The sequence below is a fragment of the Cnephaeus nilssonii genome, assembly GCF_951640355.1.
Source record: "Cnephaeus nilssonii genome assembly, chromosome: 3".
NCBI classification, from domain to species: Eukaryota; Metazoa; Chordata; class Mammalia; order Chiroptera; family Vespertilionidae; genus Cnephaeus; species Cnephaeus nilssonii.
Window position 1 is genome coordinate 5,453,789 of NC_137074.1, and position 144,179 is coordinate 5,597,967.

General features: G+C 48.7%; 1 protein-coding gene across 1 annotated transcript; it reads left to right on the top strand.

Annotated features, from left to right (window-relative positions):
- Positions 1–29,855: 29,855 nt before the first annotated feature.
- PCP4 (Purkinje cell protein 4) lies at positions 29,856–81,553 on the top strand. Its single transcript, XM_079762377.1, has 3 exons — positions 29,856–29,980; positions 57,641–57,692; positions 81,152–81,553. Exons 1-3 carry the CDS (start codon positions 29,972–29,974, stop codon positions 81,277–81,279), a joined length of 189 nt encoding a protein of 62 aa, XP_079618503.1. The 5' UTR covers positions 29,856–29,971; the 3' UTR covers positions 81,280–81,553.
- Positions 81,554–144,179: the final 62,626 nt, after the last annotated feature.

A 144,179-nucleotide genomic window follows, 5' to 3' on the forward strand; every position in this document is an offset into this window, starting at 1 on the left:
ATGTAGAATATAATTGAACTTCAAATTCTGAATTGGGGAGCACAATGCCAAATGATTTTCATAGAAATTTCTCCAAGTTAGTGCTTATTGAGTCACTCTCAAAATATTTTCACGTTGATCAGACTGTGGAAGGTTTACCCATGTCAGCAATGAACAGGTTTTATAGCAGCTTATTCCAGGAGCAAGTTTCTCAAGTTTTCATTTCACAAGAGGTAGATAAGTTATTTGAATAAAAATATCAAGAGCTGCAGTATCCAATAGCATGTGGCTTTTCATAGTTAAAGTATTTGAAGTTAAATAAAATGCAAGATTCACTTCCTCAGTTGTACTGGCCACAAGTCAAGTGTTTAATAGCCACATTGGCTATCGGCTACTGTATTGGACCGAGCAGATTACAGCTTCCATGGCTGCGGACAGTTCTATTGACCATGCTGACCAAGAGCCGGCTACTTGACAATGACCTTCATGTGTCCAGGACCGGCTTTTACACAAACACGCCATCCGTGCTTTCTCTTGGTGTTACGTCTGTGCATTTGCCAGTTTCTATTTAGGATCCTGCAAATCCCAAGGCAGCTCCCAACTGAAAATGGGGTTTTGCTGATGTGGAAAATTCAACTCTCACTTCTGTAATGCAGAGAGCTGACACGGGCTCAGGGGCACCGGGTGAGAGGAGTCAGTCCCTCCCAAGGTCATGGCTAAGGGTGTTTCTCAGAAAGATAGCTATGGCTCTCCGATGATGAATGGCAGATGAGGCTGTTGTTATTTATTTTTTAAATATATTTTTATTGATTTCAGAGAGAAAGAGAGAGGGAGAATGATTGATCGGCTGCCTCCTGCATGCCCCCTACTGGGGATCGAGCCTGCAACCAGGTCATGCGCCCTGACCGGGAATCACACCGTGACCTCCTGGTTCATAGGTCGATGCTCAACCACTGAGCCATACCAGCTGGGTGAGGCTGATGTTACTTAAACAAACATCCCTCAAAACCCCTTGTCATGAAATCCTAGCTTGGTAGACCACACCTGCCCATCCTCCTTGGGATCTTGGACCTGGTTACTCTGCCAGATTCCGAGCCTGCCCTGCACACTCAGGGATCTCCCATAGTTTACCTAGAGGAGGACTTCGTGGCAATGTCAATACAGCGAAGATAATTGGAGATCTTGAATAAAATCACTTCCTTTGTTCTGTGTGGCCCTGACCTTGGAAAACCATTGGGGCATTGAAGTGGGGTTGCCAGTTTCTAGGAGTTGGATGACCTACAAGGTGAATGGATGCTGCAGAACATGCAGGAGACGCTGGGTCAGTGTGCAATCTGCCACTGAAGTGCTTGTGATGTTCGTGGGGAAACACTCCATCCTGCATGAAGAGGGAGGTAGACATCTCTGTGGAACAGCGAAGGACAAGAAGACTTCAGAGACCAGAGAAATGAGGCAAGACAGTAAGGAAGAAGGGTGCTGGGGGCAGGTGTAATAGACAGGATAGGGTGGATGGGTGGTCCAGCAGGCCTAGGCAGGACCCGTGGGCCTGAGAAGCTGTTACCATCCACCAACTGATGGGTGGGGAGAGGGGCTAGACTTGTATGGAGAGGGTTGCCGACAGCTACAGGGCCTTGGGTGGAGGGACACAGTCAAGCCCTGGAAACCTGGCAGGGAGGGAGTTGGAGTGACACAGACTCTGGCCTCCCAGCCCAGCCCCCATCCCCTCATGCCTCCCATTCACCATGCCCACCCAGAGCCAGAGGCCAGGTTGCCCATATGGATGGAGGAGGGTGGAGCATGGATGTGGAGGGAGGGGCAGGCAGGAGATGCCCTGCTAGGAGGAGCTGGCAAAGTTTAGGAAACAGAAATCGAGGGATGAAGACGGTTGTACAGTCCCGAAGAGATGGTTTGCCTAACAGCGTTCCACTTTTTCTCTCCTTAGGGATGAATCCATTTCCCTGGGATGCTAGCTGGAGAAAAGGCTGCATTGAATCTGAGTCGGTCACGACTTCGATGACACGTGAGTAGAACAAAGGGATTGGATGGTGGACCCCTAAAATCCCTTCTGGCACTTACCTTTGTCGAGATGTTCACACACACACACACACACACACACACACACACACACGCACACGCACACGCACACGCACACACACACCCCTGCCTGCTCATCTGAGATGGCCCAGCTGTTCGGCTGAGGCAGCCACGGGAGGGAGCGCGCTCCTCTGCAGGCGGTAAATATTTAATTCTCACCCAGCACGGACTGTGAATCATGCCAGGGCTACGGCCTCAGGGGTGGGGGTGGGACTCACCAAACTCCTGAAGCTCCAACTCCCACCCCTCAGCCCGACCTGGACAAATGCAGAGATGGAGGGGCAGGCTGGGTCCTGAGCTGCCAGCCACCCCGCAATTGTCTTTCCCCTTTTGTTGGATGCGTGGTGTTATTTCTAAACATGCAAGGAGTTCTGAGCCCGCAGCTGGTGGAAGGCTGGTGAGAATTATTGCCCAGCCCTGGCTGCGGGCTGAGACACTGCTGCCCAGCCTCATGATTGTACCAGGTGAGCCAAGCAGATCATCTAGAAGATTCCAGTAAACCTGTGGGGGGGAAGTGGAGCTCGGAATGAATTGATCGAGTTTCTTTTCAGAAACCTGAAGAATGTATGATATTTCATAGGGTAACACTTTGGGAACAACTGGTAATACGATGCTTTAATTTCATGGCTAATAAAGTCTGAGGCAGTTCAAATAATAGCAAATCATCACCTAAATCAAAAACTAATTTAGAAAATTACAGCTGATTTAGCTTTCATTTTTTCCCCTCAAAAAGTGCAAATTGGACTGGATTCGGTGAAATGTAGTCAAGCCGAAGGCTGGGATTGTGGCAGTAGCAGGCGGTGGGAGAATTCGCCCATGCCTCTGCGTCCTCACAGTTGCAGGGTGTGTGTGTGTGCATGTATGTGCATCTGGTGTGTATGTGTGCACGTGTGTGTGTGTGTGTGTGTGTGTGTGTGTGTGTGTAAAGAACAAGGGGAGGGAGAGACACTTGTTTCGTGTCTACCACAGGGGTCAGCAAAGAGTAGCCCATGAGAGCCCAGTCCAGCCTGCTGCCTGGTTTTATGTGGCCCACGAGCTAAGAATGGTTCTCCCATTTCTAAGTGGCTGGAATACAATCAAAAGAAGCATGTTTTATGACGTGAAAATGTTATGAAATTCAGACTTCAGGGTCCACAAGTGAAGTTTTATTGGAACCCAGCCGAGAGTGACGTCTTGCTTGTGGCAACGTTCCTGCCGCACAACAGAGCCGAGGGGCTGAGACAGAGGCTGCGTGACCCTCGGCGCCTGAACCGCGTACTCGCTGGCCCTTTCCCGAAGAAGCGTGGCGACTCCTCCTCTCCTTTCCATCACCCATAGTGCATGGGGTGGCGTTTTTGTCTTGAGATGGAGCTATAGAGGTGAGTGATGCTGTCTATGAATTTCATTTCAGAATAGGAAGATGGGCAGAGAGAAATGGTTGTTACTCTAATCAGTGTTGCATCTGAAAGGGTCAGAGACTTGAGTCTACCTGCCTGTGAATTGTCCCTTTAGCTTTAGAATACCCCTGCGTTCCCCCAGTCCTCAGTCACATTTCATTTCTAAAGGGGTTTGGCCGAGGGAAGAGAGGGATCGGAAATTACCATGCTTAGGTATCAGTTACTTCTCTTTCCACCTGTTGGCCCTCTTAACCGGATGTTTGTGTATTTCCTGAAAACCTTTGAGCAGTGGAGGATGATCAGCGGCCTCAGAGCTCCCTGGTCATCAGGGGGCTGTGCTGGCTGCCGTCTTGTTCTCAAAAGGCGTTTTGCTGGTGCTGAGTTTGATGCGGCAGACTTGCCACTGAAAACTGGACCTGGGTCCACTTGGGCCTGGGATGTAGGAAGCGAGAAAGAACGTCACTCGGGCTTTAATGAGAAAAAGCTAGAGAAACCACCAAATCAATAGCGTTTCCTGAACCCATCAGTCAGAGAGCTACGCTCATGGGCAATTGAGTAGGAGAGACCCCCTTCCCCAGAAAAGGCGGGACATAAGCATTGTGGTCGGACAGGAGGTCACCTCTGCCACAAAAGTGTGGCAAAGAAGTCAGCTAGAATTTTAACTAATTGCCACAGGCCTGGGAATTGACACTCGCTCACACATTCTCTTCTATGGACCTCTGTGTGGGGTACAAATTAGGATCCATCAGACATCTTGTCAAATTCAGGGGACACTGTGCTTTCTTCAGCGTGCCCTATCCGTTGGTGGCATTTGGTACAACTGGTCCCTTCCTCCTGCGATTCTTCCTTGGGATTCCATGAAGTTCCCTCCTCCCCCTCCTACTCCACTACCTTCTCTTTCTGTTTTTTTTTTTTCTTCTGTCTTTTTAAAAAATTCTCTTCTTCTTATGATGTCTAAATGTCGGTTCATTCTGGACAGAGGTTTTGATTCTCTTCTCTGTCTACAGTCTCCCTGGGCGGTTCCACATTTTCACTCATGGCTTTAAAAACCAGGCTTAAGCTGACCGTTTCATGCTTTTATATTCACCCTTGACCTCCCTCCTACACTCCAGACTTGTTATCTAATTCCCTTAGCATCTCATTTGGATGTTGACTAGACACCTCAAATCAACATATCTATCCTAGGTTTCTCCCAAACCCACTACTTGCCAGGTCAGTACATTGTCTTGTTGGCAATATCCTTCAAATACATCTGGAGTCCACCTGTCGTCACCACCTCTGTGGTTGGCAGAAGAATGCCTCCCTCCTCAAAGGTGTCCATGATCGAATCTCCAGAAACATGTCCCTTTACCTGGCTACAGGGCCTGTGCAGATGTGGTTAAGGTTACAGATTCTAGATCATGAGCTCTTTGTGGAAGAGGAAGGCAGAAAGACAGAGCAGAGAGATGACGTGAGAAGAACTCCCACTATTGCTAGCTTTGAGGGTGAAGAAGAGAGGTCAGGGGCCAAGGAATGTGCACCTGCAGAAGCTGGAAACAGCCCTCATGTCACCGCCTACAAGAAAACCGGGACGCTGTCCTGCAGCCACAGGGAAGTGAATCCCAACAGTTAAAATGAACAGGAAGTAGGTTCTTCCTGAGGGCCTCCAGAGAGACCTGCAGGCCTGCCCACACCTTAGTTTTGACATCACCAGATGGTTCTGGGCTTCTGACCTGCAGACTGGAAAGTAATAAATGACTGTTGTTTTAAGGCACTGAGTTTGTGCTAACGTCTCACGGCAGCAATGGAAACGGAGATGCCCTCCATGGCTAGCACCCTGTCAAAGGCGCCATCCTCTCTGACCGGCAATGGTCTCCTAATTGCATCTGCTCCAAAAAACAACCCAAGTGACATTTTATAACAATCAGATCATGCCATTCTCCTGCTCTGAAGCCTCAAAAAGCTTCTCAACCCATTAAAAAAAAAACCCAATTCCTTTATTGTGGCCCACAGTCTCTGCATGACGTTCATGTAACTATGATCTTGAATTATCTGCTCCTCTCTCATGTTGCTCCAACCACAATGGTCTTCTTGCAATTTCTAGAGCGTGCCAGGCTCATCTCTGCCTTGGAGCTTGTATCCTTGCTGTACCCTTTCCCTGGAATCCTGGCTCTTCCCCCAGATAGTTACTGGGTTTCTCCCTCATTTCGTTCACATCAGTGCTAACATGGCACCTCCAGGGGCAGGACCTCCATGATGGCTGTATTTGTAATCGTTCCATTTCCCACTCTTGGCACCTCTGTTCCTTCATTGCTGTATTATTCTTGACTGCATTTATTAGTATTTGAAATGAATACTATAGACACATTCCTTTGCCAGTTTATTGTCTGTCTCTGCCACTTCATGAGGACCCTAAAGCTTGTCTTGTGTGTTGCTGTTTGGTGGTTGCTGGCTGGAACAGCCCCTGGTATATGACAGGGGTTCAATATCATTTTGTTGAATGAGTAAGGAAAGGGCAGAATGTGGCGAGAGTATCTAAGTCTACGATTCAACCAACCCATCTCTTCCACACCTCAGGTGCTTGGAGAGGGGAATGGAGAGACATGTTCTCAATTTTCTACGTGATTAATTCTTTATCAGACAGATACACACATCAGTGGGTTCCTGGGGTGAAGGGTCTCTGTGGGGCCATGGAAGGCGGTGATGCTGGATTGGGCTGACACCTGGAACACATCCCAGTGTAGCAGAACTAGAGTTCAAGGGGCAAGTCGGACAGGGGGAGCATCTGATGGGGATGGTCAGCTGCCACCACAGGGCTCAGAGGGGCCAGAGGTCATGGCATCTTGCCTGCTCCCTTGGTTTTCTGCTGAACCCACAGAGTTTTTGGATATCATGATGGCTGAAGAAGGTGTTTCCTCCTCCCACTTACAGAATGGGCTGGTATCACGCTGTCACAGTCTGCAGGTTAGGTCACCAAGCACGACCTTCCAATTAAGAGCTAGCATCTCTCATTTCTGATGACATCGCTGAACTGCCGGGACATCAGGGCATGTGATGTTTAAAAGCTACTTAGGGAAGGTGGGGGAGGGAGAGTGGGTCAACAAAGATCTTGTACGCATATATGCACAACCCATGGATGCAGACAGTGGGGTGGGGGGGCCTGGGGTGGGGGTGGAAGTGGACTGGAGGAGGTCAATGAGGGAAAAAGGGGAGCATATGTAATACTTTCAATAATAAAGATTTAAAAATTAAAAAAATAAAGAAAGAGCTCCTTCCTTTGAAAAAAAAGAAAGGGAAGCTACTATTCACAGAAAAACTCCTTCATCTGGAAAAGATATTCCAGCCTGTCTGTCCTTCAGTCTACACACCCAAGAAAACCCTCCATCTGACCGTCCCCCTGCCTCCCACTCGCTCCAGGACCCAGTGGGCACAGCAGGACTCAAGCCTCCATCACCTCCTGTGTCTACACCATGAGTTTTCTTGTAGTTTTTACCAATCTTCTTTTAATATGACTTAAAATAGAAATTTACATTTATTTATTTATTTATTTAAAAAAATGGTCAATCTGTCCTGGTCATGATCCCCTGCTGGCCCCCTCTTCCTGATGGAGTGCATGCTGACTTTGGTATTTCTACCTGTAGCAATCTACAGCGTGGGTGTCACGTGGAGCGGCACATGAGACATGCCTTGTGATGATAATGCTGCGTCATAGCATTTACCGGAGCTTACTATGTGCCAGGCCCCTGCTAAGAGCCGCCCTTTGTATGTACAGCACCCCCTCCCGTTCTCTTTTCAGCTCAGTCCAGCTCTGTCCCCGACACAGCAGGGGAGTGGCTGGTGCCAAGGGCACTGATGACCGCCAGCCACCTCGCCAAGGTCCGGGAGCACCACACGGACTCTCTCATTGGTCCTCTAGGCAGCGTTGACCGAGTAGAGTAGGCCACTTCCGTCTTCAGAAGCACTTTTTTTCTTTGACTTCCATGTCGCTTCATTCTCTTGATTTCCCTCCTCCCTCAAACGGCCTTCTCCGTTACTTGTTTTTACCAGGTCATGTGCTGGAGAACACACGGTGCCGGGCCTTCTCTCCTTCTGTTTACATTTTCTCCTTGGGTGCTTTGTTCTGCTCCCATGTCTTTAAATAGCATCGGGATGATGATGACTTGCAAATTTATCATCATGCCTGATTTTTTCCAGGAGCTCCAACTTCCTGGATACAACGGCCCCCTTGACATCTCTGCTTAAAGGTCCATGAGGCTTCTCAAAGCAAAGAGTCCCCAACAGATAAAGTGCCCCACTATAAAATGAAAAAAAAGAAAGAAAGAAAAAAAAGAGATCTTTGATCTGTGTCTCTCCGTCATTACCACATCTACATGCATTCAGAATTCCTGCCCGGTCTGCGTCCACACTATACTTCCCACGCCCAGCCACGTGTCTCACCCCACAGCTCTCATCTTGGCACAAGCCCTCACCTCTCAGCTAGAGAAAGACCCTTTTCACTGGTCTTCTCGCTTCCATTCTAGCTCTAGCTCAAACAGCAAGGAGTCTCCACCGATGTAAACCAGAGAATATTTATTCCTTTTCTAAGGCTATCCAATGGCTTCTCATTATCCTTAAGGAGAAAATATCCTCCAATCTCCCCTCCTGCGGTTCTCCACACAGGGAGCCGACCCCATGGGGAAAGAGGCAGAGACTAGAGTGATGCAGCCACAAGCCAAGGGGCCTGAGGGCTGCCAGGACCAGCAGGGGCTGGGAGAGAAAAGGAAGGCGCCCCCCGTGAGAACCTGCAGAGGGAGCATGGCCCGCCAGCACCTTGACGTTACCCGTCTCTGATTTTTACGAACTGGTTTGTGGTGGTAATTAGTTATGGCAGCCCCAGGAAACGAACACAGTGTATCAATAGGAGTAAAATGTTCAATAGAAGTGGAACTTCCCACAATCACTTTTTGTTTTTGTTGGAACAGCTTCTTTATATCTTAAAAAGTTGTGTCTAGCCCTAACTGGTTTTGCTCAGTAGATAGAGCGTCGGCCTGCGGACTGAAGGGTCCCAGGTTCGGTTCCGGTCAAGGGCATGTACCTTGGTTGCGGGCACATCCCCAGTGGGAGGTGTGCAAGAGGCAGCTGTTCGATGTTTCTCTCCCATCGATGTTTCTAACTCTCTATCCCTCTCCCTTCCTCTCTGTAAAAAATCAATAATATATATATATATATATATATATATATATATATATATATATATATATAAAGTGATGTCTAGCAATCTTTATGAAGACAGTGCATTCACATGGTTCTCAACTAAAGAACGAAACAGGGGATGTGTCATAAGACCCCCCTCTCTCATCCCTTCCCGCACGCCTCACCTCAGCTTCACAGGCAACAATGTCCGTCGGTTTCCTGTGTTCTCCCAGGAGAAGTCTGTGCACATACACGCAATTCAAGGACAGGCTCCTCCCAGGTTTGAAGCAAACCGGCGCATACAGTGCACTCTGCTTGGCACCTTGCTTTTTCACTCAGTTACTTATCTTGGGAAAATTCCCATGAGAGTACACAGAGACTAGCTTGATTCACTTTTATGGCTGCAGAATTTTCCATCCCGCGCTTGGAACCATCATCTGTTTCGCTGGTGCTCTCACGGCGTCCACTATTTCACTGTGACAAACAGGGCTGCCGCAGACAGCGTTCGGCATGGGTCATGTCATGTGTTTGTGGTGAAACATGGAGGACACTTCCCCAGAGGCGAAATAGCATCATCCTAAGGGCATGCGGTTTTTCTGCTTAACCATATCTTTATTTTATCGTGGCAATATACACGTAGCATAAAATGGAGCATCCTCATAATTTTTAAGTGGCATGAAGTACCTTCACATCGCTATGCAACCATCACCACCATCCGTCTCCAGAACATTTTCATCTTCCCAAATGGAAACTCTGTCCCCATTAAACTAACTCTCCACCCCCTCCCCCCCCTCAAGCTCCTGGCAGCCACCACCCTGCTTTCTGTCTCCACGAATCTGGCCACTTGCCGTAGCTCATAGGCGTGGAATCATGTATAATATTGTCTTTGTGTGTCTGGCGCACTTCACTTAGCTCTTCTAGGTTGTTATGTTGGAACACGGGTCAGAATGTCCTTCCTTTATGAAGGCTGAAAGATATTGCATTGTATGTATACACCATGTTTTTATCCATGCATTCATGAGTGGCCATTTGGGTTGTTTCTACCCTTTGGTTCTTGTGAACATGGGTGTACACATATGTGTCGAGTTCCTGCTTTCAGTTCCTGTGTATATTCTCAGAAGTGGAATTGCTGGGTCATGTGGTAATTCTATGTTTAATATTTTGAGGGGCCCCCATACTGTTTCCACGGAAGCTGCACCATTTTACATTCCTACCAATGGTGCACAAGGGCTCCAATTCTTCTGCCTTATCAGCAATACTGTATTTCTTGTTACTTTCTGTTTTTTAAAAAAAATAATAGCCTTAATGGGTGTGCAGTGCTGTCTCATTGTGATTTTGATTTGCGTATCCCCAGTGGTTGGTCATGTGTTCATGTGCTTATTGGCCATTTCGATATCTTCTTTGGAGAAATATCTAGCCAAGTTCTTTGCTCATTTTTAAATTGGGTTCTTTGTTGTTATTGTTGTTTTTGACTTCCCCATTATTGCTCTTTATATATTTGAACATCACAGAATTTTGTATTATTTTTGATATATATATGTATAATAGGCAGTGGTTATAATACTATCTTTTTGCATAACATCAAACAGAAATATTTTTTCTTCCCAACTCAGAGATGTCTTGCCTCAGTTTTTCTACTACTCAGAAATACAAGGTGTTGGCCATTTTCCCAATATCCAGATATTGCTATTGTTGAGCCAACATTTCCATCTTTTTGGTGTAAGATTTTCAGTTCGTTTATTGAATTAACATTTAATAAGAATCTGTTATGTAGCAGGCACTATTCTGGGGTTAATGAAGAAAAATGAGTTAGAAATTGTCCCTGTCTTTACAGAACTTGCAGATGAATAAATGAATGATTGTAACGGAACATGGAAGGACTGTATGCCATGGCGGGGGGGCTGACACAGGGAATCTTTTTGGCATAACTTAAATCAGGAATGCCTTGGGCTCTGTTGCATGTGTTGGAAAACGTAGAGGAATGTTACTCTATCAGATAATCATAAATTAGAACCAGAGCTAAGGCCACTTGCAATGTCTCCATCCCAGAGTCATTGCCTCCCATAGACTATACAAAATGGTACTGGAAGTGCCACATGAACTCACCAAGCGGACACCTGGAATAGGAGCTAATCACTCTAATTAAATTGCCCGATATTGTGCAAAGGCAGGGTCAGAACATGCTCCTCCAACCTTCTTCATGCCAGCCCTGGAGTGATGACTGTGTCCTAGGGCTGGACTGAAAAAATATGGCATATGGCACCCATGGTTGACTCACTAAGTGATGGTGGCTTTTCCCCACTTAGTCCAGTAGTGGCTTCTCAACCCACAGCTACCAGTCATAGGTGCTGGTATTGGAAATTAAAGTCATTTGTTATTTGATTGTTGAGGGTCCCTGTGTATAAGGAATTCAGGAGTCTCTATTCTGTTTTTCTTCTTAAGTTGACTATTTCTCCCCCTTTTCCCCCCATGTTGTGTTTTAATAATGAAAGCAGCAATGTACTTGCCCCAAGAAGAAATGATTTTCGCAGGCTTTGATTTGGTTGTTGCGTTCACATTTGTTTGGGTCCCGTTTGTCTTTGTCTCCCCAGCTCCAGCCATAGCGCTTGGAGCCTGACGGGGCTCAGAGAACATTAGCTGGTGAATGACTGGATTTACAGGAAGCCAGAGTCTCAAGCCGACCCACTTGGTTACATAAAAGTCCAGCTGGACGGTAGGCCAATTACCAAGTCACCAATGTGGGCCAAAGGAAGTCCCAGACAGGGTTACCACTTGGGAGCCATTCGCATGCTTATTCATTCAGCACATTCTTGTCTTGGGTACTTAGGGGCAGATGAGGAGCATGGTCCCCAGCCCCATGGAACTGACAGTCTAGTTGAGGAGACATACCTCAGACAAATAACACACACCTATCAACTGATAAACACTAGGAGAGAAAGAATGAGAAGGACTCAGTTGATATTGGGTTTAGGACTGGCTGGTTGTGAGGTGGGTGGAGTTTTACACCCAGTTGGTCACCTTGCACACGTCCTGACACACGTCCCCAGTGGGAAGGACCAAGGAGCTTGGGGATCAGCTGCTATGGGCGTTAGAGGCTCCGGGTTCTTGGAGCGAACGGCTCTCCCTCGTGAGGATGCCGTCTGTCACCTAACACGCTCCATGGGCAGAAACAGTGGTGACTGGAGTGCTTTCTAACATCATTAACATTTCAGCTGCTGGCTGAGACTTTGGTTCCAAAGAGGCAATAAACTAAATATTTCAGAGAACCCAGAATTAAAAGGGACAGGTGGATCCAAAGAGGTTTCCTGCTTTGTAATGATCAGAATGAGCATATTTTCTACTTCTTAAAAATCTACATTTCCAGGCTTTATTGGCTTTCACTTTTTGGTAGCTTAACTAAATCTGAGCCCTCTGAGTTTGGATTTTCAAAAATTCCATAAAAAGAATGACTTCATTTTGTTCTATTTAAAGCATTGGTTTCTTTTCTCTGTTTTATAAAATGATGGGCCAGATTCCAAATCCTGATAAGACTTTGGAATGCTTCTTCTATTTGATTGGGTTTTTTAAAAAGTCCTCTCTCTCTCTGCAAAATATAGAACTTGAACCCTAAAATAAGAACCCTAAAATGAAAGCCTAAAAGCATTCGAACCTGATTTCTCTTTACTAACACAATCCATGAAGTATTCTGGTTATCTCCGGGTAAGACAAAGGAGCCACATTACAGCCCTCTCTACCAAGAAGGGTGTTGATTATAAGAAACAAAATGTTTAAAGATGAATTGTTAGTAATTCTCCCTTCATGTGACCACACGCTGATTTCAAAGAGGTCAATATTCAGTCAATTTTGAGCTTGCTTTTGTATAATCCTGTCTGCCCGGTATCCATTTCCCCTCCCTGGTCCTGACATTGTGGCCACTTGCTGCTTCACTGGCTTTGGACAGTGTTTCTCGGGGTTGTCTTGGCAGTAGGGAGCAGAGAGGTGTGTCCTGGGCTTCTGGGGAAAGACCTGGATCATCTTACCCAAAGCACAAAATGTTTGTATTCCAGTTTCACATTTTGCTTATGATTTGCATTCTTATCACAGTCCTACTTGTTTTCATATTAAAATGTCTATTTCCCCCAAACACTCAACATTGACACTTTGGGATGATGTACTAAGCACATGTGCCCTGCAGTTGTGTGTCTGAGAAACGTGGGGGTACTTGGCCCAGATAAGCCAAGGGGTTCAAGGCCAGAACCTGACCTTCTCTTGTGGCCCCAGCAACCTGGTGCCCCAGCAGTGGACACAGTTCTAGCCCCACCTCCCCCCACGTGACTCCTCACATGTGTGTCTCAGCAGAAGACTGAGAAAGCAGCGTCACCATCACCGAGCCCAGCCAGGACACCCTGTCTGGATTTGCATATCTGTTTCCTGATATAAGGCACCCAATGGAGCCTTTCCAATTTCCTTCCACATCTCCAATGCCTTCTCCTTTCTGAAGTTTCCTTTATCACCCCAACTATAGATCCCCCCTCCTTTAAACCCACACAGTCAATGCAAAACAGAACAAAGGAGGAGCCAGTATGAGATGGAAAACGATGGAGCTACAAAACCATTATTTTGCAGTTATCACTGTGACTGCACCAGGTGCAGGCCTGAGGTGGAAAGTTGTTGGGGAGCAGGGTAGTCACAGGGCTGCAGAGTAGCCCTCCCTCGGTTAGTATTAATTACAAGGGGAAACTTCCCTTCCAGCCCAGCCTCGGTCATCAGGGTCACGGGAGAAGCTGACTTCACGGGCTCCTGCTCTGACGCAAGGGAAGAGCATCAAATATTTAGCATTTGGGCCCAGGGCTTAACCTGAATCTAACAATGAGGACACCACCAGGCACATTCAAACTGTAGGCCAGTCTACACAGCATCGGGCTGGACTCTAAAAACGTTACAAATGAAAACAAACACAAAACCAAAAACATAGGCAAGGGTTTTGTTCTAGGCAAAAAGAGACTACAGAGGCACAATGATAATACATTGCAGGACCCTTGGTAGGGTCTCGGCTGACTGGGACATTTGGCTATGCACTGTATACTCGAAAAGAGTATTTATCAATGTTAACTTTTATAGGTGTCATCATGATATTCAAGTTATGTAGGAAATATCCTTTTTCTCAGAAGAAATCTTTGTGGATAAAACATTTGGGGATGAAATGTTATAATGATTTCAGATTACTTTCAAATGACAGAGACAGATGAGAGAGGGGGAGAGAGAGAGAGAGAGAGAGAGAGAGAGAGAGAGAGAGAGAGAGAGAGAGAGAAAGAGAGAGAGAGAGAGAGAGAGAGAGAGAGAAAGAGAGAGAGAGAGAGAGAGAGAGAGATAGTCCCCCCTTTCTTCTGTTCTGAAAGAAAGTGTGTACCATCTCAGAGTTTTTTTGAGGGGAAATGTTAGCAATTTGTGAATTGGAGTCAAGGGTGCATAGGTGTTTGTTGTAATCGTTGACCGTTTTTGTTTTTAGGTTCAAAGTTGTTTCAAGTTTCACAGGAAAAAGGTCCTCACAGCAGCACAACTGTCTACAGCTCTCGTTTGGCGATTTTCATCTTGTCCTCCAGCTGTTTGTGGATGTTCTACTGACATTAATGAGATGCTGGCTTTTCTAGGGTGAGGTCCCATCGCCTACCTCCTTCATGGCTTTTCATGCTGTATGATTCATTACATATCACTCGCGTGGGTGCTGAGCATTAATATCTATACATTGAATGATGAATGAGCCTCTCCTCCATCCTTTCTGGGGCAATAAAATGGGTCAGAATTTCCATTTTCGTGGGTCATGAAGGTCTTGTGAGCCCTTCCAGAGTCCATGCCCCACACTTAGGACACTGGGCCTCCTGACCTTGAAAGCCTGACCTTCATCTCTGCAAGATGTTTTTGTTTGTATATTTTTGTGCGGTTTGTGTGAGGGAGTTGCCCAAGATGAGAGTCATGTAAAAATAAGGCCTTTATAATAGAGCAGGGATGATGCACAAAGTTCCAGCTGACAGTGTGTATGAAGACAGGATTTAAGGATGTAGGGCATGAACAATAAAAAGGAAACGCACTTTAAGTTAGAGCAGTCACGTTTTTCAGGATTGTATATTTACTCAAGCTTCAGGGACGCTGTGTACTTCACTCGTTTTCATTTGGTTTGGGAAGCATATAGCTCATCAAGGGGCCTGGAGGCAGCGAGGAGGGCTCCGAACCTTTGCATCAGCTCCCAGCGAAGTGTTGGGGTCCGTGCTGCCTTTATCACGAGGACTTCATGGTTTGTTTCTCTGCACCCACCCGGGATGGGGGTGGAGGGGGGAGGCATGTAGTTTCTTCGCTGAAGGATCAGGTGGATTCTAGGAGACTCCTCCCCGCCCCTTAGGAGGACGGGGTTTTCTCCACTGTGGTTCCTTCGCGAGTCTAGAATCCGGAGCACCTCCTGGTTGGCAGGTGGCAGGCTCAGCACTGTTCCCGGGGGTGCGCAAAGCAGACTCCCGCCTCTGCTTCAGTCTCACCGCCAGCCTTCCTAGCTCACCTGCAAAGCAGGGACACCCGGCCAAGGTGAGCGCCATTGTTTCTGGGAGACAATGCAGTTGGTTTCGCCCCATGAAAGGGGTGTTGCTCCTGTTACATCACCTCGTCATTGCCTCTTGCGAAATGATGAACCCTGGCTTCACTGTGCCAGGAGCTCTGGCTTCTTCCAGGACCAGCTTCCGTTGCAGGTGCCACCTCTCTGGCTGTGAATGGGGCTCCCTCTGCCCGCAGGGAGCAGGACACCGCTCCAAGGCTTCCCCAGTGATGGGACCAGGGGCCGCGGTGTCCAGGCCACACATTTGTAAGGTGTTAGGGCATATGATGAAGTTAAGACCACAGTGTCACCCTGTATCCTACATACCCCTCTTCGCTTTTCCATTTTGAATCTCTGATCCTCCTGCAGAGGCGAGGCCAGTTGGGGACGTGTTTCCCCTCATCTCGAGGTCAGAGGCCTTGTGGCCACAGTGGGTCGGCGCCGTCTCCGGCCTCACCTCTGCAAAGCTTCCCCCTCACCCCTTTCCTCAGAGCTGTGACCTCAAAATGTGCTCGTGGTCCTGGGAAGGAGCTAAAACAAAACCTACTTTGGGGTCTTGCAAGTGAAAAAAAGATTTCCTTTTGCTAGATTGGACCCACGTTTTAATTTATTCGTGGGGTTGATGGCCTCCCGGAGGTCGGGCACGGCTATCTGGGAGCAGGATTTCATCTGAGATGCTGAACACCTTTGAATTTTCCACTTGCCATTCTCAGTGGCTCACTGTGAATGAGGCTCCTTATCACGTAAGAGATACCAGTGTAATGTTCCTTCCCGAGAAAGAAAGGAGGGAAAGAAAATGCCCGTTCTGGAAGAAAGGGGGCCATCTCAGAAGGAGGTCTTGGGGATCACAGGTATAAATCACCCAACAAGAGCAGTCGGACGGCATTGCTCTCCGCTGGGAGGCGCTGCCTGTGTGATGACCATTGGGCCACGAGAGATGAGAACCCTGTTTTCCCACCTGGGGAGAATGCTCTGTCATAAAAAATATTTTTGTTGATTTCAGAGAGGAGAGGAGAGGGAAAGAGATAGAAACAGCAATGATGAGAGAGAATCATTGATCGGCTGCCTCCTGCACACCCCACACTGGGGATCGAGCCCACAACCAGGGCATGTGCCTGACCGGGAATCGTGGTTTGATGCTCAACCACTGAGCCACGCCGGCCGGGCTGGGAAGAATCTCCTTTGAGCCTCTTGTGCATGAAGAAATCCATCTTGTCTCCAGCGAACCGACAGCTCCCTCTCCGTGGGCGTTGGGTGCCCATCCTCCTCGTGTTCTCTCTGAGGCGGCCCTTACAGCTCGAGCCTGGCACCCAGGGTGGGCGTGGCTCTCGAACCCACATTTCCCCACGTCAGAAGGGAAGTGTGGGCAGAGGTACACTTTATTCTCACCCCTTTCCTGAGCTGTAAGAAGTACGGAGGCCTTTGTGGAACACGTTAATTTCCTTGTCGGAATAGATTGACATTTGTTAACTGATAATTAACGTCTTTTTAAATCTCTTAATTAAAAGTTAACTGCCAGGAAAAGTGCCGAGGAGAATCCCAGCGCTCTATACGCAGGCATAGTACTCTCTGTGCTTCCTGACCTCCGGCCAGCAAGGCTCCGAGGGCACTATTTGTACACAAGTGACACGTTAGGGACTTGGGGAGATTGAAATAAAAGTTATTTTTATGCAAAGTTATGCTAAAGGTGAGGCTGAAGCAAAAATGAAAACCATCTCCAAGTCCAGACCCTCTTCAGCCCCAGCCCCAGCCCGCTGGTTGACCGCTGTTATTGCAGGTATGGGCTTTTTCCAGAACCTTCCACACCTAAGGACAGATGCCTATCATCTCTAAGATGCCACGGGGACCATACCTTCCCTTTGCCCTTCCAGTTGTCATGAGCTGTCACAGATGGTGCGGAACTAAAATCTCCCCACAGGCAGCTTGCTCCCAACATGGTTTGTTCCTCAGCTCATGGCATGGGCTATAGTCTGTCCAAGGCTGGGGGTGGGAGACAATGTTCCCACCTGGAACTTTTCAAAATTGCATTTTGCACAACCCGAGTTCAATTTGCATCCTCGTAGGATGCGGGTTGTATTTCGTTCCGTGCCAGGCACCGTGCGGAGCCTTCCAATGTTGGTCTGAAGCCTGGGCAGCTGCAGATATTCCACCGTTTGCCCCACAGAAGCAGACATTTCCTACCACTCAACCCACCCCGGATTTTCCTAATCTTCACATAGGTCTGCGGGGGAAGGTATTTCACGTGTTTTCTGGATGGCGAAGAGCCGGTTCAGGGCGCTAAGGGTGTCTGCTGAGGGTCGCATGGCCTGTGAGCTGGCAGAGCGGGCGGCCTGTGCTCACAGCCTGTGCCTTTGGCCGGGGACCCGCCCCTGCGTGTTTGGAAAAGCGTGGACTGTGCTGCAGCGCTTTCCACAGGATGCTGCTGCGCTCCGAGGAGGCGCTGCAGACACAGTGGCCGGCTGGGCAGCACGAGGCCTTTGGGCGCTCGCTGGGTGGACCAGGGCTCCCTAAGGACCCTGCGGCACATGGGCTGTCCTGACCGATGGGCTGTCCTTCTGCCCCAAATGCCAATTCCTTTACGTCAGTAACACTGCCCGAATGAACCCCAGGGTTTTGGATGATAGAATCTGAGCCCGCCCAGGTGGGAGTTTCTTTCTGTCAAGAACTGACAGGCTGGCTGACCAGTCCCCCCTTTGAGGACACGCTGGCCTGCCAGGCTCCGGGCTGCTTCCTGGAGCCATATCTGTCATGTGACTATGTCACACATCTGTCATGTGACTATGTCACACATCCGTCATGTGACCATATCCCCCAGGCATAGTCAGCCCATCCATGGGCGGACACCTGGCCAAGCTGGGCTAATTCCTGGGAAACCTGTCCACGTGTACTCATAGACCCCATGTAGTAGGAAGCACAGTCGTGAACTTGGGCTGGTGGGTGGCCATCTTCCATCTTCTCCACCCTGAGTGGCCGACAAGGCCAGTTTGCAAAGAAAGGAAGTGGAAAGTAATCACCAGTGGTTCGTGGACCCTGGGGACCTCCAGGTCCCAAGTCCAGCCTTCGTTGGTGATCACTTGATCTGTGTCCCTGGTGCCAGGAGGCATCCTGCTCCGTACAGTCAGTCCTTCTCTTTGGCTTAAACCAGCTGGAAACGGTTACTGTTCTGTGAAACCCAAATGAGCCCAAGCAGGGAGCTCTGCCGCTCTGGCTTCGCTGCTGGCGGGTGTGGAAGACAAGCCACGGTTGACTCCCTCTTCCCAAAAGAAAGTCAAGTTCACGCACGAGTGACGGGGCTCATCCAAATGTGACTCCACAGGAGGCTAGCATTTTTAGAGTAGACACACCGAGCTGTCATTGTTCAAGTTTCCATAATTCAAAAGGCAAATCACCTGTGAAACTGGAAACTGTTATTAATTAAAACAATTTCCAAAGAAAACTTTCCTGGTTTCCCAACTTAATAACATTTTTCCCCTTGAAATCCTCCTTTGAAGTTGGTTTTGTAGTTTGTCTGGAGATATACCCAATAATCATCTATTTTTTTTTGTGCAGCTAATTTTAATAAAATGGAAATGTATTATTACCAAACTACATTTCTAAGGAGGAACCTGGGTACTTTCCACATCAAATAACTATTACCTACGAATGCTTTTCACCTCACGGATTCTTCATGGGCAATAAGAGCATCTATTTTCCTTGTATTCGCATCATCACGGCTTAACCGTTCCAGCTCAATTATCTTCAAAGTCTTATCTTCATAAAAGTCACCGAACTCCTTGGAAATAATACTTTTAATATCGACTAATAGGATCAGATGTGAACAATTCCATCCTCACACGTTGAAAGGGATGGTGACAGCGGCAGACATCCACTCTAGTCCCCTTTTATTTTTGTAATTATAGGACTGGGTCCCGTCGCTATGAACAAATATACATTCTATTTACCTGAAAAACGTAACTGTGCCTGCTGCACAGTGAGAATCAGATTCTCAGCTCGTCTGACACTTAGGGAAACTCTTTGGTACATGAGTTTCCTGCAGCTTTTTTTGAGGGAGCTGAATTTCCGGGTGAACCTTTGACATTCTAGGTGACTTCTAGTGATTTTGGAGCTGAAACTAAGCCCCCGAAAAGCCCCCGGCTGTACCCCACATTTCAGTCTGGATTATTCATGTCTGAATCCGTGCCATTCATGTTTCCTTACACCTTGCGGGGAGGGGTGGAGAGAGGAGCATGTTAAGTAGAGTTGGGATTTTTCATGGTTCAAAGCCTCATGATGGCAGTGTGTGTGTGTGTGTGTGTGTGTGTGTGTGTGTGTGTGTGTGTGTGTGTGTGTGTATACGTGAGCGGGGATTAACAATTAGGGGGGCTCTTTCATTTCTGAGCTGTGGGATGTGGGCAGTGCGGTCCGCAGAATTTTGACTTCTGCAAATATGTCCACATCCCAATTTCTGCGACATGTGATTTTGTGTGAACCTGTTCCCTTACATGACCTAAAAGGGCTTTGCAAATCTGATCCAGTTAACAATTTTGATGTGGGACGGTTTTTCTGGATTATCCACCTAATGGGCCCAATGTAATCATAAGGGTACTTAAAGGATAGAAGAGGGAGGAGAGGGTCAGAGAAGATGTGACAGCAAAAGCAAAGGCTGTAGTGGTGCAAGGCCAAGAGCCAAGGACTGTGGGGGCCTTTAAGGTGGAAAATACGGGGAAACAAATTCTCTTCTAGAACTCTCGGAAGAAACACAGTTCTATGGGCCCAATGCCGCTGGCTGCTCTTCCAATAGTTCAAGGACCTCAGGTAGTCACAGGTATTTTTCACTGGTCCTAGAGATCCAAGGATGCGCAGGACCCCCAGGATTCCACGCCCCCACGGGTCTTACTAATTGCATTACTGTTACTGCTAAGAGGTGTGTTTATGAGAGAGTGGGCTGTGAGTTTGTCCACACTTTAATGTTTGGGCAGGGAATTTGTTATAGATGACATTCTGGCCATTAGAATGTCATGTGTTCAGACCAAAATAGGGCCACTAAATAGAATGTTGGCACCCCCAAATATTTTTTGACATGTACGTCCCTGGTTGCAAAAGCTGTTTTTCTGGTTAATTTCGCTTGTGATGAAAATGGCCTTGCCTTTTGGGATCCAAGCAGATGATGGCATCTCTGCATTTGTAAGCTTCATCTCCACAATTTTCTTTAGTCAGAACAGCTCATTGACAAGGCTGGTAGCTCTGGCTGCTCTGGGGGAGCGCTGCACCCCTCAGCTGCTTAATTAGGAAATTAATTTTTTTCTAAACACATTTAGCTCACTGAATTTAATTGAATGACTTCCCCCCCCTTAATTCTACAATATTGGTAATAAGGATTTTTAGCATGATTTAGTGTTTGGAATTAGTTAAAGCAAGCATTCATATTGAATTTAGGAATGAACTGATCACTTTTTATGCTAATATTTTGCAGTCTTGAAATTACCAAAATGACACGCAGGCTTTGCAGATCAATTTAGGCCATCATTTCCGCTTTCCTTTTGGAAGAGATTAGTATAGTTTTTGGCATTCCATTCACTTTGCATCCGGCCCACTCAGAGGTGGTGTACACAAATCTCCCATCACCATGGAAATGCTGTACAGTGTAGTGAGGTAGAGGGTGCCCCTGGGGATGTATTGTGGTGGTTTACGTTCAGCCCACACACTTCTGCAGGCCCCATGCCCCCCCCCCCCCATGTCTTTGCCCCGTTTGCTTGCCCAGTAGAACCCCTCATACAGGGAAGAGACTCTATTGGGAACCACGAGAGAACAGGAACAGTGGTGTCCACCTCGCTAATCTGCCCAAGAAGAAAAAACCATCACCACCCTTAGTGGTGGAATTTGGGCTGTAATCAGGCAGAACAAAGGCCTCCGCTGATCCACAGGAAGCTCGGGGTTGGCATGCATGACCTGCAGGGTTCTTTCAAAGTGGGACAAGGGGGCCGGGCCTTTATTGGACATGGGCCTGAATGAATTGGGGGTGGGGATGTCACCTGAAGGGTATGTGGACTTTGGGCGAGGCAGCTAGCTCCCTTTGGCTATCAGCAGCCTTCCGGGTTTTGGGGGAAGGGGTGAGAGCTGAGTCCATCCCCAGCTTTCAGCAGGAGGGGATACTTACGTCCCAATAGGGTGGAGGCTCAGGGATCACTATAGTGCCTTATACTAGTACAGAAAGAACCTCAGCCGTGGGCCCGCCCAAACCTTCAAGTCTGCTTGAGCTGCCATAACAAAGTTTCTCAGGGTGGGTAGGGGTGGGGCTTACCCAACAGAAATGTTCCTCACAGTTCTGGAGGCTGGAGCTCCATGATCAAGGAGCCAGCAGGGCTGGTTTCTTCTCGGCTGGTAGAAGGCCGTCTTCTCCCTATGTTTTCACACGTTTTTACTTGGTGCACACCCCCTTCCCCATTGACTCTCCCTCTTCTTATAAGGGCACCAGTTTTATTGGAGTAGGGCCCCACCCTTATGACCCCCAATAACCTCATTAAAGGCTCTGTCTCCAAATACAGTCCCCTTGGGGGTTAGGGCTTCACTGTATGAATCTGGGGGAGACACAGTCCAGCCTATAGCACCAGACCAGTGGATTGGCTCTGCAGAATCACCGATTTGCCGTTTGGGGAACAGTTGTTGGAGAGAGAATTGGAGGAGCTCGCCAGGGGTGTGTGGACGGGAAAAATAATGAAGACTCCAAGCACAATTCTGAGAGCCCAGGCGGCTGCTGAGATGGGAGCCCGGTCAGCAGGCCCCCAGCGTGGCCTTCAGCGTGGGGCCGGGTTGAGGCGTCAGAGACGGGCTCTTTGAATACAACCCCCACTGACCTTTTCCTCTGACACGGAGCTGCGAAGGGCTGGCTCGCTGGCTCTGTGAACACCCCAGGCAGTCCTTCCCCGAGCACAGGCGTGGACACTTAATTGGGCTAAAAGGGACGGCGGGGTACAAGATGACCTTTTCATCCACAAACAGGAAGTCATTTAAACCTTAAAATAGCAGCAGCTTCAGGTAGGGCTGCCGCACTTGACACTGGAAGACGCGGCAGGACAGAGCTCCACGGAGCCGTGGCCGACGGGCTGACCTGTCCGTGTCTGTCTCTCCCTCCCTCTCTTATTGGCTGGAGCTTCTTTCTTTTTTATTTTTTAAAAATATTTTTATTGATTTCAGAGAGGAAGGGAGAGGGAGAGAGAGAAACATCAATGATGAGAGAGAACCACAAATCGGCTGCCTCCTGCAAGCCCCTTACTGAGGACCGAGCCTGCAACCCAGGCATGTGCCCTTGACTAGGATTCGAACCACTGAGCAACATGGGCCGGGCGGCTCTTAAAAATGAGAGAGATCTCGCTGAGTGTTCAGGTGAGATGGGAGGTCACATGTGTACACACAGGTTCTTTTTAGGAAGAGTGAGGGACACAGAGGAGAAAAGGGAGAGAGAGAGTTTACAGAAAACAAATTTTCAACATCTTTAAAAAGAATAAAATGTACACTGTTCTCCAGAGTGGCCAGGCGAGGGCGACGGCTAGCGCACAGAGGGCGTGGGGAGAGCATGGTGCTGGTGGGGACCAAGTGGCAGGCGTGCCCTGTTATTTGCCAAAACTTCGGAAGGCCTCGGCCTAACATTCCTATCAATCTATTTTTTCTTTAAAAAGGCAACAAAGCACAGTCGTCCAGATTTTAAGCAGGTCCGTGTTGCCAGAACATTTTTTTAATGTTTTAAAAAGTTGGCTTAAAATCTGACTGCATAGAGATTTTTAAATATCATCTCTTTTCTCATTTCCCAAAGATAAAGTTCTTATATGTTGGCTTTGGAAAGTGAATCTAATTTTATAGAAAGAAGAGTTTACTGTCTTCGGCAACATGCACACTCGGTAAAGGGTTGGAGCTGACTCGGTGCCAGGCACAGGGGTGGGAGATTGGTGGGGGGGAGGGGGACAGACAGAAAGCAGCGTGGGGGCTGAGGTTAGGGGTGGGGGAGGGGGAGGGACAGAAAGAGGGTGTAGGGGTGTGTGGGAGGGGGAGGGACAGAAAGCTGGAGGGGGAATGGCCTTGCCCCCTTTCAGGAGGCTTAAATCAAGGAGGTGAGAGGCAAGGTTTGTGTGAACAAGCACCCACGGGAACGAATCACTGCAATACACAGAGGTCTGGAGAATGATGCTGCATTTTCACATCCGTAGAGAGGACCTGGATGACCTCCTGGTTCTGGGTCACGTGACACCCAGAGGTTGGCAGAGGCTAGACTCCGGAGGAAGGATCCAAATTCAAAACTACAGGAAATGGGGCGGATGAAAGGCAGGAGCCCACTGGGCGCACCCACCAGGGTGGGGCGTGCTGAGACCCGGGGTGGGGGTGCATGGCCGCCCAGGGACTATGCTTGGCCTGTGGTTGGGGGAGGAGTGAAGGCAGAGGGAGGGAGGATCCCAGCCACTGATTGGGCCCCAACGCCCCCATTCTAGGAGGATGAGCACCTCTCTCTCTCTCTCTCTTTCTCTCTCTCTCTCTCATCTGGAAGCTCAGAGATTGGGACATGGAGGCACGTGACGAGGCAGAAAAGCTCAGGGGGGACCACGAAGCAGGAGGTGGGTGTTTTATAGCCCCCGTGCCCCCGAGATGGCACACATACGATGCATTTGTTATTTCTGATGAAAAGCCCCGGGCCATCCCCACACAGTGTCCCTATAAATAATCCCAAAGAGAGGCTTTGAAAGATGGCCCGCGCCGGCTCTGCACCTCCAGGCAGGATCGCGCGTCCACGAAGATGACAATAATCTACCGATATTATAGATTTTTTCATAAATTATGGGACCGCACGTCTGTATTTTAATTCAGCAAGGTTGAAGCATTCCCCGAGATCTAATATAGGAAGCTGTAGATCTAATTCTCTTGAAGTTCCTTCAAAATTTATTTCCCAGCTCAATGCATTCAGCGCATATATTTTTGCTTAGGCTGGCAGATGTGAGGTTTTAATATTCCTGCATCGCCGTGGAGGAAAGGCGGCGCTGAGGGATGGAGAGACGCTGTCAAGTTCATGCGGAAACGATAGCTGGGGTCAAGGGTTAAGGTGCGGGGCTCTGCTCTGGGACTCCATCTACCGTGTAATGTGGTGTTTTCCTGATATGAGGAAAGTCACGGTAGTGATGTGTTGCAGCTGCTTACAGAAGATTGGTGCTTGTGACGGTCAACAATGTAACGCAGGTCCTAAAAGGAGGCCGGGAGAGGAGGCCGGGGGCAGGAGGGAGCCTGGGAAGTTTGGAAGGAGTGAGAGGTGTGTGTGCGTGTGTGGGCACGCTGTCACCACTTCAAGCAATGATTCTCACACTTGACGGCCTGTCAGACCCACGTGGAAAGGTTTAAAGACCGCCCACTTACCATGCTGTCCCTCGGGATTCTGAGATGAGGTCCAGGGAGCCTTTGCTGATGGACCTCATCCTGGTCTGATGGCTGGTCATGTTGGCGCACCAGTTCCCCAAGAGGATGGGTGGGGCTGGGAGTGGGTCTGAGGGCCCACCTGTTGGGACGTGATGGGAGGGGCGTTCAGGGGCAGCGAGCACCCGTGGAACTGTGTGGGTGCACACACACTTGCTTCATGTGTGTGCTGATTTCCCACGGGAAGCTCAGTCCTCTCTCTGTGACCACCCACAGCATGTACTCTGCGTCCCCTAAACCGACACAGCTCCACACTCACATGAGATAAAGACGTCCTGGACAAACTATCGGGTCCGTTGAATGCCACGTGGGAAACCTGACCAAATTCCCTTGAAGATCCTTCTATTCTTTCCCAGAGTCTCCTCCAGGTGCTGGCTACGTCACCTGTTTCAGACTGCTCGGCGGCCATGACAGAGTCCCACAGGCGAGGTGGCTGAGACCACAGACATGTATTTTCTCACAGTTCTGGAGTGGGGAGCTAGAAGTCTGACCATGGGGTTGGTTTCCCTTGAGGCCTCTCTCCATGGTTTACAGACGGCCGTCTTCTCCCTGTGTCTCCACATGGTCTTCCCTCTGCAATGGGTCTGTGTCTAGGTTTTCTCTCCTTCTAAGGACACCAGATCTACAAGATTAGGGTCCAACCACAGGACCTCTTGTTACCTTAGTCACCTCTTTCAAGGCCCTATCTCCAAGGACAGTCCCATTCTGAGGTCCTGGGGGTTAGGACCTGCCACACCTTAGCGATATTGTGGGCTGGGTTCCAGGCCACCGCGATAAAGCAAATAGCACCATAAAGTGAATCACACTAATATTTTGGTTTCCCAGCTCATCTAAAAGTTATATTTATACTACACTGTAGCCTATGAAGTGTGCAATAACATTATGCCTAAAAAAACCCCCGGATCTACCTCAATTAAAAATGTTTCTTGGTAAGAAATGCTGACATCATCTGAGCCTTCAGTGAATCCTAATGTTTTTGCTGATGGAGGGTCTTGCCTTTATGTTGGTCAAAGCACAATGTCTGTGAAGTGCAATAAAACGAGGCATGCTTGTGTATGAATTTGGGGGGGATACAGTTCATCCACCCTCTCTTCCATAGCCTTTCTAACCTCTGATTCGTCCCAAACAATGGGACACTCTACTCAGCCAAGCCATAGCCCAGCGTGGGCACCTCCAATCCTGTCCCCCAGCAACCATTCACTGCTCCCTGAACCCCAAAGCTGTTGCAAATCGATGTGTGCATCTGCATTATGAGAAAATTCATGTTTGCGCCAGAGCCCGGCCAGCAGAGCCAGGCTGGTTCCCCGTGTCCCCTCTGCCCGAGGATAACCTGGACCCACATGCGGGCTCTGTGAGTGTTGTCCCCGGGAGATCTCATCCTCACCTCCAAGCCCCCAACCGGACAGGTGTCCCCTGGGGAGGGTGTGGCTCTGCTCCGGTGCCTGAATCCAGCTGCCCCCCTCCCTCTTGGCTATCCACGGGCCCCCCCTTCCCTTCTCCATTTCCAGCCACCTGGGAATGAAGAAGGCACCTGCCTGGGTGAGACTGGGGGAGGGAAAGGGGGTCGGGGGATAAGGAGGATGCTGTTAGGATGTGCTGGCAGGCAGATCCTTCCTTAGTTTGCCAATGATTAGTGTGGTCGGGACACCTAAGTATATATAGACACGTATGAGTATATGGAGTCTGTGAGCTATGTTATTATAACACACGCACTCTCTTCCCATTGGAAGGGGCCTCTCTGGAGACAAGTTCCTATGTAAAGCGCTATAAGTGGAGATGGGCTCCCACAGGCCGGAGAGGCTTGTGCTTCCTGCTGCTTCCTGCTCGTGTCCACTCGCGTTTAGGCAGCACAGACGAGGGCTCCGGGCAGCCTGTGCTCCCTGGGGCCCATCTGGGACATGGGGCCTTTCTGTCACCCACAGAGGTGGCCCTGAGAAGAGTGGTTGGGCCGGCGGGACCAGGGCTGGAGTTCTGAAAGTCCAGGGGAGGAGGTCACAGTGAGTGGAGCTGTGTTAGGGCAAGAAGAGGACTCCTCTGGGTTGGGGTGTAGGGTGTGGGGTGCGGGGTGCGGGATGCGGTGCCCTTCTCTGTACGGGGAGCAGAGGGACAGTGGAGCAAGTGTCGGGAGAAGGGGTCAGCGGACAGTTGAATGTTCTTGCCAGACCCATTGCCTCCCACCCAGGACTGGCCAGGTAGCAGGACACCAACGTTCCTTGAGTCTCCCTTTCTGCCTCTTCCCCCAAAAAACACGCCCCCCAAGCGCCCAGCCTGTTGGAAAGCCATTGTTGCTCTGTCGCAGGGACAAAGCAGGATCCCAGCAGTGGCCCCCAGTGGGGGAAGCTTGAGGTTTTAAGTCAGCTGCTCACCTATAGGCTGTATTGATCTGTCCTGGCTCCATCTTGAGACATGCATTCCGGCTAGAACGCTCAACAGAGACCCAAGTTCACGGCCTCCTCTTGGATGGGGTCCTGGCAGGGCTTGCGTTCTCCCCTTTCCCCTGCCGTCATTCCTCAGTATAAAGCCCTCCACCGTCTCCTGGGATCTGGGGAGCCCCAGCAGGGCCGGGACGAGGGTGGTACAACCCTGGCACACAGGGCACGCAGGTGAAGGAGGTGCCGGCTCTTGGTTCCAGCAGAGGCATCGGCTTTTGCATGGCCCCTAAGCTTTGCACGCATCCTGCACTCACCACTTACTTCCCGCTCCAAACTGAGGGCAGTGGCTTCTGTGCAGCCAGCTGCTCGGTCTGAACAGCAGGCGACTCAAATATTCCAGGTCCCACCGGCATTGCTGTCCCAAGGTGACTGCGAGGCAGAGATCGGGGACTCCACCCAGTCCTTCCCTGGCGGTGAGGAAGGAAGGCAGTGGGAGGGAAGTAGGCTTGCCATGACGGTGGGGTGGAGAGGTGGGGTGGCCACTGGCGACAGGAAGCCTGGAGAAGGCCAGCGTGGAGGTGGGATGAAAGCTCCAGGGGGTGTGATGTGAGAGAGGGAGGCGCCCATGGAGGCAGGAGTTGAAGGGTGAGTCCACCTTGGCCTAATAGAAGCCAGTGGAAGACAACTGGAGACGGGGCTGCGCTCAGCACGGATCCCACGGGAGCTCTGGACCATGTGTCTCCATATTGGGGTGCTGGCTGAGGCCCTGTGAGGTGTCTGAGGATTGTACCAGCCACCCAGGGTCTCACCGATGTACCCACGTGAGCTATTTGGTAGCCACCACTTGGCTATGCCTGTACCTCCAGCAGGCCCTTGGCACCTCGTCGCTTGGGGTGTTTGCCAGGACACGGCGTCGTTGCTATCGTGCAGAGGCTCTGCTGGGCTCTGGGACCAGTGGGAGCTGGCAAGTGGCAGGGGTCACCGTGACCAGCGATGGGTCATGGAGACGGGCAGCCGCTGCGTCTCAGCTCTGGGCATCGGCATTGCCCCATCTGCGGCGCCCGCCCTGGGGCAGTCAGGGGCCGCTGGCTGCCGTGGAGACTCTTCAGCATCCCGAGTTCAGGGCTGGACAAGACTAGACCTCTTCATAGAGACGCTGGACAGGGTGAGGTCGTCCCACCTTCAGCAGACTCCAGGGTCAAAGCAGAGTCTTGCACCGCTGGCCACGTCATGACCACCACAGAGAAAGCCTGGGGCCTCCTCTCCTCTCCTGCCACAGTGCGCGTCTCCAAGTCCACGGGCCAGTCCTCACGCCCTCAAGCCAGGATGAAGCGCCTGGGGAGCTGGGCTCGGGGAGAAGGAGTGGCAATGCTCAGCTCTAACCGCTGAGGTGTGTGCTTCCGGGCGGGGGAAGCTGCAGGGCCCGGAAAACAAGGAGGGGTGAGACCTAGCACACACGTGCCTCAGAGCTGCTCTCCCTTCAGGAACAAACTTCCAATACAAGCGGTGGAAGCAGCCCATGGGGGGAGGGGGGGCGAGGGGGCACGTGCCCATCTGTGGACGAGGGGACGATGGAATACTACTCGGCCATAAAGAAGGATGACATCTTACCACTGGCAGCAGCATGGATGGACCTAGAGGGTAGTGCGCTAAGTGAACTAAGTCAGACAGAGAAAGACAAACACCACCTGATGTCACTTATACGTAGAGTCTAAAGAACAAAATAAATGAAAACACAAAACAGGAACAGACTCAAAGACACAGAGAACTGAGGGTTGCCAGAGGGGAGGTGGGTTGGCGGGCTGTGTGCAAAAGGGGGAGGGATTAAGAAGTGCGGATCGGTATAGCATCGTCATGGGGATGTAAAAGCCAGCACAGAGAATACAGCCAATGATATTGTAATAACTGCGGATGGTGCCAGGTGGGCACTAGAGTTATAGGGGGAATCGCTTCGTCAATTACGTAAATGTCTAACCACGGAGCGGTACACCTGGAACTGATAAAATGCTGAATGTCAACTGTAACTGAAAAATATAATTAAAACATGAACTTTCGCCCAGCCAGAGGTCATGGTTTGATTCCCAGATAGGGCACATTCCCTCGTGTGGGGTGTGCAGGAGGCAGCCAATCAATGATTCTCTCATTGTTGATGTTTCTCTCTCTCTCTCTCCCCCTCTCTCTTCCTCTCTGAAATCAATAAAATATATATTTAAAAAAACGAGCCTTCTTCGCACTGACATTGAAAACATGTTTTCCATGTACTGACATCCCGCCCCGCTTGCGTTAAGGAACAGTCTTTGTACCTCTGACTTGGACTTTTTTAAAAATAATAATATTTACCTATCATTATGGAATCATGGAGTATTTCATTGCCCTAAAAATTCTCTGCTCTGTCTGTTCATTCCCTACCCTTACCCCACTGATCTTTCTTTGATTTCTTTATTGATTAAGGTATTACATATGTGTCCTTGTTCCCCCATTACCCCCCACCTCCCATTCATTCCCCCACCCCCCTGTTGTCTGTGTCCATTGATTAGGCTTATATGCATGCATACAAGTCCTTTGGTTGATCTCTCCCCCTTACCCTCACTGTCCCCTACCTTCCCTGAGGTTTGACGTTCTGATTGATGTTTCTCTGTCTCTGGATCTATTTTTGTTCATCAGTTTATGTTGTTCATTATATTCCACAAATGAGTGAGATCACGTGATATTTATCTTTCTCTGCCTGGCTGACTTTGACTTTTAAAGAAAACCTCCTTTGCTTCTCTCCCTGGCAGAATGGGGAGCCGTGACCTGGAGTGTGCTCCTTCTTTCTTCCACTAGGTGGCCCTGTGTGCTCTCAGATGTCTGCCAGCTGCTCAGCCAGGTGAATGCATTTCATTGGCTTAGGGAGGCATGATGCCACGGGGCAGCCCTTTTTAAGAGGAAAGCCAGGGCTGGTGGAGCAGCGAGCCACCCCTGAGCAGTTCTCGTGCTGAGCGGCAGGACCAGAGCTGTGGTGAAGCATCATGAGCGAGGTGAGTGGTACTTCTACAGGGAACTTGGGGAGCGGGGGTGGGGGTGGGGGTGGGATGAGGGGACCGGGGGAAGAAGGGACCTCAGTTATCTCTGAAAATGTGAAAGCCAGCCCTGTAACTATGGGCTTTGAAGACCCACACTATGTATGGCTTGCTGTGCGGGGCAAGTGCAGGGACCGGTTAAGTTTGCAACTTTTTAAAAATTCGCCTTAAAGAGAGAAAGGGACGCATTGTTTGCTTCCTACTGGATTGTGACTTTGGAGAGCGCTGTGGGGCTGAGCCCTCAGGAGAGGAAGCCGATTGTTGGAGTCTCTCAGGAAGATTTGTGTTACTTCCTCATGTGTTTGTTTAGGGGACAGCTTTCCGGGCAGGCGGCTGGGGAGCTGGCCTCTGGGGGGAGTGTGGGGAAGGGGTGCTGCTGCTCGGTGCTGCGGGGGAAGCGCGGGGAAGCGTGGGCTGTGCAGCCAGCATCTGCAGCTACTCGGAGTCCCAGGAAGGAGCCCAGCTGACGACCCGTGAACAGTGTGTGTGTCCAGGTGTGTGGCTCTGAGACGGGGGATGCTGGGTGGAAGAGGGACAATTTTACATAGAAGGTCACGTCTCTGAACATGTCTACACAGAATCGGTTTTGCTGGGGCTCATTTTATTTTTTAAAAGATCACATTCTCTTTCTCTCTTCCCAAGGGGGCAGATCTGGGTCATGCGACACCCCCTCTAATGGGACTCCGCGACCAAGACGGTCCGTGTTCACTTCCTTTCGGTTGGCACTCAGATAATGACTTTGTAAGATCTTCCATCTTCTCGGTCTTTATTTTATTTATTTTTGACAGATGGGTGATCCTTTTTAGGAAGTCTAGAGTAAAATTAACAACTTCAGAAATAAAATGTGTCTTCGCCGCTTTTATCTCTCTGATGGGTGGCTTGGGATGTAAACATGACAGGAAGAATGAGCGGGCACAGCCTGATGAGATGTGGGAATGGGGTTTGGGATGGCGCCGAGGAGGAGGGTGAGGCGAGCGTGGGGAGAGGAGGGAAAGGCTGAAACCCTTCCAACAACAACAGTAGTAACCACGGCAGCAGCTCCCAGTGGCCCCGCGGCCTCAGAGCCCAGCTGGGCGTCTAGCATCCACTCACGTTACCTTATTTGAGCCTCCCAACAGCTCTGTGAGGTAGGTGCTCGTATTAGTCCCACTTGACAGATGAGGAAACCGAGGCATGGAAAAGTTCAAGGTCAACTAGTTCAAAGCCACCAGCAGGCGAAAGACAGACCCAGGACGTGGGCTGCAGTGCTGGGCAGCTGACCGCCAGGTGGATGGCCAAGGGCATGAGGGACCCTCTGAACAGCAGGTGCCTGAGGAGAGAAAGGAGGAGGAGGAGGGTGGGAGCCAAGGAAAAGGAGGTGGGGGCTCAAAGCAGACACAGGGATGTGAGATCCAGTCCCCCATCTCCTGCATGCTTGGGTGGGGGTCTTTCTGCTAGACTCCCCGGAGATTCCAGAAGCTTCTCTATTTGTGTCAGCTCACCTTGCTTCCAACAAGAAGGGATGCCCGTGTGCAGTGGGTGTTTACGTACGACTTCCCCGTTTCATAGGGAAGAAGGACTGGGAAGCGGCATAGCCCCGGGGCTCCCTTTCTTTGATCAAGTCAGCTGCCAGGAATCCTTCGGACAGCGGGCCTCCTGCCAGCTCTCCGCGCCGGTGCAGTCACCACCTTCCTGCCCCGCGTCGTTCTCATGAGCTTTCCAGAATGCCCAGCTCCGAGGGGCTCTCTTACTGTGGGTCCCCTGGGAGAGAGCAAGTGTCCCAGACCTCACCCCACGATTGGAGTCACAGCCTCCTTTCTGCTTTGTGAAGTGAGTGCAGCCCTGCCCCCCGCATTTCGTCAGAGGAGTTGGCAGGCGACTGCAACGACCCTGCCTTCGCTCCTTTAATGTTGACAGAATCCCACAGCCTCCCTTTGCTGCCCACCAAACCCTTCACTCCTGCACCCTCCTCCGCTGGCCCCCAGCCCAGCCCCCAGCTCTCTGGCTGGTCTCCCAGTTTCTGGGGGGTAGAGGGGGGTGCTCCTTGGAGAGCGGGAATGTGTCCTTGGACTAAAACTTAAATCTGCTTAAAACATTTAATAAAGCTGAGCAGAAGCTCCTTTCTGGGGAGGGAACCAGATCCCCCCTTCTCTCCAAGCTTTTCTTCTTGGATGAATTACACGGGGCTTCTAGTTTTAATAACTCTCAGGCTGGGATGGATTTCAGATGATTCTTGACTTACGCGTGTACCTCGTGACTGCGAGGGACAAGGCACAGGATTTTGCCCGCCATCCTCTGACTCCTGGATTTATTGGAGTCTGGTGGGCAATGGATCCTGCACCAGCTGTCAGGGTTCAGTGCCAGCTGCAGAGTTCCCGAGCTCCCAGCGGCCCCCTGGGGCCAGGGCATGAGCCCCGCTGGGCGGAGAGACCCTCCAAGGGCCACATGACCCCCAGGGGGGGGGTTGGCTCTGCTCCTCCTGGTCTTCCCATCTTTAAGGGAAGGCGGGCAGGTAAACTGAGTCTGGAGCTGGCTTTAAGCTGGATGACTGTACAACACAATGTCTTCTGTATCCCCTGTGACATCGCTTTTCGGGGGGAATGACAGGTGATTGAAGAGAGCAGCTCAAGTAGAGCAAGCAAAGTCAAGTCCAAAGTTAGGGCAATGCGAGGGAGCGGGGGTGGCTCGTGGGGGCGTCTGATTTACATTTCGGTGCTGGAGTCTGTCAGATGTGCCTGCAGCAGCTCTGAGATGAGCTGGGAGATAATTTAGCAGGGATCACAATGCAGGCTCAGGTGCACCAGCCGGATCAGAAAGCCTGGCTGCCGAGTGCAATTCACACAGCATCCTCCTCTCTCCCCGCCGGACTCCCAGGCCCAGGGAGGAGTAAAAGCCCGCTTTGGTTAGCCACCTAACATGATTCGAAGACAAGAGTCCCACAAACAATGACCACGAGTCTTGTTGTCTTCGCCAGGGGTCTCTTTTCAAGTTGCTTTGCAAAGGAAGTTATTGAGGAGAGCCAGCAGCGAGATGTCACTGCATCAAGGGGAACATTCGGAGAGTTGATTTCCTAACGAGGCAGCACCGCCCTGTGTGTGAGGGAGGGGGGCTCCCGGCTGCCCCAGGCATCAGCTGACAGCTATTAATTAGAGTGGAGACCCCTTGGGAAAGCAGCCTCCCAATCCTCCTATTTCCCGTCAGGGGCGCCTTTCTCTCATCGGCTTGGATGGGATGCTGTGACGCAGCGCCAGGGTCATGGCCATTTCTTCCAGCCAGACAGTGGCCGCAAGAGAAGGCCTGTGCCTGTCAGAGGCGTGGTCTGAACACGCCAAGGACATTTAAGGGCACATCTTTAGCCCCACATGTCTGTCCTTAGCACGGCATCAGAAGCTACTGCTTATGCGTGAAATCGCTACGGAAAGCAGAAGGCAATGCCCATCATTGTGCTGGACCAGCAGGGGTGGCTGGCCCCACTTCAGTCCTGGGGCCCCAGGGAGCGGGGGGGCGGGGGGGGGGGTATAGGAAAGACACAATTTTCCCTTCGTCGAAAGTAGCCATTGGTTAAAATAACATCATGTGACACTGGTCTGTGGGCTTACCTAGTTAGCCATCAGGGCAACCGGCCGGTGAGACACACAGTAAGACGAAGGGAAAATTGTGTCAGGTCTAGAATGAGAACTGTTATGGGTGTGTGCCCTTTACGGTGTAATAGCGAACTAAACACAGGCGGATGGAGGGATGGTTAGGTCTGCAAGGAACTGTGTACCTCTGGCCAGTTAAGCACAGATCCCGAGGGTAAACGGCACAAAATGTGGATTTTGCCACTGGCCCCCAGGGCCCAGCGACAGAAGGTCAAATGACCATTCAATGTCTCGTGTAGCTTTAACCTTATTTGGGGGTGTGATGCGGTAAAGATAGGGGGAGATCCAGCAAGACCCAAATGGTTTTGCTGTGTCACACAATGATAGAGACTCTCTCTCCTGTAACTGGAGATATTAGGTCTAAAAAGACACCCGTTACGACTTGGGTTCGACGTCCGACTCTTCCTAACGGAGAAGAGGCCCCAGTTAAGCATGCAAATGTGTTTGCGGGGCTGACACACGATTCGTTTCCCGCATCCTGCATGTCATTAAGGGATGCCGTGGGACTAAGAACTCGCACTGGTTTTCTTCTCGGAATTCTAAGAGTGCAAGATGTACTGTGTGTGTGTTTCCCCCCGGAAAGGTGGAATAAATGAGTTACAGTTGATTTTATTAAAGGTTCAGTGGAATAGTGTGATCGCGATGACAAGGGAACAGGGGCTTTGTGATGGAAAGTGCCTTGAATGTATGATGAACAGTCTCCGCATTGTTTGGTGAAATTCTAATCTCTGCTTTCAGGCTTTCTTCGAGGTGCTCTCCTAGGTGGAGGGCATTCGCCATCTGTCTGTGGCCCCGTGCTCCGTCCACTGGGCACGCCACACTCTGAACCCATGAATAATATGAGCCCCAGCCTGGGCCTTTCTCATTACCTTAGAATGACGTTCTGGAAAGGGCTTCCTACTGAGGGAAAAGAAGGATCTTAGGGGATGCATAGGCACAGGTTTTTATTATATTTGGCTGATATTTGAAGAAAACACAGCATTAAAGATCACGCTGCTAAAGTGTTGGCTTTCTTCTCTTTCGGCTGCTGTAACAAAATACCACAGCTGGGTAGTTTATAAACAGCAGAAATTTATTGCTCACAGTTCTGGGGGCTGGAAGTCCAAGATCGGGGTGCAACATGGGCGGGTGAGGGCCCTCTTCTGGGTCACGGACTCCTCTCAGTGTCCTCACTTGGTGGAAGGGGTGAGGGAGCTCTGTGGGTCTCCTTAATAAGGGCACTGATTCCATTCATGAGGGCCCCACCCTTGCTGTCTACTCAGCCCCCAAAGGCCTCACTCCTGATGCCAGTACCTTTGGGTGTTAGGGTTTTACCACACAAATTTTGGAAAAACACAAACATTCAGTCCATAGCAAGTATTATGGGTTGCATTTTAAAAAAAATTCTCAACTGAGGATATTTTTTTCCATTGATTTCTAGAGAGAGTGGAAGGGAGGGAGGAAGGGGAGAGAGAGAGAGAGAGAGAGAGAGAGAGATGTGAGAGTGACACATCAATTGGTTGCCTGCCGAATGTGCCCCTACTGGGGCTGAGTAACCTGCAACCGAGAACTGATATACGTGCCTGGAATTTAACCCACGACCCTTCAGTCTGGGGGCTGATGCTCTAACCACTGAGAAAAACAAGCCAGGGTGGGTTGCATCTTGTTAATCAGTGTTATCCTATCTAGACGGTGAACTTCCTGAGGACAGGGACAGTGTTCTGTCATCCACAAGGCCTGGCTCCTGGTTTGGCACCTGGTGGTGTCCAGTCACTGGATGCATAACTGGATTTCGGGGTGTGGATTGGTCAGCGCATGTGACCAAGGACCAGACCCCCTTTTCTCAGTGTTGAGATTTGTGGCAGAAACAGGTTTGGAAAAGAGAAGTCCTGTCTTCCTCCTGGTTTGAAACCCGTGTTCGCCATGTAAGTCCTTGTGCGCTGGAAAGGGCTGCATTGTGACATATGCAAAGCAAACGCTTTCCCTGCAGGCCACGGGAATGATAAAAACTGGGGAGATCTCAACAGACAGAACTTGTGACCTTTAGGAAAATGTCAAGGAAAACCAGGGCGCTGAAGGGGGCGCGGGGAACTCTAATATCCTGCGGATGTCCCCGGTGACCATTTCAGGTCAGGTAAGTTCTATGACATTCAAACAAAAGGAGCGAGGCAGGAGCGAGGCAGAGCCCGGCCGTGCCCCGGAAAACAGTCGCTGTGTCGAGGCGGGAAACCCACTTGGCTGTGCCTAGCGGGGACTCAGGAGGAGCCCATGCAGGCCTGTGGGAAGGCAGCCCCTCGCGCTGCGTCGCCGTCAGCCAGCCTGCACGTTCCGGCGTGTTTTGACGTCAGTATCTCTCTAGGGTTCAGGAAGCAAGTGGCTGAGTTAAATATTACAATTAATAGTTAAACAGGAATCCTCAATGTTCATATGAATTAAAACAAATATTTTAATTATAGTTCATCTTTAAATACTTTAATTTACAGGGATATTTGACAATTCAGATGCAAAAAAAGACGGACTGGGAAGTTGGACAGGGTCTGTCTCCACTCCCCTACAACCCCCAGGCACCAGCTCTTTACCATCCTTCTCCCAAGCATTGGTCTGAAGCGAAGTATAAAGATGAATTCGGAAACATTCCCCATTGGATTTGGGGCAGGCGCCTTTTGGGGATGGGTATGACCGTGCTATGGATCACTGTCTTGTACCACGAGCCAGGCGAGCTTGCCACACCCGCCAATGGCCCGGACCTATCAGCCCGCATTCATTTCTGGGCTGCTTTACATGAGCAATTCAGCGTGCGTTATAATTCCAGGCATCCATCTGCTTGAATATTGTTTGTGCCTTGCAAATAGCCCTAAATTTATGCTTCAGAATCCCACTGAATCACTTCTCATTCCGTTTCTGAAAGGGAAATGCTTGGCCATATTTATAACATGGCCAGCCGAAAAATCAATCACCCGCTAAATGCCATTATTTCATCTTTTACTCTTAAACTGCCACCTGATAAATAAAAGGAAGACAAATTAGGGTCATAAAGCAGGAAGGTAGTCATCATCAAGTTGAAAAGTCCCCTGCAAACATCTCAGGGGGAAGGCGCCAGGAAGTGCCAACGATGCAAATGAGGCAATTTTCCTATCTCGAGGGAGGGACCCAGAGGGGAGAGGAAGGTGTCTGTCCCCTGGTGTGAGGGTGGTGGTCCCCTCAGGTGGGCTTGGCCAAGACGGAAATATCTCAGGCCACCCATAGCACATCCTTTTCTCAATGGTCTGCAACGTCTTCTGAAAGCTGGTGCTTAAATGCTAGTCTAGGACGAGTTGAATTCAGGCCGCGTTTGCACCCAGGCTGGTTTGAGGTTATGCTTTTCCTGGTCCTACAACCCAGAGCTGTTGGGGAGAGGTGTGGCAAAGGTCACAGCCAGCTGTCCCCCTAACGCCACACCTGGGCCCTGGCCAAGATTCTCACCAACCGACTAGTTATTTTAATTGTATACAAGGCCTGAAAAGGGGACCCCAGGGGTTGACAGTCCTCTTGAGCACTTGTCTTAACAAAATAAGAAAAAAATATTACAAGGAAATATGTTCTCCCTTCCCCTCAAGTTCTTTTGTTTAGCCAACATACTTTCCTGTCCACCATGTGGCTAAGTGCCAATATTTAAAGTCTAATTAAGAAATTACACTTGTTTGAAAATTTAAGATTCTTGCCTTGGCCGGTTAGATTCAGTGGTTAGAGCATCGGCCCTCGGACTGAAGGGTCCCAGGTTCCATTTTATTCCTGGTCAATGGCACATACCTTGGTTGCAGGTTTACCACCCCCTCCATTTCCCCCCACCCCCCGTGGGAGGCAACCAATCGCTGTGTGTTTTTCATGTAGATGTTTCTCTCTCTCTCTCTCTCTCTCTCTCTCTCTCCCCCCCCCCCTCCTTCTCTTCCTCCCTCCTACTTTCTCTCTTTAAAAAGTTAATGGAAAAACATCCTTGGGTGAGGATAAAAAAATTAAGATTCTTACATACATAATTTCCTCATTAAGTAATATCCACTGTTCCGTTAGGAGGTGTTAGAAAAATAGAACAGTTTTCTTGGGCCTGGCAAAGGGCTGGTTGTGCCTAGGCGTTTCCTATCACATTTCCCCACTTGTTTGAGATCCCAGGGCCATGAATTGGTCCAACTGGGAGCCTGAGAGCAATCGTGGAGGATGGAGCATCCAGGGTGCCTGTCCCTCCATCCCTGTGGGTGAGAGGGCATCAGCAGACACTAGTGTTGACACAAACCTGCCCACTCCTAGGTGGGCGAGGGTGTTGAGTCCGCCTTCAGAATTCGCATCTCTTCATCTGTTTCAAAGAACTATAGATGGAGCCAGCAATAAGTGAAACTTCAAACCATTTGCCAGCTTTGCCAACCCTTTCTCATCTCATGACACACATAAACTAATTACTAAAATTCTGCAGCACACCAACATATATATATATATATATATATATATATATATATATATATATATATATATTTGCTGATCTGACAAAAAATAGGTATAATTCTGATGCATTCACACCATTCTGATGCATTCACACCAGTTGGCTATTGTTGTGCTGGCTGATGTCATTTTAAAAAATTTGACAATCTAAGGGAAAAGAGGTTAGTGCTCCTAACGAAACAGTTAGGTATTGCATGTTATAAAATTCTTGGGATACACCAGTTGAAAATTGCTGCCTTCTGCTATAGGACCTCTTCTCCCCAAACCGGTGAAGGTGATTAGGTATGATCTGTCCCCCGCTAGGGAGAGCACTATCCTACCTAGCCCCTTCTTTGACTTTTCCACAATTAGCTGTCATTGTTCCCACAATAGCCCTCAACAAGTAGTTAAGAACTGGCATTCACAGCTTCTCAGCTCTCTGGGAGCTATCCCAGCAGTCTACCCACAATCCAGCCCAGAACAATGGATGGAGTCCACAGTGACCTTGGGTATCACTCCTCTAGAATAATCACCTCCACAGTTTCTGGTATTGCACCTGCTCCGGAAAAATATTTGAACATGTATGCACAAAGCATTTTCTAAAATTTCATTTAAAAGTTATGTATAAGTGCTAATGTACTAATATGCGAAGTGTAGTTACGAAACATACAAAAAATGAATATTGGAAAGATAAATTTTTGAGCATGTGTGCACAATACATTTTTAAAAATTTATTTAAAAATTGTAAGTGCTAATATATTAAGTGTGGGTATAAAACATACAGAAAATAAATATTTAAAAATGAGAGAACGATGAAGCACACCATACTTTTAGATATCTTGCTAATGGTAATGGCTTTGTTATCCCTTGCCAAAATGTCAAGGCACAATATACATTTGCGAAAGTTCACTGTCAATGGAAAAGCATGGAAATCTATAGTTCACATGGCCTGGGAAACCACTTCCTTTTGAGACGAAGTTGATGACGGTGGTTTTTAAGCTCCTATTGGTGCTCAGGAAGATATTCTAACAGTAACAGGTTAGTTAGCACTTCCATTGTTTTTGCTGGCAGTATTGGCATTGTTTTCAATCTGTGAAAATTGTATGCAGGAATTTTTTACTGTGGTCAAAAAACATCTAAAATTGACCTTCTTACCCATTATTTTCAGAGTGAAATTCAGTAGCATTAAGTTTTCTTACCTCATTGCGAAACAGATCTGCAGAACATTTCCCTCTGGTACAACTGAGACTCTATCCCCGTTAAACAACAGCTCCCCTCCTCGCTGTCCCGCCTCCCCTGGTCAACATCGTTCCACTTTGTGTTTCTGTGAAGGTGACTACCCTAGTTACCGCATGTAAGTGGGATCATCCGGTATTTGTCTTTTTGTGGCTGGCTCATTTACCTTAGCAGAATGACCCCAAGGTTCATCCATGTTGTAGCATGTGACTGTGCAGGAATTTTTTAAGTCCGTTTACCTACTGTGGGGAGATTAGTGCAGTTAAAGGTAGACTGGATAATCTAGAAATCCTCTTACAGAGCACGAGGAACTACCGTGCAGCACGTGGCAGTATTCTGAGAGCAAGCCAAGAGTGAGGGTGTCCTGGGGCTTCCACTCTTCCCTACCCACCGAGTGACAATGTCAGCATCAGATATGAGCTATTGATTAAGCCTATTTTTTCTTATCGATCTGTGATCCTACACAGATATAAATAGAAATTCTAGAGTTCTCTCTATCATGCACCGTTGTGAGAATTAAGCACTTTCTCACCCCAGAGGTGCCATCAGACTGCGGTGTGTGCCAATGGCGCCCCCTGGGGTTGTGCTGTGTACAACCCATGCTGCTGAGCAGGGTGGCCTTGCCCCTCCCCGGGCGCAGGCAGCCTGCTTACAGGCCACTGACCTAGAGAAAGATGGTCGTTTCTATGGCCAGCTTAGAATCCAGGGGATTAAGTAGGCCGCACTTGTCATTTCATTCAAAGCAGTCATTTTAAAATAGGGAAGCGAGTGCCCTAAGGCGAATCTTGTTTAAAATCATAGCGCTTCCCAAGGAAAAGCCAGTCTAGGCTTCACTCACACATTTCCTATCCTATTAAATGTCTCATTTCCTGTCATATCCTCTATACAACCCATTTTTTCACTTGTCCCAATTCCATTTAGGACTTAGACATGGAACATATGAAAAATAATACTGTCCTGGATATTTTTATTAGTCTCCAGAACAAATAAAGGACAGCCACAGAAGTCTTAACAAGTCAGTCTGTCCTTCACCAGGTCTTTTGCTTTATTTGCAGAGATTTGGGTTTGCCCTCTGACCTCTTGACCCCCACCCTAGCCCCACCCCAACCCAACCACACAGGGAGAACAGGGCGAATGTGGGCGAACCATCTTGTTAAGGTCTCTGTTGACAAAGTTCTCTTCCGCCTCGCCTGGCAGAGTTTCCCTGGCCTTGAGTGTACACCAGTCACCTCCACTCCTGCCGTACCCTCCCTGGCTCTGTGGGAATAAGAAAGAGCATTCTGAACCCCCAAATGAAACTCTTAGAGAACATTTTCTCAGGGATTGGTGGCCCTTTCTATGGTCAAAACCGTCGCATGTACCATCGGTAATCACTTACTTTGTCAGTCATGTTTCTTTCTGCCTTCTAATTAGGAAACTTTAAAAGAAAGGGATTGTGTTTCCTATACCTTTTCATGTCCCCAGCACTTACCGTTCAACCCACATGGATGGAGAAACCATTTTGTGTTGGAGTTTGTGGAATAAGACAGAGTCCTTACCCCTCACAGGCCATATGGGGTAGCAGCCAAGACAGAACCACATAATATTAACTGGACTCCAGGGCCCACACAGAGGGCATCTGCATTCACTGTACAAACCGAGAGCCAGGGGGCAGGTTAAGTCCTTGTGCGGGCGGGGTGGGGGCTGGAGGGTGGAGGCGGAACCGTTCAGGGAAACCTTCCCATAGAGTCGATGCTTACCAAAGTAGGGGCTCAGTACAATATTGGTTGAAGAACAGCCACCATAACTAATGGTTAATCTTAAAAGTCATAAATTTTAGCCCAGCCTGGCATGGCTCAGGGGTTGAGTGTCGACCTATGAACTAAAAGGTCATGGTTTGATTCCTGGTCAGGGCACATGCCTGGTTGGGGGCTTGATCCCCAGTTGGGGCCGTGTAAGAGGCAATTGATCAATGATTCTCTCTCATCATTGATGTTTCTATCTCTCCCTCTCCCTTTCTCTCTAAAATCAATAAGATGTTAAAAAGCCATACTCAGTTTGGCTCAGTGGATAGACCATCGGCCTGTGGACCAAAGGGTCTCGGGTTCAATTCCGGTCAAGGGCACATACCTTGGTTGTAGGCTCCTCCCTGGTCTGGGCCCTGGTCAGGGCTCATGCAGGAGGCAACCATTCAATGTGTTTCTCTCACATCGATGTTTCTCTCTGTCTTTCCCTCTCTCTTCTACTCTCCCTAAAAATCAATGGAAAGATATCCTCGGGTGAGGATTAACAGCAACAACAAAAATGTTAAAAAAAGTTATAAATTTTAGAATCACATGAGAATTCAGCAATCTTCAAAACCAACGAATGGATGCATGTCTACCCTGACACCATGGTTGATTTCTAATTCCTGCTTCGTGATAGAGATTGCTTTAAACACGTTGGACATTTTCTCTTGCCTACCAATGAATATTTGGGTTCTGTTGACTTACCGTATCTTCCTTTAAAAGTGGTAAGTGAAAATTCTGTGCAGTATATGGGAAGAAGGCTACATGAGGCCAGTCAGTAAGATTTATACAATTGTGCACATTGTTTAATCTTAAAAGTTCCATGTTCTACTTGTGAGAAATGTCGGGGTGAATTTAGAGATGCCTGTTGCTCTACCTTCTGGGTGCGCACCAGGGTTTGTCCATAGCAGGATGTCATTGCACGCTTTGTATCCCAGAGCCCACGGTGGCTTCTTAACCATTACTATTATTAACATCAAGGTCATCCAGTGCCACAATGCAAATATTATTTCCAGCAATGTTTTATACCTCAGAAACGTGAGCTATCTTATCTATTCTTCTTCTTCTTCTTCTTCTTCTTCTTCTTCTTCTTCTTCTTCTTCTTCTTCTTCTTCTTCTTCTTCTTCTTCTTCTTCTTCTTTTCTTTTTGTTATTCCTCACCTGAGGATATTTTTCCATTGATTTTTAGAGAGAGCGGAAGGAAGGGGGAGAGACACACAGAGAGAAACATCGATGTGAGAGAGACACATTAATTGGTTGCCTCCTGCAAGCGCCCTGACCGGGGCTGGGGATTGAGCCTGCAACCGAGGTCATGCCCTTGACTGGAATTGAACCTGTGACCCTTCAGTCCCTGGGCTGATGCTTTATTCACTGAGTCAAACCAGCTAGGGCATAAGCTATTTTATTTCTTCTTGAAGATAACTTCTTAAAATAGATGTAGCAATTTGTCAAGTACTTCTACCAAATACCTCCTGCAAGTTTATTGTTATTTTTTCATCTAGACTTATTTATTTATTTATTTATTTATTTATTTATTTATTTATTTATTTTTTAATCGAATTTTTTTTTGGGTGACATTGTTTAATAAAATTATATAGCTTTCAGGTGTACAATTCTAGAATACATCATCTGTATATTGTATTGTGTGTTCACCACCCCAAGTCAAATCTCCTTCCATCACCATTTAGCGTCCCTTTACCCTCTTCTACCTCCCCCACCTCTTTCCCGTCTGGTAGTCACCATACTGTTGTCTGTGAATTTTTTTTCTTTTGCCTAATCCCTTCATCTTTTCCACCCAGTCCCACATCCTCCTCCTGTCAGCTGTCAGTCTGCTCTCTATCTATGAGTCTGTTTCTATTTTGTTTGCTAATTTATTTTGTTCATCTAGATTTAGTCTTTTTCATCTTCACAGCAGATTCAGCTCATTTCTGGGGATACTGTTTTGTGAATTTCCATGTCATCATTTTTTTGCTGAGTTCTCACTGAGAGCCAGATTTGGCTGAAATTCCGGCGAGAGCTCCCCACGGTGGAATTTTGGATGAGGATTTTGAATTCGCACATGACAAAAATATAAATGCAGCGTAATGCGACTTCAGAGCTGGAAGCAGTGCCCTCAGGGGACCCGCCTCCCGCCCCTCCGTCCCTGTGGTATTACAGCTAGGAAGTGTGATGCAGTGAAAAGTCTAGCAGGTCTCCTCAGAAATGAGGCAATTTAAAAACAAGCAACAGTCCTGCAACCATCCGCTCCGTCCGCCTCTACAATGAACCTCTCTGAGTGTTGGTGGCTCAGGCAGAGTTGGGGTCTGAGAGCCTGTGATTGGGCAGCAGGGACAGGACCTGGGACATTTTATGGGGCTCAGTGGAAAACAGAAATGTGGGGCTTCATGTGAAACATGAAGAGTTTCATGACAATACTGACAGAACATTCAATCAAGCTCAGGGACTAAGCCAGAGGCCCCATACGACTGCACAGGTCGCCTGGCCTTGAGGTGGCCTTTCTTCTCCTGCACACCTGGGTAAGGGTGGGGCTGCCTGATGGCTTTTTAGTGGGAAAAAAGACAGATAGATGGATGGATGGATGAATGGATGGATAGATGGATGGGTGGATGGATGGATGGATGGATGGATGGATAGATGGATGGATAGATGGATGGGTGGATGGATGGATGGATGGATGGATGGATGGATGGATGATGGATATATGGATAGATGGGTGAATGAATGGATGGATAGATGGATGGATGGATAAATGGATGGATAGATGGATGGGTGGATGGATAGATGGATGGGTGGATGGATAGATGGATGGGTGGATGGATAGATGGATGGATAGATGGATGGATAGATGGATGGATAGATGGATGGATGGGTGGGTGGATGGGTGGATGGATAGATGGATAGATAGATAGATATAAAGATAGAGATCTCACCTAGCAGATGCTTGAACAAGAAGCCAGGTGATGCTGGCTGACCCTGCAGGCCTATTGTGAGGATGGAGTAACAAAATTGATTAAGAACCCCTGGAAAGTATATATATTTTAAAGATCACATAAATGCTAAACTGTAATCCCATGTGGAAACTGCCCAATTCCGATCCCAATCATCTTCACAGAGCATTGGTTTTCACTCAGAGGAATGCTTTGGTGGCCTGTCTTGTCCTGTGACCTCTGTCCTCACCTTCTGTCCTGAGTATGCCTGGCGGGGGACACAGAGGGCCGATGTCTGAGGCTTGTCCCATTAAAGAGACATTTCTGTGCTGGGGAAGTAAAGGGCTCTTATCGTAGGAAGAGCGGGGTCAATGCATGCAGATAGGAAGCCCCTCAGTGGCGTGAGCGTCGCCCCGCCCCTGGAAGGCAACCTTTAACCAAAGGGCAGCGGGGTTTATTCTCCAGCAAATGATATTGTTCTGGATTCTGGAGAGATTTAAAAATAAGATATGGAGCAAATACCCACTATGAAGGAGACACAGCCGTGGGATTGAGTTGGTAGGTGGTGCTGGTGATGATGGTGGTGGGATGTGATTTGTGCATTTCGGTCTTCAGGGCGAGGTAGCTAGAATTCTCACCTCCCCAGGGAGCAGCTGATCACATGGTCTATGCAGCTTTTATCCCGACTTCTAATCTGTGTCTCCACAGCTGATTTAGGACAAAGCATGCCCCTTTCTTCTAAGAGCGCACCACCTCAGGCTTCTGCCGAGTCCCGAAGCGATTTGCGTTTTAGTTGAGTGGGGCATAAAGCTGTCTGCCTCTTCATTACCAAAAAAGAAAGTGTGCAGCTCCAAAGCTCAGAGCGCCGTCCCGGAGGGAGAGGCCCTGGGCGCACAGCCTGCCAAGCTCACGTCTGCTCTTCCTCATGGGCCGAGCTGTAGCTGTCGTGGGAGGAGGGTGCGGACAAGAGGCCCTGGAGCCGGTTACACGTGTGGAACACAGACCAGGACGTGCAGGCAGAGGGATCCGGGAGCCAGAGCTGTCTGCGTGGTCCTGGGGCCATGACCTCACAGGTGTGCGTGGTCTTGGGGCCATGACCTCACAGGTGCGTGACCCACATCTGCAGGTTTGGTGTCAGAGTGGACATGGAAACCCGACAATCTTGTGAAGTGTGTTCACCCCATCTCTTTCCTGCTATGGTCCATGCATTGCCATGCACAGAATTTGGCATGATGTCATGGATTTGCACAATGAGGAGGGTTGGGAAGCATGATCCTGCCCCCCCTCCTCGTGCCACCAGATGGACTGAAGCATAAAGTGTCTGCCGTTGGTGGCAGAGGGAGCTGTCAAAGTCGGGGTTCCCACCTCCCCAGCCAGTGGCAAGTGTGCAGTCTGCCCTGATCCAAACTGCACCCCCTCCACGTAGCAGCCCTGGGTCCTTGGGGGTGTCACCAAGCCTCTCTGTGTCTCAAGCTCTGTCTCTATCAAACTGGCACACTTGTCACATCCACCTCCCCGGGTCGAGATGTCAGGCTGTTCGCGCTCGCAGAGACAGAGCCTGGTGTTTGGTGCAGAGACAAGGAAATGTCTCTGCAAAACCCGGAAGCGTCACCGCTCACTCGGCCCTAAATGGGGCTTCTCTGGCTTTGCGGTGGGTGGTTGTGTCCTTTCTCCTCCTGCTCACCACTTTGCTGCCCTGGCAAGGGAGTTGCGTTCAGTAGATCACGGTGGGCTCGCCCATGTGGCGCCGCGTGGCCATGGCGAGTGACCACCCCACGCCCAGGATGGCTGGCTGTGGCGCGGCCGGCAGGGCCTGTCCCCCGGCCACGGGGTGTATCCATGCTGTGCTCTTTGGCCACCCTTGGCCTTCATTCGATTACACCCAGCGCTGCGCTTTCCAGCCCCACTGGGGAAGGAACGGAGGGGGGGGTGGGGGGGTGGGGAGGAGGGGGGCGGGATGCTGGTGTTACTGTGAAAGCAAAGCTGTGTCCTTCTCTGTGGCCAGTGTCCTTAATCTGGGAAACCACGTGCGGATTTTCTGATCTCACGTCAGCTTCTCTGAAATCGAAAAGTTCCCCCCCCAAATCCCATGATTCCAGCGGGACGGGCAGGGTCGGTGTTTTCTCGATGATACAGTATGGGTTTCATCCAGTCTGGAAAACTGGCCACCCCCTCCCTCCCCATCATGTGAGGCACATTTGTCCTTAAATGAGGTCCTTACTCGGCACGTCTCGGGTTCTGCCTTTACATTTATCTGTCACTGACAGGTCTCTGGCTCCTTTTTGCCCTTGGCATTTGGCTGGTCAGCCATAACCTCTCGGGATGGAGAGAGAAGGCAAACCTCTCCCGTCCTTCCCTGCCCTGCCCGAATCTGGCACTTCCGTGTGCGCAGGGAGGAGGGATGGACAGTGGGTATCTGTCTTTGTCTCAGAGCTGATTGTCTTTCGTTCAGTCATAGCAGCCGTTCTACAAAGCACCTGGCCTTTCCCCCAGCAGCCTGTGTTCCGAGGGTAATCCAGGGAAGGGCACGAAAGGAAGTGCGCTGGACGGAGAAGCGTTTCTTTGGAGAATCTGCCGACTGAGTAAGACGCACACACACTGTACCAGGCCGCTACGTTCTCCCAGCTCCCTTCCGCGTCCCCGCTTTGGCAATCATTCCACCCTCCTCCTGCGTCTTCTCTTTCTGGAAAAAACACAAGCCGCGGTTGGTACCAAACACATGAAGTACATCCATGCCAGGATCAGAGGCCCCGGACACCTCAACTGAAATCAATAACTTAATAACAAACAGGTAGCGGCTGCTCCCCTTATGAACAAAGTGATGACACATACGAATATTCTCCCTTGGGAGTCTCCTAATAGCCATGTAAGGTGCACATTTAATTTAATTTAATTTAATTTAATTTAATTTAATTTAATTTCATCTATCACGGAGGAGAAACTGAGCAGGTACAGAAGGAAAGGCGTGAGCAGTGGAATCACTGTTTACTGTCATTTGGCCACGGGTCTGGGTTCCTCCTGTCTTCAGACTGCTGAGCCCAACATGCCTTCGTCACCCCGACTCACTGCAAGGGAGCACGATGGAGAAGAAGGGTGGGCCTCTTTCCAAGCCCCTCTCAGCATTACTCTGCAGTCAGGTTCCTTTTAGGGGCCAGATCCATGCCACGGGACTGGTTTTTATCTCATTTAATTCTCACAACCCGATGAGGTAGGTGTACTGATATTCCCACTTTGTAGAAGCAGAAATTGAGGCTCAGAGAAGTCAAGTGACCAGCACAGGGTCACACAGCTGCTAAGTCACAGAGCTGGGACAGCCTGGACTGTCGGATTCCAGGACGCTCTTTCTTTTCTTTTTTTGCGTCAGGTTTATGGAGGTGTAATTTATATATGGTAAACGTTACCATTTTTAGTTGCATAGTTGATGAGTTTAGACACATTTACAGTCTCACAATGGGGAAATAGATTGTTGTGTCACCCCAAAAAGCTCTTTTGTGTCTCTTTAGAGCCAGCCCTTCCCTCCACCCTTAGCCCCAGAACCTGCATTCTTCGCCATCACACCCTAAAGTGCAGTGAACCCAACCCCCGAGGCGAGGTGTTCACACCGTCATGAGGGCAGCATGCTCCCACAGGCCTGCAAATCAATGAAATCACATCGCAACAACTCCCGGACCGTGCCCAGAGCGGCGGCAGCAGCCCGTAGGAACATGACGGAGGTGGCGGCATCTCCTGACCTTGTCCCTGTGAGTCACTCGTCGTCTCAAACAGCAGGGACGGCATCCGGGGAGCAGGGGGAGCCTCAGCTTCTCACAGTGGCCTCCGCGCTGGTCTTGATGTGGGATCCTGCCCGGCTCCCTGAACTGACACTCGCCTTCACCGCCGGCTCCGGGTCTGGGGACAGGACTGTGGCGAGGTTTTGCTGGCCACACAGCCTCCAGGGTGATCCAGGGCCCAGGGGTCCCTTCGGCCGTGCTCTGCTCCGCACCCCGACGACTGTCACCCAGGGTGAACTCTGACTGGCTGAGCTAGATGTAGTATTTTGGTTTCCTCCTTGCACGTCTATTTCCAAAATTTTCATAATGACCAGAGCCTCCTTTCATAACTAGGAAACAGTGTGATTTAAGAAGAATATTGGCCCAAAGAAAAATTTAAAGGTAGAAAATACTCATTTAAAAAATAAGGCTGTAAGGTATAAATTAAAAGACAAGAAACAAAATCCCTAAACAGGAAGGGCCTTGCCATGAACGGTCTCCCAAAACGACAGCCAAGCTGCTTATCTCTGTTCCCCCAAAGGTCAGGATGCAACGCGGGGCAGAGCGGAGTGTTGTGGGCGGGGGATGGAGGTCCAGCCTCCGGGGCTTACAGAGGCGGGAGTCGGAGCCGAGGAGGGCTTAGGAGGATCAGACAGGATGATGCTCCTTGCATGGAAGAGCCCCATCATTTTTTTTTAAATGAACATTAAAAAAAATATATATATATATATCCCAGCCAGCATGACTTGGTGGTTGAGTGTGGACCTATGGACCATGAGGTCACGGTTCGATTCCTTGTCAAGGGCACATGCTCTGGTTGTGGCCTTGATCCCTACTGGGAGGCGTGCAGGAGGCCGCTGACCCATGATTCTCTCTCATCATTGATGTTTCTCTCTCCCTCTCCCTCTTCCTTCCTCTCTGAAATGAATTAAAAAAAATTCTATGTAAAAGAGAAAATGCAACTATGGTTCTCTCCTGACATTTGTGTCTACACCTTCAGGGATTAAATTAGTGCCTTTTTGAATGCTCAGTTTCGGAATGCTACCAGGAGAGTTATAGACAATTTAAAAATCTCTGAGGCAAGAAGTCAAATCTGTGCTGTCCTCGTCATGAAATGTTGGCATGAACGTCTCCTCTGCTTTTCAGAAAACGTCAGGGGCCCCGATTTGGGAGCGGCCTTTAATGACGTGGCTTTAATGTTCCCAAGAAACCACTGGCTTAATGACCAGTGGCCCCACGCGGTCATCGGCGACCCACGGGCCGCCCAGCCGTCTGTGCGTTTCACTGTGCGTTCGCCGTGGCTTCACTCCCCCGTTCACTGAAAGGCTGATATTAATTCTAAGAGACCCAGGAGCCTTTGTCCATAAAACATGAACTATAAAGCCGTAGAGACACACCTCTTGCTTCTTGATGAACACGGCGGTGGAAAGAAAGCAGAGAAAACGCGTGGGAGGATGCGCTGAGGTCGGTGGGGCCGTATCCATCGGACGCCTCTCCTGGGCTGGGGGTCGGTTTTTCAAAGGGTTTGCAATGTGGGAACCAGCTGCCACAGCTTCCTGTTCTGCCTCCTATTGATGAGCCCACCGAGGGCCCGCTGGTCACCGGGCTGCCATCCCAGGGGCGTTAGCATTGCGGACGTCAGGGTGCGCAGCATGGAAGGCAGGCAGCGCTGCGGAGGAAAATTACTTGAGGAAAAATGCATCACCAGGAGCGAGATGGCACTGAGTGGCACTTGCTAACAAGAGCGTAAGCCACCGAGGGGACGAGACGGCGTTTTCTTTTTTTCTTTGCCAAGTCTCTGCAACTGCTTAGTAGACAGAGCCCAAGGGAGGCCAGATGTTGAAGACAGAGGGCAAAACGCTAAAAAGCGCCTTCAAACAAGCACTCTCCCTTCTCTCTCTCTCTTTTAAATTGATCTGAGAGAGAGAGGAAGGGAGAGCGAGAGAGAAAGAGAGAGACATTGATTGGTTGCCTCCCATATGCACCCAACCGGGGACCAAATCTACAACCTGAGTATGTGCCCTGGTTGGGAATTGAAACCACGACCCTTCGGTGTATGGGATGTCACTCCAACCAACTGAGCCACACTGGCCAGGCCCTTCCTTCTCTTGATACACAGATGCCATCAACTTGATGTCACCAAATGATGTCACCAAATAATGCCTCTTGTGGAAAACAGTGTCTCGGATGGACAGGTGGGGAGTGCACACTTCCTGGGTGCCAGGCTCCTGCATGTGGCTGGTAGGAGCCAGAAGTTAGGGAGGGAAGGGAGATTGGGTGAGGGATTTCCCCCGCGATGCACAGCTGGTGGGGACCTATCACTCATACTCCTTCTCAGCAGGTGGGGAGCCCTTTTGACCTGCATTGGGGTCCCTCAGCCATGCCCCTGATCTTAGCCATCTTGGGTCTAGCTCTTACCCGCAGTGTTGAGATGGTTGGTTTAGTCTCTGCCTGTCCCTCCAGCTTGTGAGCCAATCGGTCAGAGAATGTGTCCCTCTCCTGGGGACCTCAGGGCCCAGCACAGTGCCTGGCTCCTTGGAGCAAAAGTAAAGAGTTAGTCCAGGAGTAGGTCACCTCCCCACCCGCACCCCAACCCCTGGTTGAGTCTGGGCCTCTGACACTGAGCCGTGACTTCACTGCCTGATGGTTCTGCAGGTTGGTGTAAAACCTAATTTTGCCAATCTGCTTTTGAAAAGAACCTTTTCTTTCTTAGCCTGGGAGAGACCCAAGTCCTCTCACTGGGGACGTTTCCTTGTGTTGCCCCCGTGAGAGGCTGAACCAGGACTGGGAGGGGCCTGTCCCTCCTCCCCTGACGGCTCAAGGGCTGAGCCAGAGGCTGCCAGGGTCCCTTTTCTCTTTGTCCCCCATGGACCTGGCTCCGTGGGACTTGTGTCTTTTGTCCAGCATGGCCAGAGCAAGTGCATAGACAGAGTTCTTCCAATATTTGGTGGCAAAATGAGCTAGTCTCTCGGGGAGATGGGGAAGGAAGGGTGGAGAGTGGTGGCCCCTGGAGGTGACCTGGGGTCCTTACTGCTTCAGAAGGCAATTTGCTCCCTGACCCTAAGGGGCTTTGAAGTGGACTTTCTAGTCAAGTCAGATCTCTCCAAATTTAATGTCAAGCCCAGTTCCTGAGTAAACACAGATTTATACACTTAAATGTTGTAGGTTTGATAGATTCAGAAAATGTACTTGGACTGTTTCTACCTCACGTGTAACCTGCTGGAATTCATTTCATGTTCATTCTCTTCAACTTCCTGAAATAAAAAATAAATATCATTTAATTGGGAACTTGTGTCTCATCCCAAAGATGAAATCATACACAGCGGCATGATCTGAAAGATGAATACCGCAGCATTCCGGAAATCATGTAATCAAAAGTCTCCGGATGACAGTACCAGTTCATAACCTGCAATCACGGCCCACGAGAAAGCTGCGGACGAAAGGTTCCAAAGGCTGTCTTAGGACAATTCCTGAGCCTCCACATCACCCCACTTCTCCAATCTCTTACCTACCTGTGACCAGAGCCTGGGAGCTGAGCAGCAGCCTGAGGCCAAAGGAAATATCCACCAGTACAGATGGCCCTTGTCTTATGTAAAATGTCGATATTTGCTTATCATGACTTTTTTTTTTTAATCCTCACCCGAGGATATTTTCCATTGATTTTAGAGAGAGTGGAAGAGAGAAGGAAAGAGAGAAACATCGATGTGAGAGAAATACATCAAGTGGTTGCCCTCCTGCACCAGTCCCGACCAGGGCCTGAGCCAGGGAAGAACCTGCAACAGAGATACGTGCCCTTGACCGGAATTGAACCCGGGACCCTTCTGTCCATAGGCTGATGCTCTATTCTCTGAGCCAAATGGGCTAGGGTGCTTATCTTGCCTTTTTGCAGTACTTTTGATTTTTCTAAAACATTGAGATAAATTATTATCATTTCTAGCTTATTGAGGTGTAATTGACAAAATTGTAACACACGTAAGGAGGGCGCCATGAGGATCTGATGTATGTCTACCCCGTGAAAGATTCCATCTCCGAGTTAATGACCATGTCCATCACCTGGCATATGTACCTTTTTCTGTGTGAGAACCTGAGTTCCGCTGTCCTGCCACCTTTCAATTATACAGCAGTGCTATCAACTGTAGCCATCATGTTCGACTTAGATCTTCAGACCTTATTCATCTTAGACCTTTCACCCATCCCTCTGTGTGTCCCTCACCCTAGCCCCCTAGCCCCTGGCAACCACCGGTCTACTCTCAGTTTCTATGAGTTATTTTTCCATATTCCACATGTAAATGATCCTGTGTGGTATTTGTCTTGATTAATGAGTTTGTTGGTGCCTCTTATTCAGGGCTGAGCAAGAGTAGGTTTATAGTTGTTCAGATGGAAAAAGACACACAGGTTATGATTATTACAATAGTTTTTACTTATTTATTTGTTTCTCTGAGACATGGTCTTACTGATGTGAGACCAGCCCCCGGATGCCGCATGGGAGTCTCAGACGTGCCTCCATAGCCACTCCAAGCTCAAGGTTGGGGAGAAATGGATCCGAAGTCAGTAATTTACCGAAGGCTGGCGTGGCCCGTTCCTCGGGTGGAGTATCTTATGTAAGGGATTGTCCCTGATTTTGCAACTTGGTTGAAAAGAGTCACCCAGTCAAATCATGTGCTGAGTCACACACCTCTCACTAGACCGATCCGTGCGGACCCTGTGGGTGGCCTGCTCAGCGTGGGCTCCCCGGGCTCAGGCAGGTGTGAAGGGACAGCTGCCACCTCCTGCCCACTCTGCGCTGTGGGCCTCCACCCCTCACCTCCTGCCTCGGGGCTTCCTGCTTGTTCCCGCAGATGCCGAGTTTGAGACGCTGCCCAGGGTAGCAGCATTGGGAACTGATGCTGTGGCACATGTCTGGGACCAGGAGAGGCAGGGGCAGGTGATGATAACTCACTCGCCTTCCTCCCACTGGGGTCGGTCCTCAGGCACAGATCACCCTGCCCGGAGGGCACAAGATCAGCGTGGCATGCACCTGGCAGTGCCATCTGGATGAGGAACCCTCCATCGCCTCTCTCTTCCCCCTTCCCACCTTCCTCCTTCCTTCCTGGCGCCCCCTCTCCCGTGTGTAGCACCAGCGGCATCTGTCTCAGGCTCTGCTTTCTGGAAAGCGAAAGGAAGACATAATCTTTGTTATTTCCTGTAGCCCTTGCTGCAATGGACTGTCAGGCAAAAAGACTCCCCAAATGACACCTTTTAATACCATTCCCACCTTTTTATAGACCCTTGGCACCTACTAGATTATTAGGAGGAGCGATCAGATACGCACTCTCTGGTTAGGCTCCTTTAACTGGGGGTTTATGAAATCCTGAAAGCCTATCTGGTTATTAGTTAGCATCACCGGGGAAGGATGTGGGGTGGGAGCTGCTGGGCGGGGGTCTGAGAGATGTCCTCTCCGCTGTGGTTCGGCCTCGGTCCCTCAGGCTTCCTCGCTGTCACTCAGCAGATCCATAGCCTGGGTTGGAGACGAGGGCGACTGCAAGGCTGTGACTTTAACTTCTCGTGTCACGTCCTTAGATGGGCATTTACCATTTCCTAGTGGTGAAGTGGGGACAATATAAAAAGAGGAAAATGCTTGGAGGAAAATGTCTGTGTTCTAACGAGCCAAGGAGTTTTCTTTCTTTCTTTAAAAAAAAAATTTTTTTTTTATTGATTTCAGAGAGGAAGGGAGAGGAAGGGAGAGGAAGAGAGAGGGAGCGAGAGATAGAAACATCAATGATGAGAAAGAATCACTGATAGGCTGCCTCCTGCACAACCCACAATGGAGGATCGAGCCCACAACCTGGGCATGTTCAATTCCCTGACCTGGAATTGAACCGTGACCTCCTGGTTCATAGGTCGATGCTCAACCACTGAGCCATACCGGCTATGCCAGAGGAGTTTTCTTATTTGTGATCCTGAGGGTAAACTGCGTGGCATTCACTTCCTCACACAGGACCTTTGTCCCTTAAAGAGTCCCTGGGAATGGGGACAGGGACGCTGTCTTGAGATGTTGGAAGAGGGAGTGCCAGTGTGACCCAGGAGGATGGGCACAGGGCTGGCTTGAGCAGTGGGGACTCTGGTTTCAGACAGCTGAAGAAGGCAGGGACTGCTATTCTTCTAGACCCTTCGGCGAGCACGGAAGAAGTGCTGGGTCTGGGGTGGGACAAGGTGTCGCAGAGGGTCCCAGGTAGGATTGCTTTATGAACGTGAAGTCGTTGGTGTCGGGGCAGGGCTGGAGTTGACCAGGAGAGGACCTGAATGAGAATATCTGTGTCAAGTGCCACCACAAGGGGCAGACGACAAGAAACGTGGTAAGATTCTTCTGGAAGCAGAATTATGAGGAGACTCCTGCCTCTGGTTCTGCTGTGTTGAAATTGGGGCTGATTTTTCACCTTCACCTGCCCCCCAACCACGGCTGTTCTCAGAGGCATGGCAATGGGCTCTCTAGAACAGGCTGAAACATGGAGGCAGATCTGCTGATGAAAAGGTGTTGAATGCCACATGCAGCAAGCTCTTCTACACGTGTGCCTGGTTCTCTAGGTCATTTGGACAGTATGTGCCACGCACTCGCTTTAACCTGGTGATGGCGACCGCATGTTTGGTCAGAGAGAAGCTCCCCGCCTTCTGCATGCCCTAACATACTACGTTGGATTGGTGTGTAACCTGGATGATGGTGGTGGTGGTGGTGGTCAGGATATCACTGGATCACTTCTGAAGTTCCTAGAAAAGAGCCCGGCATCTAGAATCTCACACTGGGGTTTGCCCCGAAGACAGCCCATCATACCTCTCATGCCATCTCATTTATTAGTCCAGTTAGAATAGTGATATTCTTGAGGTGTGGCTACTTCTGTTCAGCAGGCAACACAGGTTCTCAGGGCGCTGAGCCAATGATTGGTGCTAATGGATGAAGGAGGAGGGATCTTCTCTCATTTGGCCATGAGAGTGAGTGGGAGAACAGGCAGCCTCAGGGCACTGACTTCTCTCACCTCATGAAAAAGAACCTTTCCCTACTAGACATTTGGGGAATGACCATCCATCCATCCATCCATCCATCCATCCATCCATCCATTTCAGCATAGCCTAGCTATGGGTTCCTATGTTATTTAAACTTTAATAAAAGATCTCACAGTCATTCTACAATTGATCCCTGTTCTGTTGGGTTGACTCTGCTTCTTTCTATAAGTCAGATGCCTCAAACTCTCTGGGTGCTAATGAAGTCAAATTGACCTTCACAGGGGATGCCCCCTGTCCTGTTACTTCCCCCTGCTGAGGGAGGCCCTCAGGGGGACACTGGAGATGCTCAGGCTCAGGTTTAAAGGGAGGACTTTGGAGCCAGCATCTCTGGGTCGGAGTTATGTCTCTGCCATTTCCCAGCTGCATGACCTTGATCAAATCCTCTCTGTGCCTTTAGGATGCAATCTGTAAAGTGAGGCTGATGTGGACAAGGATGGTGTGTACTTTGTCAGGGATGTTGTCAGAATTATAAGAGTCCATGATGCCCGGGAGCCTTGGAGGGTGCCTGGCCATGGCATGTGTGAGCTGTGGCCAGCCCAACACCAGCCTGACTTACACTCTCCTCATTTACTGGGAAATTTCAGCTGCCTCGCCTGGTGATAAATAATCATGGGTGATGACCACTGAGAGCTCAGTAACAGAAAAGCTCTTGGACAATTACCTCACTGCTCTCAGCCTTGTCTTAAAGATGTCCTGAAGTCTTAAAGAATTCTGAAAAAAGGTGCTTTCAATGACTAGTTCTTTTTGTCAGGATCATTTTCTGATCCGAGACACCATCTCCCTATGACATGTATCAGCTGCATTTTGCCTCCATCAGACGAGACCTGACACAAAACCCTGTCTTAGGAATCCTGGAAAAAGGACTCCTTTTTGTCCCCCGTGTGCACATCATTTGGTTTCTAAAAGGTGATCTTTTATGAAATGAAGTATTCATGACATTTTAAAGGTGTCAATGTTTAAGGTAGTTAAAGACAGTGGGGTTGAGTGTGCGCCTGTTTTGCATTTGTAAGCCATTTAATTTGACTTTATTCAGCTCTAGAACACTATCCTTTTATTTCGTGGAATTTGATTTGTTTTAATGAGACATCTATGCATAATGCGAGGACGGGGAGGGTCTGAACACCCACACGGCTGCTGGGCCTCCACAATGGTGATGAGATTTCCATCCAGTGCAGTGAACTTACCGCCTCCTCTGTGTGTGAAAGGGGAGCCATCAGAATAAACCCAGGCAAGAAGAAAGGGGCATTTTTACTTGCAAATCTATCTTTCAGAAATGTGTGATTTGGTTTAAATGAAGAGGCTGAACATTACAGGTTTAGATAATGATGCCACGATATGGGGACCTCAGTGGAGTGTGTTGAAGAACAAATGATGTTTGGCTAAGACCTGCAACCTTCTCCCTCCATAGGAACATGGGAGAGGCCCAGCATTCTGAACATGTAAGGTGTTCTAAAACATGAAGAAGGGACCCACATGTATGTAAACTTTCCAACTTGTCACCTTTCCTTCCACTTCCGGCCAGAGAGAAGTGGTTTTTCCCTCTCAGAATGAGACAGGGCACCCCCTGACCTGGGTGGGCATTTGCACTTCACATTGACTGGTATGGGGTGTGCATATGCATGTGGTAGACGTGGTAATAAACAGGAGACTTGAGGTTGCCTCTCTTGGGTTGTCATCTACAAAGGCAATATGCATACACAGGATGGTTAACTTCATTAACACGAGTGTTTATTATTCACCCTATTTATTTACACTAATCAGAACCCCAAAGCAACATTTTCTCACTCAAGGTTGACTAAGGACCCAGGAATTTCTCATGACAACACGGAATACTAATGGAAACTGATTAACTGATTATTATTTTCTTGATATTATTTTTAGGCTGAAGTCTTGGACCAAAATATAAATTTTGAGGGCACCTTTATCCCTTAGCAGGAGTCACCCATATGGTTTTCTCCTTGCCCCGTGCTCTGCCTCTCTTTCCAAGGTCCCATGCAGATAGTTATGTAACAGTGACAATTCCTGCACCACATTGAACCGCTGGGCTAGGAAGTCCAGTCTCCAGTCTTGACTGCAACCTTAGACAAGTCAGTCTCCCTACCTGGCTTCATTTTTTTTTTTTCACCTAAAAGTTTGAGACTTTACATCTCTTCAATCCTTTTCAACTTAAAGCATATTTTCTGATAATTACCAGAAAATTTGATTGACAAAATATTTCTCTCTACAGGGCTTACAATTCTGACCATCATGTTATTTAAAAAGCAGTAGCTAAATAAGCTTTGAGGAAGCATGCTTATGTGTTTACATGTGTATTTCACTCAGCTCCCTGACCTCATACCCAGACCATCTTGCTCAAAGATGCAAATCCAACCATGAAATATTCATACTTCTGGTCAACCTGGTAAAATAAAAATGTACTGGGTGGGGGGAAGGCATAAACAATGACAGAAAAATAACTCAACAATAAGTGAACATGTGACTATCAACCTGATATATTAGTTGACCAAAATTTATTTAAATAAGAGATTGAACACTGTGGTTGGAATGATGAAGGTGACATCTCTGATCTTCTCACAGTTGGCACAAACATTTGGCTGTTTCCCTCATATTTTCAATGAGGTTATGCTCCGTCAACACCAGTCTCTCATCTACTGTCCCTTGATATGAACAAGGGAGGCAGCCTGTGCCACTTCAGTAGATCCTTTCCTGGTCTCAGGAGCACCTTGCTTTAACCACCTGAGCCAAAGTAATATAAGACTTGATATAATGAAAGAGATACTTGAAACGATAAGAGAGACAACATAATTCTGAATATATTTGATAACGATTTCTTTTCTTTTCTTTATACCTTTAGAGACAAGGTGCTGGCGCAACCAATGGAAAAGACAAGACGTCTGGCGAAAACGGTAAGACGACACGAGTAGTCCCACTACCTACTGTTTTCCCACCTGCAGCCCTGGGCACGCGGCAGGTATGGATCCTGCCCTCCACAGAAATCAGCTCACTCTGTATGTCTGTGCTTCGGTGTAGAGTGGATTTTAGCAATTCTCAGTAGCACCACGGTCTGGTTTTACAAAGGAAGCCGAGCTAGCTAAATGCAGTGGTAAGAACAGTTCCCTCCCCAATGGAGGACTCCCATTTTGGGCAACAGGATAATTACAATGCAAATATAGTTCTCTGCTTTCTTCATTAGGGCTGGTGAGAACCATCCCAGTTGTTGTGAGGATAAAATAAGATCAAATGAGTTAAGTGCTTTGAAAACTGTGAAGTGCTTGACTCCTTAAAGGGCGTTTTCAAATCTGCACAGCGCTGGCCCCAGGGGAGGGGCGGGAGCTGTGCGTGTCCCTGCAGTCGTTCATAGAAACTAAAAGTGTGTAGTGGAGACCGGATTATTTGTGTCCTGGGAGTCCAGCCTCCACGTGGGCCTTACATTGTAGAAATGATCATATTTTATGGATGGGGAACTAAGGCTTGGCAGGGAGGAGCTGGGATGTGACCAGGAATGGGAAGAACATGGCCTTTGAAGGCAAAAGTCAATAACAACCCCGCAAAGATTGGGGTCAAGACGTCTGGAAGTGAACTAAAGACATTTTTCCAAAAATCTAAGTTGCTTAATTTCTTATTCTTCAATTCATAATACGAGAAGATCATCTTGGAATTTCTGAGTCAACCTAATAATACATTCCATCGAAAATCAGATTACTTTATCCTGTTATCACAGGTACCTAGAGAGCTCTTTTATCTTAATGTATATTTTCTACTAATACAAATGAAGCTGCCTACCTGTGTTGAAGGAGCAGGCACCCAGGAGAATAGAACTATGAAGCACGGAGCATTAAAATGTTATGAGATTTGGATAGCAGTCAGATGATCGTAAGTAGTCAATTAGTCCCAGACTTCATTAGTCATCGACAAGGCAGAGTGTTCTTATTTCAAATATTACACATGTAGTTTAGGTCTCCACTTAACACTTAAAGCATGAGGGCGATGGTGCGCCTTATGAGCGCCCTGGAGATTGCAATTTGGGTCGCAGAAGACACAAGTCAGAGCCATTACAACTCCAGAGGGATCTCCTGGGCTCTGCTGGCATTTTGTTATATTAAATATTATCTCAAGAGGGCCATTGGCTGGGAATCTAGACTCTTGTTTTTGTTGCCATGGTATTTATTGATGTGAAATATGACGTTTACCCACCCCGTTCCCAGAATGCCTTTTCACTTCCCAACCTCTGAATACATGACCCAGCAAGCTCAGATGTTCTTCAAATCCTTTGTGGCTTGGAGACAGGTTTTTCAGAAATACAGGGTGTCCCCCCAAAATGCATACACACTTTGAATAATTATTCATTCCAACGGGTTCACTCTGTAAAGAAAGAAACATCCGTTGAGCTAGCAGCTGTTAAGTGTGTATACATTTTTGGGGGGGGACACCCTATATAGGGTTATTATTATTTTTTAATTAAAAAGTGAATTCATTAGGATCTTGGTGGCTCAGAGATTTTCATTCCCCTATGAACAAAGCACCTTCATTATCTGATTAGGCCGAGAATTTCATTTTTTTCTTGACATAATGCCCTACTTGAGCGAAACAATCGTTCCTAGCTCCGGTTGCAACTCCTCTCCTGCGGTGAATCCTTAGGTAGAGACGCAACCTTTTGACTCTCGATTCTGCATCGCCCACTTTCAGCTTGGAGACGGTCAAAAGATTTTTTTCGCACCACAGCAATTTTGCTGGGTATCTTGATCCGTATCTTGAAACTTGGGCACCCAGAGAGACTCGAAGAGTTAAATTTTTTATTGACACAGAGAAGTAGAAAAACACGGGAGGGAAGTGGCTGCTGGGAGGATTCCAATCCCCGGGAAAGATTTATGAATAATAAGCCTCTGACGGGCTTGGAGGCTTACCCCAGCGAAATTGGATTTCTAAATCGGGAATGGATTTCTCCTGACTTGGTGAGCGGCGATACATTTGTTTCCAAAAGGCTCTGTCTTTGGAGGTGAAAGGCAGAGCTGTGCCTGATTTTAGTAAAAGAATCCCCTCCGATCCCGCTGCCGGCAAATGCCCAGAGGCAGTTATTATTCTGAGCTAACGGTGGGGCCAAGGGCAGTGGCATTGTATTGAATTAGGTGCGCCCATGTTTTTGGGACACAGATTTTGGCTTGAGAAATTTCTAGTAGGTGTGGGGAGCTGCTCGGAGCACATAGATTTAGTTTGCTTTGATATAATGACATGATGGCTAACAATGAATAACCTGAAATGTTGTTTTGAATAAAACCCAAACCAAAGCAGTTTGTCTCAGATTTAGATTTGAGGATACACACACACACACACACACACACACACACACACACACACTATAAATGTATTTTTCTGCTGTCAAGTAGGTGGAGAGATTGATTGAGCAGGGCCTGATTCATAGACAGATAGATACATTATTATTAATCTGAGCATCGTTTTTCCAATAAGAAATAAAACTCAATATTCCCCAAGCACTGTACACACACCCTCCTTGGCTCCAGATCAGCCAGTAGAAGCTAAAAATCTCCCCTTTGGCGTCCTTGGTGCCTGATGGACTGACCTATCAGTACCAATGACCCAACGTGGGCAGATGCTGCCTGGGGTCCATTTGCTCTCTCACTGCTCCGTGGTTTGGGGAAGGGCGTGGGTGAGGTTGCATGTGGGAGGTGAGAGACCAGCTTGGCGCAAGGAGGAACCCGCGGTGGTGGTGACTGAGCGCTCACTGCCGGGCCCGAGAGAGAAGGTCACTTCTGGCAGGACTGGGCCTGGCTGTCCTACTTCTGAGCCCGGAAGGTGGGGTCGGACGGCAAGGGGAGGAAATGCAATTTCTAAAGAGGCTACAGCGGGCTCGTGCCCTGCATCTTTCTAAAGCGGCGACGTGACTTGGTCCTGCTGCAGAGAGGGACGGTGACAGACAGGAGCCCACCGCCTGCAACAGAGAGTCTCGGCTTTTCTAGGCTGCGTGTGTGGCGTCGGGGAGCAGGGGTTTGTGAAGCTCTAGTCCGCACGGCGACCTAAGGTGCCAGTTCTGTGCGAGTCGCAGTGGGAGTTCAGGCGGGAGCTCCCTGTCCTGAGCTAAGCCTCTTGGAAAAGGGAAAAGGCAACTGGGAATGTCGGGAGGCAGCATGTACCAGACACGTGCAGTTTAAAATCTTCACGGACTGGCCTGGCTGGCGTAGCTCAGTGGTTGAATCAGGAGGTCATTGTCCGATCCCTGGTCGGTGCATATGCCCAGCTTGTGGGCTTGATTCCCAGTGTGGGGCGTGCAGGTGTCTGATCCATGATTCTCTCGCATCTTTGATGTTTCTGTCTCTCTCTCCCTCTTTCTTCTTCTCTGAAATCAGTAAACATATATTTAAAAGATAAATAAAATCTTCACAACTGCGTCTGGCTGTGAGAATGGCCTCTCTGAAGGATGGATCTTTAAGGTAGGCCGCGATTCCCAGGCCGGGAGCGCTGCATCTTTCCCCGCTGCTGTAATACAGCCCCGAGGGCCGCCTGCCTGACGTGTCAGAACCCTGCGTGCTGCCGTGAGCGCCGCAGACCCACGGTGCTTTCGAGGCGAAAAGTCAAAGGACTCTGGTCTCCATCTGGGTCTCGTGGCCCTTTTTCCTCTTCCCCCCTTCCTCCTCCTCCCTCCCCCCCCCCCCCCTGTATTTGAAGCAACCAGAAAAAAAGTAAAAACAGCAGTGGATGAAACATATTATAGTGGGCTATGTCCTTTGGGCCGCTGGCTGGGAACACTAAGGATGTACACCGAGTGGCCAGATTATGATGATCTCTGAACGCATAATAATCTGGCCACTCAGTGTATATCCTATATAACAAAAGGCTAACATGCAAATTGTCCCCTCGACCAGGAGTTCGACCAGCAGGCAGGCAGGGTCTCCATGCACAGGGCCTATATATATACTGAGTGGCCAGATTATTATGCGTTCAGAGATCATAATAATCTGGCCACTCAGTGTATATTCTAGGAGGAAGACTCGAATACACAGGTGGCTCTGGTATCGACCCAGATGGGGAAAGAATGAGATAGCAATTTCTCATTAAAGCCAGACCTTCACGCATCAGGGTCTCCACGCCAACCCAGTCAGTGGGAATCCTGTCCGGGGAGGAGTGTGTGTGGAGGTTATTTCGGGAGTGGGCGCTCACAGGGAATGGATTGCCTTCAGTATCAGCTAGGACAGCGGGTTCCTTTCCCGCCTTTAGTTGAGCGTCATGATAACCTCCATGTGCAGGCACTACCTGGGTAGATGCGGTGCTTCTCACCCTCCGAACACGCGTGAAACCTTGTCAGTGGGAGTGGAGACTTGTGCCTGCGCCCCGTTACCATTCTCTGCACCCGCACACAGTGCGTACGTGAAAATGCTCTTACACAACCTTCTGGTTCCACTGCAGACTTGGAGCGTGGGTAGGGAGGCCCTGCCAGGCAGCATTTCCTCAGGAAGCCAGGTGATTTTCCAAGGTCGCCCCCGCCAGAGGAGGAGAGCTTTGGCTCTCTGGCCTTTGGGCCAATCACACCGGCCTGCCTTCACTTACCCTCTCCGCTGAGCACCCTCTGCCCCAGGGGTCTTGGTTGTAAACCGGCAGCTAGGCTGGCTGTGGTCGGAGCCCCTGGAACGGAACTGGTAACAGGCTTACATCTTGGCCAAGCTGAAAATGTAGTCTCAACAGCACCATTATCTCCGAAACCTAGTTAACCCATTGCGGACCAGTAGTTTCATTGCTAGCTTTACCCAGTGGCCAGGCAAGTCTCTATTGAACGAGTACAAAAAACGTTTTACATAAATGTTAAAGGCACGCTTTAAAATTAAACACCCATTGCATTTTGAAGTTATTTATTACATGTTCTTACAAGCTAATATCTTTTTAAAGTACGATACTTTGTAAAACACTGGGTAATGTGGAGCGAGAATTCTCGTGATCCGTCCGCAATGTGTTAACTCACCTTTGGCAAGGACATGTGACCTCAGAGGAATTTTTTTTTTAAATCCTCACCCAATGATATTTTGTCATTGATTTTTTTTTTTTTGAGACAGGTGAAGGGAGGGGGAGAGACACAGAGAGAAACATCGATGTGAGAGAGACATATCATTTGGTTGCCTCCTGCACATGCCCCAGGCTGGGGCCAGGGATCAAGCCTGCAACCGAAGTATGTGCCTTTGACCAAAATTGAACCCACAACCCTTCAGTCTGAGGGCCGGTGCTCTAACCACTGAACAACAGGCTAGGGCAGCCATGTTAATTTTTAAAACCAAAACATTCAAGCCATATGTTAATTTCTGGGCTTATCCATATATTTTCCCCTTCCTTCCTTCTTTCTTTTTGAGATTAAACATTGGATAAATTTAGACTAACTGAAGATAGAATTTTGTTCCATATCATACGGAGAAGGCCCTTCTGCTTTAGTGCAAAACTAAAATGATACATTATGTTAAAAATTGTCATTTAAGATCTTTTAAGCTATGAAGCAGATAGACCAAGAAAACGACAACCCTACCCTTAGGAGTCCTGCCCAAACCAGGAAATTGGAGTGTTTCATTTTCTTCTTATCAATTACTAGTATGGAAATATTATTTTCAAGGGCGTGGCAACATTTTACTTTTTGTAAGTAGGTAAAACACTCATAATTTTGTTTACAGAGTTAGTTTGCACAGCAAGCAGCTTTTCAGAAGAGGGAACCGGCTTGAATTTCAGCCGGCCTGCGTGATAAGAGGGTGTAAAGATGTGGGTTTCCTATCAGTGGGTTCCTCTGTGGTCACCCCACTGGGGAAGGCCCGGGGAAGCGCTAATGCTTCTTGGGAAGGGATGTTCCTGCACACAGTGGGCCTCTTTGTCTCCAGAAACTCCCCTTCCTCCTCGGGCTGCACCTGCTCTCCCATCCGAGTCCCGCAGGGAACACGGAGCCGAGGTGTCCCTTGGGAACGGCTCTGGGGCATCCTTGCAGCCATCACAGGACTTGCTTCAGATCAGGGGGCAGAAGTCTCCCCGTGTCTCACCAAAAAGCTCTGGGCCAGGATTCTAGAACAGAGTGCAAGGGTGGGGGAGCGGACGGAGAGATGGGGGCAGCCTGCTATGAGCTCGCTTAAGTTCCACCCAACACTGTTGACCCCTTTGTTTGTGCCAGCGTTCGTGGTCAGGAACACGGGGGGCGTGGCCCACCCGTGCTAACGATTCCTGAAGATCAAGAGCGGCTGTTCCCTCCAAGTGCGGTTTTTATTTCCTCCTGAGTGGGCCTCTCCTTGGTTTCAGGAAGGGGCCAGTTTTCATCACCGTGAGCAAGCTGATCGGCCCTGAATCCTCTCTAAAATTTTTTTGTTAAATGATCGTTGACATGCGATGTTATATTAGTTTCAGGTATACAGTGACTTGACATTTACATACCTCACCATGTGATCACCACTCGGTCCAGCAACCGTCCGTGGCTGTGCAGTCATCACGATGCTATGGCCTGCATCCCTGCGCTGCCCACCACCTCCCTGTGACGGCGGGTCTTCTGGTCCTGCACGCAGACCTGGCCTAGCAGCCGGGGCACCACTGCGGCCCTGCTCCAGGGGCAGGCGCCTCCCAGCTCACTCTTCCAGGGAGTCAGGAAGCAAATAAATGCCTGGGGTCACCACACGTCAGATTGTCTGGAGACGGGAGCAATTGCACTCAGCCATGCATGCGCTCAGAAAGACCAGCCCCTAACAACCCCCTCAGGGCCCCTCCTTCCCTTTCTGCCCCCTAGCAGGAGCCTTTGCTGAGCAGTCATTAGGTGGAGCATGAGTCATGCGTGAGGACGGCTGTGATGGGTGCCACATACAAACTTCTTTTTTCAAAACTACACTTACTTCCCAAAGCACTATTTTCCCTCCAGCACATCCTATCTCGGTTTAAGCACAACAGGTAATTGGAAGCTTTTTGGTGTGAAAATTAATTTGAATCTAATTTTCCAAATAAGGGGCATAAAGCTGCCCTGCTCTTTCTGGTTTTCTGTACTTTTTAATGGACGTGGTGGATATTCCCGATTGCTTTGTGTATTGGTTGCAATTTTGTGGGGTTTCTGGTTTGGGGTCATACTTTGTAGGGGATTAAAAGCGGCTACAAAGTCTTGGGCCCTTGGGGGGCCGTTCTGAGTCCCCTCGCCCAGGGCCGTGGGGGCATGCTGTGTGTGACCCCGGAGACCGCTTAGCACAATGCAGAGGGAGGCACGCGGCTTTCTGGGTCCAGAGCTGAAGAACTTGGCAGCTTCCCCGTTTTCTCCCCGGGATACGTGCAGAGAGAAGCCCGTTCCCTGGAAGCCATCATGGTTGTAGGAAGCCCGAGCTGGCCACCTGGAGCAGCCCAACCAGCCAGCGGCCGTGCTGGCTCCCCCGGCCCGGCTGGCAGGCAGGTGGGAGCAGGTCCTGCAGGTGACCCCAGCCCCAGGGCCATCTGGCTGCAACTGCTCGGGGGACCCCAGCAGAGTGCCCAGCGGAGCCTGCCAGCCTACAGACCGGGGGAGAGAATGCTCACTTCCTGTGTTTAGGCTGCTAAGTGTTGGGCCATTCGTTCCAGGGCCATAGTGACCCGGATCATACAGAAATCTCTCATCTTTGTACCGTAGGCGGGTCCCCTCCTCTCATGCCACTTCAAGTACACCCGCAATTGTTTTTCTCTCCTTTTGCTGATTAGAATATAATCTCTTCAGGATATAGACCTTGAGGCCCTTAATAACCAGAAAAGTGATGTTGCAAAAACACTATGGACTCTAGCTTTGTTTTGCTCATTCATTCAATTAAGAAATATTTGCCGAGCACCTAAGGGAGCTGGTGATGGGATATTTTCAAAGGAAGATGCTGGCAGAGTGGAGTCCGAAGACCTCAGTGGCGAATGTATCTGCCATGGTCCTGGGAGGAGACGGAGGGCCCGGGCCATCTGAGTGCTTTGAGGCTGGTTAACCACCAAAGGGACCATTTGCAAAGGTGTGTGCAGGGCTTAGGGAAACTCACAAAGACAGCAGCACCCCACACTCGCAATGGCAGGGCCTGCAGGGAGGCACCAGACCCCAGAGAAGGTGCTGTGTGGAGGCATGGCCTGCGAGGGCTGCCTCTGGGGAAGGACAGATCTGAGCTTCGGGTAACTGTGCAGACTTTCAGGGTTGCTAGATTTAGCAAATAAGAACACGGCATGCCCAGTTAAATTTCTGTGTTGGATAAACAAAACCACGTTTTTTCTTAATAGTATACATTTGTCCCATGGAATATTTGGAGCATCCCGATACTGAACATTGTTTTTGTTTTTGTTTTGTTTTAAAATCTGAAATCCGTATTTAACTGGAAAGTCTGTATTTTATCTGGCAGCTCTCGCAAAAAAGGAGGCCAGGGAATAAATGCCCAGATCTCTCTCTCTCTCTCTCTCTCTCTCTCTCTCTCTCAGTCTGTCTTCTGATTGCCTCTAGTGCCACCCATGGGACAAATGCAAGCAAAGCCACAGCTCGAGGCCCAGGAAGAGGGGCAGAGGGCAGACAGCAGCTCAGGGGGCGGGGGAGGGGATAGGGGGGGCAGAGCTGAATATCGCCCTGGTTCTCACCAGCGCCTATCTCACCCCAGGCCCTGGGTCCAGGTCACCCCGAGCCCCTCTCAGGCTTCCCTAATTAAAAAACGTCGCCTCTTATAAGTGATTGCAGCTTTACAAAGACAAAGCAGGAACAATTTTTGTGCACGAATTCCAGATTGGTTTTAGAAAAGTAACAAAGCAGAAGAGCAGTCGCCCATCAATCTCCTCCTCTTGTTTTAACTGTGTAGGGTCATGGGTCGGCTTCATATTCTTAAGGAGAGGAGAACTGTCAGAGCTCGTCTGGAAGATGGCATGTCTGACATTCTCAGTGCAATTAGGCTGTCCCGGGGAAGGTTAACGTGTGCTCCAGGCAGTCAGCGAGCCCCTCCCAGCCCCCTGCAGGTGTCATTCAGGAAGGAAAGGGGGATGGCCAAAGACAGGGGTGGGGGTGCTTAATAGGAATACAGGCAGGGTGGGCAGTGAGGGTGGATACGAGCTGTGCACAGGCTGGGGACCAAGCCGACTGGGAAATGGATGGGGGTGGGGGGTGCAGAGCAGGCACAGTTCCCCCTGAAAGAGAGGTTTATCAGAGCAGCAGGGAGGTAGCCGCTGCTCCCAGCCCCCAGAGACCAAACAGGGGTGCGGTGTGGTCATGCGCCCTGCAGTGAGCTGCAGCAGGAAGCCACGCCCAGCCGCCCTGGCTACTGGGAAGGTGGGTGACTCCAGGCATTTTGGGGAGGCCTGGAATCGTGGTTGCCTGGCCGGGGCTCTGGTGTTGCTCTGGGATGGATGGATGCAGCTCTGAGCTGTCTCCAGCCCGCGGTCCAGATACGAGATGTAGGAGATGGTTCCGTGGGCCTTCACTGTCCTGGAGATGTTGCCTGTGGAAGTGGGGTTCCTGTAGTGTCTCCAGGAAAAGCATTTCCAGGGACAAGAGAGGATGCGGTCTGGTGGCAAGATTTATTGGTGATGCAAAATAAAAGATGCCCCTCCGATGGCCCATCTCCGTCTGTCTCGCCGTGGAAATAGGGGCAGAAATCGAGGCAGTGCCCAGAGAGCCTGGGCCGGAGGAGAGCTTAGTCCCAGGCCAGTACCTGGGACTGTGCTGTGGCACCAGGCTCCCTCTGAAGCCCGCGTTTGGAGTTCGCCAGGCCACTTGGCTATGGGGAGAGAACAGGCGAGCACTGGGGCCAGAGCAGGCCACGGAGGGAGCGACAGTGCTGTCTCCAGGGATCATAACCAGGAGCCTTTTCCAGATAACCAGTCAGCTTTCCAAACATCAGCAGGCTGCACTGGGGTCCGCCCCCGAGCCAACCCTCTTTTTCCAGGTTAGATTGACAGCACGCCCCCTGCACCATTTTGACTTTACTGAGCATGTCCTTACCTCCCCCTGCCGCCCCTCCCGTACATACAATTGGTTTGGAGGGGGGAAGGGAGGGGTGTTAATCCCCTTGGAGGGACGATGCTGCGATCCCCTGGGGTGTGCAGCCATCGCTTCCTGGGGAAGCAAACAGGCTCCGTGTCCCATCCCCTCTGCTTCCTTCCCCTCATTAATACTCGCTAACTGTGGTAACAGAGAGGCCCCAGGACCAGATCTGCTGTCCCCAGGGCCCTCTGGGAGTCCCCAGCTTCACAACCTGAGTTATACTTCAGACTTGTGCCCGGCCAGTGTGGCTCAGTGGTTGGGCGTTGACCCAGGCCCCAGGAGGTCTCAGTTCGAACCCTGGTCAGGGCACAAGCGGGGTTGCCGGCTTGATCCCCAGCAGGGGGCTTGCAGGAGGCAGCCGGTCTATGTTGATGTCCATGTTTCTATCTCCCTCTCCCTTCCTCTCTAAAATCAATAAAAAAACACCCATATTTAAAAAAAAAGTGTTTTAAAAACAAAACAGCAACAAAACTTCAGACTTGCGACTGTGACATCAGCTGCTTAAACCTGTGAGCAATGACCGTCTCTTTCTTCTAATTCAGTACAAACCAGAAGCCAAATCTTCACCCCTCCCCCTCCCCAGCCACGGAGATGGTTCTCTTGGGTCCCCCAGGGAGGGTCTATGCCCTAAAAAAGTGAGGGCGTGACCCCTTTAATATAAACCACACTTTGAACATTCAGGAGGGGAGAAGGAGAATGAGTATTGTGGGATTACTGGGTTTAGAACGTAGCTATTTATAAACTCTGTTTTTCCCAGCATTAATGTGAAGTATTTATTATTCCTTTTTTTTTTAATAGAAATTGCCCCTTGTCGTGAGTGAGAAGGCTAATTACTTGCATGTTACTAGATTTAATGTAATAAGACATTAAACATTATATCCCCCTTGAAGGTGACCCACCTCCTCCCAATACACGAACCATCCCCCCTCTGGGAGTCCCTGGGTTCTGGCCACAGTGGTCCCGTTCCAGCTGCTGCGCCCCTTTCCTGTTGGGCTCTGGACTGAGTGACCACTGAGCAGCTGAAACGCAGTGATCCCACAGACGAAGGTGCGGGGGGGGGGGGGGGAGGGGGCGGGGACACACCCACAGGGCCCCTTCACGTGTTGGCGAGAGCACGCCTTCAGTAATTTACCATCATGCGCCATGGAGCCTGCTGCTGCCTTTGTGCTCGGCAAGTGGCTTCTTCAGTATTCCTAAAGCACCTCTCTCTCTCCCCCATTCCGCCCGCCCAGACCCCGAAGGTAATTGGAAATTGAACAGTGCTTCGCGTTCATTTAGAAAGCAGTCTCTTCCGTGTCAGACAGCGCTTTCCCGTGGGAGACGCTGACATTCCCACGTCAGCCTCCTCCTGTGGCAGGAGCGCGGGGCCCGAGTGCACCAGGACCTTTGCACGGCAGAACCCGTGTCCCGCACACAGCATCACCGACTCTGCTAATCATAAAGGCCCTGCCTCTGACCTTGCTTAGACTCCAGGGTTCCGGGTTCTAAGGCAAAGGCCGTGTGACTGGACATGCACTCACCAAAATCCATGCCCCACAGTCCACGGGAAGGCGTTTCCACCCTGTGCTTCCACACACCGGCCGTCGTCAGAACCGGCCCAGGAAGATGCTGGTGTAGATGACATCCCCTTTCTGGCCAGGAAAGTGCTCGAAATGGTCCTCCCAGGTAGTCGTACTCAGTAAGAGTTTCCTAGGAATTTCAGGAGAAAATAGAGAGATGTTTAGTGTCAGACTTTTGCTGGGTTTAACCAGGGATCAGCTGGCAGCGTGCCGCCTCCTCTCCAGCCGCCCCCCCCCCCCCCCCCGCCCCCCGGCGTGTTAGTGGGTTGCTCTTAGTGGGTTTATTTTTAGGCCGTTCCCCTGGTTTCAGGGCCTCTGAGCTGCTGGGCCGGTCAGGCAGGGAACCACGTCTGGTTCTGTTTGCTGTGAAGGTGGGGGGGACAGAGGGGGAGTCCCCAGAGTCCCCAGTCCCTGCGGTCCTGTGGTTTGGCCATTTGCCGGTGGTTAACCGTGGGGTGAGTCATCCCATCTCTTTGGGCCCCAGTTCCTCATTGTGGGATGATGCCGTCTTTAGGCTCTCGTCTGATCGACACGTTAGGATTCTGTGGCTGTCTGTGGCCCGGGACACGATGAGACATTGGACTTCTTTCGAGTTTATTTTCTGACAATATCGAGGGCATGGGGGCTGCGCCCAAAGGAGAAATGGAACGCTGTTTCCTGGTGGAGGCAGTGGGGGGGAAGAGGCACCTGGATAGAATCTGAACAGGCCCGTTTCCAGCTGTGAACATGTGATAACAAACAACGTATTTCAACAAAATGAGGAAAGATGGGAGAACTCGGTCTTTTCTCTGGACAAACTGCATTTCCGTGGCATGCATTCAGTTTTGCAATGAGGCCGCCCAGCTAGTGACAGCCCTCCCAGCAAGGACAGGTGTCGCCGTGGGTCCACTCAGCGCAAGAACACCCACGAGGTGGGTGGGCTCCCAGCTGTCAAACCTCCCCCCCCCCCCCCCCGCCCCGCCATACCTCTGAGGTTAAAGTTACAGCCTTTTCACTTGTGGGCCTGGACAATGCCAGCTGGTGCCACACGTTGCTGGTGCTGTGCATGATATTGCCAGCCTGTACCCTCCCCAGCCCCACGGCAATGGCATAGTGAGTTACGGCTACTTCTTGAAATGTCTCCCTTGCATTTTCTATAAATCCAGCCCATCGACACCTTAAAGTAAGGCGATGCACGGGGGAGTTGAACTATAATTTTGAAATCATGAGCCAGATTGGTCCGTGCAAAGCTAGAATTGGGCCCTAGAAAGACATGGTGAGCTTCCTGCAGATAAGATGTTCCGCCGTGTCCTGTTCACACGCCTTAAAGTTGAACAAAACCCTCAAATCCTGCCAATGACGTAGGTGGGCTGGAAGGTGCCTGTTAGGCCGCCCTGGCCATTCACAGCTGGCAAAATCCAACCCCTGCCGTATAGCTCTTCGGTTCAGCTGAAAACAACTTTAGCGAAAGGTCAGATGCGACTGCTCTGGGGACCCGTCTGCTCTCTAAAAGACTGATGCTAGACGCTTCCCCCCTAACCTGCCATCTAAATTGGTTTCTCCCATCGCTTTTTTGACATCAGCCTCTATTAATGCTCCCTCGAGCCATAGCATCCAAAAATGGATATTTTATCACTGCTTAAATTTCTGATCTAGACAGAAATACTTCTACAGGCTCGGTCAATCGTTCGAATGTTCCAAGGGATATTTCAGTGCTGGTCCTTTGAGAAATTATGTTTCTTTTTTTAAGACAAACAAATAAACAAACAAACAAGCCCATTTCAAAACAGAATGCTTTCGGATCCTGTTGCCTGACGCTGAGATTTCCCTGTGTTTGGAATTCTTGAAAGAAAAGCCCTCTGCTTCACTTTGGATCTGTAAGAACTTCTGGAGGGGGCGCTGATGGGTGCACAGAGGGCAGGCACCTGCTTTCCTGCCACAAGGTCACATAAAAGACCCCGGTTCAACAGTGGTGATGGCTCCTCGGGCAAGCAGAGCCCACTTCTGAATTCTTCTGGAGCTTCACAACTTTTCTTTTCCTTAAAAAAAAAATTCTTATTGATTTCAGAGAGGAAGGGAGAAGGAAAGAGAGAGACAGAAACATCAATGATGAGAGAGAATCACTGATTGAGCCTGCAACCCAGGCATGTGCCCTGACCGGGAATCGAACCATGACTTCCTGGTTGATAGGTTGATGCTCAACCACTGAGCCACACCAGCCAGGTGCACAACTTTGCCATGGCCTTGGAAAGCACTCATATTCCATTTATTCTTGGAATCAGCTGTCAGAATATTATTATTAAATAATGTAAAAACGGGAAGCAAAACTGTGTGGTTAGCTAGTTCTCTGAGTCTGGGCTACCCCAGGTGGCTCAGCTTCCTGGTCTGGAACTACATAACTTTACTCCTTTGTGGGTACTTGATTTTATTCTCTTTACAAATATGTGAACCCAGCCTCTTGGTAAGTAGAATAGCAAAGCCCAAAGCTTAAAATGACTCACCTCTGAAAAGCTATTTCCAACAAATCAGTAAGTACTTGGCCACGAGATCTTAAAATAGTGTCCCTAAAAGAAACAGATAGAAGCGATGAGTCTTTGCCTTAAACACACGGAAAGGGATGTGTGAGACTAAGGCTGTGGGATGAGAAACCAGAGTGCATGGAGCTCAAACCTTCAGTTCCCAGAACCCAACGCACACCTTCATTTACACAAAAATACACGTTAACGAACCGGGCACCCACCTCTGCAGACACCATCCCTATCCTTAGGACATCCCCACACGAGCCCTTGCCACTGTCAGAAAGTTTGAAGCGAATTTTAAAATACGGAAGGCAGGGATGTCTGTGGTCTTGTCTATTTCTGCTCCCTTTTCTGTCGCTCCTGAGAAGTGCAGAGAGGGAAGTGACCAGATGGGGACCCCGGGTTGGTGGCAGCCTGGAGTCTGAGATTTTGAGCAGCCGTGAGCATGACCCAGCCTGGCTGCCTCTGGACCCGGAGTGGACCCAGCCGTGGCTTGGTTTCCTAGACCCCTTTCAAGGCATCCCCCAGAGCTTTGCACCCAAAGTCATATTCTATACGCCAGGGACATGTCTGCCCAGTAGCCCCGTGCGCCTAAGGAAACCTGTAGTCCCTGAAAACCCTCAGAGGAAAGCCCCACCCGCCTGGATTGGAGGCCTTTCAATGTGAGAGGCAACAGGCAGTTATCTGAGGTCAAAGGATAGCTGTTCGGGAGGCACTGACTCAGCAGAAGCCGAAACAGCGGTCCGATGAGGAGACAGAGTGACGGGTATGAGAAAGGGAAGGGGACAGTGACATCCACAGGAAGAAGGCATTGCTCTCTGTGCAGACAGCGAACCATAGTGACGCTAACGCTAAGTGTTCTTAATTTTCAGGCCGTTCTGTTGTCCTCCATCCTCTAGTCATATGCTTTCTTGTTATCTTTGCAAACAGTTACGTGGGACACGAGCTTGCTCAGGCCCAGTCCAGATGCTATTTTCCCCCATTCCATCATTCCAAGGGTTTGAGGCACAGGGCGTGCCAGGCAGGTCCTCTGGGATGGCAGCCCCCCCCCCCCCCGCCCCGTTCCCTTTTAAAGTGGCTCCATTTATTATTCTTGATGTCGTTAAGGGAGGGAAATGAAGCCCTACTATGCACCTATGCACAGTGATGTAGAGTTCCATTTCTGTCACCAGCTTGAAATGCGATGTTTGCCGATGAGCTATACACTTAACATGTGTAAGTAGATGAGGTTCATCTATAAGAAGCCAACATCCTAAAACCAACAACTGAAACAATAAAGTTTGTTCCTCTGTCACATAAAAGGAATCTGGAGGTAGGTAGTTGAGGGGAGTCAGGTAGGTAGTTGAGAGGAGCACGAAGTGTCTGTATTAATGCTTTTCCATCCTTCGTGTAAGACTTCCAACTCAGGGTCCAGTATGGCTGCTTGAGCACCAGCCACTACACCTTCATTCCAGCCAGCAGGAAGCAGATAGAAACAAGAAATAAAGGCAAAGGGTGTCTGTTAGGTTTCATTGAAGGAGGTTTCTTTCTTTCTACTCACATCATATTGACCAGAATCTAGTTGTGTGGCCACAACCAACAATAAGAGGGCTGGAAACTTAGTTCTCGGCAACCATCTGCTCAGTCCCCAATCAGGGGTTTTATAACTTAAAAAAAAAAGGGGGTTAATGGAGGCAATGAGCAGACTCGGCCCCCACACGTTTCTGCTCACGGAGTGTCCTGAGCACTTGCGTGCCTGGCTGGCTGGCGTGGAGGGCTGGGCGACGGTGTCAGGTGGTTCTGGGTTCTCACTCCCCTTTCGTCTTGAGGTGCTCCTTTGGTCAGGATCGTGAAGGGCAAGCGGCGGCCTTTTTGAGTGGATTGCTGTTCGGGAAGTTGGCTGCCGATTTCTGGGAAGGAATTTCCATTCTTTCCATGTGCTCAGAAGAGGAAGGAAACATTTGGTACATTATTTTCACCCCGAGAGGGCTCTTATTTACCTACTTTCATTCAAATTTTTCTCCAGGAAGTAGAGCCTACGATCTGACCCCTAAAGACACAGGGTCATGCCTTTCCTTCCATAGCATCCCCTCCCTCCTTCCCCCCACCCAAGACCTGGAAAGCAGGCGTGCCCGTAGGATATGGTGGTGCAGACAACAGAATCCACTCTTGCTCGGTTCGGTAGAATTTCTGGAAGGCAGGAAACCCAGCCTGGACCATGCACAGCCGTGGGCGAGGCACATGGGAAGCATCCCACCACCCCTTGGTCATGCCAGCAGGAGCCCCTGCTGTTGCCACTGACTGGCATGTGGCAGCAGGCACAGGCCATGCTCCTGCAGCTGCCCCAGGGAAACCCACTCTGCCCCGGAGCTTGCCGGGAGTGGGGGCTCCCTGTGCTTGGCCACCATCCAGGGACTCATGCCTGCCTTTTCAGACCCTGCCTCGATGCTGCCGCCTGACCCTAAGCCTCGGTGGCTGAGTTCTACGCCCAGGACACCTGGGATGGATCTCCTCCAGCCTCTCAGGCCTGTGGTGGGAGAGAAGCTGGAGGGAGAGAATATGGGGTGAGCCAGTGTGCGGGCCACCATCTCAGGAAATAGGTCTTCCCCTCTAATTGCCCTTCACACAGTGAGCGTCCTCTCCACTCCCCTCCAAACCCCTAAAACAAATCTGAAAATGTGGCGAGTTATAAATATGTGAAATATGGGGAGAGAAACAAACCAGGATGCATTGTCATCCCCATTGCGGACACGGGGAAGGATTGGAGCCTCAGAAAGGAGAAGCTGACTGCGCTCCAGCAGCCGGAACTCGGATGGGAGCCTTCCCTAGTGAACCTGTCTCTCTCAGACCTCGCCGGCCGGCCTTCATCTCCCTAGAAAACATAGGCAGTTTGACTATGTTATGCACTGAGTGGTGGCCTCCCTAGAATTTATGTGTTGAAGCCCTAACCCTCCAGTATTTCAGGATGTGAGTTTATTTGGAAATCGGGTCTTTAAAGAGGTGATGACGTTAAAATGAGGCCGTGCAGGTGGGTTCAAAGTTAGTATAACTGGGTTCTTGTTAGAAGAGGAGACTGGGACACGGACACATACAGAGAGCTGAGCCCGTGAGAACACAGGGAGATGGCGGCCGGCTATTGGTCAGAGAGAGCGGCCTCCTCACCCTGCTGACGCCAGATCCTGGGCGTCCGGCCAGCAGAACTGTAGGGAGACACATTTCTGTTGTCCAAGCGGCTCAGCCCGTGCCGCATTGTTACAGCAGCTTGAGCTGACCCATACAGCTGGGGGCGCATGATGATTTTCTGATAGAAAAATGAAGGGAGTGGTGCTCGCGCAGTCATTGTGGATCGCACGTCGGAAGTCTAACAGCGGATGGGAAAAACATTCATACAGCCACTGTCTTATTTTGTTCCCTTAATGAATTTGGGGGGATAACTGATCTCATCAGTGTTCATTCTCTTCCAGGGATGCATTTGATGATGTAAATATCGCAGCTGGGGAGTCATTTTATAAAGCCAGGGGCAGGCAGCTGGGGGCCAGAGGAACGGGACCATGAGAAGCAGAGGACCCAGGGGGGCTGGGAGCAAGCTGCCGCCTTCAGCCTCCCACAACCGAAGTGTGGTGTGAACAGAGAAGACGGTGTGTGTGTGTGTGTGTGTGTGTGTGTGTGTGTGTGTGAGAGAGAGAGAGAGAGAGAGAGAGAGAGAGAGAATGAGCACCTCTATTTTAGGGCAAAAGAGGATTTCTATCTCCTGGAAAAAGCAGTGAGCACCAAAGAAGGTGCGAACGTGGTAAATGGAAAGTTAGCAGAAACGGGAATTGCATTTTTACTTGAAGCGAGATCACTTTAGATGCAGAAAGCCCCCTGCCCGCCACCGCTAATGCCTGACTCTGCTCGTTAATCTCTGCTGCTTAGCAAAGACCTGGGAAATTGCAATTCTCCGCACCAGCAGCCCCCGTCCAATAAACCCCGAGCCAGCGGGCGGGAACAGGCATTGCTGGGAGCCGGGCTCCGGCCGCCTGGGGACCCCCTCCGCACAGCGAGGGGAGCGTCACACCAGCACAACCCACGGAGATACCGCTGCGTCCCCTGGCTCTTAAAAGAACGCGCGGTGTTGGTTTTACTTTCATAACACGGTGCTGGGTGCATTGGGGGGTGCTAGGCCTTTAAATTTATTTTTATTACTTCTTTCCTTGGGAGGGATTGACCTTTTCTCCAACAGTAGAGGCCTTGTTCTCTGAGTATATTTTGATCCAGTTTGAGGCTTAAGGGATAAAAATTCCGATCCGTACTTGATTTTCTTACTTGTCTCTCTGCTTTCCTGGCCTCGCGGGCCCGGGTTTGGGTCTTTGTGGAGGAAAGCACACCGGCTCTCTGTGGCCCTGGGTGGTGCCCTGGTGCGGGAGAGGGTGCCGCCCTGCTAAGAGGCCGGGAGGCAAGCACGGGGTCAATGACCTTAACTAGATCAAGAGCGACACAGGCGACAGCTGTTAGTTCTCTCCAAGTTCCTATTCCACTGTGAAAGAAGGTGGGCCATTCTGAGGACCTTGGCATTCTAATGCCCCGTTTGCAAGGCATACTTAAGTTAAATGACTGTTATTTCTGTGTGGCGTGCGGAACGTGGGTCCTTTTATAGTTCCTCCTAATCAGGCAGACTCCCACTCAGGACGATTATAGCCCAATTTACTGCTCAGGCGCCAAGTCTCTGATCCATAGGGTTAGGCCTCAGGAGGTAATTTGTTGCTATAAAATAAATCTGAAAATGTGGCGAGTTATAAATATGTAAACGAAAGCCTTTACCACTGTGTGTGTGTGTGTGAATGTGTGTGTATGTGAATGTGTATGCGAGTGTATGTGAGTGTGTATGAGTGTGTGTGTGTGAATGTGTGTGTAAGTCCCTGTGTTCATGACTTACTGTTCTAGGCAAGGACTTTACATCATCATAAACTCAAAACATACATCTGAGTCCCTTTAATCGAGCATGGAGGTTAATATGATATGTTTTGGAGTGATCTGAGCTTCATTTTTTTTTTTATTACATCTTGGGCTGTTCAGGATCCATGAATAGCTCTGTTTTGCCCCGGATGACTGCACGTCTGTTAATTTCTAAAGAATTTATGCTAACGACTTGAAGTCTGCTACTTCGGTGGTGAATGTGTAAGTCAAGACTAATTTTTCAAGCAGCGAAGACTAATTTTTCAAAAAGTGTTTCTTGCTGACGATGGGCTCCCGGTGCCCCTCCCTCCGGGGCAGGGGTCGTAGGCTGGCTTGGGGACAGGATGCCTCCTCTCACACCATCTCCGTCCCCGAGGCCTTACTGACCGCCTGGACACACGCTCTCCCGGTCACCGCTCAGTTTTATTTCTGCATGTACCTTCCTACTGTCCATTTCCCCAGGAGAGCAGGGGTTGGCTTTGCTGTCTGCTCTCTCCGAGCACCTGGCACAGTCCTGGGCCCTGAGTACGCATGCCAGACCCTCTACTAAAGGATGGAATTTGGTATCAGTTCTCTTGGAACCCCTGGGGAACAAGCAGATTTTGCAAAGTAGTTGAGGCATCCTGTGTTTAGACTTGGATCACCTACTAGATTCCCCCCCCCCCCCCCCCAGAAACATTAGCTGGGCCCTGTGTGAGCGGCTGAGCAAGTCCGGCGATGCCTCCCCTCGTGGAGCTCACACTGCGGTGGGTGATGGACCACAGCACAGGGAGGCGAGGAAGGAGTAGTGTAAGGGAGCCACTGCCCCATGCAGAACTGTACTGAGGGGTGAGGGGATGAGCTGCGCCCTCCTGGTTCCAGCAGACATGGCCGAGATCGCCTCTCTGGGTTTCAGCAGCAGAAAGGGTCCCTGGTGCTGTTGGTGGGCACCCCGCCTCTGTCCTGGAGGGCAGACTGGGAGGGGTCCCTCAAAGGGCCCCCCTGCACACTGCTGTTTCCATCGCAAGCGCACAGCAGGGGAGCCCCGGCAGGCATCTCAGTGACATGAGTTTGCGCAGGGCGGAGGCTCTGCAGAGCGGCTCTGAGGCTGGTACCTGGCTGTGGTCCCTCCAGGTCACACCCTGCGTCATCCCTCGCCCCTGCTGAGTCGGGGTGCTCAGAGCTGTGCTTTTCCAGCTCCCGGGACCCCTGTGCCACTGAATCTAATTTGCTGTCTCTTCCCCACAATCTGGGTCCCCTTCTCAGCATCACGCGCCCCGGCCAGCTCGGAGGGAGGAGGAGCAATGCAGACCTCTCCCAGGGGACGCTCCACTCCTGAGTAAACAGAAGGGAGCGATTCCTGGCACCCCAGTGCTTTGCTCTCTAGACACGCTCCTGTTTTCTAAACGAGGGAGGAATCTACTAGTATACATCACTTTTGGCTAAAGATATTAGTTTAAGATATAATTGTGAAATTTGTTTTTATGGCCTGTCCTACTGTCTTATGATATAGTCCCTAAATACACATAATTTTTTGCATCTTCATTTATCATTTGTCAAAACATATTGCTGTTTTTTTTGTGTTATTACCAACAGAAAAAGATGAATCAGGCCCTTCCAAAACATCAGGCTGCAGCAACACTTTAAATCTAAAAGGGGAACCTCCCGTTCTTTCTGAATCCAAGTTCACTTGTCCCCTTTGCGATCATGACACAGTAGACACAGGGGTTCCCCGGGAAGAAAAGGACTGGGGACTCTAACTCGCCTCGTGAGTGACAGTCCCTAGCATGAAGGTGCTGCCTCGGCGGATGTCATCCGTACTAATGGGTGGCTACTGTGAGCACGAGGGCTGCTGTGAGCACGTGGGCTACTGTGAGCACGTGGGCTGCTGTGAGCACGTGGGCTGCTCTGAGCACGTGGGCTGCTGAGAGCACGTGGGCTGCTGTGAGCACGTGGGCTGCTGTGAGCACGAGGGCTGCTGTGTGAGCACGTGGGCTACTGTGTGAGCACGTGGGCTACTGTGTGAGCACGTGGGCTACTGTGTGAGCACGTGGGCTGCTGTGAGCACGTGGGCTGCTGTGAGCACGTGGGCTGCTGTGAGCACGAGGGCTGCTGTGTGAGCACGAGGGCTGCTGTGAGCACGTGGGCTGCTGTGAGCACGAGGGCTGCTGTGTGAGCACGAGGGCTGCTGTGAGCACGAGGGCTGCTGTGAGCACGTGGGCTGCTGTGAGCACGTGGGTTGCAGGCATGCACATGCAGGTGCGCCGGGCACTCGCTCTGCAGCCTCAGCTCGGGTGCTGATGCTCATGAAACATTCGACAGCACTGACTTGCGCCTCAGGAAACTCCTGCCTCTCCCGACCATCCCACCCTTAGGAGCTCCCCAAAGAAAGGGCCCTGAGCTGTAGATCAAAGTGTGAATGGCTCCCCGATGCAGGAGACCATCCACGTGTCACCTGGGCGCTCATGGGTTAAAATAGATGCCCCCAGTAGTCCCCAGACATCCTTGCACTCAAAATCTCTGCTTTTAGGGGCATCGGCAGCAAATCTGGGATAGAGGAAAACAATTCTACTGATTTAGGTCATGGAGCGATCAATCGGGAGGCTTGCAAAGCCGCGTCCTCTCCTCCCAGATGGAGGTGTGATTGCAGAGCTGCAGGCGCGACCCCTTAGGTCCTGGGAAAATCGGAGGAGGCTGTGCCATGATCTGCAGAAGCAAAGTCACCCAACCAGCTGACTCTGAAATGAGGGCCTGTGAAATAGATGAGAATTTCTATTTTCTATCTCACTCTTATGTCTGTATGCATGTCTGTATCTATCATCTATCTATATCTATCTATCTATCTATCTATCTATCTATCTATCTATCTATCTATCATCTATTTATCTACCTACCTATCATCTATCTGTTATCTGTCTATCTATCTATCTATCTATCTATCTATCTATCTATCTATCTATCTATCATCTATCTATATCTATCTATCATCTATCTGTCTGTCTGTCTATTTATCTACCTACCTATCTCCCCATCTCTAAGATAGAGACTGAGAGCTGTCTTAGAGAGCTGAGCAAGCTGGAGAGAACAACCTGACTCACGTCTTGGAATCCCAGTGTCCCACACGCCTGGGCTGCCTGGACATTATCATCCCGAGTCACTGAGAGAGGAAGGGAAATGAATGGACCCACGTAGGTTCAAGGATGCACTCAGCTGCCTGGTGACAAAGTCAGGACTAGAGCCCTGTCCCTGCTCCCCCTGGGCCTTCTATCCTGTCTCCATGTCCCCGATTCTCCTGTCCCCAACCTGGACAGCGCTCCTCACACTGCCGGGCTCCAGGTGCAAGCCCAGGTGTAGGGAGGCTCTTGGCCCCGGCGCCGAGTGGGGGGTCCTGTCCACGGCTGTGCCTCAAGCTGACGCCAGGCTCTTACTTGTCACTTCATCTGTAGACCAAGGAGCTGGGTCTCCACTCAGGCTGCACGTTAGAGCCACCCTGAGTGCCTTCTGGGAAAGTGGGCGGTGGGGCCCGGCCTCTGAGGCACAGATGGTCCAGCTTGGTCTTGCTCTCAGGAGCCCTCCCCACTGCGGCTGTGCAAAGGGGGAGCCCCGACTCTGGGGTGGGCCCAGTTTCTGTATTTAAAAAAACAAGGGTGCCTTTGGTGCCTCTGATGATTCGCTTTCACTGGACTGAGGGGTTTTAAGATTCTCCCCTTCCATGACTAGAGCATTTTACTTATTTGTTTGTTTTTGGTGTTTGGCGAAAAGTAAGGTGCTCGGCACAGAGGGGCACCAGCTCATGTTTTCACTTCGATTTGGCTTCTACGGTGTTTTCAACCATCGTTGCTGTGAATGCGTTAAACCCTCTGCCTTAGCAACACACTGCTGGGCCTATCCGCTAGAACAAGTGTAAGACTTGTGAAAGTTCAGCCTCATTGTGAAGGTCACACGTGACATCCATCTGTGACGGTGGTAAGAACAGAAGCCTTAATTCCATAAGCCAAGCTCATGGGCCGTAAAGTTCACACAGAGACTCGAGTCTAACTCGGAGCTGTTGTGAATGTCCGCTGCCCCTGGGTCCCTATCCGTGGCACCGTTCACACTGTATCTACATGAAGTAGCGGGAGGGAGGGATAGCGCCGCCCTGTGTCTAACACTGTCTATAACATGTGAACACGAGGAGCAGAAAACTGTGCAGACATTGTCTGAGGGGCTGAGACCGTCCTTGAGTTTCATCATCCCTTGCAGGTGTGGCGTGAGGGCAGCCGGAAGACGGCCGACTTGGATGAGGGTAGGGACAGGAGCCACTGAACCGTGGTTTGCACACTCGGTCTTGTGCTGGGGGTGGCGTGCCGCGTGGCGGCCTGGGGGCTGTCCCTTCCAGAGCTGCCGCCTGCCACCCTGCCGGCTTCTGGCTCAGTGATTGCCTTCTGTCTGTGTTTTTCTTGCTACAGATGGGCAGAAGAAAGTTCAAGAAGAATTTGACATCGACATGGATGCGCCCGAGACAGAACGTGCGGCCGTGGCCATTCAGTCCCAGTTCAGAAAATTCCAGAAGAAAAAGGCGGGGTCCCAGTCCTAGCAGGGGAGCCCCTTGCTAGTCTGCCGGAAGACACCGAGTTCAACCATCATCCATCAACCAATGAAAGAAAACACCCTCAAGAGCCGTCACCTGCACACAGCACACGCCCCGCAGCCCCACATGCATGTACAGAGACCCCGACACTCACTCACGCCCTGTAGAAGGTGTAGGCCATGCCGCTGAGCGTGGCTTTATCTCTGTGTTCATCTCCAGTATCATTCCTCCTGCAGCTGCTTTCCTTGGTGTTGTAATAAAGTGGAGCTAAGATGCGTGATTCAAGTGTCTGCCTCTGTCTCTCCCTTTCTATTGATCCATGACGTGCCCACGGCTGAAGGACTGTAAGCCGGATGTCTGTTTTCTCCTTCCCTTAGGAATGGAGCTGAAACACGGTGCCTCTGTCCTTTCTCTCTTCTGCTGAGGGCGAAAGGCCCATTCTCACCTGCTGGGCTCAGTTGGAGAGTCCTAAATGTAAGGCGATGGCAAGACATTGTCTTCTTGCGATGGGAAGTGAGCCCTCCACCCAGGGGTGCCAAAGAGGCAGAGGTTTCGCTGGGGAATCATGACCCATCCAGGAGAATGAGGGGCGGGGGGGATACATCTGCGTTCAGCAGGTGTCATCAGGTTAGCTCAGCAGATTTCAGAGCTCCAAATGGATGCCCCACGGTGAGCGCCATTCTGCCCCTTACCTGCAATGCTCTGCACCTGGGCTTCAGGGGGCTGGTCCTCCCGTCTCCCCCACCTCTGAGCTCCTTGCACTGTGAGTGGCTACCTCTTAGGGTTATTCGCCACACCTGCAACTTGGAGACACTCTGTCTTCTCTCCCGTCCCGTCGCGCCCCCTGCAAAGCTCACAGGTAAGTAAGTAGCTTTGCACACCTCACCTCCAAGAGCTCCACAGGCAGCAGAAATGGTCCATTGGGTGGGGAGGATGGAGTCAAGGGCCAGGGGGCCCCAGGTGGCAAGATCCCCCCACCCCCTGTGTCGGGCTGTTGTTTGAACTTCGTCAGGAGAGAACCTGTGTGGGAGTCACACCTCGCCCTCAGCACCCCGAGAGGCTCCATGACAACACTGTTCCTCTGCGGGGCGTCGGTGTGTTCCCCTTGGCAGCTCCTTAACCGAGGATCCTGGTGGAGGGTGAGAAAGGGTGGGAGTAAGAGGGTCTGTGTGTGTGTGTGTGTGTGTGTGTGTGTGCTCACATGTGTGTGGGGGTGCAGGTGGAAGGTGTGGCGGGAGCTGCGAGCAGCATGAAGGTGATGATGGACAGAGGCCAGCTGCTCCTGTTTGCCATCACGAGGGCAGAGGTAGAGATGAGCGGCAGGCTTGGGAGGATTAACTGTCTAGAAAAATCCATCTGAAAATGTGTTTATTGTTTCGTGTAAGGAGATTTCTCCTGCTGGACAATTCCCAGTTAGGGATGAGGGTGGGTGGGGGCAGAAGCTCTGGGTTCCTCGGATGGGTTTCTAATAGAGAAACACTAACTAGAACCACTTTGGCTCTAGGGACGAGGCAGGGCTCCCTGGGGCACCTGGTGGACTTTGGTCTCCACTGAAAAGGGGAAGCAGGTTGAGGGACACACCATAGAAAGCTTCCTGAGGGGTGTGTGTGTGTGTGTGTGTGTGTGTGTGTGTGTGTGTATGTGTACGTGTACAAATGCCACATAAATGAGAAGGGTGTGATGTAGGCTTCTGTGGAGTTCCCTGAAGTACCGACGGAAAGGAAGCTGGGAACAAAACAAGTGCTTACATAACTCAGATGCAATCCCTCCACACCCCGTGTTCCCAGCACCCCATTGTTCCTCATCCTCTGAGCGTTTCACAGACCGGAAGCAGGGCCTCCCTTGCGGGGTGTGTCTGCCCTGGTGGCCGGGCCTCCTCCCACTCTGACCCGCCTGGAAGCAGACCTGGTTTTATAGTGAGGTTGCTCCCCCTGGAGGGGACCATCCCTGCAAAGCAGGACATCCCAGGGAGTCCAGTGTCCCCAGGGACAGGCAGCGCTCGCTCAGCAGCAATGGCCCATCGGTGCAGGAGAGTGGGGTGAGGGCTCTGATGGTGGGAGAGGCCCCTCAAGGGTTCTGATACAACTCCCTCACCCCGATCACAGGTCAGGGGTTCCTCTGACTTCCTTTGAGCCACAGGATGAGTCTAATTTTTTACCTCTCAGCTGGACTCACGAGAGTGTGGAACTCCAGCTAGTAGCAAGTGGAAGATTTTAACCTGCCTCTTCTGCTTGGGCTTTGGGGGTGTTGAGTCTATGACCTCTTAGCGCCCAAGGGAGGCGGAGTGGCGTAGGCTCCAGGCTTCAGAGGGCCCTTCCTTCCCTGTGGGGTGCAGTTTTCACTCTAGAAGGAAGGAGGGAATGCCCTCAGGTTGCCCCCAAACAACTTGGAGCATCACTAATTCAACTGGGCTTCACACATATTTATTAAACTCCTACCATGCATATGTGCTTGGTGCCATGGCCATCCCCCATCAAGGTGCGTGGGAAGAGGCCAGATGAACAGATGCTAAAATGGGGAGGTTCATGCTGCAGCAGGACAGAGGGGAGGCTCGGCCAGGCTGGGAGGGTCAGCTAGATCTTCCTGTGGAATTGCCACCTTCAGCGATCCATCAGAAAGATGATGGGAGTTCCAGGTACACAAGGATGTGTGGCTGGCTGCTGGAGAAGTGTCTAGGCAAAGCCCAGGAGGAGGAGGTACTGAGACTTGCAGACCCAGAGGCACACTTTATTAGAACATCCCAGCTTGGAGGACGTGGCTCTGCAACCCCGACTTGGGCAAGGAGCACCCCAACACTTGAGACTTGGAGCTGGATTCATCTTTGACGTATAGGTCAGTCGGCCAAGAGACTGCAGAGAAGTTACCTACCTTGAGAAGCTGGTTTCCTTATCATCAAAGCGATGATAACATCTACTTGGCAAGATGCATGGAAAATGTTAGGAATTAAAATGAGATTAAATGCCTGAGAGCCTGGCTCGGTATAGGTGTCTAATAAATGGCAGCCATTAGTAATGGAAGACCTATGTGATAAAGAGACAATCATTGCCTGGATCACCAATACCTTTCCTCCTGACTCAGACCAGCCCAGGGTTCCATGGGCTTCTGCTCCTCTTGGCTACAGCCAGGTGGGTCAGTGGTAGAAACCTGACCCACGGGGTGCTCTCAGCCCATTAGAATTCTTCTCTTGTGAGTCTGGCCTAATGGTCATGGGGAATGGGCCATGACAAGAAGTTGCTGAATTGGGGCCAAAGCTAGCTCGTATTGTGGCAAAACAAACTTTTGTTTTTGTAGGAAGTGGCAAAAGCCCATTTGGAGAGAGATGCAGAGGATGCATGAGAGGATTTGAGCTCCAAGATAAATGGGCCCACAAGAGACAGAGGGTAACCTAGACTGAATTAGTCATTTGATTGCAATGGCAGACGCATGGAAGTGGTCATTGAGGTGGGGTGCCGAGGTCAGTCTTCTGTGTCCAGTATCTTGTCAGCTGAGGTTGCTATGAGAAAATTCCATAGACTGAGTGGATTAAACAATAGACATTTATTTCTCACAGTTCTGCAGGCTGGTAGTCCAAGGTGAAGGTATTTGCAAATGTGGTTCCCCAGAAGGGCTCTCTTCCTGGTTGGCAGATAGCCTCCTTCTTGCTGTCTCCTCACATGGTGGAAAGAGCGAGCTCTGGTGCTTCTTTTTCTTATAAGGGCACCAATCCCATCATGGGGTTCCACCCTCATGACCTCATCTAAACCCAACCACCTCCCAAAGGCCTCATCTCCTAATACCATACCATTGGGAGTTAGGGCTTCACCATGTGAATTTCTGGGGGACAGACATTCAGTCCATAGCATCCACCTTTGCAGGAACAGGGCTCCTGTTGTCATACACTATAATGTGATCAGACTGGATAACACATTGGACTCCATTCACTGCCCAGCTGGTTTACTGCGTGGCTCAGATTCGTACCCACTGCCCGTCACTACTTCCTCTCAGTTGTTGCTTTAGCGTTAGCTCTGTGTCCTTTGTGGCTGTGACCATGGACTCCATCACATTGCCCTTTTGGATGTAGTTTGTTCTTTTGCAAACTAGTAATTGAATAAGAATTGAAGGATGAATGAAATGCTGCTTTATGTGACCTTGCAGGGAGTTAAGGGTCCAGTGAGCAGGGATAATAATGGGTTTGGGCAGGGCCCTAGCAGGCTTTATGGAGAAAACAACAAGAGAATTGTCAAAAGATTTTGAACCCCCAAAACTAACCATTCTCATTATTTCTATGTGCCTGTGCTTCCCTTCTTGGGGGAACAGACCGCCCTGGACCTCTGTGGTCGGCAGAGCCAAGCTTTGGCCTGATTCAGTCACTACTACTGGTGATGTCCTGTGCAAGAACCGTAACTTCCTCTGGCCTCAATTTGCTCCTCTGTAAAGTGGGTCTATAAGAAGTCCGCAGGATGGTAGGGAGGGAATGGAGCCCTTTCTGTGTGTCAGGATGAACAAGCTGCTGAGTAGTTTATGTGTATTATTTCATTTAATCTTAACTATCTTATAAAGTAGGTACTTTATTCCCATTTTACAGATGAGAAAAAAAAGGATCAAAGAGGATAAGGACCTGCTCAGGGTTGTGCAGCTAGTGAGGGAGGAGGTGGGATTTACAACCTGGGTCTGAGAGCCCGCAGTTTTGACCCTTACATCACCCAGTACGAGGCATTAAATTCCAATATGTCTTGTAACTTACAAGATTTCTTATCCACACAGGGCACCGGTGGGGGTCCACAGTCTTCAGTGATCCCCACCATGCCTCCCTCATTCATTCAAGTCCTGAGGGGGTCTTCTTGCCTCTGAATTCCAACAAGGATGGTAGTAGATAGAATAATGGTCCCTAAAGGTGTCTACATTCTAACCTCTGGAACCTGAGACTATGTTATCTTACATGACTAAAGGGACTTTGTGGCTATGATGACGTTAAGGGTCTTGAGATAGGGAGATTATACTGGTTGTCTGGGTGAGCCCAGTGTAATCACAGGGTCCTTAGAAGAGGAAGGCAGAAGGATAGTGTCAGGAAAATGACTCCAGAAGTAAAGGTTGGAGTGATGTTTTTCGAGGATGGAGAAAGAGGCTATGAGCCAAGGAGGGCAGGCACCTCTAGCAGCTGGAGAAGGCAGGGAAACACATTCTCCTTGGAGCCTCCGGAAGGAACTCAAGCCCTGCCCACCTTGATCTGACTCCATAGACCTCACTGCGGACTCTAGACCTCCAGAAGTGTAACAGTAAGTGTGTGTTGTTTGACCTTACTAGGTTGTGGTAATTTGTTACAGCAGCTGCAGAAAACTAATACAGTGGTATTTTTTGTGCATGTCTCTCGTGCCTTACTTGACACTTGGTGTGCTCTTGAAACTTAGCTGCTATGCTGTGTTAAATCGTCGCCCAAGCTAACGGAGAGGCCTTTCGCATGGTGGAGGAGGACCATAGATTTTCCATCTCCATAAAGACAGTGCAGACACACAAGTGGGGTTGTGGAGAAATCTGTTGGGGTCTAAAACCCTAGAAAGATGACTGGCAGATCACTGTGTCACCAGTGGGGTGGAAGTCACACAACATCCTCGCACCCACAGTCTCGGTGGGGCCCCCTCACACAGGGAGGTGTTGACGGCTGAAGCCAGAGGGCAGCGTTATGGTGTGGGCAGCTGCCGTTACCAGACAACTGTGGGCAGGCCCCTCACGTAAAGGCGCCCTGCCATGGAGGCTGGCCTGGGCCGCGCGCTGCCCCTGCAGCTTTCCTCACGGCTCAGGTGTAGCTCAGGCTCTTTTGTGTGATTTGATTGCACCCCAGCCAGCAGCCTCTGCAGCTCAGGGCACTGAGCCAAGCCGGTGGGGATGGCCGTAGCGGCTGCAGAGCTGTGAGCAGGAGGGAGCGAGGCAGGCTCTGCACCATTTGCAAGGTCCCTGCGGCCTCCCGGCCCCACACTGCAGTCCGGCTCCCAGCAGAGGAAGGCATGCATGGCCATCCTCCTCCTGCTGGTGAAGGGCGGGGGGTAAAGCAGGAAGTGAGAGATGCTTTATTAATTTGATAACCTGCTAGGTGAGCATGTGACGGTGAGGGAGCTCCAGGGTGCTGTCAGGGAGTGGCTGGGCGCAGCTTTTGGGATTGTTTGGGTCTAAATGGACTGTTAACCTAAAAAATAAAAAAAGGCCTTTCAATGGGAAAGGCGAACAATCATTGCGTTGAGATCAACAAGAATAGCTGTTCCGTAATCACTGATTCAGGCAGAGGCTCAAGCAGCGCTCCCGTTAGGAGGCAAAGGCGAGGGGTATTGATGAGGAGGGGAAGGGGCCGTTCCATCCGCAGAGGGAAGGCACTTCTATTGGTGCGAGGAGCGGCACAGCGATGTTAATTCTAGATGATGCTCTTAATTGTCAATCCCGTAATCACCAGCCCAGGAGCCATCATATCTGCTTCCTTGTTATCTTTGCAGTAGTCTTTGGAGCACACGGTTGCGTAAGCTCAGTCCAAAGGTCACTCTGCCCTGTTCTGACGGTCCAAGTAAGAGCCCGGCAGTTCCTCTGGCATGGCACTCCGGCTCGTTTATATTATTGGTTACAGAACACGGGCCTTTTGTGGCTCCCCCGTGAGCTGCCGGCTCTCCATCCAGCTCTCGTTACTGGGTACTCTCACCCCCTCTGCAGCTGCTTAGGTGCCTCCTGTTCATAAATCAAACAGCATCCAGGCTGCACGTCGCCATAGCGATCCCGTCCACCCTGCGTCTTACAAACAAGCAAAGCAAAGCCCGGAGAAGCGGGGTGGCTTGCCAAGGCCATGCGGCCAGGCGCCGGCCCAGAGTTCCTCAGGGCCAGGGTGTCACCGGAGGAAACGACCCACCAGCAGGACCTGGGCAACCCACCCCCCACTTCCCATCAGCCTCGAGGGTGAGGCCCCGCCTATGCCCAGCCGGCCAGGTGGCGCAGCCTTTGCTAACATTCCCTGGGAATGGAAGCAGAAGGGAGATCAGCCGCAAATAAACCGAGGGTCACTCCGTAGCTATTTTAGTCCGAATCTCAGAAGAGCGGAGGGGAGGAGGCCTGGCAGTCAGGATGGAAGCTCAGCTGCTTTAACCACCACCCCCAATAGCAGTGGCCCCACAGGAGGCTGTCCGACCTGAGACAGCCTGACTGAGGCGCTTCCAGGGCCCTGAGGGCAGCTGCTGGGATCAGGACCAGTGTCCCTTCTACCTGTGCATCCCACCTCCCTTAGGTCCTGCCGCTGCCCTCCTGGGTCAGATGGGTCCCCAGGTGTCCCCTCTCCAGTTCCAGGAAGAGGGCACGGGGCGGATGACCGGGAGGATGGCTGCAGAGGGGCGGTGCACAGAAGGGGCGGTCCCTTCTGTGGCCTGACGTAGGGACAGGAGCATGGATATGGCCCACGTTCCCCAGACAGTCGGCGTCTGTCCTCTCCTCTCACAGCGCCGGGATGCTGATGCTCTCCCTCCGGCCTCTCCTGGCCCAGCGGCCCCTCCTGGCCCAGCGGCCCCTCCTGGCCCTCCGGCCTCTCCTGGCCCAGCGGCCCCTCCTGGCCCAGCGGCCCCTCCTGGCCCAGCGGCCCCTCCTGGCCCTCCGGCCTCTCCTGGCTCAGCGGCCCCTCCTGTCCCAGCAGCCCCTCCTGGCCCACACTGGTCATCCCAGCTCATGTCACAGCCACCTCCCACAAGGACTGGTGGCTCCCAGGGCTTCTCCAGCTGCATGCGGGGTTGTGGGAGCGAGGGGCGCCACTGCAGCTCAGCGCGGTGGGGTTGATGGGAATTAGCCCTCCTCAGGCCAGATGGCTCTGCTCTGAAGCCCTTCCCTCCTGCCTCCCATGGTTCCCTAGAGGGGCCAGCCCTGAATGGGCACACCTACCCGCTCAGTGATGCACTCCTGTTGGCTTTGCTCCCTTCCGTTATCCTGTCCCCACTTCCTTTCCCTTGCTTCCTCAGATAACCTCCCAGATGAACCTCTTACATTTAAATCCTTGCCTCAAAGTTTGCTCCGGGGGGAACCTAACCCAAGACATATGGCCAGGGAGACGTGTGGGCAGTTCTAGCTAAACTCCAGGTTCCAAGGATTCTGCACCATATGGACCATATGTTTTGTTTACACCATATTTTTCACAACTTTCTTTTATTAAGAAATCTGCCTCTTAATATGAAATTGGGTAAGAATCGACTTAGTTCTTCTCCATCAAGAGTTGTTATCTTCCTTTCCTTGGAGGAAAACCTCACTTGTAAGGGTGAAGGGAAAGGGTTGGGCGGGGAGGGGGAGGGTGGTGGAACCAATCTGCTTAGCATCAGACTCTGGCTTAGTCCTGTAGAAACAAAAAAGATAGAGATATTATCTCTATTTCCCCTGCAAGGCTCATTCCAATGGGAGATTCAAGATGTAAGTATATGAGCCTGGCCGGTGTGGCTCAGTAGTTGAGCATTGGCCCATGAACCAGGAGGTCACCAGGTTAGGGCACATGCCTGGGTTGTGGCACGATCCCCAGTAGGGGGCGTGCCGGAGGCAGCCAATTGATGATTCTCTCTCATCATTGATGTTTCTATCTCTCCCTTCCTCACTCTGAAATCAATAAAAAAAATAAATAAACGAAAATAGGTAAATATATGAGAAGGAAATGAGAGCCCGAAAGAGCAGGGCAAGACGTGACCCAGTGGAGCTGATGTTTTTGAGAAAGCAAGGGCATCCTTGAGACATGAAGAGGTCTCCATGCAGACTGGGAAGCCAGATGCTTCCAGGACTGGAGGGCTGGCGGGAGGAGGAAGGACGTTCCAAGAGTGAGGGTTACAACGTCCATAACAAGATCAGGCATTTCCACATCAACTTCACCTCCTTGATCACAGGAACTTCAGTCACGAAACCCTCCCTCCTGGCTCCTTGGGAATTGCATAGGCAGCTTCTCTCCACTTGTCACGTTAGCAGAACAGGAATTTCATATCGCTTCAGGGGCACTGCTTTCTTCATTGATTTGTTGTGACTTGGCGCTCTGGTCTCTGGGATCTGCTTCTGCATCTCGGGATAAACAGGGATGGTGTTCTCCACACAGATCCACCCAGAACAGCTCCCTGAGCTTGGTCCTGTCTCAGTTACCTCAGGCTCTCTGCCCGAGGGGGACTTGCTTCCCAGGTGGCTCCCTGACACCTTGTGACAATACTTCTCTGGTGGACACAAGCTCTCAGTGGTCTGGCTACAGGCAACCTTGAGGCTGTGGTCTGCATGGAACTGAGCCTGTCCCTCAGCACCCATGCTATTCATGAAGAACTATTCCAGTTAATGGGGTGAGGGCATAAGTGGGGAGGGAGGTTGGGGGGATGAGGACACATATGTAATACCTTAATCAATAAAGAAATTTAACCCTTTGCACTTGCTTGCTTTTTTCTCGATTCCTGCTACCGATGCTAACCGTGTCGAGTCACACTCGACATCCGAGTGCAAAAGGTTAAAAAATCAGTTCTATTTGGGATGAGACTGACTGCACTGTGGCCCATCACAATTTCCCAAGTCCCATCTCTCCTCTTTTCCTATGGTTTCTAAGCCCCAGGCTGACTCCCCACTTCTCTTAATGGGCAATCAAACAAGAAGAGGTGTCTTCCAGATTATATCACCTCTATCTTGCTTTAAAGTGGATGCTTAACCTGGATGGAATCAGTCCTGCGTGGCTTAAAACAGAAATTTATTGTCTCACATTTCAGGAGGCTGAAGTCCACAATGAAGGCATTAGCAGGGTGGGTTCCTTCTGGAGATACTGAGGAGGGATTTGTTCCACGCCTCTCTCCCGATGTCTGTGCTCCTGCAGTCCTGAGTCTCCCTGTAGACACACAACTCTTAAACTCTGTCCCCATATTCACTTGGCCCTCTTTTCAGTGGATCTGTGTCTTCTCTCTTTCTTCCTGTCATATGGACATCTGTCACCTGACTTATGACCCATCCTAAACCCAGGATTATGTAATTTAGAGATCTCGACTTAACTTCATCTGCAAAGACTCTTTTTTTCTTCTCCAGATGAATTTTCTTTCACAGATACTGGGGATTAGGATTTGAACATATCCTTTGGGGGTCTATTCAACTGTACATGGTTTGTTTCATTGTCAGTCCTAGAGCAGCACACAAGTGCACCCACATTCCACTGGCCGGAACTACTCACACATAGCCGTCATTGCAAGGGAGCCTGGGAAATGTCTTCCTGTTTGCTCAGAGGGAGGAAATAGACATGGTGGGCACCTGGCCAGTCTCCGATGTTGGTGATACTCAAGAAGCACGTATGCTCTGCCAGGTGCCCTGCTAAGGACTTTGCAAGGATGATCTCATTTTAATAATTTTCATCCTCACAAGAAACCTCCGAGGTAGATACTCTGACTTATTCAGCTTTCAGATAAGTAAACAGAGGAAACTCAAATCATTTTGAATGATTTCAAAACCAAGGTCATTTATAAAAGGCGGAACCGCTGTTGTCACCAGGCAGACTGTTTTCAGAGCCGGTGCCTTTAGCTCCTGTGTGACGAGGCCTCTAACTGGACGGACTCCTGGCTATTTGTCCTGGTGACCCTCCCCCACATGCCACGGCCTGCTCTCATCGCAGGGACCGACCTGCCTGGAGCAGAGCCCTGCCTCCCTCTGGAACATTCTTTCCTTCACTCCGCAAAGGGTCAGCGTCCTTTCCTCCACAATAACCTGTCCCAGGTCACCCCTGTGGACACCGGTAAAACAGCCAAAGTTCTTACTTTCTAGTCCAGCAACTGGATGACACCAACGGGCAGGACTGACAACGCAGATGTCCCACGTGATTGAAGTAAACGGTGACAAGCTCATCTGCCGGATGCGTGCACATCCAGCACCGCTCCTGACTCTGAGTGAGAGGATGCTGCAAAGTCATCTCTACTTCGCCTGCTCACGGACCTGCATTTCTAGGCAGGTCAGCTCGAGCATAATCTACCTCAAGCTGCAAGCATCAATTGACAGCCTCTTTGAAGAGGATCCAAACTACCTTGTCTGAATAGAGCAACACAGCACTTTGTGAGCAAGAAGCCCTTGGATTCCCCCACGTGGGGAGGAGGGCATCAGGGTTCCCGCTGACCCTCTGCGATGGAAAACTTTCTGCTGGCATGCAGCAGTCCAAAGAAGTTACCAAAGGATGCTTGCACTTCATCACTGGTTATTGATCCAAATCGGCCTTGTACACAGAGCAGAGCAAGAAAAGTACTTTTAAAGAAATAAAGTCCAGGAGAGGAGTGAGGTTGGAGGAAGCATAAGAAGAAGGAAGAAAAGAATTTTAAAAATGGGGAGAGAGAGGCAGGAAGGGAAAAGAAAAAGGAAACAAATTAGAAAAGAAAATAATTTTTCTCTAGCTTGGTTTTGTGGTAAGAGAAGACATTTCTCACTATGCCCTTGACAAGTGCATAGTTGGGGGATATCCATGCCCGCTAAAAGCTCTCTGAGACCTGCCCTCAGTTTCTGCAGATGCAACCCCTCAGTATAACAGCTGGAGAGCTGTGGTTAGTCCATGGATGGGTTATCTAAGGCATGAGTTGGCATCAGTTCACTTTACAACTGCTGAATACAAGACGTGGTACCAATTCTACAGGGACACAGAATGAAGGATGCAATTGGCACAAATAGTTCTTGTGTCCACCTGGGTTAGGCACAATGTGGAGATGTGACCATCCGTCTGCAAGGAGATGGCTTTTTAATGGAGTTGGGAGACATTCCCACAAATAAAGTGAAAGTAACAAGTTCTTTGGCAGACAGATAGATGAAGAAGAGGAAGGGAGTGAGATTAATTCCAACTAAGAGATACTTCATGGAGAGGTAAGGGTCTTGAAGAAAGCATAGAACTTTGACATGTGGACATAGGGAAAGAAAGGGGAATTCCAGGAGGGGCAGACACAGGGGCAAGAAGACACTTCGTTGGAAAAATAGCAGCTGTTCCAATTTGGGAAATGACTGGGGAGTTTGGAGGGGTGTGCTGGCATCAAAGCCTGGAGAGGTGGGTGAAGGCCAGGCCAGGTTACAGATGGCCACTCTGGCGGAGATGCCAGCAGTTCACCAGCCTGTCTTCTCCTTGTCTTGGGAACACATCCAGTCTACACTCCCTATCCTTTCTCACGGTTAGATATGGCTATGTGACTGAACTCCAACCTATGAAAGAGGGGCAGAAGCCATCTGCCAGAAAAAAGAAGCAGACTCCATAGGTGAGTGGAAAGTAAGTTTTTGCAACTTTATAACCATTTCTTACCATGCCAGTTACCACCATCGCTACCATTAACACTGCCAACACCAACACTACTGTTATCACTATCACCACCAACACTGCCCCACCCTACTTACCACCACCACCATCACCACCACCATCATGACTACCACTATCATTACTGCGGACAGGAGTACTGAGCACAAATGTTGTGCCAGGTGTTGTTACAAGTATTCTCACGTTTTACCTTGTTTAACCCTGACGTTATGATGAACTCCATTTTGAAGATGTATTTAGTCATTTGTTACGTTTTAGACTTCAGGACTCTTAGCCTCTCTCTGCTTTTGCAGTTCTTTGAAGTCATGGTATTTAGGTAGTGATTTAGGCTTTGTTTCCCTAATCATGTTCATCAAAAGTGTGGTAGTCTTAGTTAGTCTTGAAGCATAGACCAGTGTATTTAAAGGTGAGCATATCACCTGCAGATGGAAGTGCTACAGCTATTGCCTTCATAACTGTCCTTCACTATTATGACTCTTAACTCTACTGATAAAATTATGCAGAATAGAACAAAAGGAACATTTTGTTTGAGAAATAAAATGAGGTGTTTAGGGACTTGACCTATAAAGGAACAGAAAAGTGATGAAGATGGGTTTCCAAACAAAATGTTCTGACCTGTGTGCCGAGTCCCTTTGCCACCTCCATTAATTCCTTCCACTTCTCCACAACCACCATTATTTATTGACCTTGCTCTTTATCCACAGACACATGACCTATGTCTCAAGTCTCTCTCTCTCCATTCCTTCCAACGTCTCCATTTTACCTTCATTTTGTTTCCAGCTCTGCCTCCATCACAACCACTTATCAGGGTACACATTACCCTCCCCTCTTGATGCATTGCCTGTATGTTTTTGCTTAAAATTTCTTTTTAAAAGTATTACATAGTTTCACAAGGCTTAGAACAAGACAGCAATGCTCTGCCCCCCCACCCCTTCCCAACTCCAGGTTGTGTTTCCCAAAGGAAACATCTTCCAGCTTTTTCAGATGTTTCTTTGAGCATTTATGACCATGTTTCTAAAACATGCTTATATAGTACAACTCTTAATCTTTCAGTTTCATAAGTTATGTATGGATTTTCTAAATGGAATATGAAGATTTATCTCCTTCTTGATCTTTCCCTTCTCCTATTCCATCAATATAATTCTGTTACAATCAGTTTTGGTATTTTCATTATGTCCATGATACTATAATCCAGAGCTGAGGCATTTAATGTGCTGTTACTATATTTTCTTTCCCCAGAGTTAATAATTGTCTAATTTTTCTTTGCTTAGGTTTTATGTACTTACCACTATTTTAACCTTACACTTTCCACAGAAAGTATATCCAGTCCTCAATATATTCAAATACCTCAAGTCATCTGTAGTTTCCTTCATTATTATTTGTTTCTGACATATTCCTCCTTCCTCTTGCTCCAAATGATTGCAGCACAGCTTTCACCCTGGAGTTTCTACCTACCTATCCCTCAGGCAGTCACTTCACCTTTCTCCTGTGTTAAACAGCCATGTTTCTGTTTAAAAGTTGTCTACACCTCTCAAACACCCTCACCTGTCTTCTGGCTGTTGTATGTTCCTCATTCTTGGTTAACTTTCATGTTGATGGAATATGTCTTTGGGTTTCTACTAAAAGGGAGCATCTGGAAGTTGTATTTTTTGAGACAGTGCATTTTTGAAGATGTATCTTTCTTAACTCTGACATTTGAATGATAGCTTGGCTAGGTATAAAATTCTAGACTATGAATAATTATTTTCAGATTTCTTATATCATTTTCTCCTCTGGCTTTACAGATTCATTATTTACAGACAATAAAAATTAATTCATTGAAAGTATATAATTTTATGATTTTGGTAATTATATATAATTGTGTCACTACTACTATAATATGTAAAACATTTCTATTACTCTAAAAGGTTGCTCCTCTACAGTAATTCTCAGGCTACCAATATCTGATTTGTGTTTTTTCCTTTTCCAAAACTTCATATAAATAGAATCATACAGTTTTTAGACTCTTGTGTTTGTCCTTTTTACTCACTATAATGTTTTAGAGATTTTCTATATCATTATATGTATTACTATCTTGTTCCTTTTTGTGGCTGAAAAGTATCTCATAGTATGAATATACTGCATTTTTTTCCATCATTAACTGATGAATATTTTGCTTGTATCAGTTTTGAAATCTTAATAATTCTGCAATAAACATTTATAGACAAATCTTTGTGTGGACATAAAAATCTTTGTGTGTTTTTATTTCATTTCTTTCTCTATGAGTGTGTGGGATTTGTGGGTTATATGGTAAATTTATGTTTAGATTTATAAGAAATGATTTCTAAAGAGGTTGTGTCATTTTGCTTTTCTCCTTGCAATGTATGGGAGTTGCACTAATTCCACATCCTTGTCAACACTTGGTATTTTTTCTTAAGATTTTTGAAGGTGTTCTTTATTATGCTATTGGCTCCATTTTAATGAAGAGAAAACACATAACATTCTAATTTCCAATCTTTTGTATGTGCCCTTTTGGTTTTTATTTTTTATCCCAGTTTACTGAAAATTTACAGTGATGTGGTTTGAAGTAAATGTCTTTTATCCTTTTGTACCAAATGTTTAAAGCAAACTTTCCAATTGGAGTCTCATGCCCGTCAGTTCATGGAAATTTTCTTAAATTATTTATTTGGTAATTATTCCACTCCATTCTTCTCTGAAAATCATTCACTTTCTAAAACATCTATTGTTTCGATGTTGGCTTTCTGCAATGAACTGTTCATTTTGTTTAGTTTTCTCTCCTATTTCTCATTTCTCTTTAATTGTGTCTTATTAGCTGAAAGATTTTTTTCAATTTTATCTTTCAATACTGTTATTGCATTTTCTATCTTGATATTACATTTCTAGTTTCCAAGATCTTTTTGTTGATTGAACGTAATTGCTTTCAATAACAGTCTATTATTTTTTTAAAATTTCTTTATTGATTAAGGTATCACATAATTGTCCTCATCCCCCCATTCCCATCCCAAACCCCTCCCCACGTATGCCCCCACCCCCCTGTTGTCCGTGACCACTGGTTAGGCTTATAGGCATGCATACAAATCCTTTGGTTGATCTCTCTCCCTTCCCCCCCCCTCCCCCACTACCTTCCCTCTCAGGTTTGGCAGTCTGATCGATGCTTTCCTGTCTCCGGGTCTAACAGTCTATTCTTATTTTATTAAAACACCATCCACCAGGATATTAATTATAGTTTCCTCCCCAAAGATCTATTATTATCCTTGTATCACCCTTGTTTCCTTTTCCTTATTTGTTTGTTTTAGAATTTGTCTTTCCTTTCATGCTAGATCAGTGATTCTCAACTGGGCAGGTGGGCAAAGGAGGAGGAGAAGGCGGATTTTATATTTGGTAATGCCAGGAGATATTTTGGGTTGTCACAACTGGAGTGGGTAAAGGCCAGGGATGTTGCTAAGCATCTTTCAATGCACAGAATACCCCCACTCCAAAAAAGAATCACCCAGCCCCAAATGTTAATAGAGCTTGAGAAACCATGTGCTGCTAGATGCTTTTGCCAAATGTCTGCTGGTCCTTGGCTGCCAGTTCATATTCCATGTGCATTAAAGATCATCTATTGGCAGAGCTTGTTGGCTGGTGGCTGGGTCTTTTCATTGCTACGCATAGGTCATTGTCAGAGCTGCAGAGAAACCCTAAACTCTCCTAGTGTGAGTGAGTAGAAGAGCGAAAGCCTGGAAGCCCGTATGTTCCATACTGAAGAGGAAAGGGGCCCAGGGTCTCACCATTGAGGATGTAAACTTCAGTTTTCTTGTGTTTTGGTCTGTGCCATGACATCAGCTCTATATACTCTGCCTGTTTTAGTCTCTCCTGAGAATAAGCTTCAGCCTTCTCCCAGGTTGAGGTGGATAGCTCAGGATGTAATTAATGCCCTTGCCCAGACTTTCAGTCAATGCTCCTTTTTACGGTGACACCTGTCTCCCCAATGCTCACCTGAGCTCCAACCTCAGCCCATCCTCCCTGGGGATCACTTCCTCTTCCAGAGTCCGCTTTGTTGCTTTTCCACAGCAGCTGCTCACACCTTTTCAATGCTCCTCAAACCCAATTCTACCTTTAGTGGACTATCTCATTTCCCATCTTAACATAAAGGTCTCGCCTCCCATGCGACATAAACCCCAGAACCCCCTCTTAGGGACACTATTTCTTAGCCCCAGCTCTGCTCCTGCCCCTGTTCATGAAGGAACATCTCTTTCTGTGAAGGTGCAGCGTTGTCCCCGTGGGGGGGGGGGGGGGGGCGCGGGGGAGCAGTCTCTTTAGGAAAGGCACTCCACATTTTTATTCTTGTTCTTGAGTTTCTAGTTTCTCCTTCATCCTAGCCTCCTTTTCCCCTGTAAAAACATGGAAAAACATTCTCTCTAAAATTTGAGAACCACTAGATTAAGATTTGAGTCTTGGCCTAAAGAGAATAAAAATCTTGAAAATATAAGCCTTTAAAAACAGAATCATCCCCTGGTATTTCCTAAGACTCCTCTCCTTCCCTTCAGAGCCAAGTTTCTGTTTAAAAGTTGTCTACACCTCTCGAACACCCTCACCTGCCTGGCATTGTGGGCTGGCCCTCACCTGCATCCTTCCACATGTCCCTGATAGTAATCTCGACTTGCACACACTCAGAGATCATCCCATGCTTCTCTGTCCTCCTGTCGCTGCTCTCTCTCCCCACTGGCTTCCTCTCTCCCCTCTCCTGGGTCTTCCTCTTACTCCTACACCCCAACAAATGGAGGACTAGCTTCCGGCTCTACACTCAGCTTTCATTTCTTCTCTCCAGAACGATCTTATTCATACCCATGGCTTCTATAGGCTAGCTAACAAATCTCCATCACCAGCAACCTGGTTTTTAATGCTCCACATAAGACATACCTGAGGGAAATACCCTTTGATTTTAGATTATGTCGAGGGAAAAAAAGATGGTAGCCCAAATATTGCTAGACACATGAGTGCAGGGAGCCTGCTATCAGCCTGCTGTGGATCGTGGGTGGTCCCCCATCATCAAGCGTGGGAAACAGCCTCTACCTCAGTGAAAGATTCAGTATTCGTGCTCTTCTTCCACAGTCAATCCTTTCCTTATTCTGCCTTAATTTGGGACCCTGTTAAACCCCTAAACTATTCACCTATTCCTGTTTCCCAAATTACTCTGAAATTACATGTTATCGTCCATCTGTAGTTAGACCAAAGAAACACGGTCTTTCATTCTTTTTAAGTTTAAACGAAGGTACAGGTTTGTTAATTCTGTGCCTTGGCGCACAAAGGAGGGAGGCAATGCTCTCCTGAAACCCGCCTTCACTCACCCACTCATTATGCTGCCCCTGGATTAAGTCTTGTGGTTTAGGCGCTTGGCCCTGGATCGCACCGTGGTCGCCCGGGGTGCTTTTAGAGAACAGCAGCATTTGGGCTCTGCTCTGAACCAATTATGGGGCGTAGGCAGCCCTGCTCTTACAGAGCTTTCCGTGTGACCCCCATGTGCTCTCAGCGCTGAGAGCCACAGCTCCGGGGGGTGTTTTCTTTGTCCAACTTTTATTCTCTTTGGGCCAAGACTCAAATCTTACTCTAGTGGTTCTCAAATTTTAGTGTCTATGACAATCACCTGGAACACTATGAAGACAGATTTCTGACACCTCCCCCACCCTTGGAATTTCTCGGTCAGCGGGTCTGGGATGGGGCCCAATGATCGGCATTTCTAAGAAGTTCCCAGGAGCTGCTCTGCTCCTGGTCTGAGGAACAAACCCTGAGAGCCACTGCCCAACTCTACAAAGGGTGTTAGTCTTCCGGGGTCTGCCCCTCAGAGGTAGGGTAACCAAGTAGTCTCCATGTTGGCACTAAAATTCCCTTGTCTTGGGAAACCCCTCAGCCTCAGGAAAACTGGGACAGTTAATCGCCCAAAAGCTATGTCCATGTCGTAATCCCCAGAACATGTGAAGGTGATCTTAATTGGCAAGTGGGGAAGATGAAGAAGCCAAAGGGGGTCAAATACATGGTGACAGAAGAAGACTAGAGCTTGGATGGTGAGCACACAATGCAATATACAGATGATGTATTCTAGAATTCTCTACCTGAAACTTATGAAGCAATGTCATCCCAATACATTTATTTATATTTTTTAAAAAGAAAAGGGTCTTTGTAGATGTAATTAAGGATCTTGAGATGAGGAAATCATACTGGATTATGTGGATGGGCCCCAAAGCCAACAACAACCAGAAGAGATTATGTGGCCACAGAGGCAGAGAGCAGAGTGACCCGGTCACAAGCCAAGGAACGCCTGAAGCCACCGGTGCTGGAAGTGAAACTGGACACAATGGATTTGAGGCCACCCAACTGAGTCAAACTAAGCAGAGACAGGGCTGAATCATATATGAGTGTTTACTCCAATAACTCCAGCAGTATGGGGAGAGCAGTCCGTCACCCTGGGAATTCTGCTCTGACCCTTCTCATCAGTGTGCTGATTATACACTGAGTGGTCAGATTATTATGATCTCTGAACGCATAATAATCTGGCCACTCAGTGTGTGTATGTGTATGTGTATGTGTGTATATATATATATATATATATATATATATATATATATATATATATATATCAGAGGCCCGGTGCATGAATTCGTGCATGGGTGGGGTCCGCCAGCCTGGCCAGGGGGAGGGGACATGGGCGGTTGGCCTGCCTGCCTGCTGGTCGAACTCCTGGTCGAGGGGACAATTTGCATATTAGCCTTTTATTATATAGGATATACACTGAGTGGCCAGATTATTATGCGTTCAGAGATCATAATAATCTGGCCACTCAGTGATACACACAAGGGAGAAGATAGTTACGTGCAGCTGTGAGCTGCAAGTGTAACAGGGAAAGGGGAGGGGAGCATCTGCAGTCTGGCCTTCAGAAGCTCAAAGTTCGATAACAAAGTGGCTAATCTTCTATGACGTCATAAACAGCTCAGCCCATTCTTGGGAGCAGAGAATGGTCAGTGTTCCTGAGGCAAACTCCTGGAGGGGGTCAGGGTCCAGGCACAGCCACCAAATCGAAGCGTGTCCTGTCCTTGGTCTGTTTTCAAAATGTATTTCTTTTCTGAGTAATGGACCCATCAGGCATCTTATCTTTTTACAGGCTTGTTTCACCCTCCAGTTTCCCAGGGTCTGTAAGAAAACTCTTATCTATAGTTAGTAAGGTGAGTAATTATTAAACAACCGTGGCTCTATTCTCATTACGTGCCCTTCCCCATGATCAGAAGGACATGAAATGGATTCTCCCCTAGAGTCCTCAGAGGGAGGGTAACTACTGACACCTTGACTTGGGACTTCTCCAGAACTGTGAGAGAAGATACTTCTCTTGTTTTTAAGCCACTGATTTTGTAGTAATTTATTACAGCAGCCACAGGAAATTAATACAGTTCCAGTCGCCCTAACCGCTGCTCTCCTATGGGGGGTATTTCCTGTCTCTTGTGCTTATCAAAAGTGAGATATTCTGAAAACACATCGCCTTCACCAGGACTGGCCAGTTGACTAATGAGTCTATAAAAATGCTTTCCAGAAAGAATGGGCTAGAAACCACTGGAATGCAGCTCCTCTGACATAGTAACAGCTCTGAAGGTTGTCTACAGTAGGCCATTAAGCAGCAAATGATGTAAATAAAAATCTATGAATATTCAATGTGCACTTTGTTATGCAGGCCAACCGTTGTGAACGGCCTATCAGAAGTTTTTTGGAGCAATTGTGCTCTGGGCACAAAAAAGAGACCACGTGGAGCAACATGGAGAGTGTTCAAGGCCATTGGGAGAGCGCTTCACCCTAGACCAGTGGTTCCCAACCCTTTTTGGCCATGCCCCACCTAAGCATCTCTAAAATCCTGATGTCTCTCCCCCCCCCCAACACCCGTGACATAGAATTCTTATTCAAAAAGTGAACTGCTATTCACATGGAGGAAGCCTAGAAGGCCATTAACTTGATCCAAACAAGCTATCAAAGAACATGGCAGCCTTGAAAGAGAAAAATAAATGAAAGGACAGTTGAAGTCCCGAGGAAGAAATCACCAAGAAATTGTTAAAAAGAAAAAAAGAAGAAGAAGTGATATGAAAAAATAGCAAATAAAGTTTTAAAACATATAATAGAGAACTGACATGCATAAATATGTCGCAATATATATTTACATACTATATATGAGGCCCCTAGAACCGTAAGAAATGCAAAAAACTCACTGTTAATAACTCATTCTCAAATTGCCCCTCTTACAAATCAAAATGCCCCCCCTGTGGGGCGTGTGCCCCACGTTGGAAACCACTGCCCTAGGCTCAGGCACTGAAGGCTTTTCTGTGCTCTGAGAGGTGCTGGCACCTTCACATCATTGGGCAACACTAAGCCAGAGACAGTGAAAGGGCTGTGCCACCCCCAAAGCACATCCTGTCAACTCCAGGTCACTCCAAGGCCCGTGGCCAAATTGCTTGTTGGAAGAGGAAGATGAAGACGCAACCGAAAACTCCAGAAATGGCAGGTTGCCCTGGGACAGCCTTTGAATTCTAATGCCCTGGGCTGGTCCTGCCCCGGAAAACCAGGTGTGGATCTATAGGCCCCGGGACTGGGGTGCGCTGCTTCCTGCATCTCTTCTGGGTGCTCTATCTCCTTCTGGGGGAGCTCTGGCTCTTCCATCCCTGCTGAGGTCTGGGCCATGGTTTCCTCTGGAGGCTCAGCCTCTGGGCTGGTCCCTGAATGTATGCTGTGTGAGCCACCGGGTTCAGGTTTCCCACACTCAGCTGAGGTCCCGCATATATTGCGCCTCATTATACTTTTCTTCTGTGTATTTTCAAAGGCCGTTCGTCAGTCGTCTCCTGCACACTCCCCTCACACTGACCTGATGAATTACTTAAAGACCAGAATCAGGCCACCTGCTTTTTCGAACTTGCAAGCACCCAGGCGTGGCACCAGCGCACAGTAGGATTTTATCTGGTGCAGACATAGTCACAACTCCCCACCATTAGTTATTAATATTATTGAGTCTAAATATTCGTAAAAACCTCTTAGTGCAGCTGGGACTTGAATGGGGCCCCTGAATGGGCCTCAAAAGCTGGTGAGGTGTTCTAGAGCATGAGGGAGGGGATCAACCCGGCACACCCGGGAGAGGAGAGTGGGACCCCGGGCACAGCTCAATACCTGGCACCCTGGCAAACATTCAGCGACCGTTTGCTGAACGATTGATGCCCCAGGGAATGATCGGCGTCCAACAACTCGCAATAGAACACTCTGGGGTGCTTTTGCTTTGGAGAAGGAATCTATTTTGAAACCCAAGTTCTGCAATGGCTGTTCCTATGGGACTGACTTGGTTTCTGAGGTCACGGGGGAAAAACCCTAAGTTATATTTTGTGTCATGTCCAGCCCAAGACATGACCAGCCCAAAGGCCCCACGTGTGTTTGAAAGCTGGTGGTGTAGCCTAACATTCACATACAAGCTCATTCTGTTCTCCAGTCATCACCAGGGGATGACGTCAGTCTTTAGGGGAGACCTGCCATGTGTGGTGTGTTCCTTTCCTCCCACTCTTCCTGAACCCTGGGGCTCAGGGTCCTCCTGCAAAGCCCTCAAATGTGACTGGGATGGTGTTAAAATAGCGACTTTAAAGAGGGAGGGATGAACATAGTTTACAAAATATAAAGATGTAAAATCTGATACTTAGTTCTCTCAGCTACCTCTACCGTCAGCTGTGGAGGGTGATCTTAGAGAAAACTTAAATGCTTATTGTTAACAATAGAAGCAACCTGTGGAGATGCAATGGGCTACCAGGGGTCCTTAAACTACAGCCCGCGGGCCACATGCGGCCCCCCGAGGACATTTATCCAGCCCGCCGGGTGTTTTTGCCGCTGCTGCCTGTCCTGCTTAGCAGCCGACTGGTCCGGGCCCGCAGTGCGCATGTGTGGAATGTGCGCCGCACTCTCCGACTCCCCTCCAATGGTCTGAGGGACAGTGAACTGGCCCCCCGTTTAAAAAGTTTGAGGACCCCTGGGCTACACAGTGGTCAGCAAACTCATTAGTCAACAGAGCCAAATATGAACAGTACAACAATTGAAATGTCTTTTGAGAGCCAAATTGTTTAAACTTAAACGTCTTCTAACGCCACTTCTTCAAAATAGACTCGCCCAGGCCGTGGTATTTTGTGGAAGAGCCACACTCAAGGGGCCAAAGAGCCGCATGTGGCTCGAGAGCTGCAGTTTGCCAACCACGGGGCTAATATAACAGGCTCTGCAACCTCCCCCCAACCCCCCAAAGTGGAATTGCTAGTAGCTAAAATGCAGGGGGATTTTAATGCACAGTTTTACAGCTGAAACTTTTGATTTGGGAAGGCTAATATAAAAATGCTTTGCCTACAAAGCTATTAATAATTGAGATGATGGTTTCTATGGAACGTATTTGCTGATTTTATTGAGACTTTTACTCAGATTTTTTTTGGGGAAAAAGGGTGGCTGTTTTAGAATATTTTTGAAGTTATGCTACATAAAGTCTCTAAATTGGAGAAAGCAAAGCTTGAAGGGAAAAATAGAACAAATTCTCTCCTATCAATGGGAAGATAATGATTTTAAACATTATAAATCTTGCATTAGTCATGTTGGTGCAAAATTAGGAAAACACTTACCTTGATGATTTCTTATAAATTTCAATTAGATTTGTCAGGGGACTTTATTACTAACTCCCAAATTCAAAGCCAGTTTTGTACAATGGATTATGTTAAAAAAGACAAAGTGTATCCCGGGATAGTCAGGCTTCCTTCTGATAAAAACTGGCCATGTTCCCTTAGCTATTGTCCTGGGAAACTATTTCTAGAAGCTTACTAATATCTTTAAAACTTGGAAGTGCGAGCCAATGTCATGTAAATGAAATTAAGCTGATGAAAAATTGGTTTCTTTCTAGTTGTAGCACTCTCAATAAACACTGCACACTGGATTTTTAAAAATAAGTTCTGATCTTTGGGGAGTTATGATACACAGTAGAATAAAACTAAACAGAAGTGGTATTTTAAAAAAATTATGTCTAACTCAGACCTTGGTGTTAAAGATGGATGCTAGCTTCTAAGAACTTATTTTTTTTTAAAAAAAACAAAAACATCTTTATGGTAAGAAAAGTAAGTTTCATGAAAGAAGTGGATCTTCCGCCTTCTGAGGGTCTCAGAGTTTAGCTTATCTGAGGATGAAGACATTTCTGCGAAGGTGTGATTGGATCATGAAGACCCATTTTGAGAGGCACGTAATTGTTTCTCTGTCAGTTGACTCTCCAAGTGCCTGGCAACCGGACATCCACAGACTATTTCAGCCCAGATTTTCATGAGTTATCACCCTACCTCCACCAGGTAGAGGTAGCCAGTTAGGGGTAGTTCACATGCAGCATTATTGACTGTTAGGTCAAGGTAATTGAGAGGGTCAGCTGTGGGGCCAAGGTCATTACACGGGCCGCCTATTGCATTTTCCAAGTCACCTTTCTCTACGTTGTCCCAGCAACTCGCCCGGACCAGCTGATGCTTGTGGATAAGCTGAGCTGTCAGGTTGCACTGGATGTTCTTACTTGCTTCTTTTTTTGAAACGTGCTGACCTGATGTTTTTCACCTCAAATTTCAAAAGCCAGGTGGATTTATTTGAAGTCCAAATTCTGTAAGTTTTTGTTATCTTTAGCTGAGGTTCAAAAAGCAAACAGGCAAGCATTTCTAAAAGGGTGACTTTTCAAAGAGTGTTATTTCTGGATTTTTATTTCTAACAGTTGGAGCGGACATTTTAAAAGACTGCTTTATGTCAGCAAGGAAGCTTACAGAATGAAAGTTTTCTTGAAAATCAGAACGTAACTAAAAACTCCAGACAAAACCAGTGCATTTTAGCTCACATCAGGAAACTGAGGAGAGGAGATAAAGTGGATGGGTCTGACCTGGGCTCTTTCCTCAGATTTAGGAAGATGAAGTAACTTTCGGCATTGCGGGTTTTTTTTTAAAAACCATTTTTACATCAAAAATCTTCATTTCCATTTTGTTTCAGAAATTGTCATGCATGGCCTTTTCTTGTATCTTATAATGGTCCGGAGTTCCTCTGCCTTCAAGAAGGGCAAATTCCTCACCACAGCTATGACCTTTGGTCTCTTCTACTGTCTCACTCTGAGCGTTCTCCGCCTCCCCCATGCCACCCCCTTCAACAAAGAAGTAGTCCTGTAACCTCACTCTAGTTTTCCTCATCAGTCTTCTCTTATCTCACTTTCCCCACTCGGTCTGGATTAGATGATCAGCCGTTTTAATTGTTCTCTAGCTGGTCTCCTAAATTTCAGTACCTGCTTGAATGTCCTCACCACCCATTGTGATTTTTGCCTAACATTGATTAAATTCTTGTGTGATGTGAGTGTGTGCATCTGTGTGTATATGTATGTGTATGGGTGTGTGCACGTGTGGGCCTGTGAACATGTCCATGTTTTTTAGTGTTGTTGTTGAACCATTAGATGCTATTAGAGAAAGACACTTAAGTTATTTTATATAACCTCAGCTTTGATCTCCTTACTATTTGACATTTCTTATTATTTACTCTAGTTAATTCCCTAGTGAATTGGCCACGGTGGCTGATCTACCATTTTTCTATTTTCTTCAAGTTTCAAACTTACTTTCTTAAACTGTCTCCTTCTCTCAAGGTGCACCTGTCTGTGTCCTACTTCCCTAAGAAGATACAGCTATGTAATCTCTCCCCCACTCTCGGCCTCTTACACCTCAATATCTGAATTCCTCTTCGTCCTCTAACATTTCAAAAGATGAAGTAACACTCTTCTTCATCACTGGAAAATTCTCAGCCATTATCTCTTTGACTATTCTGCTCATTTTTTTTCTCTTCTCCTCTTTGGGGCACAACATATATGTATGTTGGACCTTCTGAGAGTATCTTATGTCATTTATGCTCTTAATTGTTTTTCCCACTATTTTTTTCTTGCTGCAGTTTTGGTGGTTTCTACTATTTTTCTTCCAATTTACTAGTACTGTGTTTTGTGTGTCCAATTTGCTGTTAAACCTGTCAAGTTGAGAATTATATATTTTTTCAATTTTAGATGTTCATTTGATTATTTATGAACTTAAGTTCTTGGACAAAATTCTTCATCGTTTTGTCTATTTTATAATGCTTTACATTCATTTAAAAACATATTAATCTAGTTAAAATCCTTGTTTGCTATCTTCAATATCTATCTTACCTGTGTTTCTACTTCTATTGAGTGTTTCTACTACTGATTATTGCTCATATGTCCTTTCCTTTTTCCACATCTAATTTTTAAAAATTCACACCGTATATAAAAGAACAGTAGAGACTCCAGTTGTTGTAATCTTTCATGAAAGACAAAAGTGTTTTTCCTTTATCAGGTAGGGAGGATAAAAGATCGATCACCTTAGTACAATCAGGATTGAGCCGAGTTGGGTGTTGAGCTGCAATTTTAGGGAAACTCAGTTCACATCTGGTTCACCACTCTTTCAGGCTTTTGATTGAGAGCCCAGCAGATCTTTATCTCAGTCCCGAAAGACCAGAAAGTCCAGTCCTGCCCTTCAGAGGTTTTTAATTTAGCTCTTTAACTCTATATATGTATCAGTTATCTCTTTCTGTGTAACAAATTACCCCAAATATAGAGACTTAAGACAACAAACATTATCTCAGTTTCTGTGGGCCAAGAATTTGGAACCAACCTAGTTGGGTGATTCAGCTGAGGGTTGCTTATAACATTGCAGTCAAGACGCTGGCTGGAGCATGGAAGGACCTAGAGGGTGTTATGCTCAGTGAAATGTCAGTTAGAGAAAGATAAGTATCATATGGTTTCATATATGTAGAATCTAATGAACAATATAAATAAACAAACAAAAGAGAAACAGACTCACAGACATAGAGAAAAGACTGATGGTTACCAGAGGGGAGGATTGTTGGGGGATTACGTGAAGGGATTGAGAAGTACAGACTGGTAGTTACAGAATACTCATGGGAAGATAAAGTACAACATAGGGAATATAGTCAATAATCTCTATATATAAAAGCTTAATATGCAAAGTGTCCCCTTGGGAGTTTGACCAACCGGGAATTTGATCGCTTGCTATGATATGCGCTGACCACCAGGGGACGGTGCGTAACAAAGGAAGGCCCCGGCCGTCAGCTGGCAGCCAGGGAAGCGAGGCCCTGGGTGGTGACCAGCAGCTGCTAGGGATCCTACCTGTGCATGAATTTTGTGCACTGGGCCTCTAATATTGTAATAACTATGTATGGTGACAGGTGGGTACTGAAAATATCAGGGGGGACACTTATGCCGTACACCTGAAACTAATACAAAATAATATTGAATGTAAACTGTTAAAAAAAAAGTAAAATAGACACAAAAACATTCAATGCTTATGAATGTCAGACTTGTAATAAGAACTTTGAACTTGTAATAGTAATAACAACTTGTCATAAGAACCTGAAAAAAAAAAAAAAAAGACATTGGCTGGGCTCCATCAAGACGAGGACTGGACTGGAGCTGGAAGGTCTGCTTGTGAGTGTGGTCATGTGGCTGTTCCCCTGTGCCCTTTTCCGTCTGGCTATTGGCCAGAGGCCTCATTTCTTTACCATGTAGCCTGTAGATAGGGCACTGGTGTGTCCTAATGACATGGCAGTTGGTTTCCCCCAGAATGAGTGGTTCAGGAGAGAGAGCAAGGTGGGAGTCACAATGTCTTTGTGGCCTTGACCTTTATGACCTTGTGAGTCACACTCCATCATGTCTTCCACATTCTGGTCCTTAGAAGTAGAAGCCACACTCACGGAGAGGGGACTTAGCTCCACTGGAGGGAAGGAAGAGTAGGAAAGCATTTGTGAACACATTTTAAATCAAACTCTGGCAAGCGACTTCAGGGAAGGTCTTCCTTGTGATGGAAGTAGACCTTCTGCAAGGCCTTGCTTTTAAGCACCACGAGAATGCAGGAGGATTCACTTTGTTGCTTAGCGTCCTGACCTTCCCCAGCCTCCCACGTGGCTCCAGAACGCAGAGACTGTCCTGAGGTCCTTCTCCTTTCCAGTTCGTCACGGCAGCCTCATTTGCTGCTGGAAGCTTTGCTGTTTCCCTCTCCTGGCAGAGCCCTCTGCCATCCTGATCCTCAGCAAACACCAGGAATAGAAAGTTCCCGGGGGAAAAGTAGAGGGCCAGCATCGGTTCACCTCAGAAGAGTTTTCCCATATTTGGAATCTTAGTTCACCTGGTCCTTATTGCCTCCACCGCATCCGATGCTTCAGAAATATTTTTTGTACTTGAGTCCCCTTGTTGTGGTTGCTGCAGTGGGAGCATTGGCCTGCGGTGATGGTCACATCCCACCCCAGGCAGACACAGATGTCTCTTTTAAAGGGGAACGTCCCCATGTGTTCTCCTGGTTCTGAGTCCTCGGTGGCCCTGCTCCAGGGAGGGGATGCCCCTTCCCCGAATCTCTCTGCTCCTGGTCTTCTCCTCTAGCTTACCAACAGCGTATGCCTTGGCTTTCTTAACAGGTGTTCTCTTTTCAACCTGACACCGTCCCCAAGCCGCCCTCCCACTCCCCCTTCTCTCTGCTGTCTGGTTGTCTTTGCCTCGTCTCCCAAGTGTGTCCCTCACACTCTGGTTCCAGAAAGCTCCCTGTAAGGTCCTCGGGTGACCTCCTGACAAAACCCAGGGGCTTCTCAGTGCTGCTTCCCCACCCACAGCAGCTGCTCTTCCTGTTACAGACTCTCCCTCTGCTCTCTCCTTTGGCATTTCCCTCGAGGTGTTCTTTTCAGCCCATTTTTTGGGTGAATTTCTGAACGTTCTCTCCTAATTTCACAACAACGCAGGGCTTCAACTTCCACTCTTATTTGAGTGACCCCAGATTTTCATCCGCAGTCTGTCACCTTTGCCTGGGTCAGCAAGCCAAGATGTCAAGTGCTTATCAGACATCTCCATATAGTTGGATCTTTATTACCCTTAAAACCAATATTTTGACCTGAGATTTTATTTTCATCATCTCCACTCATCCTTCAAGACTCAGACCACGTTGCCTTCCCCCGGCATCCGTCGCTGGCCCTCAGGCTGCGTGCTGCAGGGCGGGCGGGCTTCTCTGTGCTCCCCGTGCGTCTCCATCATGACATCCACCCTGTACTGCACCATATTCTAAGTTTCTCTCTTGTGCCCCCTGAGCAGCACTGCTCAGCCAGGGGGATTTGCACCTCTCCCCCGAGGGAGGTTGCCATGCCTGGAGACATTGCATGCTGTGAGTAGGTGGGCGCTGCTACAGGCATCCAGCGAGGAAGGCCAGGGATGCTGCTAAACATCATGCACAGGGCAGCTCACACAACAGAGAATCACCCAGGCCCACATCCAGGGACTGGGAGATGGCGCTGGATTCTGTGTCCCAGATCTGTGAGCTGCAGGGCTCGCTCGACTCACCGTATGCACTGAGTATATGTCCAGGTTCTGAAAGGCAAGAAACATTAAACACACTGTCTTGCCTTATCTTCTTTTCTTTTTTTAAGAAAAAATAGTTTTACTGATTTCAGAGAGGAAGGGAGAGGGAGAGAGAGATAGAAACATCAGCGATGAGAGAGAATCATTGATCGGCTGCCTCCTGCACGGTCCCCACTGAGGATCAAGCCCGCAACCCAGGCATGTGCCCTCACCAGGAATCAACCTGTGACCCTCAACCACTGAGCTATGCCAGCTGGGCCTTATCTTCTTGTCTACGTTCTGTAATATCTTTCTTCCTTTTTGTTTACTAAAATCTTTGCTTACATACATTCTTTATGACTCAGCTGACATACCGGGACCTGGTGGCTCCTCCAGAGTCCCCTCTCTCCCGCGGGCCCCCAGCAACTTGCAGCATTTATCACCTTTTCTGGAGCAGTAGGTTTATTTGCTTCCGCTGTCACCGCCCAAAGTAATCCATCAGTGTCCTGGTTCCAGTGTCTCCTGTCACCTCCCAAAGTTAATGCATCAGTCTCCTGGTTCCAGTGTCTTCTGTCACCTCCTGAAGTAATCCATCAGTCTCCTGGTTCCAGTGTCTCCGGGACTGTCTGGACAGCAGGCTGTATCCCCTGAAATGGTGCAGAAACCAGCAGAGTATGCGCATTTTCTTTTGGCCTCATTTGTTATCTGATGGTAGAATGCCCAACTGAGGACTCCTGGGTGGGCTGCCTAAACCCGGTAGCATTTTGTTATGTAAATTCCAACAAAAGGACTTCCCAAACCAGCTTGTTCAACAGCAGCATCATTACAGTTAATCTCCATCCTATATAATAAGAGGCTAATATGCAAATCGACCAAACAGCAGAACAACTAGTCGCTATGACACACACTGACTACCAGGGGGCAGACGCTCAATGCAGGAGCTGTCCCCTGGTGGTCAGTGTGCTCCCACAGGGGGAGCGCCGCTCAGCCAGAAGCTGGGCTCACGGCTGGCTAGTGCAGCAGCGGGAGTGGGAGCCTCTCCCACCTCTGCGGCAGCGCTAAGGATGTCCAATTGATGGCTCCCGGACTGTGAGAGGATACAGTCCAGGCTGAGGGTTATCCCCGCCCCCCCCCCACTCCGAGTGCACAAATTTCATGCACCGGGCCTCTAGTCTTTCCATAATGATGGGCGAGTTTTATTTCAATGTATAAATACCAGGATGTTTGCAAAAGAACTGAGCCTGTCACTAACCAGACCTCCGTGGCTTACAGCACCGACGGGTAGCAAAACATCCACTCGAAAGATGCCACTTGGATATAAGGATTATTTTGAGCTGAAGATAGAGCAGATGTAAAAAAAGCAATCTGTTCGCCCATTTGCCTAAGAGCAGGACATAAATTTGTAATGGTGTCTCCCTTCCCCTTGCTTGCCACCACGAATGACAGACGTCATCCCTGGAGACAACTCTAGATCTTTATCAGCTCCAGCGGAGCCTTAATGGCAGGCTGTACTGCTAGCCTTTATCTTCCATCAGCTCCCCAGGCACCTACATTCCCCAAGTCCTTTTCTGTGTTGCAACACTTCTCTAAAAACGTGTTGTTCTTCTGTTAAGATGCTGCATATACCCAAGTCCTAACCACCCCTTCCAGTTACTCATTCCGGAGGGTTCCCATGTGTGCACAGGGCTCATGCTAATATACTTTTTCCCTCTTGTTAACCTGTCTTCTGTCGTCTAATTTATGGGGTTCCAGACAATGAACTCAAGACGGATAGAGGAAAAAAGCTGCTTTTGCTCCTCTGCAGCACACCCCCCAACCATCATGAACAAGTTCAGAAACACGGACATTTATTGAAGTCCAGGGGCTGGAACAAGGACACAGCGGTCAACAACACCTTCATCCAGACAGACCCGTTCCTCTCAGTGTTGCCAAATCCTTGCCCTTTGATGGTGTATTCGAATTTTTGAAATGGACTAAAATCATCCGGATTTGAGAGGAGTGAGGAAGGGAGGTTAGCCCTGGGCCTTCTCTGCATGCTAACACTAGGCTATAAGTGAATAACTTAAGCCTGTATTTCTCCACTCACGTGTAAGCAAGTTCAGGAAACCATTCAGCATCACTGACAAGGCCCCCGAAGATCCAAGGTAACTGCTCAGAGCGTCAAACTCCTGTTGGCACATAAATCCTGGCCCTGTCTCGTTATCTTTGAGTTATACCTTGTTTTGGAAGTGTGTTGAAACACCTTGTGAAGAGGCAATGATTCCTACTCTAATAGGAAAGACTAGAATATTCAGAAAATTGGGGGGAAAAGAACTTTCAACCTCTCTCTTATGGATGACGCAGAATGTATTTTCATTGCTTTAAGTCACAGCCTCTCTTTTCTGCCTCTGGCCAGGAGCCTTCCAGGCGTCTTAGATGAGGTTTTCTGTGCTTCCAACATGAGCATATCATTGGGGAGATAAATTACATTTAGAAGCCGCATTTTTATTTCGATGACGTATTTGTTGATTGACTTTGCACTCAATTTGATAGAGTAATTATTTGCTTCCCAGTGGCTAAAATATGATCAGTGCCCTAGGCCACAAGCCCCAAGAGCCAGGATCAAGATCCCCTAGACAAACATTATCAAGCTCTTTAATGGAGAAAGAAAAGACAATAGGTTCTCTTATCCACGCCTCCCAACCCCACCAGCTGTTTTGAACTCATTTTCATTTGCACTCCACAATTACTGAGTTGTCTTTTCCAAAATAGCAACACCAACCTTAGCTGGTTTGGCTCAGTGGATAGAGTGTTGGCACACTGACTGAAGGGTTCCAGGTTCTATTCCAGTCAAGGGCATGTACCTAGGTCACCACAACGGGAGGCAACCAATCCACGTGTCTCTCTCTGTCTCTCCCCATCTCTTCCACTCTCTTTAAAAAAATCAATGGAAAAGATTAACAATAAAATAAAATAAAATAACAACACCAGTTTATACAAACTAGGTGTTCGTTTTTTAACAGGAAAGGAAAGGGCTTCCATGGTTATAGTTTTAAAGTTAGACTTTTACTTTCACTTTCCTTTTCAACACACACACACACACACACACACACACACACACACACACACGGCCAATTTCAATGAAAACTCCGAGCACGTCCAATTCTATAGTGCTGGGATTGGATTAGTGGACAATACAGTTACATATGGCCTCATAATTTATACCACTCATTCGTGTTTTTATTTATTTAATTTCCAAAACCATCACTAGAGGTGAAGTAACTCACCAGAGAGGAGAGAGTAACTGAGCCAGGACTTGGAACGAGTCCCTAACCATGTGAGCCAATCCCTATAATAAATCTCTTATGTATACCCTTACATATTCTATGGTTGGTTTCCCTGGAGATCCCTGGCTGCCACGGAAGGGACACTCTCTGGCTAGTAAGGAACTTGGTGGCGCTGTCCCAGCTGTCCTTTATGCGTCAGACCACCTGAGACCACCTGGGGTGGGTGAAAAGCTGAAGGTGTTGGTCCCCAGCTAAGAAGCAAGGCACAGGTTCCTCTGCACGTGGGCCCTCAAACTTCGCCAGGTAGGGAGGGGGCATCTGTCATGCCCATCTGGTATTTGCCAGGGCTTTTCAAAGTAACAGAGAGATTTATTTTAAGGACTTGGCTCACGTGCTTATGTGACGGTGAGGACCAACAAGTCTGGGTTGGGCCAGCGGACTTGAAATTCAGGTGAGAGCTGATGTGACAGTCTTGGTTCAGGCTGCACAGGCAGCAGTGTGGGACCTCAGGCCGGGTTTCTATGTGGCGGTCTCAAGTGTGAATTCCTTCCTCTCTGGGAAAGCTCCGTTTTTGCGCTTAAGGCCTTCCACTGATTGGGTGAGGCCCACCAACACTATGGAGGGCAGTGTGCGTTACTCAAAGTCTAATGATTTAAATGATATTCATATCTGCAATACCTTCGCGGCAACATCCCGGCTGGAATTTGACCACACAACCGGGCACCATGACCCAGCCAAGTTGACACGTCACATCGATCATCACACCCCTCCCCTTGACTCCAGAGGATAGACCGGCCTGGGCCTGGGGCCCCTTCTCAGGACACCCGATGACCACTGACGGCCAGGCATTTTCCCCTGGGCTCCTTCCCCGAGCCGGGGGCACACCGTCTGTCAGAGTGTGGTCATCTGCTCTTCATTCCTTGTGTGGACTCTTACGTGGGCCAGGCAAAACGGGCTCTCACTGTCTTATTTCTTCTGAATCTGTTGTTTCTGGTGTAAAATGTGTCTCCCTGGGCCCTTCAGGATCGTGGCTTCTGTGACTCAAGCAGCTGTTCCTGTAACGATGGTTTTTCCAGTGAGTTGCAAAGCTCATTTTTCACTCAGAAGCTGGGAGTTGACGCCCTGGTCCTGCTGTGTCATTGCAGCAGGCAGGGACCACGCAGGGAAGGAGACCGTGATGTCCAAACTGTGCCTGACCCAGCGGAGGCAGGACAGGGCACAAGAGGGTCCCCAGGAGTGACAACGCTGAGGTCAGCCGGTCACCTCATCAGCGTTGCATTTCTGTGACATCAGACTGACCTCGCGCTCCCCGTGGCCACCTCCGCCTCTCCATCATCCCATGTCCACCACAGTTAGGGTTCACTGAGAGGCAGCTGAATGGAGCAGAAGGAAGCTTCCATTTTCCTTCACACCTGGCAACCATCTCAAACAGGCAAGGGAATATAGCACGTCTGTTTCTTTACATTAGAACTGGAATTTTCTCTCCAGCGCTGGCTGGCACGGTTCTTTAAGGTGCTTGAATGTTTTCATAACCACGGAGACCAAGGGCTTAATGAGTTTGCATCTCTCTCCATAAAGCCCTTTTGCGTGGTTTGATTATAAAGCCAAGAGCCATGTATTTTTATCACTCAGATCAATTATTATAATTCTGTTTTGAGAGATGAGACTTTTGAAGCACTGACATAGAATGATCTCATTGCATCACGCTGAGCGAGTCCTCTGTGTCCCTGAATGACTCCGTAGTTTGTCTCAGGAACGCTGGCTGTGGAGTCCGCCACATCGTCTCATTGCTGATGAAAGACCTGCCTGAGTCTGAGGCTCTGTGTCTTTGTTCAAAGACGTACCATCTCTACAACTAGCGTCTGGGAGGCTCTCGATGTTGTTTGTTGAATAAATAAATCCATGTTAATAATTTAGGTGCTCATATAAAATGTAAATTATCACTGAGCCACAGAGGAATGCTCATCTGTGTGGCTTAAACCATTTGGCAATGTTGGCTCAGATATTACCATAACCATTTCCCCATCTTGAGGGTCATTTGTCCATGATCACATCATCAAAACCTCTAGAGCAGTGGTTCTCAACCTTCCTACTGCCGTGACCCTTTAATACAGTTCCTCATGTTGTGGTGACCCCAACCATGAAATTATTTTCATTGCTACTTCATAACTGTAATTTTGCTACTGTTATGAATTATAATGTAAATATCTGTTTTCTGATGGTCTTAGGCGACCCTGCTAGCAGTTGTAGAGCCGAAGACCATCGGAAAACACAGATATTTACATTACAATTCATTAACAGTAGCAAAATTACAGTTATGAAGTAGCAACGAAAATAATTTCATGGTTGGGGGTCACCACAACATGAGGAACTGTATTAAAGGGTCGCGGCATTAGGAAGGTTGAGAACCACTGCTCTAGAGTAAAGCAGGAGGGAATTCACTGGAAGCTTCTAGAACTAAAGGAAAGGCTGGGCCACAGTAGACTCAACAGGAGGGCTGGAGCCAGGGGTCCCCCAGTTTAGACACAGTGGTCAGCACTGTGGCCACTCTTGGACACCTAACGCCAATGCTGACATGCCCTGGGGACAGAGGCCACCCGCACTTCTGTGTGGCAGCCACTGTGAGCAATTTTCTTCATCATCCTGGCATCTCTGGGTCACCCTCCTGGATGCAGAGGCTGGGGCAGGGGCTTCTTGTTGGCCAAGTGACAGTCACATGCCCTCTCAGTAGCAGTCAGGTGACACACCCGGCCCTGCTGTCACTGGGATGCGCACAGTGTGGGCCTTGCCCCCAGAGGGCGATGCTCACTGCTGCGTTACAACTGAGTCATGAACAAACATGGTTTCACAGGAGTCACGCTGGAGGATCCTGCATTCTGTATTCTTTTTTTAAAAAAATATTTTATTGATTTTTTACAGAAAGGAAGGGAGAGGGATAGAGAGTTAGAAACATCGATGAGAGAAACATCGATCAGCTGCCTCCTGCACACTCCCCGTTGGGGATGTGCCCGCAACCAAGGTACATGCCCTTGGCTGGAATCGAACCGGGGACCCTTGAGTCTGCAGGCCGACGATCTATCCACTGAGCCAAACCGGTCAAGGCCTGTGTTCTTTTTTTAAAATATATTTTTATTGATTTCAGAGAGGAAGGGAGAGGGAGAGAGAGAGAGGTAGAAACATCAAAGATAGGAGAGAATCATTGATCAGCTGCCTCCTGCACGCCCCCACTGGGGATTGAGCCCATAACCTGGGCATGTGCCCTGAACAGGAATCAGAACCGTGACCTCTTGATTCATAGGTCGATGCTCAACCACTGAACCACGCCAGCTGGGCTGTTTAGTTTTTCAGTATGCGTTTTTCAAAAACTGCAATAGAATGGTTGTCTGTGTGGTTTCTAGAATGTTCCATATATTGATGAGTTTACTCCCACTTTCTGGTTTGTCTCAAATACCCCAAGGCCACGAGTGCAGAGGGCCCGGGGTGTGGCCAGCAATCCTGTGTCCATCCAAAAGCATGAACTCTGGGAAGCTTGCCGGTCAGAGGCTCTAGCCTGGAGCTACCCTCTCCCTAAGCCCCGGACCCACAGGCCACCCCTCCCAGGAGATGGCACTTCCTTTCAGCCCCGATCTCCCTCCTCCTGGGATGCCCCACTGAGTCAGGAAACACAGCTGCTCTTGGTGCCCTTGTCCCTCCACCCAAAGCACTCCTGACCCAGGAGGCCACTCGCGGGGTCCTGCCGTCACTCACAAATGTGCACTGTCAACTTCAGACGGGAGGAAATGGCTACAGACCTATGGTTTTTTGGCTCAAGCTAGCTGAGGGCCATGAAATGCTGATTTTTAATTTGGGGGGTTTTTGTCGTTTTTGTTCTTTTACCAGAAGCACATAACTGCCTCTTTAAATAATTTCAGCTAACTTCCCTTGACGGTCTATGATAAACGCGAGCGCCGGCTGCACGGAGTCTGCGGTTTCACATAAAGGAGTGTTGTGAGTAGGAGGCTGTGCTCGGAGCATCTAATTAGGAAAACCTAACAACAGCCTCGTAAATGTCTCCCAGGGAGCTTGCATCTGGGCTCTAGGCATCAATTTCATATTAAAGATTCATAACTTTCGCGAGTCATTAAAACTATGTAACAATCATAAAGGCATGATTAGCTCTTGGGGGAAATGGAAAGCAGGGTTTGGGGTTGAAAAGTCATTTGTCTTATTAAGTGTGTGTGCGCAAAAATGTTTGTAGGTGACCTGTTTCAGATGTCTCCCCTACAGACCCTTGCATGGGATTTCATGCCTGTAGGTTCTTCTTATTTTGCTAACTGTCATGTTTGGAAAATGAATATCCACTAAGCTTTTTTAAAAACATATTAAGCAAACATTTTAATACGTAGCTTTTGAAAACTGAAAAACTTACAAGACCCACAAGGATTCATGTCCAATAATGGCACGTAGGCCCTGGCCGGTGTTGGTAAGTGATTAGAGCCCCCATCCCGCCTCCCCTCCGCACTGAAGGGTCATGGGTTTGATGATTTTCCAGGTGGGGGTGCATGCAGGAGGCAACCAATCCATATGTCTCTCACATCGACCTCTCTCTCTACCTCCCTTCCATTCTCTCAAAAAATCAATGGGAAAAATATCCTTGGGTGAGGATTAACAACAGCAAAATAAGTAAGTAAGTAAGTAAGTAAGTAAGTAAGTAAGTAAATAAATAAATAAATAAATAAATATTAATGGCACATGGGCTTCCTAAAGAGGTGACGGAAAAATGGTGTGGTCAGAGGGTCCTCTCACCCCCTCTGGTAGTTTCCTGGGGTTGCCATAACAACTTTTCACAACTGGGTGGCTTCCAGCTTCAGAAATGTAGTCTCTGTTCTGGAGAGGAAGTCCAAAATCAAGGTGTCCGTGGAGCTGTGATACCTCTGAGGGCTCTGGGGGAGGGTCCTTCCTGCCTCTTCCAGCTCTGGTGGCTCCAGACATTCCTTGGCTTGTGGCCGCAGCACTTCCTCTCTGCTTTTATGGCCACAGGACCTTCCCTCTTCTGTCTGTATAGTCTCTCTCTGTCTTTCTCTTGTAAGGGCACCAATCGTTGGATGTGAGGTCCACCAGGATAACCCAGGATGGTCTTATCTTGAGGCCCTTAACTTAATTACACTTGCAAAGACCTTATTTCCCCCCAAATAAAGTGATGCTCATGGTTCCCAGGACATGTCTGCTGGGGAGGATGCTAATGCTCACCATCAGCCACCGCACACAACAGAGAAAGGCCATCACGTTGCTGTAACTCGATTTCCAGGAGATACTCGTTAGAAAGTCACAGCTTACACCAGGAAGCATTGCTCTGTGTAGATTCCACCTCCTTTCTTCCCTCCAAGATATTGTTTTGAAATTCCCTGCCTAGTTTCCAGAGGGTGATCCTTTGCATAACTCTGGAATTTTTTTGTATTTGCACATAAAATTTGGAACTTGGGTTAAATCCTTGAATTAGGTAGTACTATACAGACAATTTCTCATTTAAAACAGGAGGTTTTGTAAGTAACAGTTCAAGATAATTAGTCTCAAATAGTGGCAAGTTAGCTCCCTCAAGAGTTAATGGGAGAAATCTTGGTGGTCTGAGGTGACTTCTCCTTGCCACCCAAACTACAGTGCATGGTCTTCCCACAGACAACCCTGTTGTTGATTCCAGTGGGAGGGTAGGGGCTGGCAGAAAAGCCCACGTTCCCCCAATAAGAGGGTCAAGGGTCAGCAGGAACAATGAGGAGATGTGCGCCAGGAAGTGGACAGCCATGGCTGCAGAGCAAGGCGAGGTTGGGGAAGCTGAGGGGAAAATATAGAAACTACAAGACAGTAGAATATAGGGAATGAGCCCAACCAAAGGGAGAAATGGAGGCTTTGGAACAAAACATTGTGAGGATGCAGACTCTCCCTTAGCATGGATGGCATTCCAGAGTCTTCTATTCCTGTATCTCAATAAATGCGGCTGGTCCAGTTGGAAACCATGCTGGTCTTCTCTGGCTCCATAATTCTGGCCTCGGGGATCCTCACCGCGCCTGGCTTGTGAAATCAAGGTACATACTGATTTCTTTCCTTGCTTACCATCTTCCTATGAGAATAAAGACTCCATGGGGACGGGGAGCTCATCTGTCCTGTTCACTGTTGGGGGTGGGATCCCCAGTTCCTATCCTCAGTGCTGACACAGAGCAGGTGCTCAGCAAATGGTTGTAAATGAAAGAATGAGTGGTGACCAGCAGGCTTTATTTGTCTGTATTTTGTTCAAGTTTGAATCTTTGATTTTTTTTGGCTTTTACTACCTGGGCTTTCCTAGTGCGTTAATTATCTCCTAATCATCCCACCAGTGAGGGGTGTATTCTCACCCTAGGACTATGGGAAAGTGTAAGGGCAGGTGGGGCTCTCCCAAAAAATCACTTCCAGCTCACAGTACCCCTGAGCTCATGTCTTGGTTGTTTATTCACATGGGTTCCATCTTCCCTAGTAAGAAACAACCCATGCCCAGCTGGGTGTAGCCCAGCAGTTGAGCATCGACCCAGGAACCAAGAGGTCACCGGTTCGATTCCCGGTCAGGGCATATGCCCAGGTTGCGGGCTTGATCCCCAGTGGGGGGCATGCAGGAGGCAGTCAATCAATGATTCTCTCTCATCATTGATGTTTTTCTCTCTTTCCCTCTCCCTTCCTTTCTGAAATCAATAAAAATATATTTTAAAAAAAGAAACAACCCAATAATAACAATAGTAATAATAATAATATAATATCATTATTATTTTTCAGGACATTATATTTGCCCAGAAAAGAGATTCTTATCTTTGCAGGGATACTGAGTGAAGTGAAGCCCCAGCCGAGCCATCTTCTAGCTGTGCTTGACCTGGGGAAAGTCATGTGACTTCTCAGCCTCAGTTCTTCATCGGGTAAGTATGGGGAATATCATCTTTTACACAGATGGAATGGAAGGCAAGGAAGGACATGTATAAACTCTCAGCACGGTGCCTGGGGCGTATTAGACACTCCATAATCGCGATTATCCTCATTGCTATCCTGTGTCTAGTTCCCTTGAGATGTCTCAGCATAAAACATATATGGCTATTCTTGAGAAAAATACTAGTTTATTTGCATGCATTTTAGAAGATGAGAAAGTCTACTGGGCGTGGGGGAGCAGGTATCAGGCCCATAGTCCAAATTCTAATAGCATGCGCCTTCGAAAAAGAAGTTTTAAGCATTACTTCCTCCTTCATAATTGCTTGAGAGTAAGGACTAAAGTGCCATACATTTCAATAGTCCACATGTTGGCCATAAAGAATGGGGCAATTCCTTCTGACTGGCTGCCTCGGGGCCCCTATTCTTCCTTCTCTCTCCCTATCTTTTCCAGGCAGGCTCCTCCTCTAGGTAGGTGGATGGCCGTCAGTGAGCGGGAAGATGAAATCATGGTTATGGCTTACAGCCCACTTGGGAAATCTCTGTCCTTTCTCCAGGGTTTCCAAGTTTAATTTTTCTTATTCAATCTTTTTACATTCTGAACTCACAGGCAGGCTGTGAATTACCGTCAAGACTATTACAGCACGAAGCTTCTGTTGGCAGAAATAATTTTTTGGAGCCATAAAAATCTTGGCAGGGTTTGAGAAACACACTGGTGGTCCCAGCCCATCTCCAAGTGACCATTCTGCTAAGTCTCAGGAAACAAACAATATCGTCCAGCCTCCACCGACTGCTTCATGAAGTTGGAATCCATGTGCAGCTCCGAAGTCTAAATCTTCTGGGAGTTCTAGAAGAAATGGAGATTAAATTCCCAGTCCGACAGCATAACTCTTCCAGTAAATGGACACAATGCTGCCTTTTATTGTGAGTTCAAAAGACTGACTCTGAAGATCTAGACGGTTCAGTTGTGGATGCTGCTTGACAGAGGATGGTCCCTAAATTATCAAGTGCTTTGTTTATAGAACAAATGGAGTTTTAATGGCCTGCAGTGTCCTGTGAACATTCATGCTGATGGGTATTTTCCATTTAGTAAATAAGTACATAGTAACCAAGAATGAATTCCAATGGCTGGCTGTTGTTATAGGCAGCTAATTTACACTGATTCTTGAGTAGAAGAAGCAAATAACCCCATCCATTAAGGAAATTAAAGGAGGCCGTCTTGTCTCTTTCCCTTGTCCCAGCCAGTGGGCACCCTCCCCCTACATCTGCTGAGCATCCAAATGTCTTCAAAGGCATTTGCCAGTTTCATTCTAGCCATTAAGTGCTCTGGTTTCCACGGACCGTTATGCAGTTAGCAATAAAGGGACCCCATATGAAAAGCTCAGATTAAGTATAGAGAGTTGGATACTTATGATATATTGACTTGGTCCTTCAGACAAACAGGAGGCCTTGCAGATGGCACGATAAACCTTGTAGGTCACTATTTGTGTAGATCAGAACTATTGTCACGGAGCCCAGTTCAGTATGTAGATTTCAAAATGTGTAGAACTGATTGGGTGAGGAAGATAGATGTTCTTTTTTTTTTGCACAATTGGACAAGGCACAAGTAAAGGGCTCTCAAGAAAGGAAAGGATGGGTGATTTATTTTCCAGTCTTCAATCTGGACCACAAGAAGCATGTCTTGCCTTTCAACCTTACCCTTCAAATCAACATGTAGATATCATAGCTTGTGCTTCCAGAGCTTGTCTGGAAATAGTGATGATTTTAGGGGGAGGAGCTATTTCTTGAGGTTCTATCAGAGCACCTACTCCTTGACCCGGCTTGCTGTGCCAACTGTGGGAGCAAGTTCCTCCTTGATCCTGCTCAACTATGCTAACTGTGGGAGTACAGGTCCTTTTCTGCTAGGGGCTGTACCCCATGGACACTGGGTATTAGAAGATGCTCTGAGCACACATAGGCGTATAGGAGAGGCTTTATTGCAGACCAAGTATCCATTGCTACCAAGTAGCCATCAGACAAAGCAGTTCTTCAAAGTAGCCTCACAAAGCAGCTACAAACATAGGAGCCAGCCACCTGCTGGTCAGTAACATATCTTTATGCAATTCAGCATTTGTCCCCTCTGTGCCATCGGCGATGCAGCGGGTCTGCACAGAGTGATCAGCAACCGTCCCAGGTTTTCTGCAAGTTTCCACGTGGTGCTTACTAGGCTGGTCCGGGAAGATTTCTAACTAAAAACGGTTCTTGCTTCCATCGCCAAATGATCCCTCACAAATTGATTGAACAACACATCCAAGAGGAAGGATGGGGGAAGCAGCATGACTCTGGAAACCCCCTAAATTCCTATAAGAACACACAGAACAAGTAGAATCCCCAAACTAAAAACCCATGGACACCAACGACCTTGATTTGGTCGCAAGATAGCCTCACAAATCCAGCATCGGAGTCAGAAATCCCCGTCAACAGATGCATTACCCCACCTCCTCTGTATCATGCCCTCCTCAGGACTTGCCCACCATCTTTCTAGTTCTTCCTTCTCTCTTTCCTATTTCCCTTCCTCATTCCTCCCTCCCCTCCCTTCTTTCCCTCCCCTCCCTCCCTCCCTCCCTCCCTCCCTCCCTCCCTCCCTCCCTCCCTCTATTGTTCTCTGAAACTGAGGTCAAAAGTGGGAAGAGAAACTAGAGGTATTGGGCTGCTTCCACCCACCACTGGTACCCACTGAATCTCCCCAAGCTTCCCCAACCAAACGTGTGTGAGATTTTCCAGAGTCCCTGCGCTTTGTGTAATTTTGTTCCTTCCAATAAAGTCAGTTTGCTGAAAGTAGATAAGATAAGGAAATGCTATTTTTGTATGCTCATAAAACTTCTCATAAATAAGTTTATAAATCATATAAATAATGTGATTTCTAATTGTGTACCCTGATTTTGGTTTGGGAAATACAATTTTTAGAGAGGACACAGAGGGACAAATTTAAATTGAACAGCTGGGGAAACAAGCTAAAAAGAAATTCAGCCTCTAAATAAGACAGAAGGATTTGATGGTGACTTGGAATTCAATGACATTGGAAATGATTGTATATGAAGTTTTGCTGTGTTGTTTGTGATCCTAAGACTCAGCTATGATGAAAAGCTGAGTGGTCCAGGCCGGATGGAGCTCTCTGCTATCGGGGCTCTTTCTTTTTCACTTTGCTGACTCCTCCCTGCCCCTCCCACTTGCCTGTGGAGTGCACTTCCTGTCCTCCCATCCCTGGGCGATGTCTCCTGTGCCCACAAGTTTGTGCAAAAATATACTGGCGATGCCCAAGTGCATGCACGTCTCTGTCCCTGACTAGTCTATGGAATTCCAGATCTAAATTTTCAAATGCCTGTATCGCATTCTCTTGTATTCTAATTAAGGATGTGTAGTTATGCCCCCTCAAAGCCCACCCACCCTAAACTCTGACCTCTCTGTGGTCTGGAATATCCTTATGATTCACCGCAACAGCCTACACTTGCTGTCTCACCTGCTGCAGGGGAATGGGAAACCCCCAGACCATCTGGCCAGGTAGAGGTCAGTGTTAAGAACAGAGGCAGGTGAAGGTGGCATAGGCCTTCCCTGGAATGTATGAGTAGGAAGGCAGTGGACAGGGGGTAGTGGTCGGGCGTCTCGAAATCCTGAGCTTCTGTGATGTTGCTCTCCCACTGTGCCCACCACTGGGTGCTGGCTCTGGTGTTTTCATTCTGTAACCTGGATGCTGTCGATTTAACTGCACCATTTGATTGGAAGAAATGTCCCTCTTCCTGTAGTTCCCCCAAATCATCAAGCCCAGTGGATGGGGCAGGACTGGAGCTGCCAGACCCCTGTAAGCCCATGCGCCAGGAGGAAGGGAGTTTAAGACAGGCAGGGTTGCCTAGGAGTCAAAGCCACCGACCCCAGAGCCACTGCTGGTTGTGTCCCATCCCTGTGTCCCTAAGCAAGTTCCTTCTATGCCTCACTTCCCTGACCCACAGACCAGAGACAATGATACTCAGACCTGCCCCTAGGTAACCTGTGGAGTTCATGACACTATTCACAGAGCACTTAGAAGAGTGCCTGCTAGAATAAACCCTATGGGTAGAAATCAAAAGAGTAACTCAGTGATGCTGACTTGTTTTCTAATGGTTAGTTTTTCTTTCTGAAAGCTGGTCCATGGAATTAATTGACAGCTTTGGAGATGATATATGTGTTAGTTTGCTAACAAAGCCAACTTGTGGTAGCAAAGTACACAGTACCCAGGGGCTTAAGCAAAAGAGATGTATTGTCTTACAGTCTGTCGGCCGCAACTCTGAGATCAAGGTATGGGCAGGGCTGGTTCCTTCTGAGGCCAAGGGAGAACCTGTGTCAGGCCTCTTTCCTCAGTTTGTAGACGGCCGTCTTCTCCCTGTGTCTGCAAATCGTCTTCCCTCTGTACATGTCTGTATGTCCAAATTTCCCCTAGACAAGGACACAGTTATGTTGTATTAAGGTCACCCTGACAACCTCCCTTCACCTTTATTACCTCTGTAAAGACTGGATCTCCAAATAAAGTTCATTCTAAGTCCTGGGAGTTAGGGCTCCGGCATATGGTTTAGTGAGAACCCACTGTTCCATCTGTAACAACATGTGACTATTGTCCTGGTTTCTGTGATGATCTCGGGCTGTCAGTGGATTAGCTCCGAAGGGCCGTCCTTTCCACCAGCTCTTCCTTCTCCAACATGAACCACTTACATCTGTGTCAGTGCTCCGGTCCGCTCTGGTCTCCTGCCCTTTGGAGTCTAAATGAAATCAGCGTTTCCTCACAGATTCTTACAGGAAAGCTGTGCTTTTGGTGGTGAGGTCATCTCAGAGTGGCGGTGCTTTAATGGGTTTATTTTTTTCTTGTCCAGCCAGATTGCTCCAAGGGCTTGGCTTTCTGTGCGAGATGCTCAGATGTACACAGCAGGCCAGAATCTGGCCCGAGTGAAGGATGCTACAGAGCTGGAGATCAATCATGACTATTAATGACAACGATCACAGGATGACTGCTCAGAGTCAATGTCATAAGCAGAATCACTCCTCCTCTGAGCATCTGCTCGCTGGGAATTCAGGCACAGGGACTTCAGTGGATCGGATATTCAGAGTTAGCCTTCCTTCTCCCTCGCCTCCGAGGAGCTCAGCCACTGAGCTGTTAGCTCTCCCGGGACTCTTGGCTTCTCATAGGCTCCTTGTGGTAACTTAATGTATTGGGGCACCAGGCATAGATATTTGGGGTTTACTGGAGTCCAGAAAGGTGAGGGTGATTCACGGATAGAAGCAGCAAGGAGACAGAAATAGGGATGCCAATGTGGCTGACTCAGCCCTGTGTTCCCCCTTCTAACTGCACTCCATCCAGGTTGACCTAATTTGGAGACTCTGTCCCTGAGGTTCCAGTGAGTGTGCGCTCATGCATGTCTCTGTAAGGCTTCCAGGAATCCCGCTCCTCCTGCCTTCTTATCCATGGCTGCTCCGAGGTTCTTCCTGGGTTTTCAGAAACCTGACTTTTTTGTGTGGTTCTGCTGTGGGCCAACAGGTGCAGAAATGCTCTGTGGCCAGGACCCAGGTGAGCGGTGGGTCTGGATGCAGTTTCTCTATCCAGATGAGACCCTTGCAGCTGTGAGCTGAAGAAGACTCCATGTGGGAATCTGGACTCTCCAGTCCTTGGGCTGACGCTCTATCCATTGAGCCAAACTGGCTAAGGCTGGCACATGTGTGTTTTAATGAGTGAGATTACAAAACAAACAAACTGAAAACAGCCCAAGGACCCATCAGTGAATGAGTGGATAAAAAAGCAGTGATATGGTTACATCAGGGAATACTATGCAGCCATAAAAAAGGAGGAGATCTTACCTTTCATGACAGCATGGGTGGTCTCTATAAAAGTGGGTCCTCTCCTTTGCACACGGGAAGAGGATTTGAAAGGCTCCGAAGGACATTCTTATCCTCTCCATCCTACAGAACCAGATATCACGAAAGTTACACAGAGAGAGCACAGCTCATCCCCGCCCCGCTCTGGTCAGGCAGCTGAGAGCTGGGTGGGGAGCCTGGGGCGGAACCAGAGAAGTCTGGGTGTGGCTCTCAGCCCCACTGCCTCTTCCTCCTTTCCTCACCTCCCAAATAGTGTTTCTTCACCTGGCAAGTGGGATGAGAACGCTTGTTTTCTGGGCCATTGGGAGGATTAGAGGGAACATATGGTGCGACCTGGCCAGCAGTGGCTAATTTATCATTATTAGGGGAGATGAATGCTAAGCTAAAAGAATCCGATAGCAAAAAGGGAGGAGCACTGTTAGAGAAGGATGAAGTGTTTTGGAAGTTCAGGGGGGAAGGGGCCATTCTCAGCTGAGACAGGAAAGCCTCCCTGGGCCTGGAAGAAAGGTGGGGATTAGGTCGTAGCTACACATCCTGGACTTGGCCAAGCTGGAACTACATTTCCCAGAATTCCCCTCCCTGCCTGGGGTTGAGTCAGGGATCCACAGGACATTTGCATGAGGTTTTCAAGGTGAAGGAGAAGCAGAGCCAGGGTCCTTTGGCCTTGGGAGGTCAACGCACAGGATCCAGGCACCGTTACTGCTTGTGCACGTGTCCTCATCTGCTGGCTCACCTGGGTGACTCAGCTGTACCAGTCTCCACTAATGCCCCTCTGTTCCTCTAACTCCTGGGCAGCGGACGGGCTTAGCTCCATGAGAAAGAATGCCAGCTTCTCCTGCAGGACACCCCCACCATCTGCCATTGAAGTTGGAGGCTTAGAGGAGTAGAGATAGTTTAAGATCTAAATCACGTGAGCCTTTACACCTGGGGAAACACAGGAGGGCCTCGAGGGGCCTCACTGCACCTTCTCCTCCCTATTATGCTCTTGCGGACAAAGCCCCCTGGCAACCACTCTCTTTATCAAAGGACGGGCACAGGGCCTGCTCACCGCTGGTAGCAGGCTTCAGGTGTCTGTCAGCCTGCAGAGCTATTCAAACAAGCCATCCATAGCCTCCCCTGGGAACCAGGGGCCACCTCACCCTCCTGTTACTACAGAGCCTGCCTCCCACGCCCCTGTGGGTTCACTCTATTCCCAAGTGTAACCCTCGTGTGGCCCTGCGTGTGGGGTCCTCCCCGGGGCTGGGAGCATCTCAGGATCAAGCTGCTCTCCGTCACCTCTGTCCTGTGTCAGGTGCTGTGCGTTTGCCTGTCTTCATAACGCTCTTGCTGGCCTCCCTCACCAGCAAGGTGAAGAGGTGGTTTTTTTTCTTCTTCCTTCCTTCCTTCCTTCCTTCCTTCCTTCCTTCCTTCCTTCCTTCCTTCCTTCCTTCCTTCCTTCCTTCCTTCCTTCCTTTCTTTCTTCTTTCTTTCTTTCTTTCTTTCTTTCTTTCTTTCTTTCTTTCTTTCTTTCTTTCTTTCTTTCTTTCTTTCTTTCTTTCTTTCTCTTTCTTTCTTTCTTTCTTTCTTTCTTTCTTTCTTTCTTTCTTTCTTCTTTCTTTTTCTTTCTTTTAAAAAATATATATTTTTATTGATTTCAGAGAGAAGGGAGAGGGGGAGAGAGAGATAAAACATCAATGATGAGAGAGAATCATTGATTAGCTGCCTCATGCATGCCCCACACTGGGGATGGAGCCACAACCTGGGCATGTGCCCTTGACTGAAATTGAACCCGGGACCCCTCGTCCGCAGGCCGATGCTCTATCCACTGAGCCAAACCAGCTAGGGCTGAAGAGGTGGTTTTTAACACAGAGGCCCACCCAGGTTCCAGCCGTTCAGCTCCTGGGTTCCACCTGGCCTCGCTCTCCCCATCTGATACCTATTCTTCCTTCCCACCGCCTCCCCTGTGGACCTTAAGTGACAGCACCACACGCAAAGACCACAGCCTGGCAGGCAGCTTCCAGAATTGCATGGGTCAATGCGCGGGTCATGTAACTTACTTTGTCCCTGGAGGCTCCTTTCCGCATGGAGCAGAAACTTAATCTTCTAATTCATGGTGAACAATGAATATTCAGGTTCCTTTCCCCACTCCCTTAGGGACTAAACAGGGCCTCTCAGCAGGGGAGGAACTGGGCCTCGCTTGGTATCTATAGACACTGATGTTTCTTGGTTCTGGTCTAAAGAAAGTATTTTTTCTTCTTAGGAGAAGCAAGTATTTAAAAACTTTTCTCATCTTTTCCTGGGGCTATAGCTTAAAAGAAAATAGAAACCTCCACTAGTCAGAACTTGACCTCCTTTTTTCCTTCCAGCTGACCTGAGGACTTTGCTTTGGAGCCATGGCAGCCTCTGGTGCAACTGGAGAGGCCATGCGGCTGATGGGGGATGGTCGGGCACACACATCCCTCAAGCCTTCAAAACCCCAGATGGAGGACGAGGGTAGATGCAGGGCCCAGTGTTATGGACCGAATGTGTGTGTCTCCCCAAATCCATATGTTGAAGCCAGAATCCCTAATGCGATGGTGTTTGGAGGTGGGGCCTTTGGGAGGTGATTAGGTTTAGATGAGGTCATGAGGGTGAGGCCGCCATGATGGAATTATCATCCTTGTAAGAAGAGAACGAGGGTAGATGCAGGGCCTAGTGTTATGGACCGAATGTGTGTGTCTCCCCAAATCCATATGTTGAAGCCAGAATCCCCAGTGCGATGGTGTTTGGAGGTGGGGCCTTTGGGAGGTGATTAGGTTTAGATGAGGTCACGAGGGTGAGGCCACCATGATGGAATTATCATCCTTGTAAGAAGAGAAACCAGAGCTTCCCACTCCCCAACCCCATGTGCACCCCTGTGAGCACCAAGGAAAGGCCGAGTGAGGACACAGGGAGAAAACCTCCATCCACAAGCCAGGAAGAGAGGCCTCCCCAAGGATGGAATCTGCAGGTGCCTTGATCTGGGACTTCAGCCTCTGGAACTGGGAGAAATATATGTGTAAGGCACCCTGTCGGTGGTACTTTGGGCGGCAGCCTGAACGGACCAAGACACAGGGGTGAACAGAGGATGAGGGGTGGGGGAGGGAAAGAGGGGCAAGACTGGGAGGGGATTCAAAGGGACAGTGATGAATAACAGGCCCCCTCTGCACAGTGGTCAGGCAGGCTGGGCCTTAGCAAAGCCATTCGACTGAATACTCAAGGACTATTTGCTGACCTTTAGGAGAGCATTTTTGGGAGAACGCCAGAAAGAAAACAAGATTGTAAAGGGTTACGAAGTAGACAAGGATTGAAAGTATGGGAGTGTTGAGTGTCAGCCACTTCTCGGAGATGCTAGAACAGAAAAGTGGAGACGGCTGAGGGAGGCTTTAGGGCCTTCAGGGGACACGCAGGTCCCAGCAGGAGGGAGGGAAGGATATTTTTAGGCCGAGGGAGACTTGTGTGTGTTGGTTGGCAGAGGAGAAAGAGCCAAAGCAAAGGGAGAAGTCAAGTGTGCGGCAAAAAATCTCCACACTTTGGAACCTATTTCGGATCCTTGGCTGCATGTTTTGCCAGCTTGGTGATCTTGGATAAGACATCAAACCTCTCTGAGCTCCACGTTCTTCATTTGTATAACCTCTGGGGACGGCAAGTCTATATCACGGGCTTGTTTTGAAATGCACTACTATTAATTTAAAGAGACTTTGAATAAATGCCACTAGTTCTCTAAGCAGGGACACATGTACAGAGCTTACAGAGGCCCTGCTCTCCTCAATTACGCATATCCATTCCCTCAATTGTGTGGACTAAATGTCTTTCAATCCACTTGATATTCAAAGCAACACCGTGAGATAATTACTTGTATTATTTCCATTTTATAGATGAGGCACAGAGAAGTTAATAACTCACCCAAGAACACAGAGCTGATGGCTGGCAGGGAGACTGGCTCCATAATCTATGCTCTTAACCACCACACCTCATTGCCTCATGCTGAACGAGCTTAGGGATAAAAATCAATTATGTGGCTGATTGACTGGCTGAACACAGAAAGAGTTAGAATAATTGCTGGAAAACAATAGCAAATAAGGAATCCATCGGCAGGATCAACAGCCCAAAGGGAATCTTCGGAGGATGAAGAACAAGGGGAGAAAAGACGAAGCTGCAAGGTGACAGTCACACCCTCTGAGCCCCTGTGTCCAGCTGCTCCTGAGGCTGATCAGACCAGTTCCCCACATTTCTGCTGGAGGCAACATAATCGTTGTTTTTTTTTAATACACTGAGTGGCCAGATTATTATGATCTCTGAATGCATATATATATTTGAGGCCTGGTGCATGAATTCGTGCATGGGTGGGGTCCGGCCAGCCTGGCCAGGGGGAGGGGACATGGGCAGTTGGCCGGCCTGCCTGCTGGTTGAACTCCTGGTCAAGGGGACAATTTGCATATTAGCCTTTTGTTATATAGGATATACACTGAGTGGTCAGATTATTATGCATTCAGAGATCATAATAATCTGGCCACTCAGTGTATATTTTCATTGATTTCAGAGAAGAACGAAGAGGGAGAGAAAGATAGAAACATTGATGATAAGAGAGAACCATTGATCGGCTGCCTCCTGCATGACCCATCCTGGGGATCAAGCCCATAACCTGGGCATGTGCCCCGACTGGACATTGAACTGTGAACTCCTGGTTCATAGGTCAACTGACACCCAATCACTGAGCCACACTTAAAATAAGATAGGCTCCGTATTTGCCCACTTGCAAATCTCTGATCTCTGAACGCATAATAATCTGACCACTCAGTGTATATCCTATAAACAAAAGGCTAATATGCAAATTGTCCCCTTGACCAGGAGTTCAACCAGCAGGCAGGCCAGCCAACCGCCCATGTCCCCTCCCCCTGGCCAGGCTGGCCGGACCCCACCCATGCACGAATTCATGCCCACTTGCATCAGAAGAATGATAACAGATGTGTGCATGGAATTAGAGTCGATGGTGAAGGAAGGTGGAGGGGGCTGTCATTTCATGGTAGCAACCTGGCTAGTTGCCTGCCTTCATTTCCTAGGGCAGCTGTAATAACAAGTAATATCAACTGGATGGCTGAAAGCAGCGGGAATTTATCCTCTCATCGTTCTGGAGGGTAGAAGTCTAAAATCAAGGTGTCCCTCTGAAGGCGCCTGGAGAGACTCTGTGCCTTGGCTCTTCCAGCTTCCGATCATGCTGGCAGTCCTTGCTGTTTCTTGGCTTGTAGATCTGTGTCTGCAGCATCACATGTCCCTTTTCCCTGGGTGTCTGGGTCTCTTCTGCTCTTACAAGCCACGCTGGAGCAGGGCCCACCCTCATCGAGTATGACTTCATCTTAATCTGACAGCAGCTGCAAAGAGCTGATTTTGAAATGAGGTCACCTTCACAGATATCAGGGTTGGGACTTCAGCATATCTGGGAAGGGCATAATCTTGTCACTGCAGCTGGTAGCTTGTTACACATGGCCGTGCATGGCAAAGGACCCGCTTGGTACTTGCCTCTCATTTCCTCCTACCCGTCCACAAGTGTTCAGGCAGCTTTCTGTCTCGCAGGTCCCATGGGAAAGGTGACAATGTCTAGAACAAAGGGAACATTCTTGACATTGGGTTCCAAATGAGCCCCTGGAATCCACTGTAAAGGCAACAGTGGAGTATGAGAGCTGGGCTTTGTTGAGAGACAAGGGACTTGTGAGTTCCGACAAGAAAGCTTGGAGGGCAGAGCACAGAAAGTATAAAATAAACCCAAATCCCGGAGAGGACACAACTATGATGCAAGGGCAGCTTTCCAACTAGTTTGCCAAGGAAAATAAGGATTTGACACGCAAGATGCTTAGGAGGCAATGAGGTTAGAACAGAGCTCTAGGGTGTTATCTGAGAAGACGGTCTGCCTCCTCCAAGAGCTAAAACTCTAAAAAGGCAAGAAACAAGCATAGTTAGGGTACACTGCAAGCTTCTTAGGATGGCCAGAGCACATTGCCCTGGGGTAGCAGGTGACCTAAGGTCAAGGGAGGTGGTTAGATGAAGAGGTTCTGAGGCTCCTAGTGAGGAGCGGTGTGGGAGCCCCTTTCACGTCCCGCGTGGTTCAGGGTTCCTGTTCAGGGTTCGAGTTCTGGAGAAGGCCGCACACAAATGAAAGAGACTAGAAAAGTATTAATTTGGGAAATGGGAGCCAGGCGGGAGCCCACCTCTAGGGGGAGGACTACCACTGCTCTGGCCTTGCTATCCCTTTTATTGGGGTTCTGAGATACACCCATATCCTTTAGGCAGGAAATTCCAATAATAGCCAATCAGCAAGAATTTACATAAGACTAACAGGTGGAGGCTGCTTTAACTACCGATGTCTCAACTAAACAGTGAGTGATTAGCTCCGACCATTCAGAGCAACTAAGGTTGACCAGCCTTCCGGATTCCCTTTTCACATTTCTCTATTAGTGACAATGATCCTTTTCCGGCAGAGCGGGTCCCCAGGTGGAACACAGAGGCCATGGTTGGGACCAGGGACGCTAACAGTGGTTGTCAGCATGGAATACCTCAAGACCACGGGGGACAGCTTCCCTGGGATTGAGGCAGCTGCAAGGGTGGAGGCCACCTCACCACAGGCAGCCTGTTCACTGTCCTGAACCCTGAACCATGTGATGTTCTAACTGCCCGCCCTTCCCCCTCTCCCCCTTCCAACACCAAGACTTAGATTGCCACAAAGACCGGGAGAAAGAAAGGTAGAAAGGTCGGGAGGGAATCCTCCATTTGCATAACTACCTACCTCCACAAGCTGAGTTCTAAATTGGAAATGACCAATTTTTTGAACTGAGTTTTTACTTTCAATCATTAATTGAAATAAGAGTGGAGCTCAGTCATGGAGAAATAGAACCATTACATCTTCACAGATCTGCATTTTTAAAATATGTATATTAGTTACCTATCGCTACATAACAAATTACTACACACGTAGTGGCTGAAAATTGCATATTTTTATGATTTTACCATTTCTGCAGCCAGGATTTTGGGGGTGACATAGCCGGCTCTCTGCTTTGGGGTCTCACCAGGCTGCAGTAAAGGTGTCGACCCGGGGCTGATTCTCATCTGAATGCTCCAAAGAGAAAACTTCACTTGCAGGCTGTCTCGGGTTTTCAGCAGAATTCATTTCCTTGTGGTTGTAAGACCCAGGGCTAAAGGCTGCCCACAGCTTGTAGGGGACACCCACCATTCCCTGACATGGGGTCCTCTTAGGACATGGCACATTCCTTCTCAAAGGCCAGCTTGAGAGTGAAAGTGAGGCAGAAATTAGCATATAATCATGGGAGTGATGCACGGGCCCCCCTGTGCCACATTCTATTGGTGAGAAGCAAGTTACAGGGGATTACAGGGAGGGGGTGAATGTCGGGAGGCAGGGGTCATGGGGAGGGGGTCACTGGGGTTTGTCTGCTACAATCTGTAATATTTCAAATTGCTATGCATGCTTAGTGGCTGCATACGTTGCCATTCCAGTGTATGGGTTCAAGTGTTTTCAATGAAGTCTTTTGTCAGTTTCATAAAGTTCTGTTAAAGAGTCTATTAAAGAGCCTCCCTATGAATTTTATGTATAAGCTGGATAATCCTATCTGATGAAGGACAGAAGACTTGAATACGCAGGACTGCAGAGAGACTAAAGAAAGGATGACTTCCCAGGCGAGGAACTGTATGTCATAGTTCCACACACCACTCGGGTCCAAACGGATTGTTTTCTTTATTTACTCAAGTGCCACCCAATAGCAGTTGGCTGTTAAAGAAAGATACCTCATCTGAGAAACTAGAACTTGCTTTTATTACTTTTATTAAGTTGAATAAATAAGAAATAAATGAGGACATGTAGGTACATGACATTATTGATTATTTGAAAATTTAAAACAGGTGTCTTTTAGGGTGAGAATGGAACAGTTTCTCTTCAAATTTAAGCTAGAAATACGGTCATTTGTACATTTTTTGGTAGATATTCTTTAGGAAGTGGCTTTGATGAGCTCTCCACTCATTTCCCTCCCCTTCCCCTTTCCTTTTTCTTCTTTAATATTTGTTAATATAATTCCCTTTATGAACCAAACTGCAACAAATAAGCAGAAGATATGATATAAAATTGAAAAAGAACTGCACGAAAAGGAAACTGTCTATTCACATACCTACTGTTGGACTAGGTAGTGATCAGTATGCAGGACATTCACCCAATCAAAGCCCCCATGGTGGTGTTGCCTTACGCCAACATATAAAAATACAACAGCCCAAATATTGAAACAGGGCTTGGTGTGACTGAGAGGGATGCTTGCTGGGAATCGTCTGTGGACAGGTGTTACTAGCACCTATGACATTAATAAGTGGGTCTAGAGGAAGAGCTAATCACCACTGTTGCCATTTATTGAGGACGTATTACGTGCCAGATGCTGTTCTAAGCTTTTATATACATTAACTCATTTCTTACTCACACTATCCTTAAAAGGAACTACTATTATTTGCCCTGCTTTGCAAATAAGGAAACTGGGGCATGGGGAGTAACTTGCCCAAGGTTCCAAGCTTACCTACAAAAGAGCCCAGACCCGAAACCAGTATTCTGACTGTAGGTCACATACTCTTAACCACCTTGTCTTAAACATCCTGCAGGGTGAGTGAGCATGGGCAAGTCAGTGCAAAAGTCTTTGGAGTGAATTAAGAAAGGCAAGCATGGTCTCCTGGAGCTGTTCCACTAAGTCTCGATCCATCGCTTGGAGAGAAGACCAGGGCGTGGTGTGTGTTCAGGGTGGCAGAGCGATTTCCATCTGCATAACGAGGCAGGTTCTAATGAAGCACATTCTCCCATATTTATTATTTTGGTCCAAACACTTTGTGTGAAATGCCATCTTTTTGGGGGCTCCCTTTGAGATATTGTGCTCAGCTCAAGTCAACAATCTCTTGCCCCAGGTGCTAGAAACACTGGGCTCCTCTTAGCGGGGAGCTGGGGGGGATGAATCAGCACAAAGTTAGGTGTCACAAAGGAGCCTGACAAGGAAGCCACACTCGGATTTCTGGAAATGCTGTTACAGGTTCCACACGGATTGCAAGACCTATAAATACCTCCTCTTCTACCTTTGAAAGCCCTTACTGTTAGTCCAAATGTCAATCCTAATTAGGTTATACGCCTGGAAAGGATTTTGTCATCAAAGATCGAGCTAAAATTGGATGCTTCCTGGCTGAGTGCAACCCCGCTGAAAAACCCAATGACTTCCCCTCCTTGGCTTCAAAGCCCCCACTGTTTTCCTTCTTCCCAAGCCTGTCGATCTGGATGAAACGTCCTTTGCTGATTCTTCATCTGTGCAAGGACCTGGGAGGAAAGGTTATGCCCAGAGCAAGCCTCCACCTTGCTGGCTGTTGGCCACAATGCCCGTGGGCTCCCAGGGGACTCCCATTGGCCTTCCTCTGGGCTCACTGGCAGCTGTGGAGGGCTGGCTCATGTCCCATAAGAGTGCAATGGAGCAGTTTGCATTTCAGGACCATTTATTCTCATACTTTCTCTGTTACTTCTGGCCAGGACTGACTTGAGCTATACATTGAGAAGTACTGATAGTATTATTCAGTAACTGTCTCCCCAAAGAAACCTTAGTAAGATTAGAGTCCCTTCACTGCCAGCGAGAACTTCTGCTGGTCTAGGTGGCTTGTGTGGCAAGGTCACCCCTAAGAGGATGGAGGCTATGCCCATTCAAGGTCATGGTTGTGATTATGCCCATTCAAGGTCATGGTTGCTGTCACTGCCCAGGTACAGATGAAAATGGACACGGGGGCATCAAGAGATACCCCAGGGAGTGACACACATGTTTCTGCACTCCTAAAGGGGAAACCTACTTCCTCACGGTGGTCAAGGTCAATTATTCCCACCTGGATTGGAACACCCATATTTGCTTGCTGATCTGCTATTAGAATGGATCCACAATGACTGGACAGCAGCTGTACCTTTAATGTGAATGTGACTTCTACTGTGTCTCCTGATGGGAACATCTTTCCTCTGGTAAATGGGGCCTCCAGACCCCCAGAACCTAAAGTTGTGGGGATGAAATCACAGATTTCTTTGTGAGTCATTGATGGCAGTGGCAAGCAAGGTCCCTCCTACTCCCAAACTTTTGTTCCTGGATCCATGCATTCTACCACAGGGAACTTAGCACCATATAAAGGCTGTTGGTTTGAGGTACATGCTCCACCCTGAAGCACAATACCCTGCCCTCTCAGGGTATCGTCTCTAACCCAGCATCTTAGCTACATCTTCAAGATGCATCATCGATCTCTCTGGGAGCTTCTGGATGTCTCAGGACTAGTGGATCCCATCCGTCACAATTTCTTTGCCATAGTGGGCCCACTAGTCCTAGATATTTTGTTATATATGACCTCATGTTGATACATGTGTCATGCCTTAAGCTCTCAGATGCCGGTGGGTCTCAGCACTGGGGCAGGAAAGGCAGAATGATGGATGTTAATCCAGATCACAGTTGCTACCCTTTTTAGGCCAGAGAAGAGGAAGAAAGATGTAAAATAAGATATAGCTTCAGGCAAAGTCCCGGGCTCAGACTTGTCTCATGAGGATAACTGAAGAATAAAATTACTCCTCAAGAGAATAGTTGTCCTGCTTTTGGGCAAAGGGCCTTGGATTGCATGCTCCGGTACCAGCCAGTCCCTGGCTAAGACCCAGGGGACATATGCTCCGGGTCCCTCTTGCTCTCTTCTCTTGTGGACAAAGTAGTTCTGGCAGCCCAGGGAAATTCCTCTGAAGACTCACATGTATAGACACTTAAAGCCGGGGCATGAGTTCAGGGGGTCTGAATTAAAGGGATCCAAGAAGATTGGGGCAAAGTGAAGACAGTGTCTGAGAAGACCTAGTCCCTGGGCTCATGCAGCTCATGGCTCAGTGGAGAGGCTGACCATAGGCAAACCGTTGCGATTCAGAGTGGTATGTGCCACGACAGAGGCAGAGGCAGGTAAGTCCAGTCACTGAGCCTAAGTGTGTTTCCCAAGTTTAAGGGTGTGTGAAGGGAGAAGGGATACTTATGCCATTGGAGGGCACCTCTGAGCTGAGTTCAGAAAGATGGGTGAGGATTATTTAGACAGTGTGTTAGGGGGTATGATGTTCCAGGTAGAGAAATGAGTGTGTGCAAATCACAAAGTCACATGGATGAGAGAGCCAGTATGAGTACCAAAGGCTGGCAGAAACTGTGTGTGTGTGTGTGTGTGTGTGTGTGTGTGTGTGTGTGTGTGAGAGAGAGAGAGAGAGAGAGAGAGAGAGAGAGAGAGAGAGAGAAGAGAGAGGTGGAGGATAAAGGGTGTTGGAGAGAGATGAAAGAATAGTCAAGGGTAGACAGAGTAGATTGCACAAGAGCTCGATCATGAGTGGTCTTATATGGCTTATTGAAGAGTTTGGATTTTTAACTTAAGGCAATAAAATAATCACTAAAAGAAATTAAGCAATAAATTACTCAATGAGAATTGCATGTTAGGAAGACTAGTGTGGCATCCTATCTAATAAAGAGGGAATATGCTAATTGACCCTCATACCATTGCAAAGATGGCGGCACCCACAGCCAAAAAGGAGGGAATATGCTAATTGACTGCCCTGCCCTCAAAGATGGTGGTGCACACAGCCACAAGATGGCAGCACCCAGTTCCCTCAGCCCCACTGGGGCACGGCTGCCTCCGGAGTCCCCCAGTCCCCTCAGCCCCTCAATTACCCAGGGCTGGCCCGAGGTGCAGGCAAGCCTTGGATGGCGGCTGCCCAGGGCCACCCGAGGCTCAGGTAACCAGGGCCGGCCAAGGCTTGTGCTGCCAGCAGTGGCAGCAGCAGAGGTGTGATGGGGTGTCGCCTTCCCCTGATCGCCGGGTTGCCTCCTGCACCTGAGGGCTCCTGGACTGTGAGAGGGGGCAGGCTGGGCTGAGGGACCCCTCCTCCAGTGCATGAATTTTCTAGTAGAAATAAGATTGGAAAGGGGAGTGAAGGTTTTTTTAAAGGTGGGAGAGGTTGAGATCTAGAATACAGATGGAGAGATGAGCTGTGAGTAGGAGGGGGACACTTTTCCTACTGTCCCAGAAGGGCAGGAGTAAGGAAGGGTGCAGCTCAGCTGAGTCTGGGGGTGATGCAGAAACAGGAAAACACATCTTTTGAGGCCCCTTGGTTTTTGGTGGAGAGAAGATGGGTTGGGGGATTGGAGAGGGACCTGAAGGGTTAGCCTGACCCCTGTAGCCTTGGGTTAGCATCAGAAGTCTGGTCTGACAGGAGCCAACTGCAGAACACTGGCTTACATTTCCAAGAGTGAGAAGTGAGAAGTACCTACTGACCTCTGTGGCATGGCAGGAGCAGTTGGTGGGCAACTGTGAGTGACAGGGCTGCACCCATCCAGGACCAACTGCCGGCCTTTGTCCCAACGATGGCAACAACAACAACAATCCCTTTTCTGCTGACCATTACACAAGGGTTATGAAACTTAGAAATCTGCTAAATATGTTTGGCTAGTGCCTACCTAAAGAGAAATTTTTATTTAGAAGGGCCTGAGGGAAGGTCAATCTTTTCAACACCAATATATGAGATTTTATGCAACACGTGGCGAATTACCTGAAACCTTTAAATAATCAGGTTGTTTCTTTATGCTCCCTTCCTCCCAGGATAAAGAGCAAACACACAATCATTAGCTAAATTTAGGAGTTTATTAAAAAGGTTAAAATCTGTCTTACAGCCTGGGCTCATGGATATTTAGAGCATCTTTTTTACATTCTACAAAACATCTGAACACTGACATTCACTTCATGAACGTCACTCAAAAACATTGACCAGTTTTGGCTGATGCCTGTGGTGGGTGTAGAGATAAAGAAGAAAATGAATAAAATGTAACCTTTACCTCTCACACACTTCCAAGGAGCTCAAGTATTTACCCAATGAGATCGACATCACACTGAGAAGGATAGTCTCCTTGTTGAGGGTGGAGGGACTTAGGGATCTTCTGGACCAATCAGGCTTGTTTGCCAATGTCCAAACCATATGGCCAAGCATTTCATGGTGAATTCCGGAAGTTTTTGGTGCTAGAGCTGAGCCTTTCAGTACAGTGTTCTTGCTATTGCATCATTTATGTGGCCAACCCTAAGTCCTCTTATAATCCCACATCATTAAACAAACAAAACTTTTCATATTTGGCATAATGGGCACATGAGGCAGCACACAGGCAAACACATCTTGAGAACAGCCTTTGACAAGGATGGACACATGAGGTAAGCTCCATAGGCATGTGGATGTCCTTGGCCACATGCTCTGATGAACTTTATTGGAAGCATCTTCATTCTTCTTGATTTGATACAAGAAACTCTCACTCCTCTTAGTGGAAGCATCAGCACCTTGATGTTGAGGAGTCACTCTTGCCCCATGAGGGGGCTGAATTTCTTCCACTAAGATCCGCTGTGCTGAAAACCGTGAAGGAATTTTCAGAGAAGATAAGTGGAAGTTTCAGTGGGACAGGGATATATCTTATCATGTGGCCAAGCAGTCAGAGAAATAGGTAGAGTGTTGGGCTAAGACCACATTGAAATGAAATCAGTCCTGACTTACACATCTTTACCTGGCTTGTGCTTTGCCGTGCATGTGTGGAGGGTGTCTCCTGGGCCTGCCATCAGGTCACCTTCCTGGGCAATGGCAGAGCAGTCCTCACCTTGGACGAGAAGTAAATGCTGGCAGGTTGTTGACATGGTATGTGGGATGTGTTTGACTTGTGTGTTACCAAGTGGGGGCACGGTGGTTACAGGAAGGATTGTGCTCTCACTCGGGGCAAGGGTTCTCGTTTTCAAAATTCCTGGGGGAGGGATGTTGCAACAGCACCCCCAGACTATCATCACCCCATCTCAGATGTTGCTCTTTTATGAGACACTTAAAATCCCTTATCTAGAAACAGGAAGCAGTATTTTAATCGATTGCTAAAACATTTCTGCATAGTGTGGGAAGAGGAGGTCCCCACTATTTAGTGAGTCACTCAGCCCTTAGGGGAACCTCGGAGGATGAAAGACTGAGACAAGCATTGAATTAACTCTTTGAGAACATGCCCACATGCAGCATGGTTGGAAATGCTGTCATTCATCTGAGTGCGATGCTCAGGTGGACATTGTAACCAGCTAGGTGATGGTGGTCTGGCTCTAGGCTCTGCTGTCCCCAAGGACATATCTGAGCACCTTCCCCCCAACACACACATCACATGAATGTATGTCCCAGTCATTGTTCTCTGCACAGAAAGGTTATCTCTTTCAGGCAAAACACAGCCCTCTCTGGAGGCACAATGCCAGAGATACAAACATGGCCCTTTCTTCTCGTAGTTGGTTTGAAGTTTCTGGGGCACAAAGAGCTTTTGTTCTTTGCCAAGCGTTTCTTGGGAGATGAAGTAGGCAGCCCTTGCCATGTGCTCGGAGCTCCCTCTTCCAAGTCTTTTCTTTCTGAAAGTGAAAGACTGAGAAGAGGAAAAAACAGAAACAACATTCCCACTAAATTGCAGAAACTGCGAGTGAGTGGATCTCACCCAGAACTCTGAGCTGCAAGTAGTCCTGGTGAGAGTGGAGCGTGGGGTTGGTGCTGCCCATGTCTCATTGGCTATTGTCAAGAACCACAGAGGGGCTCAATCCTTACTGTATGTGAAAGCTAACAAATTGGCCTGCCATGATTCCGTGGATGCTGGTGGAAGACACAGACTCCCGAGTTAGGGACTAACCATGTCATTGCTCACGGCCCAGCTATCAGCTCCCAAAGCTGCAGGGTGACGCAGACCAACCCCAGCGGCACAGTGCACACAGTGGGCTTGTGTCACAGCTGAGGAACCCTGAGCATAGAAAGCCCCCCGCCCCCAAATGTTTCCAATTCAACAAATATTTATAAAATGCCTACTATGGACCAGGCACCATTCATTCCAAGAAGTGGGGACACAAGTGAACAAAACAAAGAATCCTGTCCTCATGGAGCTGACATTCTAGTGGCAGCAGACAGAGAATGAAAACTAAGTGAATACTTTCTAAAGAAGTTAGTTATATAGTAAATCAGAGATGATAAGGGTGTGGACAGAGAGCTGAAAAAGACGTAGGGGAGTGGGATGCCAGGAGGGACAGAACGTGGCATGAAATAGTGTGTCTGAGAGGGCTTCACTGAGACCAAAGTGGAGTGAAGATCCCCGGAGGTGAAGGAGCCTGCCTGAGACCACCCAGCTAGACGGGAAAGAGGAGGGTTGGAAGTGCCCATGTCTAATGCCAAGAAAACCCAATCATTGAAAGAGGGGCCGCTGGCAACCCTGCCAACCTTTGCTTCAGAGGGAGACCTTGTTTTTATGATCTTGGTCAGCAGTCAAATCTGCCTGCCCAGCAGGGACACACACCTCCATGTGCCCAGCTATTCGTTGTGGAAACATCCTTGAAGAGATAGGGCGGAACAGAATCTGTCAGCAGCCCTGCTCAGGAGATGCACACGAACATTAAAGACCTAGGAAGACTGTTCTCTCAATGGTCCCCACTCCCGTGCTTGATGACACCCGAGTGACCCAAGGTATCCTGACATCCATCCAGTCTTCAGTCCCCACTCACCAGGATGGTGGCTCAGCGAGGATCCTGTCCTTCCTTATCACCTAACTCTTTCCTACCTTGGGCCCCTCTGGCTCAGAATTTCCTCATCACTCAAGGGCCTTACCGTCACAAATCTCCTCCTCTAACAAACCTGAGAACAAACAGACACAGCTCCACCCAGGCCTGAGGACTCCTTGATGAAAAGTGCTTGTTAGGATGGCAACAGCCTGGTTTCTCAGAGCTGCAGGAACCGTTCCTTCCCTCCAGTCTCGTTCCTCTGGCTCTGTGTCTGACAGGTCATTTGGGGCCCAAGGGTGGAGAAGTAACAGGGGACTCAGAACCCCTGGGAATTAAATTCTTGACACTTAGTCTTCCCACGTGTCCTTCAGAGAGCCCACGCTACCTTCTGGGCTACCTTCTTTGCAGAGTTCAAACAGGCTCTTGAGGATGGACACACTGTTAGCTCCCTGGAAACCTTTCTGCATGGATGGCCTACAAGGCACTAGTCCTTGGACCCCCCAGTCCTAGTCCAGGCCTAGAGGCTGTCTACACTCTTCACAGCTGGACATGGATTTAGAGGTCACACCTTCTCTGGAAGGCCTCAGTTAGCTCCTTAACGATCTCATGAAGCTTTTGGCACCTGGGGAACCAAGGCCCCGGTCAGAGGGACCTTAGCTGAGCGGTGGTCTACTGCTTGCAGGGCGGGGCAAAAGTAGGTGTCCAGTTGTTCGTAGGGAAAATACTACAACCCTTAATAAATAAGAATTCAAGGATAAACTCTGTGTTCCGCGTACTCACCCTATATTTTAAGGGCAGTTTAAGCATAGGGGTGTTTTCTGTGTCTTCAGAGAGTATCAGGACCGGCAGCAAGGGCACAAAGACAGTGGGTTGGTGCTCGTCCCGTCTAGCCTGTGACCACTTTATATCGTCTCACTTCCATCTTTGCCCACCGCCACTTCACCTTCTCTTCTTCGTGGGTAGTCACGGCAGAGGTGGGTACGGGTGGGCCGGGAGCTGATTGGAGGCTCTCAGGCTCCCGTAGCTGTAGGAGCAGAGTGTCGCATGGCTCACTGGCTGTGTTCAGACCTTGCCCATTTCAGAAGGTGGGCATTTTTCAGACTGCCAGCCGCATGGATGCCTCGGAGGAACCCCGTCCATTGACCCAATAGCTATTGTCTGCTGACTCTAAGTTATTGGACAGAAGATGTAGAATTTATCTGAGTTCCACCACGCTAATGCAACAATCTGGCTTAGACCGTAGGCTAATACGATGCCCTCTCCAAGACACTACAAATCAGATTAGCGACAGGCAGGGGTCCAGAGGAAAATTAGCTCTATTACTCTCAATACTGGTCTTTTAGATATCCAGCGCCCCTTCACTCCACAGGTCCCACTTCTCAGTGGCAGGAATGCTGGGCCCTGCCTGAGAGGGAGGGAGGCGGGCTTTTGTTTATATGTCAAATCCATTTTAACGAGCATTTTCAAGGCAGAATTCTTAAAAGCAATCCATTCCAGAAGCAGACATGATGGAGAATTTTTTATTTATGCACAGCTTGAGAGAAAAATTTTAAAAGGGTAAACTTCTAAGTTGGGGGAATATAGAAGTTTTAGATTGAAGAAAGAGCTCTAACTTTCCCCAGAAAGTAGCATTTCAATTCTTTTGCATAAAAAAGCAGTCTGTGAGGGTGCAAATCATCAGCTGTCAACATGGATGAAATTCTGAAGCTGTAGAAAACAACAACAACAACACACAAAACGAACCAAACCCACACAGCCATGGAGGCACCCAGTGTTAGTACCAGCAGGAGGTCTCCACGTGGTTCCGGGCCCATCAACAAGGCACCCAGTGTCGCTGCATTTAAATAGGCAAACGGGCCGCCTGGAAAATACATGAAACAAGAAGGAGGGGAGAAGAGGGAAGGAAGGAGGGAAGCAGATAGGAAAGGAAGGAGAGAGGGAGGGAGGGAGGAAGAAACCTCTGAACGGGTTTCCAGATGGTGACACCTGAACCAGCCTGTGCTGAAGGGGAGGGAGCCCATGGAGGTGATGGAGGGAGAGGAAGGGGCCTGTGCAGCCGGTTCCCCAGGGGACTGAGCAACGGGCATTGATTTGATCACGTTTCCTGTTTGTTGCCAAACCTCTGGCGTGGAGTCCCGGGACCCCTCCCCTTCAGGGCAGAGGGTAGGGAGGGAGGGTTGTTTGGGAGGATCGCACACTCGCCAGGGCACAGTGTGCAGGGGCACCGACGCAGAAGGCAGCTCAGGCTGGTGAAGAGGAAGCTCCCTGAAGAACGAGCCCCGCAGTAAATAGTATAAACTGAGAGGAAGGAAAGTGAAGCGTTAGATTTCCGAGGAACGTCACTTACTCTTGCCTAGTTTCCCTCTGGGTGCAGGTGAGTGAATCAGAGGCAGTGACTGAGGTGGTCTCCTGCAAAGGTAGGTACCAGGGACAGGGCACCAGGACAGGTCCCGGCGACAGGATGCACAGAAGCCTCCTGGTCCTCCCCTCCTTCGCCAGCAAATGGGGCTCAACTTGGAGCAGCGGGCGGGGGGGGGGGGGGGGGGGGGGGCGGGGGGGGGGAGGGCAAACT

Excerpts from the sequence above, each read along its gene's own strand:
- PCP4 (XM_079762377.1), top strand. Across the intron at positions 57,693-81,151 it reads CAAGACGTCTGGCGAAAACG|ATGGGCAGAAGAAAGTTCAA; the intron begins GTAAGACGACAC and ends TTCTTGCTACAG.